The 144,179-nt window shown below is 40.6% G+C and overlaps 5 protein-coding genes across 5 annotated transcripts; 2 read left to right on the top strand and 3 right to left on the bottom strand.

Annotated features, from left to right (window-relative positions):
- Window positions 1–23,781: 23,781 nt before the first annotated feature.
- Window positions 23,782–24,610, bottom strand: LOC103707561 (protein DMP3-like). The gene has a single exon (XM_008792093.3). It carries the CDS (start codon window positions 24,573–24,575, stop codon window positions 23,916–23,918), a length of 660 nt encoding a protein of 219 aa, XP_008790315.2. The 5' UTR covers window positions 24,576–24,610; the 3' UTR covers window positions 23,782–23,915.
- Window positions 24,611–38,315: 13,705 nt separating this feature from the next.
- On the top strand, window positions 38,316–90,288 carry LOC103697947 (nuclear pore complex protein NUP107). The gene is given in 31 exon segments (XM_039125467.1): window positions 38,316–38,625; window positions 40,064–40,428; window positions 43,176–43,245; window positions 46,515–46,630; window positions 47,704–47,735; window positions 47,852–47,932; window positions 47,934–47,980; window positions 50,551–50,711; window positions 54,277–54,312; window positions 54,315–54,350; window positions 54,353–54,366; window positions 54,468–54,519; window positions 54,522–54,551; window positions 54,554–54,633; window positions 60,639–60,737; window positions 68,170–68,402; window positions 68,475–68,532; window positions 71,171–71,259; window positions 71,358–71,489; window positions 77,440–77,562; window positions 80,318–80,416; window positions 80,529–80,720; window positions 80,906–81,080; window positions 81,194–81,350; window positions 81,940–82,142; window positions 85,353–85,494; window positions 85,572–85,732; window positions 85,859–85,975; window positions 86,133–86,233; window positions 88,275–88,381; window positions 89,521–90,288. Coding segments are annotated over 29 exon segments (3,261 nt in total). The 5' UTR covers window positions 38,316–38,542; the 3' UTR covers window positions 86,211–86,233; window positions 88,275–88,381; window positions 89,521–90,288.
- Window positions 90,289–103,644: 13,356 nt separating this feature from the next.
- Window positions 103,645–106,151, top strand: LOC103707540 (probable indole-3-acetic acid-amido synthetase GH3.6). The gene is given in 6 exon segments (XM_008792070.4): window positions 103,645–104,272; window positions 104,377–104,484; window positions 104,570–104,664; window positions 104,667–104,867; window positions 104,870–105,213; window positions 105,215–106,151. Coding segments are annotated over 6 exon segments (1,728 nt in total). The 5' UTR covers window positions 103,645–103,988; the 3' UTR covers window positions 105,911–106,151.
- Window positions 106,152–110,873: 4,722 nt separating this feature from the next.
- On the bottom strand, window positions 110,874–111,955 carry LOC103707539. Its single transcript, XM_008792069.4, has one exon. It carries the CDS (start codon window positions 111,737–111,739, stop codon window positions 111,218–111,220), a length of 522 nt encoding a protein of 173 aa, XP_008790291.2. The 5' UTR covers window positions 111,740–111,955; the 3' UTR covers window positions 110,874–111,217.
- A 23,881-nt stretch (window positions 111,956–135,836) lies between these two features.
- Window positions 135,837–138,559, bottom strand: LOC103707538 (probable LRR receptor-like serine/threonine-protein kinase RKF3). The gene has a single exon (XM_008792068.4). The coding sequence runs from the start codon at window positions 138,189–138,191 to the stop codon at window positions 136,233–136,235; it is 1,959 nt and encodes a 652-aa protein (XP_008790290.1). The 5' UTR covers window positions 138,192–138,559; the 3' UTR covers window positions 135,837–136,232.
- Window positions 138,560–144,179: the final 5,620 nt, after the last annotated feature.

Below are 144,179 nucleotides of genomic sequence, written 5' to 3'. Positions count from 1 at the left end.
GGGCTGCCAGCTGCGTCTGTCTCATGTCGGTGAGTGTTCTTCTGGCCGCTTTCGTCATTTATAGGCTCTATTGATCCCCGCCTAACGCCTTCATTTTTCCTATCTCTTAGCTCGCCCAGTACATGATCCGTCTGGAGGAGAGCCACGAGGAACAGGCGAGGCTTCTGGCGAGGGCCGAGAGCCGACTGAAAGCTGTAGAGGAGGGAGGCCAGGCTGCGGCGGGGAGGACGACCAGGGACCTCGAGACGAGGCTCCAGGTGGCCGAAGAGCGGGTACTCGGCTTCGCCGCCCTCGAGAGGCAACTGTTGGAGACTCAGGAGCAACTCAAGGTTGCCTCGGGTCTCGAAGGCGAGATCAGGAAGGCGGAGGAGCGGGCCGAAGAGCAGTCCCGGAAGGCTGCCGACTTCCGGGAGAGGTGGGAGAAGGCCCAGCAGTCAGCCGACAACGCCCGCAACCGAGCCCGATCTCTTGAAGCCAAGCTGGCCGAATTGGAATCGGCCTTAGAGGAGTCCCGCGCGAGCAACCAGGAGCTTCATTCGTGCCTGGAGGAGGCTGAGGCTGCTCGCGTTGCTGCCGAGGCGAAGCACATGGAGGCTCAGGCCGATCTGCTGAGGGTCTCCTCCGAGGCGGACGACCGGATTGTGGCGAAGGTCATGGAGGCGAAAGCTCAGATTACGGAGCGAGCGGAGGCGGCGCTGGCCGAGAAGAGCGCGGAAATCGGGCGTCAGGCGGTACAGGCCTATCGTCAGTCCGCCGAGTTCATCCGTGACATGTCGGACGCGGGGTCCGACTCTTTTGTCTTAGGCTTCGATGAAGGCCTGGCGAGGGTGTCCGCTAGATACCCCGAAATTGACCTGAGTGGGGTCTCCCTCCTCGACTCCCCTTCGATTCCATTGCCTGCTGATTCTCCAACTGTCTCCCTACCCCTTGCGGGTGTGCTCGCCGTTCCCGACCCAGGGGTTCCTCCAAGCAGACCCTCTGTATTTTTCTTTGTTCTTTTCTTTGTATGTTGGTGTTTTGTCATGTTGTATGGGTCTCGGCCCTGATGCAACGAAAGTTAATGCAAACAAAGTGTTTCCTCATTTCAGTTTCGTCCTTCCTCTTTTTAACTCTTGGTAGCGTCTCGCCGACTCCTGACTCTTGAAGTTCCTCCGGCACTAGGCCAGGCATCCGAGGGTTAGGCCTCAGGAAATCCTTTCGGCGCTAGGCCAGGCATCCGAGGGTTAGGCCTCAGAAAATTCTTCCGGCGCTAGGCCAGGCATCCGACGGTTAGGCCTCAGGAAATTCTTCCGGCGCTAGGCCAGGCATCCGAGGGTTAGGCCTCAGGAAATTCTTCCGGCGCTAGGCCAGGCATCCGAGGGTTAGGCCTCAGGAAATTCTTCCGGCGCTAGGCCAGGCATCCGAGGGTTAGGCCTCAGGAAATTCCGCTCATTGGTCGGCCAAGGCTGGCGCAAGCCGAGGCGACCGGTCGGGGCTTCAGGCTAGTCTGCTCCCGGGATGATCATCGGGTTAGCCTGGCATCCGAGGGCCGAGCCTCGGGGAATTCCGCTCGTTGGTCGGCCAAGGCTGGCGCAAGCCGAGGCGACCGGTCGGGGCTTCAGGCTAGTCTGCTCCCGAGATGATCATCGGGTTAGCCTGGCATCCGACGGCCGAGCCTCGGGGAATTCCGCTCGTTGGTCGGCCAAGGCTGGCGCAAGCCGAGGCGACCGGTCGGGGCTTCAGGCTAGTCTGCTCCCGGGATGATCATCGAGTTAGCCTGGCATCCGAGGACCGAGCCTCGGAGAATTCCGCTCGTTGGTCGGCCAAGGCTGGCGCAAGCCGAGGCGACCGGTCGGGGCTTCAGGCTAGTCTGCTCCCGGGATGATCATCGGGTTAGCCTGGCATCCGAGGACCGAGCCTCGGGGAATTCCGCTCGTTGGTCGGCCAAGGCTGGCGCAAGCCGAGGCGACCGGTCGGGGCTTCAGGCTAGTCTGCTCCCGAGATGATCATCGGGTTAGCCTGACATCCGAGGGCCGAGCCTCGGGGAATTCCGCTCGTTGGTCGGCCAAGGCTGGCGCAAGCCGAGGCGACCGGTCGGGGCTTCAGGCTAGTCTGCTCCCGGGATGATCATCGGGTTAGCCTGGCATCCGAGGGCCGAGCCTCGGGAAATTCCGCTCGTTGGTCGGCCAAGGCTGGCGCAAGCCGAGGCGACCGGTCGGGGCTTCAGGCTAGTCTGCTCCCGGGATGATCATCGGGTTAGCCTGGCATCCGAGGGCCGAGCCTCGGGGAATTCCGCTCGTTGGTCGGCCAAGGCTGGCGCAAGCCGAGGCGACCGGTCGGGGCTTCAAGCTAGTCTGCTCCCGGGATGATCATCGGGTTAGCCTGGCATCCGAGGGCCGAGCCTCGGAAAATTCCGCTCGTTGGCCACGCGCCTGTCGCTTGCCGCTCGACGGGATTTCTCCGTGGCCAGCTACGATCGTGTTTCTCCTATTCTCCAAGCGTCGCCTGGAGAACACCAGAAGGGTATTAAATGCTAATTGAGGCGTTACCTGGGAAATCGGATCGCCAGTTGCTGCTTGCAAGGAGTGTCAGTTAAGCGGCCGCGATACGCGCGCTCTTCGAGGCGGATGCGGCCTGGGCGCGAGCGGAGATACGTGGGCCGTGGGATACACACCGCCCGGAGTGTCCTGCATGAAGAATGCAATTAAGGAGAACGACGCTTAGGAGATCGCGGGAGGATACGCCTCGAGAGCTGGAACGGCTCCGGATTCGGTGCGCCCGCCTTTATTGGAGCCACCCGCATCGGAACGACCGGGGGGCCACAGTTTGGCTATAAATATAAGTGCAGGTGCGGTGGAGCCTCCCAAGCCGGAGCTATTCAGGTTGCCATGGATCGTGGACCTCCTCTCCGGCGTGTGGCTGGGAAACCCCTGCCGGAGGAACGGGAGGCGCGCCCCTCGCGACTTCCGCCAACTAGCCGTTTCATCTGGGATCAACAAGGAGGTTCTCCCCGGCGGAACTCCGCTCTAGGCGTTTCATTCGGGATCACATCCCCCCTCCTTTCAGCCCCGCCTCCCGATTGAGCTCTGCGCCAGACGCTTCATCCGGGATCGCGCCTCCTCGCGCTCTCCTCCCTTGTATTCCTTCCCTCCCCTTCTCTTGGGGAGGGCCGGAATATCCTTTGGAGGTGGCGTTCCTCTAGGAGCAGTGTGAACTCCTCCTTCGTCCACTTCTTCTTCGTCCGCGCCGGCTCTTCGTCCTTTGCGTGAGGCGTCGATGACGCCTCCGGGGAGAAGCACCCACGCCCGGTGGGATTGCAGCTGCTTCGGGTGGAGAGTTCGGGATCCCGGATCTTCAACTCTACGGAGTCTCCACCTCTTCCTTGTTTTCTTTACTCCCCAATTCCTCCTCTGGGAATTCTTTGTAATCACACGAACACACCGTTGTAACCAGGAATTATTGAAATGAAAAGAATTGTACATTTTTCGAACTGTCTTCCTGGCTTTGTCGTTCTACTGGTAATACGCCCGCAGGTTAGCGGAATTCCAGCTCCTCGGAATTTCTCGACCATCTAGGGCCTCCAACTGGTAGGAGCCAGGTCGGTTTACCCAGCGAACCCTATACGGGCCTTCCCAATTTCGCGCCAGCTTCCCACCTTCCGCGGGTTGAGATGCTTTGGCTCGCCTTAGCACCAGATCTCCGATTCTGAAAAGTTTCGGTCGGACCTTGGAGTTATAATATCGGGCCACCCTCCGCTGATACATCGCCATCCGAACCTGCGCCATTTCTCTTGCTTCTTCCAAGAGGTCCAGGTTCCCTCGGAGTTGCTCCGAATTGGCCTCGGGTCGGTGCGCGGCCACCCGGGGCGAGGGGAGTCCGAGCTCCACGGGAACAACCGCTTCCGTGCCATAGATTAGGCTGAAAGGTGTCTCCCCGGTAGGGGTCCGATGCGTGGTCCGATACGCCCAAAGGACATTCTCGAGTTCTTCGACCCAAGCTTGCCCCGTTCGACCGATTCGCGCCTTAATTCCTTGGAGGATTGTCCGATTTGTGACCTCGGCCTCACCGTTGGTTTGGGGATGCGACACAGATGTGAACTGATGCTCGATCCCGAACTCCTCGCAGAAATCACGGAAATGCTTGTTGTCGAACTGTCGACCATTATCCGAGATGAGGACTCGGGGTACCCCAAATCGGACAATGATGTTTTTCTTCACGAACTTCCGGACTTGCGCCTCCGTGATAGTGGCCAGCAGCTCTGCCTCCACCCACTTGGTGAAGTAGTCGATTGCAACGATCAAGAATTTCCGCTGGGCTGAAGCGACGGGGAATGGTCCGAGGATATCCATTCCCCACTGTGCGAAGGGCCAGGGTGCGGTGATTGGTGCTAAGGGGACAGAAGGGACTCTCTGGACGTTGGCGTGGCGCTGGCAGGCGTCGCATTTCCGTACATGATCCTTTGACTCCTCCAACAAGATAGGCCAATAATAGCCTTGCCTCATGATCTTGTGCGCCAAGGACCTAGCCCCCAAGTGCGATCCGCAAACGCCCTCGTGGACTTCGCCGAGGACGTAGGCCGCCTCCGAGGGGGGGAGGCACCTTAAGAGGGGGGCGGTAAACGAGGTCCGATACAGCCTCCCTTCATAGAGTACGTAGTGGGCGGACTTCTTGACAAGTCGCCGAGCTTGATCTTCGTCTTCAGGGAGGATCCCTTCGGCGAGGTAGGCGACGAGCGGGTCCATCCAAGACGGCTCCGGATCAATCGCCATCACCGCTCCAGCCTCGCCGATGCTCGGGGCCTCCAGGGTCTCCAGGTAGATTGCCCTCGACAAGTTGTGCGCCTCTGCGCTCACCAAGCGGGACAACCTGTCGGCCCTAGCATTTTCGCTTCTGGGGACCTGCTGGATGTCGACACTGCCGAGATCGGGAATGAGTGCTTGCACCTTCCGGACGTAGTTCTGCATGGTCGGGCTCCGGGCCTCGATGTAATAACCCCAAATTTTTTTTTTTATATAAAAAGGGATAGAATAGTCCTTTAAAATTGATATAAGGGGTAAAATGGGAAGGAATCAAAAGTTAATGGCATAACTGTAGATCCGTTGAAGTGGCAAGGGCAAAATGGGAATTTTCAGAGTTTGATTTGACTTAAATGGGGGTTGTCTGGCGGTGGGTTGGCTGAGAAGAGGGAATTGAGACAGAGAGGGAGAGGAGGTCTCAGGCGTGGAAACACAGAGAGAGGGAAAAAGAGGAGAAGAAGAAAAAGAAGAAGAAGAAGAAGAAAGAAGGAGGGGATTCGAGGTGCAAGGAAGCTCCGGTTGCGCTGCCAGCTGAAGGAAAAAGTGTAGATCTCCTTCCCCTCTACGCAAGGACCTCGATTTTCCAAAAAGAAAAAGGTAAATATCCATCCCTATCTAGTCTTTTGATGACATTAGGCTATACAAAGGGTGAATATAGTCTAGAGGGGTCGGATAAGGGTTGTAGAGGCGGTTAAAAGAAGAAGAATCGGATTTTGACAAATTTTTCCGGCACTACGGAAAAACTGTGTCGAAGTCCCAACTTCGGCGAATTATTTAGGGGGTCAAACGACCTCCGATAGCAATGCATGTTACCTCTTTAGAATCCGCTATGAGTGTAGAATGTTAGGTAAAAATTTTATCAAATTTGGAGTCCTGAAAGTGGATCAAACCTGGGATGAAGTAACCGGCTGTCGGTCCGGATTACTGTTCATCCGGGTGGAAAATAGGGGATTTCATGCTATAATAGGGTATTAAGCCTAGATCAAGCTAAAAGGGACCTTGTACTCATGCAAGGGAGTCCCTAATACACATAAATGATGAGTTAATTAATAGAAAAAGAAAAAGAGAAAGAAAAAAAAAGATTTAGGGAACGGGGGAGTTGAATCAATTAAAGTTCCCTATATTATAATTGGCACGTAGATTATGACCTTGATACAAGACTAAATGTATGGTAAATGCATGTCACAGTTGGGCAAGAAGCTAGGGAACGAGAGGAAGAAGTTTCCCACTGCCTGCTGTAGAATTCTAGAGGCGTATCGAGGCCGTGCCGGATTGGCAGGTGAGTGGGAGTCATGTACTTTGCACCATGAGCATCCTTAATTCATTTTCATGAATGTCGCCAAGTGTGAATTGATTCCACTTGAGCATATTGATTGATATTGTAGTAGATTCCTCTATAATCTTGATTCTCCATGCTTGATTATTCTGTACATGCATTTGAGGGAACATTGAGAGGAATTACGAGGGGTTGATGAGTAATCAAATTGATTCCGAATTGTGAAATGATTTCTTTTGTAAATTGATTTCATTTCCTCTATTTTAAAGACTTGTGAGTCGTAGCTTGATTATACTCTTTTATGAGTAATTAAATTGGTTCCAAATTGTGAAATAACTTCTTTTGTAAATTGATTTCATTTCCTCCATTTCAAAGATTTGTAGAGCCTTTTTAGTGGTATATTGAGTTGTATTGCACTTCCTTGACCCTCACTCCTAACCCTGATGTTAGTTTATGATTGGGTCATGATCGAGTGAGTGGTAATCTTGATTATACTCCTTTTTAGTAGAGTATTGGGAGGGTGCATTATGGCATTTATGCATGGCTTGGCAGTATCTGCAGGACACCTATAGTCGATGGGGTTGAACATCGGCCTTTGTGCACATAGTAGCCTTCTGGGTGGGCGGAGCCCAGTCCCTTCCTAGGGGGGGACACGGCCCTAGGCGTAGGATCGGCCGGTCCTACGACTTATATTCTGCTTGCCGCCGGGCATAGTAAGACCCCGCGAGGTGCAGTATGGCTTTCCGCGGATGTAGAATTCCCGCGAGGTGCCGTTTAGTATGTAGATGTGAGATGGATTTCTGTTCTGGATACTGGCCAGCATTTACATGATTAGTGTGGTGTCTTATCCTGCATATGCATGTGACAGTAGGGAGTTGTTGCTGGTTCGCCTGGGGCGTAAAACCCACCTCCCGACAGCTGTCTAGCATTTACATTATCGATATGGTGTCTTATCCTGCATATGTATGTGACAGTAGGGAGTTGTTGCTGGTTCGCCTGGGGCGTAAAACCCACCTCCCGATAGCTGTCTAGTGATGATTCCAGCATATTGACACCTGATTTGTATGTTCCAGCATTATGATCTGTTGAGCATATTCATGAGTAGCATATATGTTTACTTGATTATTCCATATATGCTTCAGATGAGTTGATATTGATTGTGGTGATATTGATGATTTACTCCATATTCTTTATGTTGAGTTCATATTCATCTTGTTATTGATCTTGAGATTTTACCTCGAGCCATGATTATATCTTGTCTCATGTGCATAGTACTCTCTACTCCACTCACTGAGTATTTATATACTCACTCCCCAGTTTGGTGTTTTTGATTGCAGGGCAGGTATTGTATAGAGAAGAGCAGGGTTAGAGATTGCCTGCTAGCTGTGCCGCTCCATAGTATAGTATAGTATAATGTAGATAGAGGTTTATACCCTTTTGGTGTATTATAAACCTTCTGTTGTATATAGTATATAGTTACAGTCATAGATCCTGTTGTGGATATGGATTTGACCATGGATGGAATGGGAACCAGATTTTTATACATATGAGTTATATGCCTGAGATAATGTATTGATATATATTGTCCAGGTTCATTATGTGACGGATTATGTGATTGCTGCTCTGACAGGTAGTGTGTTGTATGTATTGAGATAATCCTGACAGGTCACTATAGGAAAAAAGTGATCATTTTGTGCATGCATCATACCAAATTTTTCAAGATTTATTGATGATTGATAGGTAGTAGGGTTCTACGCGGTGGCTGGTGGCCTTATGCCTACCCGCACCCTAGGACCGTCGCGGCGGCCCGCCGGGAACGGGGCGGGGGTCGTGACACTCGAACTCCCCACGGACCTGCCCGACCACCAGCTGGGAGTCGGTGAAGACCTTCAAACGCCGGATGTCGAGCTCCCTGGTGAGTTTGAGTCCCGTGACTAGGGCCTCGTACTCCGCCTCGTTGTTGGTCACTGGAAATCCAAATCTCAAGGCATACTCGGCTATCACTTCATCAGGACTGGTAAGGACCAGCCCGGCTCCTCCACCCTCGAGGTTCGACGACCCATCGATGTGAAGCGTCCAGGTCGGGAGGTCGAGGCTGGGCGTTTCCGGCGGTCTAGGTTCCGCCTCCTGCACCGTGCACTCAGCGAGGAAATCCGCGAGCACCTGGGCCTTGATGGCGGGTCGAGGCTGGTAGCGGATGTCGAACTCACCGAGTTCTATTGCCCACTTCACCAGCCGTCCCGCATTCCCGGGGTTGCTGAGGATCTGTCGTAGTGGTTGATCAGTTAAGAGGGTGACAGAATGGGCCTAGAAATAGGGGCGAAGTCTCCTGGTCGCGGTCAGCAGCGCGAAGGCGATCTTCTCAGCCTTCGTATACCGCGTCTCGGCATCCCGTAGGACCCGGCTGATGTAGTACACGGGCTTCTGGAGCTTTGCCTCTTCCCGAACCAGCACCGCACTGACCGCGGTTGGGGAGACCGCCAGATAGAGGTAGAGCATCTCCCCTTCTTGCGGCTTGGACAGTAGGGGAGGAGACGCCAGGTATTCCTTGAGCTGGTCGAATGCTGCTTGACATTCGGCCGTCCAGAGAAAGTCTTTCGGGCGTTTTAACACCTTGAAGAATGGTTGGCAGCGTTCGGCCGATTTTGCCACAAATCGTCCAAGCGCGGCGACCCTTCCAGCGAGCTCCTGAACCTCCTTTACTTTGGTCGGAGGGGACATACCTTGGATGGCCTTGATTTTGTCCGGGTTGGCTTCGATACCCCGCTGGTTGACAATGAAACCGAGGAACCTCCCGGCCGAAGCGCCGAAGGCGCACTTCGCTGGGTTCAGCTTCATGCGAAACTTCCGCAAGGTGGTGAAAGTCTCCTCCAAATCCGCGATGTGCTGGTCTGCATGGCGGCTCTTCACCAGCATGTCGTCCACGTACACCTCCATGTTCCGGCCGATTTGCTCTTTGAAGATTTTGTTGACGAGGCGCTGGTAAATGGCACCAGCATTCTTCAGACCGAAGGGCATTACCTTGTAGCAGTACAGCCCCCGGTCTGTTATAAAGGCAGTTTTCTCCTCGTCCTGTGGGGCCATCATTATCTGGTTGTAACCGGAGAAGGCGTCCATGAAAGACAGCAGCTGATATCCGGAAGTCGCGTCGACCAGTTGGTCTATTCGCGGAAGCGGAAAGCTATCCTTAGGGCACGCCTTGTTCAGGTCGGTATAGTCGACGCACATCCTCCACTTCCCGCTCGCCTTCCGGACAAGTACAACATTTGCCAGCCACTCGGGGTAGCTTACCTCCCTTATGAATCCTGCCTCCAAGAGCTTGTCTACCTCCTGGTCGACCACCCGGATCCGATCCGGGGCACAGTGTCTCTTCTTCTGCTTTATTGGTCGGTGGGTCGGGTCGACGTTGAGGGCGTGAGAAATGACCTCCGGGTCGATCCCAGGTACATCGGCCGCCGACCAGGCAAATACATCGGTATTGGCTCGGAGGAATTCCATCAACCGGGCCCGAGCTCCCGGATCGAGATTGGCGCCGACCCGGACCGCCCGGTCGGGGCGGCCTTCCTCGAGGGGGACTTCGACCACACCCTCGGCCGGCTCCCCCTGCCGCAAGGCCACCTCGTCTCTGGCATCAAGGGACTCGACGCTTAGGGCTTCCACGGGCTTCTTCCCTTTGAGGGTTGCTAGAAAACATTGCCGTGCGGTCGGTTGGTCACCTCGGACCTCTCCGATCCCGACCGCCGTGGGAAACCGCATGAGCAAGTGGTACGTGGAGACCACCGCGCGAAGGGCGTTCAGCCCGGGTCGCCCGAGGATAGCGTTGTAGGCCGAGGGAACACGGACGACCAAGAACCCGAGTCGCACCGTGGCTTCTGCGGGTGCGACGCCCGCAGTCACAGGCAGCTCAACGACACCTTCCGCCGGGACAGCATCACCGGTGAATCCTACGAGGGGGGTGGACATTTTGTGCAACAACTGTCTGGACAAGCTCATCTTTTGGAAGGCCTCGTAAAACAAAATATCAGCTGAGCTTCCACTATCCACAAGAACACGCCTTACATCATAGTTTGCCATAGTAAGGGAGATCACCATGGCGTCATCGTGGGGAGTCTGAACCCCCTTTACATCCTCATCAGAAAAGGTGATTACATTGCCGACCCTCTGCCTCTTTACGACGGCCGTCTCTGACGCTTCCGTCGAGCCCCCTGCGTTCCTCACGGGCCGAGAGCAGCCCCCAGTGATAGTGTGGATCACGCCCGCAACGGGTCGATTCTGCTCCCGAGGCTCCGGAGGAGCCGGGTCGGCCGGACGCGGGTCTGCGGGGGGGCGTCGGTCGCTCACATATCGACCGAGACGCCCCCGACGGATAAGGGCCTCGATCTCGTCCCGAAGCTGGAAGCAGTCCTCTGTGTCGTGGCCGTGGTCTCGGTGGTACTCACAGTACGCCCGGGAGGGCCTCTTTCCAGGGATCCTTCGTATCTGTCTCGGGGCCGGGAGGTCCTCCCGCCCCTTGATCTCCATAAGGATCTGGGCCCGGGGAGTCAGGAGAGGGGTGTACCGGTTGAAACGTCGGGGCGGAGAACGAGGGCGTGGGGCGCCGTGGTTCTTCGCCGGCGACGGGCTTCTGCGCCGACGCTGGGGCGTCGGGCTCCTCCTCTGGCGTGCCTCTTTCCGCCTTTTCTTTCCAAGCTTTGGAGGGATCTCGGCAGCCTCCTTGCTCCGGTGGGCAGTACTGGTTCGCCCGGGACAACAGCTCTGGGAAGCTCCGTGGCAGGCGTTTGTCCAGGGAGAAGGTGAGCCTGCCCTTCCGGAAGCCACGCTTCAGGGCTGAAAGAGCTACCTCCTGACTCAGGTTCCGGACCTCCAGCGTAGCCCTGTTGAAGCGGGTAAGATAATCCCGCAGGCTTTCTCCCTCGTTTTGCCGGACGTCAAAGAGGGAGTCGGAGACCAGTCGCCGCCGGCTACTGACGGCGAAATGAGTGATGAAGAGGCGAGTGAACTGGTCGAAAGACCGGATTGAGTCAGCCTCCAGCCCGGCGAACCACGCCCTCGCCGGGCCACGGAGGGTTGCCGGGAAGGCCTTGCAGAGAAGGGGATCTGATGCTCCGTGGAGGAGCATAAGGGTCCTGAAACTCTCGACGTGATCCCGCGGGTCTGCCGCCCCGTCATAGGGCTCGATCGCCGGCATTTTGAACCCCGGGGGATTCGGAGTTCGCAGGATCCTCGAGGCAAGTGCCGGCTGGGAGGAGATCTCTAAGTCAGCGAAGGGATCTTTGGAATGGCCCTTCAGGACCTGGAGTTGTCGGTGGAGATCGTCCACCCGCCGGTCCAGGGAGCGCGACCGGTGGGTGGGAGACAAGGAGCGGCGAGTGGGGGACCGACTGGAGCGCGGGTTCCTCGAGGACGGGGGGGTCTGGGAACGCGCCCGGGCCCGCCTCTCGTACCCCGCGCAGCTCCGATGGGAAGGTCCCAGCAGAATAGATCGTGCTCGAGAATCCTCCTCGCGCCGGCGCTCCTCCCCATGGGAGAGGAAGGAGCGCGGGTTGAGGAGGACAGGCGAACGCTCAGGCAGCAGCGGCTCCTGAGCCCGCTGCGGCGCCCGGGACATCGCACCCTGCAGATTCTGCACCGCCTCCGCGAGGGTGCGAACCTGCTGGGTTAGCTGGTCGAATTGGGCGGCTTCGACCATCTGAATGGGCGGTGGGGCGGTGGAGTGTTGCTGAGAGCGTGTTGGAGATGCAGCGGCCTCCCGGCCAGTGGCCCGAGGGCCCCGCGACCGGAAGCATTGGAAGCTCCACGACCACCTCGCCGTGCCATTTCGATCGCTCTGAGATCCGGCCCTCCTTCTAGCGCCAACTGTTGCTGGTGGTCCAAACCGAGAACGATTGGCACAGCGGTGTGAACGGGGTTCCCTTTGAGTTGCTTTGGTTGCGCTCCGCCCTCCGCCGTGAAACCTGCAAGCAAGCCTCGCACCACCACCGGGGTAGTGGGGGCCCTCCGACGATCAAGTTAGAGGAGATTGAAGGAGAAGGAGAAGGAGAAGGTAGCAGGTGAGATGATACTCTGGAAGATATATCTTACCCTCCCCCTTCCCCCCCAGCCTCATATATATCAGGCTGGGGGGTTTTTCCGGGGATTCGTCATCGTGTGGCACGATGGGGCTGCCACTGACATGGCCGTTACAGGGCGTCGTGGGGCAGCGCTGGGTACAGCCATGGCAGGGCATAGTGGAGCTCCGCTTTGTACGGCTGTTACAGGGGATCGTGGGGCAGCGCCGGATACGGCCGTTGCAGGGAGTAGTGGAGCAGGGGGCCGCGGCGTGCCTCAGAGGAACAGTCTGTTGTTGTCGAGAGATTGCCGTAGTCTTCCTGGGCGCGCGTGCCGGTCACGTGGGGCATGGTGGCTAAGTTCCCCCGTAACAGTTTTGTAGAAAAAGAAAATAAGGTATAAATTCGTTGTATCACTCCAAAAAAAGATATATTCTTAGGATATGAGTTAGCAGTATTACATAATATTAAATTCAAGTTGACATCCACATGGTGTGTAAAACATTCTAAGATTTATATCCAATAATCTTCTTTATACACCTTGATGTTTTTCTTTCATATTAGACCCGTTGTCATACCATTGTCCTCTTATATCATTAACCTCAAGTTTATATTTTTCTATTATATTTATAAGTTTTTCTATTTTGTTTTTCTATTAACCTTTCTCGGTAGTATCATCTTCTTCTAAAAATTTTAAAAAATATTCTTCTACTTTTACTGGACTTGTTGAAGTATCTACACATCTTAAAACTAAGATTATTTATTCTTGATGGCTTGCATCAAGAGTGCAATCAAGTATTACAGAGAAGTATTTTACTTTTTTAATATTTTTAATTATTATAGTTTTAATTTCATATGCTAACATTTGAATCAATTCATTTTAAATCTTATGACCTAAATAATGATTGTGAATTTTATAATGTTGAATGCGTGGAACATGTTCTTGCATTATTGGATCAAATTCTGCAATCATTTTAATAAAATTTAGAAAATTTCCATTATAGTTTTGGTAAATCTTTTCATTCTTTTTTCGAAATGCTAAATTATTTTTTGCAAAATTTTTTACGACAGCAATAATTCTCAATAATACTTTTTTCCAATGATCCTTCTCTTGGTTTATTTATTCTTGAAGAATTTTACCAATTGATTTGTTTTTCAACAATCTCACTTCTAAATCAATCCACTTATTAATGCTAATGTTTATTAGTTGTTTCATGACTCTTGAGCTTAATACCTAGATTTTTTCAATTCGTAGTTACTTCATTAACTAAGTGACTCGTGCTAAGCGTTGAATCAAATAATTTACAATAAAAATAATATACCATATCCAAATTCTTCAAATATACTAACCATCTTCTATCATGTTTTCCACTATTAGATAACTTATGAATGTAATGTATCGTAAAAAATGTCTATTATTTTCATCCCTAAAAAAATGAAAATCATAATCTCTAATTGGACCTCTTTCTACTAATAGATCTCTCAACTTTGTATCAATTTTTTTTCTTTGACCATGATTATAAGCTTTAGTTTCACTAAGCTCTACAATATCCTTGTTTTTCCTATCTCTATCTAATTTCTCATTGTGTTCTTCACTAAAGATTATTTCAGTAGATGTTTGAATACTACTATGAATTTGGTTGTCTATCTTGTTGCTGGAAATTGGACCCGGGGGCCGCCGTGAAGCCGGGGAAGGAGGAGCTCCGCTGCTGCAGGGGGCGGACGGCGGTGCGCCGGCTGGCTGCGTCCTCCGCTGCGAGGGGGGTGTGCAAGTCCTGCAAAAAAAACCGGTGGCCGGGCTCCCCGGCGCCGGCCCTCCGATGCCTAAGTCAGAGGGGGCAAGTATGTGGAGAGAGCAGGGGAGAGAGTATGTGGAGAAGACAAAGAGAATCTCGTGTTCAATTGTGTCTGTGCTGTTTTCTTCCTTTTTCCCCCGGTCTAAGAGGGTTCTCTCCAGCTCCGGGTTTTTCCTCTGGTTTTTGGTCCCCCCTCCCTTTTCCCCCCAGGTTTCCTTTTATAGGAGGATTTTTGTCACCTTGAAACAGATCCCCGGGACTGAACCCGCGGGGGAAGCACAGACGCAATTGAGGACATCATCCTCTTCGTCTTCTTTATCTTATCCAAATGTTCTTGCTGTCTTCTCCATATACTCTCTTCCCTGCTCTCTCCACATACTTGCCCCCTCTGACTTAGGCATCGGAGGGCCGGCGCCGGGGAGCCCGGCCACCGATTTTCTTTGCAGGACTTGCACACCCCCCCCGCAGCAGAGGACGCAGCCAGCCGGCGCACCGCCGTCCGCCCCCTGCAGCAGCGGAGCTCCTCCTTCCCCGGCTTCACGGCGGCCCCCGGGTCCAATTTCCAGCAACAGTTGGCGCTAGAGGAAGGGACGCCATTCGACGCCATTCGACGACACTTCGACGACACTTCGACGCCATTCGACGCCATTCGACGACACTTCGACGACACTTCGACGACACTTCGACGCCATTCGACGCCATTCGACGACATTCGACGACACTTCGACGACACTTCGACGCCATTCGACGCCATTCGACGACATTCGACGCCATTCGACGACACTTCGACGACACTTCGACGCCATTCGACGCCATTCGACGACACTTCGACGCCATTCGACGCCTTTCAACGCCATTCGACGCCTCCTACGACAACACGCCCCGATCTGAGTGGGGGCACCCTGCTGAGTCGACCACAACCCAAAGAAGGCCGCTGAGTCGACCTGAAGCACTTTAACTCCAACTGCATGAGAGGTACCCATTTACTTAATGTTTCTGCATTAATGTCTCTACATTGTCTATCCTATTCTTGAATTTCTCTGCCGACGTCCCCAAAGAACGGAGTCCGAGCAGAGAAGCGTCTTCAGTCGCCTCGGCGCCAGGACGCACACGGTACAAGGTACCTATTTATTTAATGTCTTTACATTACCTATTATTGGACTCTTCTCTGCCGACGTCCCCAAAGAACGGACTCCGAGCAGAAAAAGCGTCTTCAGTCGCCTTGGTGTAAGAACGCTCACAGCACCAGGACGATCGATGACTGAACTACTTCCTTCGCCCGAGCCAAAAAGCAGCACGGACTCGGAAGTCGGGGGGTAGTGTTGGTGAAAAAATGGACCACCCCACAAATGTAATTATAGCACCCAAATCCATCAGCAAGCTCGAGCTCATCCTAAGTGATCGGGCTCTTCCGCTCTCGAGCTCATCCTAAGTGATCGAGCTCTTCCGCTCTCGAGCTCATCCTAAGTGATCGGGCTCTTCCGCTCTCGAGCTCATCCAAGTGATCGGGCTCTTCCGCTCTCGAGCTCATCCAAGTGATCGAGCTCTTCCGCTCTCGAGCTCGTCCAAGTGATCGAGCTCATAGGCCGAGCCGAGCACAGCAGGCCGAGCACAGAAGGCCGAGCACAGAGAGCCGAGGCCAGAGAGCCGAGGCCAGAAGGCCGAGACCAGAGAGCCGAGACCAGAAGGCCGAGACCAGAAGGCCGAAACCAGAAGGTCGAGACCTGAGAGCCGAGACCAGAGAGCCGAGACCAGAAGGCCGAGACCAGAAGGCCGAGACCAGAGAGCCGAGACCAGAAGGCCGAGACCAGAAGGCCGAGACCAGAAGGCCGAGCACAGCAGGCCGAGCCCATGCCTTAGCCAAATATCCAATTTCCACCTAACCCTCTAAGGGACCTGACAACTCCACTATAACCTGCCACTATCTCCAAGCCATCAAGGCATAAGATCTTCGCAGGTATTCGGCACGACCTGCCATTAATGCACGAGACTCTCTCAAGTCTCCGATGCACTCAGTCATTTAATGAACACGGCCCAAGACGATCTCCGGATCACTGAACCATCAAAACGTATGGCTCTCCCTGACCGCCGGTTCATTCGGTAATAAATGCACTTACCATCCACGGACCCCAGGCCCACCACAGCCGGCGGTTCAACCACTCCAACAGGTCCGATCGACCGCGACAACTCCCTGATTCCGGTCTGATCCGGTCCCGTTCTCCATTACGCCATTAATGGGCCAAATCATGCCCAATTATTACAAAACAGGACAAACCTCCTGTCACCTTTCAGGTAACAAAAATCCTCCTATAAAAGGAAACCTGGGGGGAAAAGGGAGGGGGGACCAAAAACCAGAGGAAAAACCCGGAGCTGGAGAGAACCCTCCTAGACCGGGGGAAAAAGGAAGAAAACAGCACAGACACAATTGAACACGAGATTCTCTTTGTCTTCTCCACATACTCTCTCCCCTGCTCTCTCCACATACTTGCCCCCTCTGACTTAGGCATCGGAGGGCCGGCGCCGGGGAGCCCGGCCACCGGTTTTCTTTGCAGGACTTGCACACCCCCCCCGCAGCGGAGGACGCAGCCAGCCGGTGCACCGCCGTCCGCCCCCTGCAGCAGCGGAGCTCCTCCTTCCCCGGCTTCACGGCGGCCCCCGGGTCCAATTTCCAGCAACATATCTCATTTTGTTTCGTTCTTTTCATGTCATCTTCTAACCCTATATCGGGTGCTTGTTCTGTTGCTAATTATTGAGTTGAACTTAATGTGGTGTTTTATTTGTTTGTGATAACAAATCTATCTAAAGTTTCTTTTTGAGATTGAATGAGTTTTTCGATTTTCTTTTTCTTTTTAAGTTTTTCATACCTACATTCATATTTTCTATTAGACATTTAAATCTAAAAATAATATTATTAAATAAAGCAATTAAGACAATCGCCACAAACAAATCAAAATATAAAAGAGTTGAAAAGTAATAAAACCTGATCATGTCAAGAAAAATGAATTCAAGTTCCGACAAGTGGTGCTAAACTCGATGACGAGAAGCGGTGCCAGAGACTAACGGATGGAGTTGGAGAAGAGGCCGAAGTCGCAACAGTCGATATTCGAGAATTATAAAATTACTCAAACTATTCCTGAAAATTAAATTAATCAAGAGATAAGCTCACCTCAATCCAGGTTTTGTATAATATTGCTTTATAAAAGAATTCTTATTAAGGATGTCATAACTTAAAATACTTGTTTATTTGACCTATCAGGGCAAGCCTAACACATGATTTCCTAATTCTATGCCAACTCCAAGTAAAGTTAGGACTTTTTGTATCCGATTTTAAACTAAAGAGTCTCAAAGAATCACAAAAAAAAAAATCTTCTACCTTAGCAACTTCATTTAAGACTTTGTGGTACAGTGATAGTGCATGCCTGTATTCAGAGAGAACATGGAAATTGACCTATGGTGCAAACTAATATTTGCAATGCTTTTCCAACTTGCAATGAAATACCGGAAGGCACCTATCTTAGATAATCTAAATCATCCTCCATGAAACAGAACAGAAGCTGGCAGAACTGCATCAACTTATCAGTTCTCTCTTTTATGATAAGTAAAAAATATTTTAACAATATATACAATGGAAAACAAAATAAATGTCACCTGAAAAAAAAAAGAAAGCATTGCATCACAGAGCTGAAAAATATATCAAAACCAACCCATATTTCAATTGAAGAGTGAAGAGAAAGAAATCATATTCTAGATGGATAGAAATTACATCAATAAACACATGCTGTTTTCACAATGATTTTGCAAATCATATATTTTCTGCATAAACGGATACACAATCGCAATCAACAAGTTTAAATCACACGAATGACAGAAAAATTACTTGAATTCTAGAGTTATGCATCAAACAGATTCACAAACAGATACATCGAACTCCACTGTTATGCTTCTCCATACAACATAACTATTAAACAGATTGGCAAATATTAAATATAAACCCTGTTCTTTCCTTTGAAAAAAAGGAACTGATAACCTAAGAAAGAACATGATATACATTTTTAAAGTATGGGATGCCTCTAGTAATGCATATTGAATTTTAGCATCTGGTTCCAACCGAAAGAACTAATGAAAGAACAGGGTTTTCTGCCAACCGAAAGAACTAGCCAAACCCACCTTCAAGAAGATTGAATTTTGATTTTTGGAATAGGGCTTTGCTTCCCAAGAGAGATAACAGCCAGATGATGCAATCAAAGTATCAAACCTCTAGTCTCCAGAATACGCAGAATCACAAAGAAATCAGCTCAAACAACGACAAAAAATCCGAAGGCAGAACGGGGTTACGGGGGGACTCGCCGCCTCGCGCCCTCGCCGAGGAGATTGTCGCCGAGAAGAGAAGCAATGGGGAACAGGGGAAGACGGGGTTTGGGACCGGCTTTGGGAAGTGGGAACGGCTGCGGGCTGCTGCCTGGGAACTCAATGCGAAGGAAGGAAGAAGAAGAAGAACAGGGTGCTGATAAGTTGATGAAGTTAAATTGTGATTGGGGGTGGCAAAATATGACCCGACCCGCTAACCCGACCCGTGTTCGACCCGCCATAAACAGGTTTGGGTTTGGCCTAAACAGGTTCGGGTCGTAAATAGGTCGACCCGTTTAACCTGTTTATTAATTGGGTCGGATACGGATTTTAGATGTCTGACCCGTTTAAACCGTTTAACTGTTGGGCAGGTTAAACAGGTCTAAACAGGTTAAACGGGTTAAACAGGTTAAACAGGTTAAACGGGTTAAACAGGTTAAACAGGTCTAAACAGGTTAAACGGGTCTAAACAGTTCTAAATAGGTCGGGTTGGGCAGGTTAAACAGGTTGGGTTGGACAGATTAAACAGGTCTAAACAGGTTAAACGGGTCAGGTTGGGCAAACAGATTAAACAGGTCGGGTCGGGTTGGGTAAACAGGTTACCTGTTTATTAAACAGGTTAAACGGGTCGGGTCGGGTTACCTGTTTAATAAACAGGTCAGGTTCAGGTTTGCAATTCCTGACCCGTTTAATAAACAAGTCGGGTTCAGATTTATAGTTTTCTGACCCGACCTGTATTTGACCCGACCTGTTTATGCCTAACCCGATCCGATTGCCACCCCTAATTGTGATAAGACAACACTTTATCAGCTAATAGCCATACGTGATAGATTAGGTTATTAGGTTATACCAGGCTTACGGCTTACTAGCTTTACAACGATGGATTTCTTTCCCAATTCCCACGTCTCGTCGTCTTGAAGCCTAAAGGACAAGGAGCTAGCTTTCAACCTTTCACATTTTGTAGGTGTAGTCCTCCTAGCCATGAGAATACATTTTTTCCGTCTCTCTTCTTTGAAAACTCCAACTAAATAAGAGATATCTCATTACTTTTCCATTGATCACACTTTTTTTTCTTCTTTTCCCGCGAACCGAACGAACCCTGAGTTCTTTCCCATTGCAATTTTCCTCCCAAGTCCAGTAGCCCGTAGCGACCGGGGGCCTTCCTTTGGGCTGGAGCCTTTGGTGACCGCCTCAGTTACCTAAGGATTGGGTCGGCCTGCAGGTGAGAATAGGGAATAGAAGCAGGGCATTGGTAAACTTGAAGAAGGTGGAGCGAATATTAAGGCTGATGAAGGAGGACAATGATGCCGACAAAACATGAAGGTGATGGTGATTTTTCATGGATAAATTATTTGCATGATACATGCATGAAAGATATATCATTTACATGATACATATATGCATAGGCTGAAATGTATATATTATAGGAAAAAAAAGACCATTTCCGATGCTTTTTAATGAATATACCGATGCTTATAAGCGTCGGTATTTTTATTGCTGACGCTTTCTAAAGCGTCACAAAAACGTCGAGAATGTTAGAGTGGAAATTTTATTTGCCGATGCTTTTTAGACACTTTGTCTAAAAAGCATCGGCAAAATTAGACACTTTGTCGAAGCTTATTAGCATCGGCCTATCTCGGGCCTTTGCCGACGCTTATAAGCATCGGTCCTTCTCAGGCCTCTGCCGACGCTTAAAAGCGTCGGCCTTTGCCAATCCCTGCCATGCCATGTGTCGTGCTATTTTGGTATTGCCGAGGTGTGTAATGTATAGATTTCTCAACATATATAGAATCAGTAATTGTATGCTCATCATCTATTGCAGCTGCTTCTTATCCTCCACTGAAATCTGTTAAATTTCTAATACTATGTCCAAAAGCATCTCTGAGTAAGCCTGTTATATTATCTTCTTCTACAGAATTTTTTTCGGTGTTACTGGATCCAAAATAAGAGATGTGTTCTATATACGAGGGTTGGTTACATAGAGACGACAATATGGACTCTCCATGAAATACCCATTCAGTATAACCCTTCAGAAAACCATTCTACACCAAATGCTCTTCAATAATTTTTAGAGCGAGAGAAGAATAATTTACACATTTTTGATATGGATATAAAATTTTTCTATTCATATTTGATTTCTTAAAAGCAAATTTAATAAAACCTTGAACTCAATTCAAATATTCTTTGCTGGATCTCGACTTATTGAACCAACTTTTGTCCATTATATTAGAATGATGATTGAATCCAACTTATCTACAAAAAATAAATAAAATTAGATACTAACTGAACAATTGCGTAAAGCAATCTAGCATAATCAACATATAGTTTAGAGCTTTTTATGATCATTTTTTATTTTTTTAAACAGTAGCTAGGCCTTTATTTTGGCACTTCACTTGGAGTGTGTTGATGCATATGTAGGAACAATCATGCTGGAGAACTAAAAGGCCTTAGCTAAGCAATAAATTGAGATCAGTTGAGATCATCAATAAATTGGAAATATGAAAAAAATCACCTGGAGTAGGATTCCATTCCATTTAAATCTAAATCCAGATTTACATTCGAACCAACTCATTTACAAATCGAATTAGGTTGGGTTATATTGACAATTAAATGTTTTAGATACAGTAAGAATGGGTGTGGGGTGGTTTAGGCCCAAATATAATACTAAATTTTCAGATTTGTACCTGCTGATAAATTTTGCAGCAAAATGAGATAAAAATTCAGTGAAGCTTGATCATAGAGAATGGAGTCCGACGACGTCTATAAACATTGTCGGATTTTGGTTTCAGCCAACATTTATAAGCATCGGTAATTAACTATTCCGACGCTTATAAGTATCGGTAATGGGCAGCTTCTAGCGACGCTAAAGTTAGCGTCGGCGGAGCTCATTATTCGCCGATGCTTCTAAAAAGTGTTGGCATGGTTTGTTGCTGGAAAAAAATTGCGGACACTTCCATCGAGCGTCGGCAATACAAAGTCGGAAATAAACTTATATATATATATATATATATATATATATATATATATATATATATATATATATATATATATATATATATATATATATATTTGCAAGTAATACACGCATAACATTGATGCATATCTTTGCAAGCAATACACGCATAACTTTTAGTGATATAAATGTATTTTTTTGGGTTGTACCATTTCGTTTTACCCATCCTCCACCTACCAAAAGACTGATACGAATACCCTTGTTCATGCGCGATGCATGCATCACCAAATTTGATACATTAATAATATTTATTACTAGATATTTTATTTGTCAAGACTAGGTACAATACTTTAATGCACATTTACTCGATATCTGATATACATAATATGCTATTAAGTATTTTTGGGTCACTTTTTCTCTTGGCCTTGATTGCACACTTACTATTGCTTCGTGCATGCATACTGTTTCTTGATATATAATTATATTTGATGTCTAGCCATCTATTGCACGCTTAACCAGTATGGAATACACACACAGTACGTAGATCCACAGCTCCTGTACGTGAATAGTAGTCATTTCCATTGATATTAAGGTGCCATCTTAGATTTGCCAATTGCTACCAGGAAGAAGAGGTCTTCTATACCAAAGTCCACTACTAGTCTCAATGAATCCAAAAAAGCTTCAGTCATGCAGTCCTCCGCATCTTCTTCTTTCCTGACTTCGACTGCAGCCACATGCACCATGCATGTAGACATATATATATAGCCACTCTCTTTGCCAGCCACGACATCCATTCTCCTCCCTGTCCTTGTTCGCTCACATTGTCTTCCTCCTCCTCCTTTCCTCTCCTAGACTGGGAGGCAGACAGGGTGAAGGACAATGTATATCGCCCAAAAATAAGGCCATAGATGCTAGTATCGATCTCTTGATGTGTGTGTGTAACGTTGGTGGGGAAGAGCAGAGCATATATATATATATGTGTGTGTGTGTGTGTGTGTGTAGCTATATATCATGCGTGTAACGTCTATTAAAAGGTATATATAAATACAGATGGTGTATGTATATAAGGTGTACCAATGCAAATTGTATGTCCTCCATCACCACTACCTCCACATCTTCTTCCCCCGCCATCCCATCCACCTCTTCCCTCCACCAAGGTTGGCCATCCACCAAGTTGAAAGAACACCACCTCTCTCTCCCCTACCCTCACTAGCTCCCACCACTTCAGCAACTCATGAATATTGCCACCCTTCTTTGCAACTCCTTTTCTTGGCAGCACTTCATCTTCAATCCATCTTCCTTTTCTCTACCATGATCTATAATGCCATCCTTACCATGAGCTCTGCCTCAACTTCACTGATGATATTGCAGCTCCTTTCCTCAATGGCCTTCATTTCTCCAACAACCTTCCACACCTTATTCAGTTGATCCTAATTTTTGTCTCTCCTATATCTTTTAAGTATTATATAGAGGAAATATATTATTAGATATATGGAATTGGATATTTTGGCCTGAAAAAAAGTTAAATATAAACAAAAGGGCAAAATGAAATAAAGAATATTTTTATTGTAAAATTGATATTTAGGAGATTTTTTTTACATATGACGTTCACTTTCATGAAGAATTCCCCCATCTAAGAGAATCCAAAGTTTTCTCATTCGGTTTTCGCTCCTTCACATGCAATAGCTTATTTAATTGAAAACTTTTGAGGGTTAATTATGTTGCAAAAATGCAATCAAGAAATAATAATGCCATAAACTTTTTTATGTGCAATTAAATGGGATATCAGTCACCAAGTAACAATAAACTATATAATCTACTCAAGCAATTAATAAGCAAAATAATCAAACAATCCACAGACAAGAGGCAATACAATTTTTTTATTGCAAAAAAATCATTCGATGTAAAGAAAAAAACTACAGGACCTAGTCTAGCCAAAAACTTTTACTATTTAGAATAAAAAGATTACAATAGATTCTTTCTATTTCAACTAAAGGCTGCACAAACATCAACAAAATTTAATCTTAGTTTCCACAACAATGACATTCATCGTCAAATTTCAACAATAAAAAGCAAAATAAGGGATAGATTTCTTCGAGTATTGATGCTTGAAATAATCAATACAAAAAGCTTTTTAAAATCTAAACCGTCCAATCTGTAGTCCTCAATGTTGGAAATAACATACTAAAATTTCAGTCAAATATGGATAAAATCAACCATCCGATTATCGATCCGACAAAGCTGCATCTTTTCTTTTTTTTTCTTCTTCTTAATTTTTTTTTTCTCTTTCGTTTCCGTAGAGCCCGTATATCATGGTTCCTTTGCAATTAACTCACGCTAGCCAGCGGTTTTCTTCTTATCCATTTTTTTTAATTTTAAATTTCAAATGAGGTGGTCCCACATGAGGAGAGACCACGAACAAATTGGAAACTTGAGTCCAAAATTTAGGCTCCAAACAAATAGTTGAAATTGCTTGTTTTTGAGTTGACTCGAGATCAAGCCTATCTTTTTCTTTTTCTTTTTTTGTGATGCATGACTGACCAATCTTGCTAAGTAAGAAAAAAAATTCACGTCAAGAAGCTATTGGATATTATACCCATTTAAAGCACATATACTTGTTGATACAGTCCTCCTAGAAGAAATATATAGGATATCTTAATGTTAATCCTTTACATTTCACATCTATTAGAAGAAGAATCCGAACATGATAACCAAAACAGCTTACTCTGAATGAGGCGCCATATCCGAATATCCAATTCCCTTCCGAGGGGTTGGAAAGATCAAAAACACCATGCTCGACAAGAACCCGGCCCCAAGCGGCAAATTCTCGAGGATCTGCTTCGAGTTTGGCCCAGAATCCGGAAAGAAGCAGTTCTGTATATTGGTATTACTAAAGGTTAGAGCCAAGAGCACCAGCACCGAGAAGAAGGTATGGACGTAGTCCAACCACCGTATCCGAAACCTCGACAAGTCCTCCAACACCTTGCTTCGATCCCCATCAGAATGCTCGTAATTGAAAACAATGAAGCTTTTGAACGTGGCCATGCCATAGTACAACTTTCCGTTGGTCCCTTTGAAACTATCGGTGAAGGAGAAGAAGATACAAGAGATGGTGCAAAGGAGAACTAACGACAAGGTGATGCACTTGTTGGAAGTGTAGCAGATGCCATGGTTGGAGAAGGAAGGGGAGAGAGCATGAAAGGCGAAGACGGTGCTGGTCGGCAGGAGCTGCGCGAGGTTCGCCGCAGTCGACAGGGTCTTATCGATCACCAATGGCCTCTGGCTGGGAGTAGTGCCCCTTAATGGGGTCAACCTATCCAATTTTCTCAGTTCTGAATCCTGGCCATTTGCAATTTGGATCACAGATGATGGCTCTGCCATTGAGGATAAGAAGAGAGAGAGAGAGAGAGAGAGGCTGTGGTTTTCTTGAGCTGAAGTATATTATTCAACAGAAGCTTGGCAGTGGCTTTCTTTGGCCTTCTTCACGTGTGTTCAGAAGGCTAGAGACTTCGGTGATTTTATGTGGTGCCTATAGGAGTAGTGGGATATTTATAAACCAAATGTCATCTGACGGAGATATTGCTGACCGTTAAATTATATGGTTGATTAGGATCATATTTGATTGTGCCGAACTTAGTCGGCCTTACCAAATTTCATCTTGATTAATTTATGATTGATTGTGTCAAACTTAATCGGCCTTACTAAATTTCATCTTAATTGATTTATAATTGATTGTGCTAAACTTAGCCGACCTTACTAAATTTCATCTTTATTGATTTATAATTGATTGCGCCAAACTTAGTCAGCCTCCTAGTATATATAAAGGCTGCTCTTGTACATTGCAACGGACAGACGGAAATACAGCTCTCTTCTATCATTCTTCTTTTTGAACATGGTATTAAAGCCACCGATCACATAATCTGCTGCCGTCTTCTCTTCCATTTTTTTTGTGGTCGTTGCTTGTAGATTCTCTGTTTCTTCTGTCTTGTTTGAAAGGTGGCCGGATCTTCAGCCTCGGCACTTTTTTTGTAATCTTTTTTTTAATTATTTGTTAAAAAATAAAAAACAAAAAAAAAAATCCGTGGGAGGTTGTTTGCTTCACGTGGAGGGCTCAGGCTTTTGGGTTGTGTATCCTCTCTTCCAAGGCACTCTTCCCAAGCGGAAAACAAAAGAAGAAAGGCTTCACGTGGGGCTCATGTGGGTGTCTCTCTTCCCAACCGAGAACAAAACTCTCTTTTTCTTCCCGCGGCCCTCCTGTTCCCGTGTGGGTTTTCTCTGTTTCCGGCGGCTCCCGAGACGAAGGAAGGGGAAAGCCCGGTCTCGCGACCCGCTCGGCTCCGCTTGCGTACTCACCGCCGATCGTGCCCCGAGCAAGGAGGAGAGGAGGACGCGCTCGGCTCCCCATTGCCGGCCGCCGCGCCTGCCGGTTACGGAGGAGAAGAATCCTCCTGTCGCGAGCCACCGCTCGGTCCCGAGCGCCCCGTCGCCGCTCCGCCGTCCTGCGCCGCCGCGTGCTCCCACTTCGTCGAGGACGTTGTCTTCTCCTCCGACGGCCGCTCGCCCTCTCCGAATCCTGGGACGGCGAGCTCCACCTCTGGGACCTCTCCACCAGCGCCACCACCCGCCGCTTCTTCGGCCACAGCAAGGACGTCCTCTCGGCCGCTTCCCCCAGGGTTTCCGTCGGCGCCCCTCTCTCCTCGCCCAGTTCCACGGCTCCAACCGGGACAACCACCAGCACCTTCAGCCAGGGGCGGCCCGATGCATTTAGGGCCTAAAGTGAACTCACTAATTAAGGTTTTTTATTAAATAAAAAATAATAATAGAAATAAAATATTTTAAAAACTCATGAGTTGGGCTTTATATGTAGAACATCAGATCTAATATTTGTCTTGACAGCTTTACATCATCAAGCAGAATCTGGAAGATCAAATGTTAGAAGCTAGGCATCTTTCTTTTTTTCTTTTGTTTTTTTTGGTAAAAGCGGCTATTTATTTCGTATAACTCTAATATGAGTACAACCTGTCAGATCACGAAAAAGTAAAAAATACAAAAGAGGAGGAACGTCTGATGCGGACGTCCAAAAAAAATTTTCGGAGTGCCGGACGACAAAGGAGGCAACCCAGTCTACTGCCCTGTTTGCTTCCCTGAATGCGTGTACTGTCTAAAAGTCGTCCATCAACTGAGCCATCCTGCGAGTTTCCGGATAAGGGGATGACCATCACCATACCGATCCGCCCTCTGGATCCAATCGATCACCACAGATGAATTTCCCTTGAGGTACACTCGCTCGGCATCAAGTATTTGCATTGCATAGGATATACCGTCCTGCTGCTATCATCCTACCAAAGTGGACCTCAGGAATACCACTGGGATGATGGCGTTGGAGAGTAGGTAGATAGGAACCGAGGTAAGAACTGATCGAACCAGAGTGATCCTACCCATCATAGAAAGTGTATGTATCTGCCAGCCCTCTAATCTACGCCTGATGCTGAGCTCAAGGGAAGTACAGTCCCTACTCCGTAGCCACCGACCGAAGAGTGGGATCCCCTGATAAGTGCTAAATAATGCATAAAATAACCCCTTTCTCATAGCACTTATCATTATTATTATGCACATATTTCGTAAAGTTAACTATAAAAAAAATATATTTCCCTTCAACATTGCATTCTAACAATTTATCAAAAGTAATTCAGGTTTGTTTAATTTTGGGTCGAATTCAACGTATGCAGGTCGGGTCGAACCCATCATTTATCTGGCTCATAACCATGAAGACTGATCATACTAGAGCACACATGGCAGCTATCCCGAGTGACACATGCCTATATACCAAAGTACATGGGATTTCAAAAGGAGGATCATGAACACTTGGATGGCAGGATTACTTTGCAAATAAATTATCCATCTAATCCTTCCGCGTATTAGAGTTCCCTCAAGTTCCTTTCTCAGGCGGGATAAGACTCTCACACACCCACATCCAAGTTCCAGGCGTCCATTCTCTTCGTCACAGACATAACCCCAACATCCCGACATCTCCCAGCTCAGCTGAGATTTCCAAACATCCATCCGAGATCTCCCCAACTTGCATCTTTATCACCTTTCAGCCGCGAATCGGATCAAGCAGCATCTCCGTGAGCATCCCGAGCTTCACGATGAGTTCCCTTTCTTCTAGATAATCTCCCAGCCATCCAGCAACCGTATGCTCTCTTCCCAGCAAATCTAAGCATCCCAGTTTCATGGCTTTCGATCTTCTTCCCAAACTTCATGGAAACAAAACACAGCAGCTAATGGATTAGAACCTCCCACCTGCGTTCATCTTCCACGTCATCTGCATCATCCGAACCTTCTCTGGATCCCATGTTGTTCTTCACGATTCGACTTCATTCCTTCCAAAGCTTCCACGGATCAACCCCATTCAACTATGTCCGAATATCCCATGAGCATCACATCTTCTCAGATTTTCTCCCATTCGGTACATCCTTATCCCCTGCTTTGGATAAGTCCCAAACTCCCTCCCATTCTTAATTCTCCAGCAAATCCTTGCCATCCGAGCCCCAAGGATCATCATCCAAGCCTTATCCGAATCCTCTGTTCCCTGCTAATTCTAGAACTCATCCTTCTTCTCTCAGATCTCCCACGAACAGAACCAAGCCATTCCGCGATTCAGCCTCATCCTCTTCTCCGAATCACATCCAACATCTTCCCCTGCTTCAGCCGTGGATTAGATTAAGCAGCATTTTCATGTGCATCCCAAGTTTCACGGCATTCCTCCTGTCCGGATAGATTTCATCGCCCATGAAATCCAACCCGTCCCAGCTCCCCTGTTCCGACTTCACCCTTATCCTGTGATCCTCTTCTTTCGACTTCTTCTCAGCTCATGAATCCAGCCTTGATCCTGAAAACACCTCCCAGATCTCCTCTTCCAAATGAAGCCAGCCTCCCACTCGATCGCGTCCAGCTACCCATCCTCCACGTTGAAGAAATCCCAGCTCATCTTCCCAATGGCGGATCAGCTCAATCAACTTTATCCTCCCACCCAGGTGAAGGCTATAAAAGGAGGGGGCTTCACCGGGAGAGATCAAGCTGGGGTTTGGTTCCACGTCTCCTCACAGGCAAGTTCCCACGGGAAGAAGAAGAAATAAGGGCTCGTTTGGTTCGCGGGAAGCATTTTCCTTCCTAGGAATATGATTCCTGGGAAACAAATTCCTAGGAAGAGGATGCCTAGGAAAGTACTTTTAGTTCGTTTGGTTGATCATGGGAAAGTGACAAATTTCCAAGGTGCTTATGTTTGGTTGACCATCCACTTTCCTAGGAAAGTTATATATAATTCCTATTATGCCCTTAATAAAAATTAGGTTTTTAATGCCTCTTTAATGCTTCTTTAATGCTGAAAGGACTTTTTGGGAAAAAGTAAAAATGGAGTGATTCCTGCCTCATGGGAAAGTAACTTTCCCATGTTTCTCATGGGAAAGACTTTCCCATGAAATGTGGGAATCACATTCCCATGGGAATATAACTTTCCCTTCTCTCTCCTTTGAAAACTCCAACCAAACAAGAGGCATCTCATTACTTTTCCGTTGACCACACTTTCCCCCCTTCTTTTCCCGCGAACCAAACGAGCCGTAAAAGGAGGGAGGGAAGTTTGGGTGTTTTGGGAATATTTTCCAAAGGAAGAAATAATGAAGGAAGGAATGGGAGCCCGCTGCTGTGCTGCTGCTGCCGTCCACCATTGTATGGAAAGCTAATTTTCTCTCCAGGGCTGGATGCAGCCCTAGCAAAAGGATAAGGATTTTGTATTTTTTTATTTCTATTCTTGGGGTTGTATGAACTTATTGTTTTTAATGAATATCTTCTTTTATTTCATGTTTAATTTCTGTGATTTTAAATGTGGAGTTTATACAACTGTTCTTCATGATCACTAAGTAATATAAGATAGTCCATGCTTAAGGAAGATACGATGTGCTGCCACCTTAGATTAGGGTAGACATTTCATGCTAACTGAAGATGGATTATTCCCAAATTGCTTTTGTGAAATTTTATTCGAATGCTTATTAGGCTTGTAGCCAATTTGCATGTTAATCCAAGAATAAATTAAAAATACAATTAGTCCTTGTTCTGATGTTAGTGGTGAATTTCTTGCCCTAGGTTCTCCCAACTGATATCATTTTAATTGCATTTCTTTTAAAATTTGTTTGTTTAATTTTCTTCACAAACTCTTCCTTTTAAATATTTTTATTTTTAAGAAAACAACTGTATCCCAATCCATGTGGATCGATAACCGTAATCACTATTCTACCAGATACGTGCTATTGCGTGGTCTTTAAAGTTGACTATCATCCCCAAGTATGTCATCGTACCCTCCTGCTCTCCCACCCCAAAAATCTCCAGTATAAAGTACTTCATCGCCAATCTAATCTTCGGGCTGAAACTAATAGCTGACTTGGTGAAATTGACCCGTTGTCCCGACGTTGCACAATAATTTCGAAGAATCTGACCTATAACCCGAGCCGCCTGTTGCAACGATCTGGCTAGAAGCAAACAATCATCAACGAAAAGCAAGTGAGAGATCGGAGAAGCCCCTGCCACCGGTCTGTAGACCTCCAACTCCTGAGTGGCCACTATCTGTCGTAGGGATCTAGACAGTGCATCTGCACAAATAATGAACAATAGTGGAGAAAGGGGGTATCCCTAGCGCAATCCTCTAACGACACAAAGAACTGGGATGGCGTGCCATTCACCAAAATAGCAAAGAAAGGAGCACGAATGCAGCCTATGACCCATCTGATCCACATCTCATGACAGCCGAACCCCCGCAAAGACTGCTGCAAAAAATCCCATCTCACCCTGTCGTAGGCCCTCTCCATATCATGCTTGATCCTAGGCCTGTTAACGAGCCGAGCCGAGCCCGAGCCTGGGAAGTTCGGGCTCGGCTCGTTGCACAGAATTTTGGGCTCGGGCTTGGGCTTGGGCTCTGTACCGAGCTTTGTATTGGGCTCGAGCTTGGGCTCGCCCGGCAAAACAAAGGCTCGGCCCGGGCTCGTAAAGCTCTTTTTTTTTTTTGCTTAGGTGAAGCTCGTTTCAATCACGAGCTAAAGGAAGAGGGCGACAGCCGGCAAGCATGTTGAAGACGACGTAAACGGAGAGGGCGGCGATGGTGACCCAGCCGAGGATGATGCCGAAGTAGAACTTGCCGGCGAGGAGCGGGAAGAGGCAGAAGGCCATGAGGAAGAGGAAGGGGTCGGAAATGTCGGCATCCTCGTGGAGGTCAGGGTTAACACAGAAGGGGTTGAGGATGGAGGTGGTCATGCGCCAGATCTGGTGGGTGTTGATGTCGAGCTCCTCGAGGAGAGGGGTCTCGTCGTCGAAGGAGACAGCGCCGGCGGAGAGGGGGCCGCCGACAGTAGAGGCGAAGATGGGGGCGGAAAGGGTGAACTGGAGGGGGCGGAGCCGATGTCGAAGGACAAGAAGGGGAGGCTGGGGTTGGAGGGGCTGCCGGTGAAGGAGGCAGCGGTCGGGCAGGAGGGCGGCAAGGGCGGCACTGCCGGGGCTCGGCACTGGCGGGGCTCGGCACTGGTGGGGGACGTTGGGGTCGCCGGCAGAGGAGGGGAAGACCACCGAGTGTTGATACCACTGTACCAGCCGATGAACCTTTTAATTTCTTAAAGCCTAGGCTGGGAACAATGGACCAATGGTTAGGGTTTTGGAGTATGGGTGCGGGTCGCGGGCTGCGGGCTCTGTTAAGTCACGAGCTTATTTGGGCTAGTGAGCTGCTCAGGCTCAGGCTCGGATTTAAACGAGCCTCACTTTAGGCTCGGGCTCGAGCTCATTTGACTAACGAGCCGAGCTCGAGCCGAGCTTTGAGTAGCTCGGCTCGTTAACAGGCCTACTTGATCCCCATCAAGCTTCTCCTCATCGGAGCCCTACCGAGATCAAACATAAACTTCTGGCAATAAGCACATTGTTAGATATACTCCGCCCCTCCAAAAAAGCCCCCTGCGCTGGACTAATAAGCCTAGGAAGAACATCCCTCAACCTGATGGCAAGGATCCTCGTTGTAGCCTTGTACAAAGTCGTACATAGGCTAATCGGACGATAATGACTCAGCTCTGTGGCGTCCTGCCGCTTTGGTATCAAAGTGATGAAAGTCCTCTGCCAATCTGTCGCCATCACTGCCGTACTGAAAAACTAATGTATGGCCACCGTCACATCTCATCCAACTATCATCCAATATCTCTAGAAGAACAAAGGTAGGAAGCCATCCGGCCCTGGAGCCTTGTCCCCCTCTAGGGGCCACACCGCCTCTCTAATCTCTTTCTCCGATACTGGCCTGATCAATGCTGCAGTCTCCTTCTCTAAGACCCAAGCCAAAGGCGATGGTTTATCTGCTAGGCTCCCATCCGTAGTCTGCTCTGTCCACCTGGCCTTGAAGAAACTCTCCATAGTCCTCTGAATCATATCCGGATCCTCTGATAACTGCCCATCCTCACCCCTGATAACTTTGATCCTGTTCTGGTGCCTCCTGATCACTATTGCCTAGTGGAAAAATCTGGTGTTTCTATCCTCCTCCACAATCTACTGTACCCTTGATTTCTATCTCTAGAATCTCTCTTGCTGCCTAAAGAGGCGGTCATGCAGTGCCAATAGTGATCTAAGCTCCCCCACCTCCTCATCCCCTAGATCTCCCCTCTGAGCCTCTGGAACCTGTAACCTGGCAATAGCCTCCTCTGACTCCTCAATCCTCCTGAAAATGTCCTCACCTTCTCACGATTCCACTTTCTCAGCCGTCTCCTCATCAACTCCAATCTGCGGGATACCCGGTACATAGCATCTCCCCTGACTGGTGCACTCCATGCCTCCCTCACCATCTCCCATAATCGTGGATAATACGGCCACACCTTCTCAAATCCAAAGGGGGGGCGAACTGGGATATATGCATCTGTACTCACCAATAAAGGGCTGTGATCGGATGCAATCATGGGCAGGTGTCTCACACGATGATTCGAAAAACACTGGACCCACCCAGCAGTCACACAAACTCGGTCAAGTCTCTCCCAAACTCTAGCCCAACCCTGTTGATTGTTGCACCATATAAACCTAGGGCCCGAGAACCCCAGGTCTATCAGTCCATTCGATATCAAAAAGTCCTAAAACTTTTTAATCTTTCTCTCATAAGAGAAGAGCCTCCCCCCATCTTCTCTTGAGGATCAACAATGCAATTAAGATCACCAGCCAGCATCATAGGATAGCCCTGACTAATCAACTGAGAAGCCTCCTCCCACAATATCCGTCTCTCTCTGAAGTCAATACTAGCATACACCGCAGCAAGGACCCAAGAATCTCTACTGCCCTCTGAGATCACTATAATCACCTCTTGGTTACAAACATGGAAGATGTCTAGTCTACATGATCCCTGCACCCAAGTAACAATAATGCCTTCAGACAGCCCTTGAGACTCCACTGCATAGAATCCCCACGACCTAGGTACCACTCTCCTAGCCTTCTGTTGGCTCCTCCTCAATAACTGGGTCTCAAACAGCACACAAATATCCGGATTGTGCTATTGCACAATTCTACGAAAAGCCGGGGCAAAAGAGGACTTCCCCGTGCCATGGCAGTTCCATAAAAGAACCTTCATTGATCACCCATGGAAGCGTCACAACCCACTACCCAGGGTTGCAATCATGAAACACCGCCTCTTTCAAAGCCCCTCTGCTCGCCAAGTCTGCTGGATTTGAAGGGAATTCGAGCATCGTATGCGCCGAGGATTCACCGATTAAGGTGAAAGTATGCAATTTGAAAACAATTTTCAGCGGAATAAAACAGGGCTGTTCAAAACAGCCCATTGCAAGCTTTAGATCTGATCCAATCCTACTAAATTCCCAGATGAATCCGCAGGATATGTGATAGAAATATTCATGCATGGATCACATCATATGTGATCTTGAATTGAGATCAAATCTCAACTCCAAAAACTGAAAACAGAACACTAACCTTTCAGCAGGTTGGTTCTAGCTTGCTGCTCCACAACCGCACAAGCGTCCGGCCTCTACAAGTAATCCACGCGAGGCCTTTGGATCAACCGGCGTTCCGGAGAGTGCTAGCTCGCAGGGATGTAGCATGTGGCCGAGAGAGAGGGAGAGAACTAGGAGGAAGAGGACTAGCTACCCTTTCCTTCAATCTTTTCTTTTCTCTTTCTTTTTCTTACAACATGAACTCTCAAAGCTCACTTCACTCTTTCCCAACTGGTGTCAAAACACCAAATACTCTAAGCCAGATCTTTTTTTTTCTCTACAAAGATGGCAGCCATCTGCCCTATTTATAGAGGAAGAGGAAGTCCAACAAAGAAGCTCACTTGCCACATGTCAAACATGCATGATGCCACGTGTCCTGGTGCTCATGATGGCCTATAAAGCTCTCATGAAGTGTGATTGGATGGCTATGAGAAAGAATTTCAGTCTAGGGAGTGAGGTGCCCTGGAGGGTGGAGGTGGCACACATGCATTATGCCACATGTCCAGGACGCAGGCCCCGCAAGCTGGTGGATAAGCCAATCCAAGGTGTGAGGTGTCCTGTATGGTGGAGGTGGCACACATGCACTGTGCCACAAGTCCAGGACGCGGGCCCTGCAGGCTGGATGGATAAGCTCAAAGCCAATCCAAGGTGTGAGGTGTCCTGTAGGGTGGAGGTGGCACACATGCACTGTGCCACATGTCCAGGATGCGGGCCTCGCAGGCTGGATGGATAAGCTCAAAACCAATCCAAAGTGTGAGGTGTCCTGTAAAGAGTATAAATCTAATTTGAACTCTACCACAGGGCTAGGATGCATCCAGTATGCAGTCCTCACACGAATCACGAGGTGTGGGTCCCACTCAAGCAAGATGTGGGGCCCACAAGGACATAAGGTGGGTCCTACGCAAAGGGCAAAAAGGAAAAAGAAGATGGTCCCAACCCTATATAAAGGAAAAGGGTTCTAATCAACCTTTTAGCTAGTCAAATCTGATTTGACTCGAACCCAAGAAAATTGAACACCGAATCACATTCAATGTCAATTGTGGTTTGACCTAACTTCCTCCACTCAATCTAATTGAGTCTAATTGGTGATCCAATCACCAATTGGTCTCTCCAATATGAGCAACAATTTGCCCAGGGTATAACGGTTAATCACATTGATCATTTTACCTTTTCATGATTCTTAGCCAGAAATAATCGATCCAGAAAAAGCCTCAAAGTCTGTGACCTCACACGTTCGAACTTAAGCTGGTAGCATAGGAATACTTTCTGTACCAATCGATGTAAGCATCTAGCAATAGGATCCGACGTCCAGATAAGCCAAAATAGATGCAGAGCAACATTCTAGAATCTATGGACTATGGTTAGCGCATAATTCATCATTTTGACCAGAAAATGCCCAGGATGGGTTCAAAGTCTGTCTACCCTGAAACAATCAATCCAAAAATATATTTCAATTCAATAAGTCAAGTGATAGAGATTTGACTTTTTCTGGCCAGGGTACTACTTAATTGAAAACCCAAGGCATTCATCCTTATTTCTAAGGGAGGTCAATCCCATCTTGATCTCCAACTGACTATCACAAGTACTTGACTGGATCCAGAAACCTTCCGTCGCTGGATTAGAAATTCAGGTAGTCCGGCACCAAAGTACAGTGAGTTGCTTGCAAGCCACCGGTTGCAATCTCAGGTCTAAAGGATACATATATCCATATCCACTCGGAACAACTCTTAACAAGAGAGAGTCCGTCAATTGGTCACGTTCAGTGAACGTACACTACCATTCACCTGTATAGCATACTAATATCTCTATACTCTTTGGTTTGGAAGACAACCAACAAATATGATACACAATGACCTACACCCGATAATACTATCGTCCTATTAATAGTATATCATACGGTCATGAACATTTAAGGACCTGTGTGACAAAATCATATTTCATTACACAAAGCAGTCCTAAGGACTTCATCACATCGGAGTTTGTGAAGATGTTCTGGTGATGAATAAATACCATATTATTTATAATTGATTCAAATACATTTACAATCAACAATTGATTGGATTTAGGACACAATTCCCAACAGGATTCACCCCCTTCGCTGCTGCCATCATTTGAACCAGGATACGGTGATGATCCCCTCCACAATCAGTCTGTGCCATATGGCATGTAGAATCCTCTAGATCTTCAGCTGCTGCCACAGGACCCCCCATCCCACCATTTGGCTCCATCTTGATGCCACCAGCTCTTCCACAGTTGCTTGATTCCCCAACGAAATGGTTCTCCGAACCCAGCTCTATCACAAGGCCGGTGCCACTATTCTCCTGTGCCATATGGCACGGTAATTCCTATGAAGAAGTCTTCAGTGTGCCAGACGGAACAACCTGCACGTTTCTGGTACCGGATGGAGCCACCCCAGACCCGTCGAGCCGTTCCATCCTCCCCTCCATGCCGGACACCCTGACCGGAGCCGCCACCCCCAATTTCGAGAGGTTCGCCACCGCTGAGATGGCCCTTGTCAGCTTCCTCCCTGGAGCCTCCGCCGCTCCACACCGTGAGGTATCGCCAGCGCCCCTAATCTCTCACGCTGCTCGAGGAGGTCGATTGCGCATTGCCGTGAGGGGGAGGGGAACTCCTGCTCCTCTGATGGGCGCCTACCTCCGACCGCCCCTTCACCACTGGCTGAGGAAGTGTCACCCTAGGAAGAGGAGTCGGACCCTTCTCAGCCCAGCCCCTGGTCCAAAATGCCCTCCAAGGGCTTCTGGATCGCTTCCTCGGGCTCGGGCCCAATCCACCAGGGAGCTGCACTTCTATGGGCTCGGGCCTATCACCAGCCCAACCCGGTCCACCGTCTGGCCCACGCTCACCCAGGCCCGCATCCTGGCCCAAAACCAGGTTGAGCCACCCTGAGCCCGGCCCGTGGCTTGACTCAGCTTCTGCTCCGGCTCCCTGGATGGGTTGACTCTGTCCAGCCTTGTCCATGCCCACATCGGCTTCTGAGACATCTTTCTCCAGACTCTTACACTGGCCAACCTTGGAAGGCTTCTGCCACACTTCAAGGTCGATCGGAGAGGCATCAGTTCCCGACCTATCCCTAGTTGAGTCCTTGCCAGACCGAGGAGGTGTGGGCACCGAGTTCGACCTTGTCCCGGACTCGATCGTCTCCTTCCTCTATGTCGTCTTTTTGGCCGCCCGTTGATGCCAAATATGGCTCGTAACCATCCACGGACCAAACGCCGACAGCTCCTCCAATGCAACGCCTTCCCCATTCATTTGCACCCCATCCTCCAAGAGATCCATCCCTGTCGTTGCCTTCCCTTTCCCCCAGGTCTTTGCCGTCTCCGCTACACCAGTCATCGAAGAGGAGCAGACACATTCCGACGCCGAGTGCCCTATCTGACCACACTTGGAGCATGGAGCAGGCAGGTTTTCGTAGATGAAACCCTGCCAGAAAGTCTCCTCGACACCCCCCGATCTCCCCCTCACAAGAGTACCCGGCTTGAGAGGGCCTGAGCAATCCAACTCTATCTTCACCCTGGAGAAGCCATACCGCCGCCCTTGCTTCGTAAATCCATCCAAGGCCAAGGGATTATCAGCTCTTGCAGCTATTTTGAGAATGGTCTCCTTCTTCCAGTAGTCCAAGGGCAACTGTGGCAAGCGAAGCCAAACAACCACCCTGCCAAAACCCCCTACACCAGGAACAAAATTAGGCCATCACTGATCTATTGCAAGAAGCTGTCCGGCCACCATCCATGCGCCGTTCATCAGTACGGCCTCGCGATCTTCCTCCTTGGCAAACCGGACAGCAATGAAGCCATCCATCAACAAGAAACACTCCACATTATAATCCAAACGTCCCACCCACTTGATTTTCTTTGCCACCCAGTCTATCGGAACAATCCTCCCCAAGCTCCTCACGATGACCGTGGTGCTCCGCCATTCCGCTCGAGTCTCCTCCAACTCTTTCTCTGGGACGTCCACCACCTCGGAGAACCTACTCTGCAGCATCTTCAGCTCCCGAGGGGACATCCGATGGCACGTCCAAGCCAGCTGCCGAGTTACTCCCTTCGCTACCTCCGCCTAAGAGCGGCCCTTCGCTGCACCTCTAGGATCAGGGGCAGCAGGTCCATCAGCCTTCCCCACCTCCGGCAGTGTTGGACCCCCTTCACGGACGGCCATGTATCACACCACTCTACTTTTCGACGAAACTCCCCAGTGACTCCCCAGGGTGCACGAAATTTGATGCACCCCCTCACCCGCTCAACCGCTCATTTTCCGCATCATTTTTTTTCAAAAAATTTTATTCAAGCATATCAAAATAAATTAAAGGAAATTAACACAATAACACCTACACAAGTTGATTGCAAAGCATTTAGTAGCCACACTCACCAGGTGCAGGAACCCACTAGATTGCTGTAGAATATCCTAATATTGTTAAAGTAAAAAAAAAAAGCTTCTAATCTTGACCCGTATTTACTGATAAACATGGAGGTTATGCAGCAGCTATAAAAACTTAAGTTCTAGTGAGATATCTCAGTCAAATAATTAATGGGCACTACTATGGCCCACCACTTGCAGAATCAAACGAAAATGCCTGAGAGCTGACGAGACCTTCTATTCAACTAATATTAATGGAAAGCATTTTAGAAGTGGGGAGGTGGTCGAAGGGGAAGACCTGAAGAGGGGGGTCGTAGAGGACGGTGAGGGTGGCGGGGCCTTCGCCGTCCTCGCGGCGGGGCATGTGGTGCCAGGCATGGTCGATGATGGAGACGACGAAGGTGTCGGAGGAGTAGAAGATGAGGTGGGGGACTGCGAGGTCGGCGGCGAGGCGCACTACCAGAAAACACGCGTATAGTGACGGAGATTTCCATCGCTATACCGCGTTTCCGGTTACTAATATGAGATTTGGGACCAGAGCTTCCATCACTGAATTGGTTACAAAAACACGCGTCACTACTGAACATGCTCCGATAACTCTCCACCCCCTCGGGTGGGCTCAAAGATGTTGGTTGTGCGTTCGGGCCATGTTTGGGCCAGGCCTGGAATCTTCGTAATAAATTTGAGCCGGGCAAAAACTGGCCCAAAATATTACCATCGCTCACGCGTTTCTTATTCGTTTCCGAGCTCCCTCCAGCCACAAAACCCCTCGGAGGAGCTTCTTGAAACTCCCGTCGGTCCCGCCCGTGCTTCGATCTGTCCGTTGGCGCTCCGATTTCGAACCCGGTCGGTGCGAAACCGCGATTTTTAGGGTTTAAGCCTCGTCGTCGCGCTGTGTTCCCAATGCTCCTCCCAAGATTTCAAATCTTTTTGTTTCCATCGGAATTTTAGGGTTTAAGGATCGAGATGGAAGCGGATGAGATGGATGATTCGCCGAGCTACTTCAATCCGGAAGATCTCAGCAGCAGGGAGCAATTTCGCCGCTATAGGTAGTCCCTTCCCTTCTCTTTTTTCCTCATTAGTTGGGTTTCAGATCGGACTCTTCGCTTGGATTTCACTTGGATCTTTAGGGTTTCAGGAATCACTTCTTGGCCGGGAGAACCCTCTCTCACCGAATCGCTTAACTTATAGAACGATAGATGACCGTATCTTTTGCCTTTAGGGTTTTAGGAAGCACTTCTAGACATGGAGAATCCTCTCTCAACGAATCGCTTGGCTTATAAAACGATAGATGACCGTGTCATTTGCCTTTAGGGTTTTAGGAATCACTTCTTGACAGGGAGAACCTTCTCCCAACGAATCGCTTAACTTATAGAACGATAGATGACCATGTCTTTTGCCTTTAGGGTTTTAGGAACCACTTCTTGTCAGGGAGAACCCTCTCTCAACGAATCGCTTAACTTATAGAACGATAGATGGCCATATCTTTTGCTTTTGGCAGATGAAATTTTTCCCTTTTGTGGTCAAAACCCAGCCAATGGTAGCATTGCTAGGCCATTAACAACTACTTCCTGGAGTGAAAATCCCGAGTATCGCCAATTATACATAGAAATCACAGTTTTTCTCGTCTTTTCCATGTTATTCTTTCCTTTTATATTTTTTCTTGACCATGTAGTTTCTCTTCATCTGTTTCTAACTTCAGCATTTCTAGATTATTGATTTTCCAATGCCAAAAAAATTATTTTCTTTTTCGTTTGCATTCCCTTCTAGAAATTCCAATTAAATACGATTATATGCAGACAACGTGTTTTTTCCGTATTCTTGGCATTATATCAATTTACTTAATCTATTTTCATCTTTATGAGATCTGGCAGGATGATCATCCTTTTTTTTTTTTGTTTTTTTTTTGATACACTTGTGAATAACACACATGAATAATTGATTAGACTTGGAAATCTGATGCATAAGTTAAATAAGTTTCTATCATAGACTAGGTATGCTACTTTGGTCCAAATATATGGGCTGCATTTTTAGGAATAATCAACTTGAAGAAGAGGAGAGAATTTAAAGGAAAACTAAGGAATTGGAAGACCACATGATAGAAGAAGAGGAAGACATTACATCCAATGGCGAGGATCCCCAAGTTATATGATTTTTTGATAGTTTAGAGATGTAGGCCACATCCAACGACTCAAATTATCGGTGTTGCCCCGCGCCCTGTTCATCTGGTAAGAGTCGACCTTATTTGGGCTGTTGCATGGGCACCCACATTATTAGCTCTACTCATATAGATATTTGATCAACGTTGTATATATATCCACTGACATAATTCACTTGGTTATTTATTCCATTTTAGTTCCACTTTTATATAATTCATCTAGTTCTTTATACCATCTGAGTTCTTTGAAAGTTCTATTCAGCTATTTATCTTAGTGAGACAACTTTCCTTCTGCGATGTCCACTTATTTCTTATGTTCCACCATACAGGAAGAGGCAGTCGACCTCAAATATTTCACCACTCCTAGGAAATTCGGTGTCGAAATTTTCTGATGCAAGACTCTTGTTAGATGGTAATAACATTCAAAGGCGACCCAATACTGCACTCTTGCTTGAAGAAATTAAACGGGAAGCGGATAGTATTGACACTGATGGCTTGGATAAAGTATTAAATTCATCGAAAAGACGGGCATCCATTGATAGTCATGCAGTCTCTGAGCTGAATGCTGGTTTCGATTCAATTCGACAAGTGGCAAGCCAATCACTAAAATCTTGCAAGAATGAAGATGAGGTCTTGGCAGATGGAGAGACGACTTTTACATTATTTGCTTCTCTTCTTGATTCTGCACTTCAAGGTTATTAGCATGATATATCACAATTTTTAGTCTCATAATTACAATGATATGCATGCTACACTCTGCAAGGATAAAGCAACAATATTGCTTTTTGTAATGTATTAGCATTCAGACAGAGGTAGCTCCTTGTTCTAGAGAAAGTTGACAACAGCAATGTTTAATCGACATGAGTGTTCAAACTTGATGAGAACCAAATCTTGAACTCTTAGCTTGTAATATACCATATTCTAAAAATTTGTTGCATCACTGATAATTTGGCTTGGCCATCACTTTCACCTACAAAACACTTGCTTCATAATATTTTTGTCTTCTCTTACATGCACCTGCTTCAAAGTGCTTCCTTACCTTGATAATTTTATCTCTCCCGTCTTGCTCTTGCAACCTAAGTTGCTTAGATACCCACCCTGAATCTAGTTTGCTAAGGGCTCAGTGCAAGAGAGTGCTGTTGGTATTTATTATTTCTCAGTGTGGCTAACTAAGGGCTCAGTGCAAGGGAGTGCTGTTGGTACTTATTGTTTCTCAGAGTGTAGCATATTCTGCTGCAATACAGAATGGCACAAACAGATATTTTGTTGCTTAGGCTGTCTTCATATAAAACATAGGTTGTTCTTGACAATGTCATTTTTAGTTTGCTATGGGTTGTGATAGCATTTTTATGATTTATAATAACTTTGGTTTTCTTGTTTTTGAAGGTCTGGTTTACTTTTGCAGGTGATAATGGTTTGAATTTGACAACTTGTTTTGGAAAATAAATTTGAGCAGATCCAATAGTGACAAAGTTCTTATTCTCTTTATTTTAAAAATTAAAATAATTTTCTTGAGCCTCATGCATATATTTTTGTAGTAGATCACATATTTCTACGAAAGTTCGAAGTGTTTTTGCATTGATTGCTCCAATTTTAGAAGAACTTGAAACTAATGCAATGATATTTCATTCTTTTTTTTTTCCTTTTAAATGCTTGCAGTTGGGCTGATGTATACTCCATTTTTCACTCGTGTCTTCATCCAATTTGTGTTGGTTATTATTATGTGTATGATATACCTTGTGTATGTGCTCGATACCTCTAATATGTATCTCATTGCTTGAAAGTCTAAAAGGCCTAGATACTTATATAATATGTTGATACTTTCTGGATGCTCTTGAGATAGGTGTTTATTTTCTTCCTCAATGAATTTTAATCATAGAATTTATGATTTGAATGTCATTATATGAAGCATAGACTATATTGTGATAATTAGTTATGCTTTTTGGATGTTTTTTACATGTATGTTACGAAAACATACGTATGCATGTCGTGTCCTTGCCTTATCATATCACCTTTTTTATTAATATTTGCTGTGTCAACTTTTCGTATCGTGTCATATCCATATCCGATATGGTTGTATCCCTATCTGTGTTTCATATCTATTTGCCTGTCCCTCAAAAAAAAAAAAAAAACCTTGGCTTTACATTAATCCTAGCATTGTTGTGAATAGAAAAAAAAGAAAAAAAAGTTTTGTAAAATGATTTCTTGCACTAGTTATAATTTTCATTATTAGGCAAATTAAAGATTTTATTGATATTTTTTTACATTTATATTTTCAAATTCCATTATTTGGTGTGTAATTGTTGAGTAAGAAACATTTAGGTCCATTTGGCTTGCAACACACGTTAGACAATTAATGTTCTCTTTGCTCGTATATGACATTATTTATACCCATATGATAGTTATGCTAACCATTAATGTACTCTTCAGCAACCTGGTTCAAGACCAGTATGCCAGGTTGGGGTTAATAATTGGACTTATCTTGAAAACTTGGTTGGGTCTAGGTTTTGTAATTTGGGACATGACCTAACTCAGGCCATAATTTATTTGGATCTAATTGAGTTAATATAAAGTATACCTGACTTGACTTGAACGAGATGTCACCTAATTCGAAAACCTAAATCATGTAAAACAAGCCTCAACCTAGACCCAAATATTTTGGGTTGGGTTCGGATTATGCTTGGGCTCGACTCAATCCGGATGGCCCATTGGTCTATTTTTTTTCATGAATTCGATCTAATATGTCCTGATTAGCGAATGGATTGGGTTTGAGTCCAAAATCAACACCTGAAATGTAGCCCAGGTCAGGTGAAACATGCCCTGGTTTGATCCTACTTGTTTGCAGCCCTGAAGATCTCCACCAATTTGCTATTTGAAAACATTCCCCTCGCCAACCCACCTGCTCACTTACCAACCCACATACACACATACAGAGAGGGAGAGATTTATGGTTTTAATTATAATATGAAGAATTTTGCTTGATGAGAACTTTAGCTTTATCCATTGCTGAAGGTGCTGCCAAAAATTCCTCATAGTAAATGGGAATACTATGAATTAAAAAGAACAGACATCTACAAAACCGTGAGGAAGTGTCTTTTGATGCTAAAGTCAATCTAAATGGTAGGAGCTTCAAACATTCTAGTGTCCCTAAAACTTATAGTTGTATCCCATCTCAGAAAATAGTTCATGTTATTTTGTCTATACTTGGCATGATCCACAACTCTTATACCATGTTTGCTAAAACTGCCCTTAGCCAAATAAAGAGAAAGAAAGCACCTATTTAAGCTCGATGCTGAGATGGGGTATAAGCTACATTACTAACCCTTCTACAAATTGTGGTAGTGGCTACGAATCATTCATATTTTTTATTATGTCATTTATGTTTGCCTTTATTAATGTGAGAAATCAAATTTAAAAATGCTTGGTTTTTACATATTGCAGGGTTGATGCCTTTCTCTGATCTTATTTTGCGGTTTGAAAAGTCATGCCGGAATGTCTCCGAGGCAATAAGGTTTGCTTTCTATAGGAGCTTGTACTTTAGAGTTTTGCACCACTTGTATGATCCCTCATTGGAGGATGTAAATAGAAAATACTGCAAAATGTTCGGTGAGATGATTTCGTTGTCCCTGAAATATAATGAAAAGAGAGCAGATAAAAATAGCAATTTCTCCTTTCCACGACTTGGGGCAATAATGAAGGTGATATTATTAGAGAAGTAGAATTCCAATACAGGAAAAAAAGCAATTTCTTGTTTGATTTGGGCCAATAATGAAGGTGATATTATTAGAGAAGTAGAATTCTTTGATGGCAAACTCCACCTTTTTTTGTGACATTTTTTTAAATAGTCTTGTATGCTCAGATTCTGAACTCATGTTTGATAGGAACAGCCTTGATAAGGTAATGAAAACTTGCTAAGAAGTAGTAACAGAAATACAGTTTTGGGCTGCATGAAGAAATAGTCAATCTGCAAGCTATCTGTTGGAGATTCCCAAACCTTCAATTAGGTACTGGAAGGAAAATATTCTGACTGTTCAAATTACTTAAATCATTTGAATCATTTTATAGAGAAATATAACTACTTTTGACATATGATGGGAAATGTCGATTTGGGTACTCCTTCAAGTGGCATGAAATGAACATAAAAACCTGATCTTTGAAACTTCTCAATTACTGGTTTTCAGGCTTAAATTTACTTGGCGAAACTAAAGATCTGGGATGTAATTTGAGTCAAGTTAAATCGTAGACTTTTCTCCCCTCATGGATTTTCTACTTTTTCAATGCCCTAATTTACGTCTATCAGATTTTAACTAAAGTCAAAGCATATAACTTAAGTGGTGTGGATGGGTTAAGCAATATACACAATTGAAAATAGAAAGGTAAGGTGTTTACTTGGCATCACCTTTATTTTTCTATGTTTAAAAACAGAAAAATAGATCTTTTTTTTTAAAATTTTTAAAAAATATAAACATGTTTGGCACAATCAATTATATTTAAAAATATGAACCTGGCGATGGTGGTGGAGATGGTAGTGGCGACATAGGTAATAGAGGTGTCGATGGTGTTGGTGGTTGGGGTGGCGAAAGTGGTAAGGAGTGTGGTGGTTGGTTGGGGGGGGGCATTAGCGATTTTGCAAAGGTTACCATGATGTTGATGGCAGTGAGATGGAGGCGGTGGTGCGCGATTGCAGTAGTGAGGGTGTTAGTTATATGATGAATGCAGCAATGATGTTGGCGGTGGTGTGGTGACTGCTGCAATGATGATGGTGTGGGTGCTAATGATATGGTGGAAGTGATGATGATGGTGGCCGTGGTGTGGTGAAGGCCGTGATAGTGGTGGCGGCGGCAATTGCAGCAGCGGAGGCGACGACTGTAGTGGTGGAGACAATGGTAGCGTAGAAGTGGTGTTGGTGGTAGTGTTAAAAACATGTGTTTCTTGTTTTTGAAAATATTGAAGTTAAGAATATTTTACTTTTATTTTTTAAGAAATAATGAAAGTGACTTTTGAAAAATATAAAAAAAAACAATAACACTAAATATGCCTTTTTTTTGATTTTTGTGATTTTATTTTAAAAATAAAAAATTATAAATTAAAGTAATGTCAAATAGGCCCTTTGTTAACATGCAGGGTAACTTACAAATTCATCACAACCAAAGGAATGCTCCAAGAGATGGGAGAATCTGTGGTAGCTGATTATACTTCATTACCGTGTAATGGTATTTCAAATAGGCTGCCAATAATGTAATATGTTCAGAGGACAGAAATGTCACGCAACCAGAAATGTCCTTAGGTATAGTGCTGCCATAAATTAACCAGCTAACGCTCTTTTAGTAAGTTTCAACTACTTACATGTGGATGGATATATGCAGATAGTTTATGTCCATAGTCATCATTAGCAAAACATGACCAGTTATTTGATCAGACAATCTTTGCTGGGAAATGATAAAGTGGATACAACATAGAAGATTATTTTTGCATTCACAGTGCTAGCTGTTGCGGAAGCAGAGGATGCAGAACGTGAAGTTAATATGGCATGTGTATTGGACTACTGCCCAGAGTACCCATACAAATAATTTATAAGTTGCTTAAATCTCGGTATTGAGGCTTGTCCTGGTATCAGGCTGGTTAGATACAGTATTGAGATGGACCATAACAACCATAATCAGAAGAGTGAAGAAAAATAATAAATATAAAAAATTAAAAAGTTGGTGTCCTTTATTGCTGGTTCATCCCAATCCATCCCAAGTGTTGAGATGTGCAACTGTCCCATTTTATCCTGGTTGAGACGGACTGGGATGAACTTGCTTGGAGAGACCTGGGTCCCTGGATTCATCCAGGACCCAATCTCTCTGTGGTCTGGTATGTTACTGCCAGGATGGACTGGGTCTTTAAACTTTTGTTGTAAGGGAGGGATTTGGATCTGATAGAAAGCCATCATTAGGCATCCTTCCGTTGGGCTACTGCTCCGTATGAAATATGATTGTTTTAACTAAGAGATTTGGCATGCCTAGTATTAGTTGCATTGTAAGTGATTTTCAAGGGAATCTAGCGCTAACCAGATGAAAATCACCGAGGCAAGTCCTGTTCGAAGCTGAAGCTAGAAGTCCTCTGGGGAATCAATTTCTGGATGAGATAGGAATCAAGAGAATAAGAATCGAGATGAACCTGTATATAGTTTTGGAGGAAACAAGGTGACCCTGTAGCGCCAATTGAAGCATCATTTTGAAACTAGGATCTATATGACTGTTCCTGAAGGATGGTTGCATACACATTGCAAGAAAACCAATTAACTATTTTGTTAGCAAAGCAAACAGATAGGAGTAATAGATAGCTTAGAGACGTCTATTGGAGCTTGTTAGTCTGGATGTATTCTGTGAGGTTCTAAAATCTAAATAAATTCCTAATGGAAGTTGTAAACCTGGAACCCAAGAAATGGATTATCCTTTATCCAATTTGCCAAAAAAACTTATTTAATGATGACTGTGTTGGCCTTGATGCCTTATTTGAATTAAATATTGAGCTGATCGGTTTTAAGCATTTAACTTTTAACATGATGATGATTATTTAGTAAATAGAATTGTATGCATTTTTGCTTAAGAAGAGTGAAACTTTTTCTGTAATGTAAGATGTTTGGCATGAGTAAATCTTGTGTTCTGGTGATTTGAGATGGTTTCTTTTTCTTGAATTTTGAAGTTCTTGCTATTATGCATAACTTTTGGGCTACTAGTACAAGGTTAGTAAGTTTTGTAACAGTTCAACATGATCTCATGTTTCGTTTGTCAGGTATGGTAGTACAGGGAGGCACCGGGTGGTGGAGGACAAATTCATACAGCAAAAAGCTCGACTCTTGCTTGAGGAGGCAGCTTCTTGGTCACTTCTTTGGTTTCTCTTTGGCAAAGGTAATCGCTCTGCAACTATTTAGGCAATCTACTTTTGAGCTTTTAACTGTATAAGCAATCTTATTTTTAATCTCCTCATCCTACTCCTTCTCAATTTATTTGTCATGTCTTAAAGTTATTTTGTTGGAACTGATGGTGGATTTGGACGGTGGCTTTCAGTCTCTTTTTCTTTTTTTACTGTTGCTTGAGGTGACAGTTGTAAGTAATAAAATTATATGATGAATTCTTCTTTTTTGATAAAGAAAAAAAAGTCATGATATATTTTTATATCATCATCCTTCCAAAGATAACGCACCAAGATTATGGAGGTATATATAGATGGTGTATTTGCTCTATGGTTACTGAATTAAACTTAAGGCTTTCCTCGAAAGTCTAGCTTGTTCTTTAGTTTGCATGAGAAAATATTTCCCTCTGGTACAGTGATATAACATAAGAAACCCGTAGTAAGTGCTGACACTTGTAAATGCATTACTATTTCTTATTTCTTAATGCATTTTTGTTTTAGTATAGTTTCTGCTGTCACCTCAGGTTTTTTATATGGAATTTTGAACACCTGTTTTGTCCTAATTATATTTTCATTACTCAGAAATACATTTTGGATGGCCAAAAAATGCAAAATTTTAGACAGCGACCAGGTTTGGTTATGAAAACATGTCCTATTAACACCTCTGTTCTGATCAAGAGTAAAAATGTATGCAACGACATCCTTCAAATTGCTTCATTACAACTAGTTTTTGACATAATCACTGTATATGTGTATTTAGATGTCATCTTATCTTGTACCGTACTCATAAGCTAACATTACTGATGCTTGTCCCAAGTCTGGTCGGAAAGGCTACCCCAAATAGATAGGACAGCACTACTGACTATGTTACTGCTATATGCTTTACGTGATGTTCATAGCATTCTAGTTGTAAGCTTTGTCATGTTGCGTACCATGTTTCTATAATTCTCAGTTAGATAAAGAACTTGTTGGATTTCTTTTTTCTAAATCAATATTACAGCCTTCTTGGTTTGATTTTCTTTTTCTTTTTAAAATACAAGGTTTGAATTCTTTTTTCATCATATTGCAGGAAATGAAGAACTTCCTGAAGACCTATTTGTGGTATTGCCTGATGAAGTCTTCATCTTCCTTATAACTTTCCATGAAATGTTTGCACTTTTACTCTCCTTTAGATGTATAAAGATCTGCTCTCAATTCCATTAATTATTACTATACAGTTGCCAACAACATCACATCAGGAGGCGTGCCAGTTTGTTATGACGGATCATACTGCACAATTATGTCTTCGGATAATCCTTTTGGCTAGAAGGGCTAGCTTCAGAAGCCCTTGATTTGGAGAAAAAGGTGTTGAGCTTTTCCTTCGATTTACATAGCTTGCTTTTATGAAGTGCTGAGAATTCTTATTTATTTGACTAGATGCCTGATGATTGATACATATATACTTCTTTTATGATGCCTTTTTTTTCACCTGAAATAGGCAATCACTAGATGAAACTTGGAATTATACACCTTAAAATGTTTAGATTTTTTTTTTGCCATTATCACAATGCATTCTGGGGATCACACTAGGGAATATGTGTATATAAGTGTGTATGTATGTACATGGGTGGAAATATTGCTAGAGGTGTTTTCGTTGTTTGCAGAGCAATAAATTCTAAATTACAGATTATTCTGCTCTTCAGAAATGTATAGCATTCGAAAAATGTAGTAGAGAGCATAATAGTCAATCAGTAATTTATTGCTCTGCAAGCAAGAAAATCCGCTTGTGAATATCAGCAATATTATATTTTGTCATATTTGTATTTTTCGTATAAAGTTTTTCAAAGAGTGAAAACATCTAAGATTACAGATAAACAAGCCAGTTCAGAAGATGTTTAAAATAAAAAATATTCGACGGAAAAGTAAGCTCGATCATTAAAACAAAGAGTTCAGCTTCTTGAGTTACATGGAGTTGAACAACGTAAAACAATAGAAGGCAATGGTGCGAAAGGGTTTAATATTCATAAGATAAAGGAATAGGAACACAATAGAGGAAGAAGATCAATCCATTATTAGCGCTATCGTATCTACTGATGCAGCCTCTTAGGGCTAAGTGCTACAAATAATATAGATATGGGCAGAAACAAATTTTAATATACTCAACCTACTCTTTAAGACTCAATAAAACTAGTAAATTAACTAAATGTAATTTAGACCTAGTGTACATCATTCGATATCATATCTAGTACTGTTGCCAGTAAGAAAAATCTAGTCAGTCTAGCTATATTGAGTGTGTATCTTCATATATTTGCTTGGAGGGGTTTCTCCTTCATCTGTGAACATCTGCTATTATAACCTCTGTATTTGCTCTATATTGATCTGTGTACGCATATCTATGCACGAACCTACTTATATAATATACATATATATATATATATATATATATATATATATATATATGTATATACATATATATAATATATGTATATATGTATATATGTATATGTGTATATATGTATATATCTATGTGTATATATGTAATATATATATGTACTATTTTAAATTGTGATGCCTACATACATATACAGTAGTGTATTACTTTTGTTATCTTTCTATACCATGATAGAGGAGATTGATTGTTTCACTAATTCTGATTGGGTAAAAATGGTTAGAAGATATATATGAGGATATATATTTAATGGAATTACAACAGTGTCGAAAAAATTGGATAGTGTTTTGAATTGTGTAAACACTGTGTTACTCCAATGTGGAAATTTATGAACAAGCAGGGTGGACCCACCCATAAGGAGGTTTTTTTGACCATTTCCATAATGGAGGTAATTGAGATCTTATGGTCACATACAAGGAATATGCTAGGATCACATGAGATAGTCTGAGGCTGTGTAAAAGTGTCCAAATGAGCAAGGGAAACCTTCATATAACTTGTATTTATGTTTAGAAAGGATTTAAACAAGCTGATGTTTTACAGAGGACATGACCATTTCTAAGGGTTTGACAAAAGCAACAACTTTTGTTAATAGGGTTTTTGGGATGGCTAGGTCATGATTCCCCCATACTGTAATTTTGTTTGGTTATGATGGAGGAATTCTGAGGTTTATGATATGGTGGATGAGGAATAGGATAGTATCTTGGGGTTTTGGCCACAGTTTTGAGGTCCTGTTTACACTTACAGATCATGCTGTATTGCTTTGTGTTTTCCTGTATTGGAAAACCTCCATGGTATAGATGGAACCTGTTTTTGGTGAATCGATTTTGGAATCTGTAATCTCTCTATTGACACATTGGATTACATATGGCAAAGCATGAAATGGGGGAAATGTATTTTGGTCAACTTCACGTTTATGAAGTATACAGAAAATATATAATTGTAGTTTTGAATAGTCAACTCCAAAATTAGTGAATTAGTTAAATACATTTTAAGTTTCAAGTACAAGAATCCGTTACTTTCTCATACATTGTCTTCATAATCATAATATCTTAATTGATATACACACACTTTGTATGTAAGCATGTATATGTTTGTACCAAGGATTTGTAAATCCGGGTACGGACCTATTGCTAGTCCCTGCTAATATTGTGTGCCTCAATGTAGAAATGGTATGGGAATTAGCTACCAAGATTTGCTCACTGTGCTAGTCAGGGCCTGTTTGGTATCACAGAGGGTTGGGTAGGGGTCCCAGAAGGTGAGGCATCTGCACCCTTGAATTATTGTAAAGTTAGAGGAATTAGTGTGATAGGCTTAACTTTTTTTTTTTTTGGATTTTATTTGCATGCTCTGAAGCATCTGTTTTGATAGGCAAACTTTTTCTTTATCAAGTATAACTTGCAGAACCTTGTCATGAAGCACTGTAACAAGCAGCTATAAACCTGTTTTGCTGTTAACCATTAGTAAGTGGAATAGTAATTGTTTTTGTAGGTGAGAGGGTCTCCATGTTGGTTCCTATCTTCCAAGCTCTGGAGTTTGGCATCATACACAGAGGTTCTTAAAGAAGAAGAATGATGATCCAGCTATAATCCAGCACATGGATTTTGATGCTCCAACACGTGAAGTAGCACGACCACTTTCTTGATGACAAAGTATGTGTATCTATTTATTGCATTTTCTTTATACTGATTCTGTATGTTTATCAGTAAGATTTAATTGCTCCGAAGCATCTAGAACTTCAAAAGTTGTCCAATCAAATTCCCTAGATTATAAGTTCTAATTGATGAATGCAAATTGTGGCACCATTTGGTGAATGCACCAAACATGCTGGGTTTCCCTTGGTTTATTAGTAACTAGCACTTGGCACATGTGATGCATGTATGGTTTTAAGAGCAAGGAATATTTGTCGGATCATTATGGGATTTATTCATGAGTTGATCTATAAAGCCAGAATAAAATGTGTGTTTTTCTTGGTTTTCTTTGTAAAGTAATATGCAAGTCATAAATGGGTGAGTTTACTAAACAAGGCTGTATGTTCAAGGAATGGGTGGGCATCCTAATGTCTTATGCAAAAAATAAGTGTTGCATCCTAGAACCCAGCTCTACTAAGTATTGAGTGTGATTACAATGACGGCCAATCAATGGCCTGAATTCAGTCCAATTAATTGTTGCGGAAGCATATCATTCTAAATTTAAACTTCAATTCATGGAATCACAGTATAAGGGGCCATTAATCTTTAGTGAAATTAAACTTTTACAACTCATGGCCTTTTGAATTAAACAAGGCTCGCTTCTTTTGCTTAAAAGAAGCAAACTATCTCACAAGAATGCACTTATATTTTTCAACATGAATACATTCCAATATTCCTTCAACACCCAGTACATATCTATAAAGACAACCTACCTTGTGATACACCTAAATAGCATGAAGTTTCTTTCTAATGTAGACTCTCACTTTGATATGCACAACAAAAATACTTCAAACCTTCTACTAGACTAATCCAACAAGTTTTTCGCTTTGAAATATAATACATTGGGTGAGTGAGGTACATATAATTTTGTTCGTGTTCACCCTATTGTTACCTTATTGTCATGTTTTGCATTCTTGAGTGCTGATAGATGGGACTGAGAAGGTAACACAACATTCAACTAAGAAGAATTTGTAACATAGAACTTATCGTGATAACAATCGGTTATAAACTTAAACCATGTGTGCTTGCTAGCCAATCCGTGCCGCCCAAATTTGGGTGGTACCATGGCCTTGCATGAGAAAAGGGCCTCTCAATTATGTATCGGTGCTAGGGTTGTATCATATTGTACTGGACGTACCCTACTGTATCTGTAAGGCACCAGTATGATACTCGATACTGGTTTGCAAACCTTGATTGTGATTGATTCTAATTTGTGTCCTTAACTTTTTCTGTAAGTATATTGACCTATGACAATGGAATGTCTTATTGTTTGAGGTAATAGAGTCATAGTAGCTGAATATCAATCTTCATCAATGGTTGTGATTGTATATTAAGGAGCAAGGAAGATAGAGATACCTTGAGACAGAAGAACAAGTTGAGCTAGCCACTATATGCAAGATGTCTCTAATAAGGGATTCTATTAATTGTGGAAGATGATGCGTGTACACAATTAAGGATTCTAACAATATGGATGATAAGTGTGAACTCCAGTGAAACATGCTACCTTGCACAAATATGAAATATTCAGAGAATCGTGCCCCTCTAGATTCTGCACAGACTATACCTTCGTTTCTCTTTTTTTCTTTATTTAGTTTTCTGTTTTACTTGTATGTTTCCCTTTTAGATGGGATGCACATGTTAAAAATCAAAAGATGCGTGGAAGTTCAGATCATTGACTGATGAATGAATAAAAGCATTCTTGCTGCATCAGTTTCTTGGTGGTATAAGGCTGTTGAGTTCCTCTGGAGCAGGTCTGGAGGACTTGAATGAGGTCAACTCTTACCTCTTATTTCCAGCTTCTCCTGTCAACCCCATACTATCCTGTCATTTTTTTTTTCATTCCATTTGGAATCTGAAATCCATCACAAAATCGAATTACATCCCCCTATATATCATCTGACTTTGAATCATCATTTCTGATCATGTGCTGATCTTCTGTACTGTTCATCGTTAGATCTCCACTGTACGCACCACATTAGCCACCAACAACTGTTTCTCAGTTCCTAAATGCGAGAAACTGTTGACATGGGAACAAGGATGGTTGCTACCTGAACTAAGATCAAGCCTAGATTGACATCAACATGCAATTGGCGGTGCAATGCAGCAGACATTTGCAGTCACGATCTTTCCTCGATTCCTTTCAACTCTGGAATTCCATAAGAAAAAGGACAAAATTTAACTTTTCTATTAAAAAAATGCAGTGATTTTCTTTGGAGAAATTTAGATTAATAGATGTGTCTGAGTCATGCATTCGTAGCATGATATAATCAAGATTTTGAACAATAAGTCTTAATAAGAATGCATTCCATAAAGCTAGGTATGCCCAGGGAGTACTCTTACAAACCTGAGCTCCAGTTTGTAAAATGCAACCATTCGTTCCCTTTTAAAATGATGTATTGCCTGTCTCTGTCTTTCCTTCTTGCCACTAAAAAAAATTTGATGTCAAGCATTTTTTTTTTTAAAGGCTTTTGGGGTTTCATTTTGTTTTTTGTTTTTAAAGAATAGAGACTTCTCACCAATTTTAATCAATGATTTTACCTGTAAACCACACTGGATATAATATTGTCATATATTTCATTTCATTTTCTTCTTGTTACTTAAAAAACGCTTCTACTAGCTGCTATCTTTTGTCAGCAAATGTACATAGTGCAGTTGGAACACCACATAAAGTTTTGTGGGACTTTGTTTTGTTATGTTTCCTTATAATTTAGTTTTCTGTTTATTTATAGTACTATTAGTCATGGTTTTTAAGAACTGCTGAAATGTGACGATATGACCTGTACCGTAACGTTTCAATGTGAAAACTGGCATGCCGAACGGCTATACTGGCACCATACTGGCTGTACTAGTCCCTTATCATTGTGTACGAGCGGCACCATATCAGCCATACCATCGATATCGATGGTTTTCGATTGTTTAGAATAGTTACTTATTGTATGTACTGCCATACTGGTACTGTACCGATACCAACTGTTCAGATGGATAAAAAGTAGGTGGTTTGGTATCAGTATTTAAAACCTTGATATTAGTGGTTATTCTGCAAATCCTTGAAGCTGTCTATTGTCTTTATCGAAATTGACTCACAATCATTTGTCAGTGTTAGCATTTTTCAGTTTTGCATTCCATACGTGATGATTCAGAAATCTACTTTAGCTTGCTTGAACAGGATGATTTGCATCAGATGGAACAATTAAAAACTCATAGGAATTCTTCTCTATTTTGAAATTGTTAGGAGGTTGGAATTAAACCTCAAAGTCAATACATCTTCTCATGATGCCTAGGAGTCTTTAGTATTCCAAGTAATGTTAACTGCCATGTACCTACGCAGGCTCTTGAAATGAACAATGGCTCTAGTGATTTCTATCAGCAAATGCCGAAAAACTAGAAAAATGAAGCTGTGGGCATGTGAAAATTGTCTGTTTTTGAATGCATACCTAGACTTGATTTCAATTTCTTTACTTTTTCTGGCATGTGTGCTATATTAACTATATATAATTACATGAGTGGCTTATAAATGCTAACACAGAAGCAGATGAGTTACTTCTTGAAGATATTTTGGACCTACTAGGGCTGGAAGACTAGAAGAGGCATGTGAGCTATGCGTTCTGCTGGGCAGGTGTGCAACGACATTTCACAACTTTGGTCCTTTTTTTAGCCAATTGTTTCTTTGCAAAATCTATTAATTTTACTAATTTATATCTGCAACTATAATGTTAGCCATGGAGGGCTGCAAGTCTGTGCCCTTTTGGAGGGTTAGATCAGTTTCCTTCTCTGAAGCTTTAATCAAGAACGGAAAGACAAGAAATTGCAAGCCATTGAATTGGAGAGTGGGATTGCACACCAATGGCGTCTTTGGAGATGGGCCTCATATTGTGCATCAGAGGTGAAATATGACTGTATTTTCAGCCGTTCTAATCTGCAATTGCTGTTCATTTTTTTCTTTGTTTACCTATTTTAAAGCTAATGTCATTGTCTGCATTCGTTGATACGACCTCATGCTGCTCTTGTCCTTTATCTTTGTGTCATCGAAGCAAGAAGATCTTGATCCAAGTGCTTGTTTGTCATGGGGGACTGAAGGGAGTTGTTTTTGATTTAAACACTGTGGGTTTTGGGCTGGAATTTTGAAAAACGCAAAAATCTACAATAAATTAGAAATATACAAAACTTCCATGTTGTCAAAATATGCAAAATTTTGTGGGGTTAGCGTATAAAATTAGTACAATTTTCACAATGTTTCTCCAGGTTTGTTGTAAACTTGTAGCATAAAAATTGATAAATTTTTTTGCTTAAGTCGGTATATGAAAACAATCACAAAGAAAGCACATGGTCTAGGCTGAGATTTAGTTGTTGTAATGTACCACTTGTGGATATACATATGTATGCACATTGTGCGCATGCATTTGTGTTTCAGGCCAGAAACCTTTTTTGTATTAAAACCATGTCTATTACTAATCATGATATCTTAACAAAAGTTAAGCATTTGGCTTACTATTTCCATTGGCAATTCTTTGCGAAGTGTGATGGAGTGCATTTTTGAGGCATATGAGGCTAGAAGAGGGCTACTCATGATGCTGGTCAAAAACTAAACATTCAAGCTGGCAAACTTTGTACAGTTGCTTTAGGCAAGGTTGGAGTTTCGTTTTTACCCTGCATCGTGCTTACCTGCATCTGAATACTTTCGATAGATTTTTTTTTTAATAAAGTGGATCTAGTTTGTAAGAGATGTTAAGGTAGTGGTCCGGTTGTTTGTCTTGATGTAATATTAACTATTCTATAGTCCCTTTCAGTAACTAGTTTTAGTATTGTATGATATTGTGGAAGTACCTGGATACAGGCTGTCATTAACTTGGAAGTACTTTGTGAGCTTGGTTTCTGTTATCAGATTCAAGACAATGGGTGTTCTGTGGTTTAGATATTGGGGGAGGAGATTGGCAATATCATGGGTCTAAAAATTTTGGAAGTATTAAAATTTAAATGCTAAAAATCAAGGATTCAAATTGAGGTACAGTGGGTGGTAAGTTGGTATGAATGAGCCAAAAAAAATTGAAAAAGGTGGCAAGCAAAATTTGAAAAAAAATTGATATACATTTGGTACACCTCAATATAGGTTGACATGCCTCAGGCATGATAAGAGGTGGTTCGGTGTTGTTTTGCCAAAATTGGATCATTTTGACTTTTGAGCCTGTCTGAATTGGTCCTTGACTGGTAAGAGCCAGTACACATCTTTTCAATTCTTGGTTAATATGATAAGATATTTAACTTGGTTTTAAAGGGATGACGTCTTTGGTGTTTATTAGTACAATCTGTATTTTGTTCTGGATCCACTAATATACATAAATATAATGGCAACTCCAACATATTTATAAGTTTTGGAGAGTGGAAGTTGGGTATACCTATAACTGTAATATTTGGGCTTCTCTTTAGGGGAAAAATTTTATTTTGATGATGTGTTTTTTAAATTGGTCCTCAAGATACTAGACGCCTAATTAGTAGTCTTCTGGTGTGCATCAATCCATTTAAAAATTGCCTTTGAAGAACATGTTTTGTGCCCTTTATGATTAATTGAAAGTTTTTACAAGTCATTTTGTGCATGTTTTCCAGTTTATTATATATATTATTTGAGGGCAGAAGGGCAGTAGTTTAGCCAACAACCTCAAAGCATGTAAGAAATTTTCTTGTGGTACAAGCAGTATGTACAAGCAGTACTCCATTAGTCTGTCCGTGAATGACATGCCAGACTCACTAGTTCAGTCTCTAAGAGTTGTTTCAATCCTATAAGTTGAGCTAGGTCATAAGCTAGTGATGATCATACTGTCCCAAGCACGAAGTTGGTAAATCTGTATGTTAACAACTTTGGACAGCACATGAACTAATTATAGCCATATTTTCCAAATCCAAGCTGCATCCCTATCAATATACAGGGTGAAATTTTTCTCTTGCACTGGGAGAGACATCAACTTCCTCTTCATGATGATATTTTATGATGGTCGACGATCTTTTCCTAAAATGTCTGGTCTGGGTGCTCCATTTCCCTGGTAGCATAATTAGTAAGTGCTTCATGGGTAGGGTTTATAATATACTTAACAAGGATAATTCCAAATACTGCGAATAACTTACCAACACATTTTCAAGGGACACGAACTCTACCGGAAGACTTCTTATCATTTGGCTAATAGGTTGCAAGCTATAAATTAGATTTAGTCGGCACCAAGGTTAAGGTGCACTGACTGATTTTCATCTAATAGTAAAGAGATCAGTTGAAGAGCTTCACGTATTGATCTTTAAGCTGATTCTCATTTAAGCCATTGAATGGATCAGACTCTTACTGGATTATGGTTGACTTTAGTGTGATCTGCAAACTAAAACTGCTGATTCAGTCTATATGATCATTTCTGATAACTGAAATAAAGCAAAATCTGGACCTACTTATAGTTGGATTTCTGATTATCTGATCTATTCTAGTTGTCAGGTTAGGTTAATGCCAAGCGATGGAGGTGGCAGCCAAAAGGTGCTTGACAGCATAGGGGTATGCGTATGTTGGTGCATGAGGGGGGGGGGATTGTCGAGGGTGGAGGTAGTGGACTGGAGGAAGGCCAAGGAAGCTTAGTGGTAGTCCAGGAAGATGGGCATGGGCATGAGAGGAGGGGGAGGGGGGTGTTGAGCAGAATAGTGCTATTAAGTAATATTGCAACTGTTTAAGCATTGTTCTAGATAGTTGGATTGGTTCAGGTTAAGTCTAGGTTCGGATGTGCCTTGTGAATCATCTTATATCTATTGTTCATTTTTTGCTACAAATGTCACATGGTTGTTTAGATCATGTTATTTTTCTCTAAAGTAAATATAGGTTTAGTTGCTACGCACGATTGGACATTGATTTAGGTAATAATTGTGAACTTGGACAAGATATGGGAATCCAAATGTGATTTGCACATTGTAGCTTTTCCATGAGTAACACAGTGAATCTTCAATCTCTCTTCTAGGTGGTTTTCAACTCTTTTGGGTGCTTGCTTTCTTAAGGTGGAATCCAGACTTTTCTCCAAATTTGGCAAGTATTTCTGTTGCAAAGATTTAAATCTTTTATATCAGTACCGAATTGATTGACAACCGATGTGGTTTGTGCCATACTGCACTAGGATATAAGCAAATATGCTTTGTTATGGTCGTTAAACCATTGGTATGATTTATTTTGGCCTCCAATTTGTTTTGCATTTTTCTATGTTTTATTGTTTTAGTACTTTTTTTGGAAAAAAAGATAGCAAGGGTATTGATTTAGGTGTCCTAGTCATCCTATTTGATGTGTGCTGTATTTTTATATTTGCTAGTACATTACATGTAATAGCATGATTTGCAAATTCAAACCCATTGAAAACATTTGTGCGCATTGACAACTGAAATTCAATTAGGTTATTGGAATGATTGAATTAATTAATGATATCGAGGATTATCATGATTCAACATAAAATAGTCTAATACTAGCATGATTTGACAAGCAGAAAAAAGAAATAACACATTTTAATATTCTTGAAAAGCATTGGTCATGTTTTGTCATAGATATGAAGTCCTTTGCCTCAATGACAGGGTGAGATGTGCATTATTAATTGATTATAATAATCTCTCATATACATAGAGAAATAGATGTCTTTGTTTAATATTATTAGCATGAGTATTTCTATTGAAGCATTAGGTGCTATTTAGGTGAATGCTTTGGAGCAAGGTCTCTTGGATTGGTACTAGGGCTTGTATTTACCGATGCCCGTTTGGTACGTACTGAAACTGGTAGAGGGCGTCACAGAGGGAGGAGAGGGCGGGGGAAGAGAGAGAGGGGGGGGGGGGGGAGAAAGGGAGAGAAACCCCTAACCCTAACCCTAGAAGAATTGAGGGTAGGGAGAGAAGGAAGAAAAAGGGATGGAGAGAGGGGTAGAGGGAGGAAGAAAGAGAGAGAGAGAGGCGTTTCTGGAATTTCAAAGCTCTGACATGACACAACTGAGGGTGTAGAGGATATCATGGAGAGAAGGATGCATCACCGATGGAGCCCTCATCGTGTAATGTGGAGTTGGTTGAACATGGCGGAACCCAGGGGAGGGGGGCATGTGGAGAGAGAGAGGGAGGGAGCATAGTCAAAAACCTCAAAGCCTTCGAAGGGTTGCCGCGCGCGCGCGGGGGGGGGGGGGGGGGGGGGGCGATGAAGAGAGGGCATCAGGATTTATTTAAAGCACTAATTTGTCCTGCTTCTTGACTGGTTCGGTTCATACGACCCGAATTGCCTAGTTCAAGGTGGTTTGGCTAACCTTGATTTGAAGACTAAGATGCAAGACTTTTTTTCTTACCCGCTCTTTTTGGTTTTAGCAATTTTTTCATAAAATAAAAGTTTATGGGTCATTAATATTTGAGACATACTAGAGGCATTTAAAAGTTGGCATTTTTTGAGCCAACCCTAAAAATTTGGAATTTGATTTAGTACTTTTGTTTTAGAGGAACTTGGTTTTTGGGACTGTTGAAGTCAGATAGTTTTTCTTTTTTAATTTTTTTTACTTGCAATATCTCAAGTAAATTTTACTTAACTATTTTTTTTATAAATAAGTGTAATAGTTTATCTGTTTGTTAGAAGTCCACTCTCACTGGTTGTTCCCAGCTTAAATGGTGGAGAACCAAAAGAAATTTAAGGCCATCTAGAGCGGCATCGGGTGGTGGTATTGCTCATTCTGTGTGAGTTGGGGCTTGTTCAGCCTTGATCAGCCTCAATACTGCCTGATTCAGCCATTTGCCATGGCATTCCGGTTGCTATTCTACCAGCTCTTGGCCAATATGGGGCTGGTAGGCTTGAGATTTAATTCCTTGATCTCTTGTATTTAACATTTTTTCCTTTTGTTGATTAACACAGGATCATTTGTGTATAACTTTTGGTACCGGTACTGATATCCAACTAGTACAATGTTGGTGTGGTCCGATTTTGGTACCAGCACTTCCTATGGGGGGCATACTGACTATTGATTTGTTATTCTTATGAATCGCTACTCTGAGTATGGACCATTCAGTCCGGTACTGCAAATCATGCTTCCAATCAACTACTGTGTTTGCACTTATATGACTTGCTATCCAAGCTTCTGTTAGCTGTTTTGAATATTTGGAGATCTAGTTAAAACGATATATAATTTTTTAATGTCAGCCATTCTGGCAACCTCGAAGAGAAATGAATGTGAGGAACACATGTTAAAACTGGTTTACTATATATTCTAAACCTACTGGTTAAGAAACTTATCTGGGCCGTCTTTCTTTATTTCTTGAGGTAAAGCTCTTAAAAAAGGCTCGGCACATGGTTGAGCCTTTATAAGACAAGGTGTATTTTTTATGTAAACTTCTTGTTATGTGCACACCTTGTGCCTTACAGTTTTTATGCGCAGGCATGTACCATGAGTTGGTATTTCTGTGACTTTTGGGATGTTTTTGCTTTTCTTTTTGCTTTTTGTTTGAAGATAGTGTTGTTGCATTTGAGTTTAAATGCCAGACCAAAATATTCTGAACTAAAATGCCGAACCAAAATATGGTTTGAAGTTTACACTATCATTATCATTTCTGTACATATGATGTACGATGTGTGTGATCCTGAATCCCTGATGGATGAGGAAGCTTGCGGCTTACCTCATTGAGTGTTTAAGTGCTTAAACATCTGGCTCTGCCTTCTATGCAGTGCCTCGTATTGTGATTTTCTTCACTTCTAAAGTTTGAATTTGCATTTAACCTTGAAAAGGTTTTCTTAGTGGCACAAAGAATTGCTAATATCATGATACACACTGACACTCTCTTGTGTGTTTTTATCACTAATTTGTTGCACATGGATGCCTTAACTTCTGAGACCTAACTGCTCCTTTGATTAATCTTTATGTGAAGAAAATTGCAGAGCAAGATGGTGGGAAATATGAGATGGCTGTGTATGCTGCACAGTGCAGTAACTTGAAACGCCTGTTGCCTGTCTGTACTGACTGGGAGGTAGTTTCTAATCCTTGACCAATTTCTGTGTTTTAACAACAATCTTATAATATATACTCTTCTATTAAATGTTTATGTTTTAGAACCTTCTCATCTATAATTCTAGTTTTACCTCATTATTTAACCCTTTCCTTGTGATAACTGCTTATATATGCTAATATATTTTTTCATGTTTTATATATGTTGCAATGTGTAGTAACTTGAAATGCTCGTTACCTGTCTGTCCTGACTTATATGTAGTTTTTAATCCTAGACCAATTTCTGTATTTTAACAAACGTTGTACTAGATATATATTAAATGTTAAAATTTTAGAACCTTATCATTTACAATATTCTTCTGGAGTTCAAATCAGCACTCTATTCTGGTTTATTTCATTATGTAACTCTGTGTCTTGCAATAACTATTTATATAAGTTTGCATTAAGTCTTTTCATGTTGTTGACAAGTTATCTTTCTTCCTGTCTTCTTTTCAGGCCATGTGTAAGTTCTACTTTCTGGTCCACCAAAATAAATTACTTCCAGCCTAGTTTTAAGAGTTTTGTCATTTCATCTAATGTATTTCCCATCAGCCTCTCCCATAACTTGATATGGCCTACGCAGGGCTCTTAAGTTTAAACATGAGATGACAGTATGGTGTATCCCTTTGTTTTGAAAAGGCTTACCATTTACTTATCATCCGAAATATTTGGTCTCTTTGTAATGCTTAAGATCTTTTTTGGTTAGTGGCTAAAATTGTCCCTACTTTTAATCTCGACAAACTTTCTTCAGATTTTAATGGCTTCACCTTTTTGCATTGTTTTCGAATTTTCCTTGATTTAATTTTCAGAATTAAATGGTGAGACACAAGCATCTTCTTGGTTGTGTTTCCCTTACAGTCTACTTCTTAAGTATGTGCGCATTGGATACATTTTGGATATGATCATTCCATATAGTATAACCATCTTTTGCAGATCTCTATTGGTGTATTTAATCAACCTGTAGCTTTACTCTTCCTAGGCTAATATTTGGATTTTTTTTCTCTTTCTTGCAAGCCCAACTAGATGAATAGATCATTATAGATTGTATATTTTTTTCTTAACTCCATCTTTTGGTATCTTGTGAACTGATTTAGGTCATATTTTATTTCTTTGTCATTACTGGAACTAGGGATTTCCTAGATCAACATTTGCCTCTCAACATTTCGTCGAGTTTCTTTATATGAATTTTGGATGATATATTCTCAAATGACTACTATACACGTCCTTGCTTTATTCTCATATTTCTTCATGTTTGCTACGGCTTGAAGTTCCAGCATACCTCTTTCAATAATTTACCTTGACATGAAGTTACACCTTCTCCTTTTGATTTCTTCCCCTTTGTTCATGGGCCTTCTATAGTTCGATCTGTTGACTCTTTGCTTATGATGTTAACATGTGAAAATTCCCCATGTAAAATTTGAATATCAGTTTTACTTTTCTTGATAGAGAAACAACCAATTCATGACACATATAGTCTGCTCTCTAGGGCCCAATTTGCATACAACCATCATGATGCGGGATACGCCCAATTTGCATAAAATCAGCATGATGCAGGATACTATCCCCCCCCCCCCCCCCCCCTAGCTATTCTTGAAATGTAATATAGCAAAGTGACAAATTATAATAAATATAAGGCTTCAATGGCCAAATTTTTGTTGCATATTAAGCAATAAACTTAATGGATGACCGAGTAGAAATTCCTGTCATTAATACCAGCATCATTAATATCGGTGTCCATATAGTGAACGGAGAACTTTGCACAAGTCGAGTCTCTGTGAAGAAACTCTCCTCATTAATACTGATCTTGCACAATTTGCTGGTATGATTTTTTCTCCTTTTTCCAACTATTCTCGAAATGCAATATAACAATGTAAAAAAGCTATAGTAAATAGAAGGCTTCAATGGCCAAATTTTTGTTGCATATTAAGCAATGAACTTTAATAATTGCCGAGGAGGAAACCCCATCATTAATCTCGACACAATAACATTGGCTCCACACGATGTGTGGGGTATGGTTTTTTTTCTCCTTTTTCCATCTATTCTTGAAATGCAATATAAGAATGTAAGAAATTATAATAAATAGCGGGCTTCAATAGCCAAATTTCTACTAGCCGAGCACATCAAGATCATGCCATTAATATATGTTGCATGTTAAGCAATGAATTTTAATAATGCCAGGCACATTAAATATCAGCATCATTTATACGAGCGTCCACATGGCGAATGGATAACTCTGCTCAAGCTAAGCCTCCATTTTTGATATATAGAATGGATGTTGTTGAAGGTTCAATGCGTGCTACAACACCCAAAGTCTCTTGGAGAGTGCAACGTGCAAAGCGAGGCATATGCCTTAGTGAAGTAAGGTGTATGCCTGGATATAATGCACATATGTTGCATTCATGTTTTTGCATGTGTTTGTGCACACACATGTATGCATATATGAATTTGCATGCAAATATACTCACACATATGTACGTACATACGTGCATATTTGTATGTATGTATATAATGATCATTATGCTAGATATATTTGACAAGAACCTCACCAGTTCCAGCCGCGCCTACAAATATACATGTGTGCATATTTCAGCACACGCACAAAAAACTAAGAAACACAAACAATTGCCATACACAACACCCAACTAATACATTTGCAATCAACCATGGTAACATACCCATGCATATTACATAAACAGGCGCACGTAAAGCACACTTTTTGATGGACAAGGTACTAACTACTAAGGTTCTTTATAGCAGTTTCTTGTGCCTTAGGTGCACCTTTAACAACACTGCTGGAGCCCATTTATGCTTCCACTGTGTCCTAATTCTGTATCTCCCATTTTGCACTCTCTTATGCCTTATGTGACTTTTCCCTACTTGATTAATATAAATATAATCCTTTTATCCAAAATTCCATGTAGAAGTCCATCCATTCTCTTGAATCATGATTCATCTAGTAGTTTGGGACTCATGATTGTAATTGGATATTAACCACATATGACATTGAACCATCTTCATTTGTTCTTTGGGCTTGAAACAGTTGTTTGTGTGTAACTTCGATTGACCATTAGTTTCTTATTTATAGGGAGCAATATATCTATTACTGAAATTAAACACCTGGTGGACAGCTTGTTAGTATGACAACTTTGTGGGTTAAAATGTGATCAAATTATCCTTGCTTTAATATGGTATTTACATAGTTGTTTCCCACTAAGTTCTAAAATGGTGGTCTTAAGAAATTTGTGGCATCGTTAACAAATTAATGAATCTTGATTCTCCACTCTTTCCTATCTAGAACACTCTTCACTGTAACAGACAGGATTGAGTCCCATGTCACATTGATGCTGCTCTAATCTTCATTTTTCTCTTTTTTAATAATCCCTTGCAGAGAAACTTGTTTGCTTTTATTGTTTGGATCTGCCTTTTCTTGCTTAGTCACTTTATTTTTTGTTGGTTGCATTCATAAGCTCTTACTATTGCACCTTTCAACTATTATAACCTTTGAAATTAAGAACTTAAAACATCACCAAACATTTTGATCCTTACAAGTCTAATTGCATTGGGATATTTTTTCACATGTTACTTCCTAAGCGCATTGCAGTTATTACAACTCTGTGTCTGCTAAAACATCCTTGATTTTCCCAACTTTTTGTGTATTAGAGCCTAAATATCAATACTAAGGTTGAATTATCGAGGATTGAAACCATTTCGACCAAAGGTGGGTTCGATATGCACCGAACTAGGATGTATCAATAAAAGGTATCAATATGTACCACTGATGCACCCCAAATACTTTAGGTATAGTGTTTTTTGTGGTCCCCAAAGTTTGGTTTTGGGTTTCTTATCATGTTTTTTATCTAAATACTATGTTTTGCAAGGAAGGTACGAGTAACAAGTTAGCTACCATATTTATGATTTTTTATGCATTGAGAAATCAAAAACTATTGAGAAATTAAAAAAAAAACCAGTTTGTTGTTTGCTATACTTACCGAATGTATCTCCTAACACATTTTTGTGTCTTTTCTCGAGTCTGTGATATTAAGACAAGTACTATAATCTCTGGGACATTGCTCCATGACAGCATTTTTCATGTTTGGATGATCTAATGCAGACAAACCATATGTGGAATCTTCCCGGTCCCCTTCCTTTAGGGTGTTGGGTGGGATGCTCAGCACTTACCACCTCCTGTGTCCTCTCCCTGAATAACCGACCACGACAATCCTCCACGTTCATCCCCTTCACAGTAGAAGCAAATCTGGAAGTCTCCCACTTATTAAAAATGAACATGCATATCAGCCCATTCTTTCTGTCAAGCAGGTTCTTCAGGGTTGTGTAATTGGTAGCATAGTGAATCACCAATGGCCTTAGTATCTCCCTACCACAATACCTCCTCGTAAGTGATAGGATGCATTTACGGTTGTAGATGAACTTCAAGATGGTCTGACCCTTCTCCACCACTGCCTTTACATGCCCGAGGTCCTTGATGCTCTTGAATATCAGATCTAGGTAGTGTGCTGCACATGGAGTCCAATACAAATGTGGCTCCTGTCTAGCCAATTCCTCTCCTACCTTTTTGTAGGCTGACCTATTATATGTTTCAACTTGCACAAGAAATTTCTCGTCCACATCAGTTACCACCTTCTCCATAAACTCCAAGATGTACTAGTGGTCCAGGTTATGCTGAGAAGCATCCACTAACTTGTGGAAGAAGACCCTGCCATTACATTAAGGAAGTTGATCAGGTTCATCCTCGTTGGACTAGTCTATCCATCATATGTTATTGTGACCCATGTCTTCCAGAAGTACTTAAATGATTCGACCCAATTGTTTATATCCTTCACACTTCCTTTGCAATGCTTGTAGCAGATGTTCTAGGGTCCAGGAGGTGGCACGCTAGACTCTTTTGAATCGTGCTGACTCTGGTCGGGCAATAAATATCCTTCCTACAAACAGGGGATGTGGCTGAAATAAGACCACCTGGATTTGGCATGTTAGCAACATTCAGTTGCTTCGCTAGCCATTCTAGGTAAGCATGTGGATTCATATCTGCAATCATTGACAGGCTACTAGTGTTTCATCCCCTTTCCTTTCCCTTATTGAAGGAAGCATATATATATATTTGATCGCATTGCAACTCTTGTTGACTGACTCTTGGACAAGCTTCCCACACTTGTGCCGAAGTCCCTGGCTATCCAGGATTTGGAGCCACCCTCATGCTCAACTGACCAAACTGAGCCTTAGGCCTCTGCATCTACTCATGCTCCCACTGTGCTGTACTGGATAATTCTCTAGCTTTTCTTGTCTCAATCACCTTCATATTATCAAGATCAGTCTCCTCATCATCGTAACTACATGTCTTACATTGCTGCTCATAAAACTGTTGGCACTTCTGCTCCTTATACTGTTCTTGCCGATATGTGCCCATCGAGTACTGGGTTTCCACCTAGCCACGTCTGACTTCATGTGCTTCATCTTCTTACTCTCTTGCACACTGTGTGCAATAGACGATTTTTATTCCAACCTCCTTCAATACCTTGTTACATTTTGTTACTTCTGAGTTCCTCCTGCAAGGTGCTTCTTCAACCTATCGTCCCCACCGCCATCACATGTTATATCTGCATTGCCACATGCGCCACTGGCCAAACATCTGCCCATGCAGCCACCCAATATTTATTTGTCTGTGGCTGACTACCCTTGATGGCCATTACAAATCTTAAAATGTACATCATTCAAATGATAAACAAACGAGGCTATGGTGAAGTGCGGGTAATAACTTATAATATCTGTCCATTTTTCAAAATATTGGAGATACTTTGCAGATGGTGTGGAAGTGTGAGTTCACTGCATGCACTTTGACTGTGCACCCACATTATGTGCACAGATGCATCAATTCCCCTTCCCGTTTTTGGATATTTAATTCTTAATAATTCATATGCATATGTTATTAACTAAATATAGAAAGTAATAAAACAATAGGTTTATTTCAAAAAGGCACCACCTGTCTCAAAAATTGACATATTATTATCTAACACTTCATGTATATATATTTTAAAATTTACAAAATTTTAACATATTTATGCATAATTAATTCAAAATTTGCTATTAAAAATTCAAAAAATAACAGAAAAAATTATTAGAAACAAAATATACTATCTAACTTAGAAAACATGTGGCTTGCTAGCTCATCATATATAATTTTTTAAAAAAATATAACATTTCTAACATTTTATATATAATTATTTCAGTAGTTAATTTTTAAAATTTAATAATCATGAAATACTTTTAATTGATGGCTTTTATGGATCTGCCCTGTACATATGTCATACAAAGAATGAACCTGAACAGAAGTATTTTAGCTGGGTCAATTATTAATTTATTTAATTTCTATGTCTAGGTTTTGGTGGAAACCAAGGACACCTAAATTGACCCTATTATTTGTGAAAATTTGGTAGCATGTGCAATCATAAGCGCAAATATGTTATCATTTTTTCCTAATTTTACATATTAATCGTTTTTAAAATTATTTTTAGTTACATTAACATTTTGAAATAAATAAAAGAAGAAGAAATAATTTGGCATGCTTGTAGAATTACCTATTGCCTACATCATAGCCAAAAATTAAGTTGAACAAACCCCATTTGATTGGATTAATTTCGGATTCAATGGATTTTTGGGTGTAGCTTTCGGTTAGCATTTTTTTGGTATTTTGGCCTTGTTTTCTGAAAATATGAAGGAAAAGGGACGGAAGAACTTATATACCTTGAATGTCTCGATTTGGTGAGGCCAAAATCTGTGGTTTATAGTGAAAAGTAGCTAGTCCCAAGCCTCTTGTGTTGCTCTCTGATCATTGCTTCTGTAGAAACCCAAAGAAGAGGAGAACGAAGGAGAAGGGGGGCTTAGATGGGGTCCCGAGTGGTACTGCATGGTCCTGCCTTTGAGCTGGCAGGTTCTGGCACAAACCAAGGCTTGTGCATCTGAATGACTCGATCTTGGAGCGGTTTGGTTAGTTTGGGGTGCAGTTCGCTCAGTTTGCCCCTGACCAAGTCTTAGCAAACTGGGTAGCCCTTGGTTCAATATGGGCCAAGCGGTTCATCAGAACTGTGTGGTGCTTGAAGTGCTGATCAATATATACCATGTCAAGCATCACACTTTTTGACCCATTTGGACCGTACTCTCATTTCTGTTCATATGTATACTTCTTTGTTTTTTGTATTTATTGATGCTACTTACATATTATGAGGATTTCAAGATGTTTATAGGCATCTTATCATGGCTGTAAACTTAGTATTTGATGCGAAGTCACGTTAGTTGATTTACTCTGTTTAAAAAACATTTAGATCTGTATGGTTATGAACTTATGCCCGGACTTAGTTTTCATATGCATCTCATTTGTATGATTATTTTTTTTGTTTCAGTCAGCATGTTGGGCTATGGCAAAGTCCTGGCTTGATGTTCAAGTGGACTTAGAATTATCTCACTTTCAACAAGGTAGACTGGAAGAAAAACAATATGGAGATGACATTAGTGGTTCTTCAATTCAAGGAAGCCAGTCATTATTACCTTCAGTTGGTCCAGAAGGTTGGCCATGTCATGTTCTTGATCAACAAGCACGGGATCTTCCTTCCCTTCTTCAGAAACTTCATTCAAGGTATAAAATACTGCAGTATGTGTTGTTGCCCCCACATTTTGTCCACTTACATAAATTTTCTTTCTGGTTCAGTGAAATTGTACATGTAGCAGTCTCACGAGCTTGCAAAGAGCAGCATCGACAAATTGAGGTAAGGGATATAGGTGATTATGTAATTAAATATCTTTTGATATATCAATGTCAATTTGATTGTCTAGCTATACCAACTTAAGCATAAATATCTTTTGCAAATTGCTTGAAATATGTGGACCTTGCGCCGTATCCTCCGAGTTTAAGAATATGACGTGGAAACACAATTATAACCAATTCTCCCCCTTAGAAATGCTTGATGCTAGACAGCATGTCTCCACAATAGAGTATATACGCAGTTGGAAGCAATTTTCTATATTACTTTTACAATAAAGTACGAGTTGCCATATAGCATCCAGATAATCACCTCAACATGATCTGTAAGTTAGCCTAAAGGTCCTCTGATCTCATTCTGAAGCACGCATCACATATGTGTTCATTAAGAAGTGCTGAGCAGTCTGGTTATCATGGAGAAGTCTACATGTAGCTTGGTGTAGAGGCAAGGCAGTGAGAACACTGAAGGTGTAATTTTGACAATTCTAGAGGGTATGTGTGACAATGTGCCCATTCAGTTGTTTTAGAAAAAAACTGATAAAGTAATGAGGAACAGATTAAGTTGATAGCGAATAGCAGTCTGTTGGGTAATATTGTGGCTTTGATTAATAGGTGATTTTGAATACCTTATTTTGTACATTAGTATGATATCATGGACGAGCATGGATTATTTTTCTTTGGTGTGCAATGAAGGTAAATGATGCACAGGATAGCTGGTAAAGACGGCACTAGGTGCAAATCAGCACGTATTGTAATAGATGGCACCCGATATTGGCAATAATTTGGTATCTGCTTGTCCTTCTGATAATTGGCTACAAGTCAGATGTCTAATGTACTGCCTGCGGGACATTATATCCAAATCTAATTGGCTGAACAACCAGAAAAAAAGCACATGTAGTTTAGCAGAGGTAATTTGAAGACTTCTTTTTATTTATTTTCTAAAAGTTGGATCCACAAAGCCTTCCTAACAAAGGAGGCGAGGCTTGTTATATTTTTTTGCTAGCATTTAGCAGATTTAGTTCATGTGCTAAGAAGCATGGATGGCTGTGATTTGATTCTCCTCTTTTTTTTTTTTAATTACGTAACTAAATAAATATGCATCCTCTTTTGGCATGTGCACTTCTATCTTCTTAAAAGGGGATCTGACAACTGTTCTTTTGTGAAACAGAAGAGTATGTAGAGAAGTCAGTGGATATGGGATTTTCTAAAACAAGAGTTAGACATAGAGAATTGGTGTCTGCAAGGGTTTTCTCCATGATTTTTTTTTTCTCGTTTTTCTGATGAACTGAGTGAAGATGGGATACATAAAGGGTGGACACAGTCCTGGTAAGTTAAAGTCAGGCCATTTCAAAGTTTTGGAAAGGGAAAAGCCCAGGTTTTGCTTCTGGAAGTGGTGAAAGAGAAATTAGAGATGCTTTCGTAGAAACATGAGTTGGATGGAAAGAAATTGCAAGTGAAATATTTAAGGTTAATTATGTAGGGAGGAGATAAGCCTGTTGGCTTTTGTGGCGTCACAACTTCTGCTCCTGGCTATTAGTGCTATATATGTCTATGCAGTTATTGACCTTGCAGTTTTGAACGAACAATAACAAACTGAGGAACAAAAAAATGGTTGTATTGTCGTAATGCAGAATAAACTGAAGCATGTTATGTCACAAGCAGGACCCAAACTTGTGTCTAGAAATTGACCATCATAGCGAATTAGAATTACTAATAATTTATATCCATTCTTGATAGAAAACATATGATCGAACACAGCATAGCAAAAGAAGTACTTAGCCTACTTGTTCTTAAATATGCATTCTCTTTTGGCTTCTATCTTCTTAAAAGGGGATTTGACAACTGTTCTTTTGTGAAAGACGAGCATGTAGAGAAGTTGGTGGATATGGGATATCTAAAACAAGAGGTAGACAGAGCGAATTAGTGTCTGCATGGGTTTTCACCATGATTTTTTTCTCGTTTTTCGGATGAACAGAGTGGAGATGGGATGCATAAAGGATGGACATTCCATCATAAAAGCTAAAGTTGCTTTGTTATAAAAGCTAGACATAATCCTGGTGAGGTAAAGTCGGGCCATTTGAAAGTTTTAAAAAGGGAAAAGCCCAGGTTTTGCTTCTGGAAGTGGTGTAAGAAATTAGAGATGCTTTCTTAGAAACATGAGTTGGAAGGAAATAAATTGCAAGTGAAATATTTAAGATTAATCATATATGGAGGATATAAGCCTGTTGGTTTTTGCGGAGTCACAACTTCTGATCTTGGCTATTAGTGCTATGTATGTCTATGCAGTTATAGACCTTGCAGTTTTGACAAACAGTAACAAACTATGGAACGAAAAATTGGTCGTATTATCGTAATGCAGAATAAACTGAAGCATGTTATGTCACAAGCAAGACCCAAACTTGTGTCTAGAAGTTGACCATCATAGCCAATTAGAAGTGCCAATAATTTTTATCCATCCGTCAAAGAAAACATATGATCGAACATAGCATAACAAAAGAAGTACTTAGCCTACTTGTTCTAACCTTTAGTTTTCTAGATGGAACTATGTGTAATACTTTTATTATTTTATATATTTTATTCATTGTATTTTTTTTTTTACTTTTTGTATGTTTTGCCTGGTCATTCTTACATCAATTTGGTGGCAGATGAACCTCATGGTAGGAGACATAGCACATCTCCTGGACCTATTATGGTCATGGATTTCACCTTCAGAAGATGATCAGAATATTTTGAGGTATCATTGTATGCTTATTTTCACCTAATATAACTATTATTATCATAAACATTTTTCTCTGTTAAAATTCTACTCTTTATTCAATATTGCGCATTCAGGCCTCATGGTGATCCTCAGATGATCCGCTTTGGAGCACATGTAGTTCTTATTCTTAGATATTTACTTGAAGATGAAGTAAAGGATGCTTTTAAGGAGAAGCTTATGACTATTGGTGATCTCATTCTTCACATGTGAGTGGTCTATATTAGTTTATTATTCTAATGCATATGATTATTTTCATGAAAGTGATCCAGAAGAAAATAAGTTTTCCATGATGAAAAAGAACACCTATCGGGGAATCCTTAATTCATTAGAAATTTCTTTTTGATAGAGTTGTTTATTTCTTCTCTTATTTTGTATATGCGGACATGACTTTGCTTATGACATCTTAACTGTATGTACCCTTAAGATGGCATCACCCTTGCCAATCGAACAAAGGGTGGGGGTTCGATTCCAGTTGGGGTGCCTCGCCCCCTATAGGATGGGAAAGGTATAGGGTAGAAAAATGTGGAGTAGCCCAAGGTCCGTCGAACCAGTGCCAAGACCCATACTCATCGGCAATCGCTTCGATACGGTACTGTACCGATGCACAGTACGGGTGGCGTGTCGATTTCGAAATGGCACACCATTTTTTCAATATTTTTTTAAATTTGAATTAATGGTAATCCATTTTTTTATTTTGTTAAATAATTTTAAGTATAATTTATGATGTTTTTGATGTTTCTATCATTCCAATACATCCTAAATGATGTCTCTTGATTTTTTTTTAAGCTATGCAAAACATAAAATGATTTTAAGTGTAATTTTTGTTTTTAGAATGCTTTGCATGCTAGAAGAAGCAACATGAAATATGATAAAATCAATTAGTGAGATACAAAACATAAAATAGTACAATCAATTATATATATTTGAAGTACAACTTATATGCCGAAATCTAGAATCTTGTAAATATCCGGATCATTAGCTTAATCAGAAGGTACATCAGTCCACCTCTTTAACTAGCGGCGTCAGCCTACCTCTTTAACTAAGCAGCATTGTAGTCTTGTATGTTCTTTCCATAAGGAACGCACTCCGGGCTATAACCGGCCTTATATTTCTCATTGAAGTTCTGGCTTTGAGAGGTGTTCTCTAGCTGATAATACAGCCGTGGAGGAACTTATCAGAATGTGCTGACAACAAAATTCGATCCGTAAGATGCTCCGGGCTGCATAGGGAGTAGCCACCAGAAGATGATGCCTCAGACGCACCATATCCATATTTGTATCTGTATAGGTCGTATGATGCATATAGCTATGGATCATAGGACTTGGACCTTGATATATTTATGGATCCTACTCTACGTGCGAGGTTATCTGTAACTGCATTGTATCCTGATCGTCTTTGAGGAGCCTGCCTCCTATAAGCAATCGTTTTCTTGTGAGCTTTAGCAGCTCGTGCATCATGGTCCTTATCCTTGTAGCATGCGTAAACTGGGACTTATCGATGAATCAAAGACCAACCTGCGATTGTTTCATAAATAGTGGTCTCATGTACTCCAATCTTTCCTAAGCATCATATCCATGATCACTAGAACTATTATTGCTGCTCTTTCTGATCTCTGAATCTGAGAGAACTGACTTCACACTATCCATCGGAGCTGCAATGCCTTTTTTTTTGCTGCGCTGAGCAACTGCTTGATTTTTCTTCGTGCCTCTCTTTGTCTGGTGATGCTGGAAGGATGGATCTCGCCCTTCTCACTGAGTCGACTGGATAGTATGGTGGCCTTGTCTAAGCATCTCTCGATCATATCTTTAGAAGGATGTTTGGGACAAGGAGTCATGTGATGATCGACTCTCCAGTGACTCTTATGGTTGTGGCTGATCAGCTGGAAGGATGCGTGGAATGTTGTGATCTGCCCATTGTCCTACATCCACACTAGTCTCGCTAGCTACAAAACTGGCCCGTCGTGGAATCATCCGATCATAGGATCATCCTCATTGTCAACAAAGGCATTGTGGATCGAATCCGTGTACTGCTCCACTTCCTCCAGATTGCACTTCGGCCCCAACCTCAGAATGTAGTGAATATGTAGAAGGTGGTTGAGGTGTTTCCATGTCAGCCAATTTCTTTACTTGTTGTGGATGAGGACGAAGGTGAAGTAGTTGTGCTCACAATCACTCAAGGAGATTGCATGGAAGAGAATCTGGATATAGCTAGCTGCTTAAGACTTTTCGCCGACAAACCAAAATCAATTCATCATTTAGCTGCAAAAATATTGAAAAAAATACATACAATATAGTATCAGAGCTGACTTGCAGTGTGAGGGCCTAATCAAGCTCTATGCTTGGCCACCTCATCCTGCTGCCACTAATTATCCAGGTTCGTCTGAATGGTAGCCTAGATCTGTACCTCGTCATCTGGAGCGGATGCTGTTTCTGACTCTGAAGTGATAAGGTGGCTTTGTTGCTTGACAGTCTGCCTCCGCCTTCTTAGCAATTTTCTTCTTCGCTGCTCTGAAATCAGCAAAGTGCTTTTTCATCAGTTGTCGGATTTTCTGTAGATATTTCAAGCGTAGATACATTGGATAATCACCAGCAAGGATCTTCTCTCTTAAACTCTGTGTTGCATTAGTTGCACCTCTAGTGGTGCTGATCCGAGAGCATTTGTTCATGATTTCAATCAATGTCATGCTTTGGTTTTTTTTTCTTGATGGTTCTATTCCTGCAGTTTATCAGGCATGCCAGTTTATTAATTATTTAAAAATAGTAAAATCTTGTTATGATGAAAAAATGTTTTCTACTTCAAAAAATACTTCTGACTTGTCTAATACATAGTACTAATTTTTTTTCATATTTTTTAAGTTGTTTATATATATTTTTAATATTTTAAAATTTAAAAATATATTTAAATATCATAAATTCAAAAAAATATGTTTTCTACTTCAGAAAATACTTCTGAATTATGTAATATGTAGTACTACTTTTTCATAGTTTTTTATTAATTATTTATTTTTAATTAATTTTAAATTTAAAAATAATTTCTAAATACAAATATTTTATTAAATTAACTTAAGCTCAGATTCATGTAGAATCCTACCATGGGTGCTACATATATTTTTCTAAGCTCGTGGGCATGCATCAAAGGCTATTTATTTTTTAATTTTTTAAATTTTGGTGTACACCACCATGCATATGATTGCGTCACAACTTGAATAAATGGACACCAAATTTAGGTCGGAAATAGCTTGCATGCCCCTAAATAAGCTTCTAATTTTTTGTATTTTATTTATTTTTTTAGTTTTTAATCCAAAATATATTTTTTATTTTAAAAATTATATATTTAATAGAAATTAAAGATTTTAGTGGAATTGTTTAGATTATCCATAGTGTAGAACATATCATGAAATCATGCCAAAATCAAAAATTTTGGTATGACCTCTTATTTTGAAATTTTTTCGGCATTTTTTGGCGTTGGAAAAAAAGGAGGAAATGAGATAGGGGAGAGCAATCATACTTTGTTTTGGGTTGAATCCTCCTTGAATTGTTGATATTGGCATGTTTTTGGCAAATTAGGGAGGATTTGAGGAAAATGTGAAGGCTTGTAATGGCTCGGAAAGCCTTCTCATGGCCTTCCCATCACTTAAAAAAAGGAGGGGGGGAGGGAGGGAGGAACTGGTTCGACCCGTACGAATTGTCCATTTTGCACCGGTTTTATTCCGAACCGAAACGGCTCCGAACTGCCCGGTTCAGAGCGGTTTAGGGGTGGGTCCCATTTTTACAGTAAAACATACCCGGTTTCGCGCTGTTCTGCTCGATATGGCCTGAACAGGGCAGTTTGGGCCGGTTCAGTAGACCTTGGAGTAGCCTCTCCTAATATCAAAAAAGAAATATCATAACTGTAATGTACTTTGAAGACTTGGTTCCCTATAATCCTTGATTATACCTCCTATGCAAGACCTAGCCTCCAAATGAATCTCAGGTCTGTTGATCTAAATATTTTGCTAAGTTTTCAGCACAGATGCTGAAACTATTGCAGGACTTGTAGAAGAGCAGCGACTCTTCCTTACACTTTGGTAACATAAAGAGCAGCCACAAAAAAGCTTTCCTATTATGGTAAAACTGACCCACAAAAATGGTCATCAAAGTATAATTCCAATCTTAATGATTTAAAACTTTTCTAAATCAACCTGGACCTAAAATAAAACCTTTAGATGTTGTTCCTACTTAAAGTAAGACTCAAAGACTCACCACAAGAAATAACCCTGAAATTAAGTACGAAATTTCCTAGAAATTGAATGTAAAACCTTCTCCCAATGGATTTAAACAAAAGACCCTATTAACTGAAAATGAAGGGTCAATATAAAACTTCCCTTAGGCCCGAAGTCCCAATTCTGCTCCATAAAGCACCAATCTTCAATTTTGGTTTTATCAAAACGTGAATTACATTCCACTAATCTAATGACTCTAAATAAACAAAAGGTTATTTTCAGAGAACTGTCACATAGTTTATTTTGTCAAGCAGACAGAATATGCTTTTTTAACTGTTTGAAATTGAATATGGCTGGTATATATGCTTTTTGCTGGGGTTGCCTCTCATTTAGTGTTGGTTATAGATGATAATATTAATGTTGATCCCAAGTATAAATACCTTAGTCATTTAAAACCAACAGATTTTACCTTTAGAGATGTTGTATATTAATCTAACATGGCAAACATTTTATTTCATTCTGGATTATATTACTTGATTGTATAATAATTGATCTGCTACTTGATTATATAATTTTCAATCTACCACTTGATTATATTATTTTCAATCTAACTTGGCATTTAAAATTTTTATCATATATGCGCAAGATTTAAAGATCTGATCTGGTGCTGGTATTTGATGGGGTCTGAGTAGTATGATGCCAGGATACCATCATACTGATGCACTGTATACTGTGGCATGGTAGTACCATCCCAGGGTCCTTTTTTTCTTTTTAGTTTCCCCCCATGTTTTAAGGTTGTCTAGGGTTGCTAATTCTTGTTTAGGTCCCATATTAGGGTTTGGTGAGATTTTAGGGTCCATAATTTGGTTGATAATGCCAATATCAGTACGGCTGCAGTTTTGTTGTCATTTTTCAATTTCTATTAGATGTTCTTGTTTAATGGTTCTTCAATTTCAACTATGCTACTCTACGAGAGCAAATTCTTAATTTGTATGGGATAATAAATGTGCAAAACTATACAACTAAGTAGGATGACAAGGTAACATGGCAAACATGTGCTAAATGTTAAAGCTACACTGATAGGTTTGGCGAGTTTTTGGGTGCTTTTTTTAGGCACTCAAAAAAGATGCCATTTCACAATAATACGATACCATGTGCATTCTATAGTGCAAGATGCTATCATATTTTGCAACATTAGTATCTTTTTGAATTTAAAAATTCTTTTATCCCAAAGTTAACATAATTGCATAAAATTACAATAGTTGAGAAAACATGGTATCGTTGGCTAATTTTCGACCTACAGAATATCAAATTTTCATGCCAAATGGAGAAATGGCATGATTTTCCCTTCTGAATTTTGGCCATTTTTGGTGGCAAGAAAAGGTGGGAGAGCATACTAGCTTGATTTGGGAAGGACTTGAACCTGAGGGAGGCTGGGTCTGAGGTCTCTTGGCTAAATCTGAGCCCTACTCTTCTCTCTCTTTCTCCCTTCCTCTTTCCTTGCCCTATTTGAGGAACAACAGCATTAAAGGAGAAACTTGTGTCTTTTTGATCATGTCCTGGTTGGTACCGGGCAGTCCAGCTGGTGCTGATCATTTCCTACTAGGTACCCATCCGGTACAGCCCCCCTTCTAAGCGGATTGTGTCCCAGGTATGTCTCAGGACAGTTGGTGTGGGCTTGATAAGTGGGATCCTCAATCCATGTATGTTTATCTGCATGGATGTCGATATTGTACATATGTTTCAAGGTGCTCCGGAAAATTTGCATTTTTCAGTTGGGCGCTCCTTGCTCCAACTCTTGCATTTGCACCCACTTGGTGCAACCTATGAAAAATCCTACTATTCCTAAAAACCATTTATTTAGATAATCACTCTCAATTAACTTGGAATATATGGCTTATAATCAATATATTTATATCTGAAATATTGGCTTCTGTTGATTAATGTAATTTCAGGTATGCAATGTTTTTATTTTCAAAGCAGCACGAGGAGTTGGTTGGTATTTATGCCTCTCAGCTTGCACGTCACCTTTGCATTGATCTCTTCGTTCATATGATGGAACTAAGATTAAATAGCAGGTAAGGTTGACATTTTAGTAACCATTAATTATCCAATGTTTCTGATTACTGTGATTGCCATCATTGGAGTGCAAATCTTTCTCGATCAATTGCTCTTTAGGCTTTTAATGAATTTTGTATTCCTAAGTATAGTCAAATATAAAATGATTCCATGGATGCTCTGCAGTCTAATATGCTGTTAAATTGTCGTGATTCTTTATGGAGATACCTTTTTGTCAGTTATTTAGCTATAGTAATTACATAGCTAATGTAGCGCTATCAGTTGAGTATTGGTTTAGTTCATAGAAATTTGATCATGATGATCTGGGGTGGTCTTGAAGATGATGACAACCATCATGATTAGGGGTGCAAATGGGTCGGGTCGGGTCGGCTCAGGTCATGAGTGACCCCGACCCAATTTGGTTTCTTGTTCGGGTCTTAATTTTGGACCTAGACTTGACCTGATAGAAGATCGGGTCGGGCCAGGTCGGGCCACCGCTATAATTTTTCGGGTCCGGTTCGGGTCCAGGTCGGGTCCGATTCCGGCCAACTCATACATGGCTTCAGAACTTGTGTTTGTACCCTCGTGGGCTGCAGCGCGCGGGCCCAAATAATGTTATAAGTTTGGGTCGGGTCGGGTCGTAGGATTGAAAATCTAAAATTACCCAAAATTCAAATGGGTCGGGTCGGGTCGGGTCTGAATTCAGTAAACCCAGACCCGATCTGAAAAACGGAACGGTCCAATTTAAGGACCCGACCCGGCCCCATGGGTCCTCCAAAACGGGTCGAGTCGGGTCAGATCATGGGTCAACCCAACCCATTTGCAGCATTAATCACAACATGGAAGATCATGTCATTGTGCATTCAGAGGCTGCAACTTAGAGTTTCCTTTTTATATCGATGATTTTTTAGCTGTTAATTTGTTGTTTTTTCCTTCTATTTCTCTTTTTTCCGTTTTAGTTGGTTAGGTTCGAATCAAGGGCGGAGATTTAAAGTCCTTCGATTTTTTTTTGACAGCTTTATGGGCCTGATTAGTAATGATTAGTGTTCACAGCATTATTCTTGCGACAGTAACTATGAACAGTAACACTGTGTTAGGAGGGGTATTTAGAGAGTCCAAAAACCTTGCTAGTGTTTTCTTTCTCTGTGGGAATTGACTTACCTAATTCGCTTGGAATGCAAAATCATTGAATGGAAATTCAGAGTTTTCTTTCTCTTAATGTGTGATGCCATAGAACAAGCATAAGGCTTGCAGCACTAGGTGTGATTCCTAGGGCTTGCAGCACTAGGTGTACTTCCTAGGTTTCTGCAGTGAGTATGGTTCTATCCTTTCTTTTCCTTTGAGTTTTTCCCGTGCCTTTTTGTGTTTTCTTCTTATTGTTATTTATTTTTCTACATAAGATTCATCTTCTTTTGCTGTACTTCCCATTTGCAGCCAATAGCACCCGACCAAAACTGATAAGAACCAATCAGGCTCGCGTAAACCTTTTTTTCCCACAATTCCTGTCTGCTGCAGGCTTTATGCCACATATTGTTGTTATAGTTCCAATCAAAAATTTCAATAAAATTTCTGTATAGCCTACCTGTGAACATCTAAGCATATTAATTAAGTTTTATCTGTTGGAATAACATTATATTTACAATATTTGAAACATATCAGTTATTTTTGTGATCTTGAAGTTCATCCTTTGGCTTTCTAAAGCACCCGTCCTCATTCCTTATCAATATAAGTCCATATTTGTCTTCCATCTACCTTCCAGAACCCTAGTTTGTTCATTTACATAGCCTATCCTACATCAATATACGTATTATGCTATAGGAAGGGAGTTTGCAATTGAGGATATCCCCTTTTGCTTCTGTCTGTTATTTTTCTCCTCAAAATGTCATCCATCTAACTCTCCCAAGATATTTACCATGCTGCCCTTCCTTTTATGGGAACACATCAATAAATTAGTTTTAGTAAGATGATGTCGAGAAATTTGCTTTCTATGCATTAAAGGATCGACATCTATAACTCTTCTTTTCTTCTCTTGTCAAATTAAAATTGAATATTTAGAATCTTAATTGAAAGTGTGATTGCAAAAATGCAAATTTATTTAGGATTTTCGGAGATATCTTCCATGTTTATCAAATATTTTGTCTAGCAACAGTCAATCTAAAATAAAGTTGAATATTTATTACCTTGCAACTTTTGATTTAAAACTTTCAGGAGAAGATTTTTTCTTGCTAAGTTAGTTTTTTCTTATTTTCTTTTTTATTTTTATTTTCTGTCATCTATTTTTCCACTGTGACTGAACATTCAAGTTTGCTAGTAATCTTTATCCAGTGGTTCTAGGTAAAACTTAAGTTATACTGTTTCAAATGTATTTGATGTGTACAATGCTCTTAATTCCAAAGTCAGCACATCATGTTGGTTTCAAATCACAAACAAGCATGGGGAGGATAATGCCTTATTCTTATATCTACCTCATAAGTACGCGTATTCGCATCTATGCACTAATATGTCTCCTGTATCTCTGTATTTTCAATTTTAGAAATTTGGCATCAATCATACATATTTATCTCTCCATGTGCCAGATTGATCAAACATTGACCATTTTTATACATCTAACATATTATATTTCAGACAAATGCATATCAAATTTGTCATGAATGACTTCATGATAAGATTTTCCATTATTTTCACCACCAAATTTTCTTTTTCTGTGCTTGACTCTTGTTTCTATAAATATGCCTCTTTGACAGTTCTTATCTTTTTTCTTTGTCTGGATAATAGCATGCATGTTAAATACAAGCTCTTCCTTTCGGCTATGGAGTACTTGCCTTTCTCTTCCGGAGATGACACTAAAGCAAGTTTCGAAGATATTATGGAAAGGTTTGTTCATATGCAAGATGGATTATGAACATAGAAAATTGTTGAATTATTTCTGTGGGTTTGACAGTGAGCTTTGCTGCAAGTCATTTACATGTCAAAATTACTTAAACAGGGTACTCTCAAGGTCTAGAGAAACCAAAATCAGCAAATATGATGGGAAATTATCTGATGTTGCAGAGCAGCATCGATTGCAATCTCTTCAAAAGGCTATGGTTATCCAGTGGCTTTGTTTCACACCACCTTCTACTATAAATGATTTTGAGATTATCAGTGCTAAGCTTCTCATGAGGGCATTGGTTCATAGGTAATCAACTTTCTGTTTCATTCTTTGGTAATTTGTAGCAGTCTTGACTGATCTCTTTTACATTATGTTGTATAGTATTAAGTGTTTGAAAATGTCTTCAGTGGCGGCTGTTTGCCAAGTAATGGAGTTGATTTGTACTCACCATACTCCCCTAACTTCTTTTCATCATTTTTATAATGGTACAGCAACACACTCTTCAGGGAGTTTGCTTTAATATCTATGTGGAGAGTTCCTAAAATGCCAATAGGAGCACACATGTTACTCAGTTTCCTTGCAGAACATTTAAAACAGCCTAAGGACACTCTTCTTTCTTTTGAGGACCTTGATGTTTCTGAGAATCTACATGAGTTTGAAGACTGGGTATGCTTCTCTTGTTGCTATCTTCTTCTTTTGGCTGTTAGGATTGGGTACTTTTAGATATTTGCTACTATGCAAGTGTATTCTGGTTCATTTTGTTGTTTCGTATCGTACAGCAAGAATATTACTCGTGCGATGCGACGTATCGAAACTGGCTTAAAATTGAGCTGGAGAATGCGGCTGTTCCTCCTGCTGAGCTTTCTTCAGAGGAAAAAGAGAGAGCTATTGCTGCGGCAAGAGAAACCTTGAAGTCTTCATTGTTACTACTACTGAGTAAGTTCACTTCTTAGCATGCATGCAACTGGGTTGTGGGCTGCATGGTGTACTTAATCTCTCTGTTTCACAGACGGATAGGAATCTCACCTCTCTATCACTAAGTAAGATCCTCGCATGTATTCTACACTATCACATTGTTGTGTATTCATATAAGAATCCGATGATGTATGAACTATGTATTTTACACCATCAGCTCGTGACCTGACCCGTTTAACCCATTGGACATGTTTAGCTATTTTGAAACTTACTTAACCTGTTTCAAACCTGTTTAACCCATAATCCTATTTAACCCATAAAAAATTCAACTAACCTGTTTAACCTGTTTAACCTAATTTGACTCATTTAATAAACATGTTATGCAGGACAGGTTGGGTTGGGCTACCTGTTCGATAAAAAGGTCGGGTTTGGATTTAGATTTTTGACCTATTTAATCAATAGGTTGGGTTTGAGTTGACAATTTTTGATTCGATCCATACCCGACCCGACCTGACCCGACCCAATTGCCATCCCTAGTTTAAAATCGAATCTTGATGCGTGAAGAATGTGCCATTGTACTTTAAGGTTTAACAATCATATCTTTTCTTAGGAGAAGGAAGTCCATGGCTGGATTCAGTTCAAAGTAGTCTATATGACTCGACAGAGCATATGTATCTTGAATTGCATGCCACTGCAATGCTCTGTCTACCTTCTGGTGAATGCATGTGCCCAGATGCAACCTCATGTACTACTTTGACAAGTGCACTCTACTCCTCAGTCAGTGAAGAAGATGTGTTAAAACGCCAGTTGATGGTAAGTTCCTTTTTACTTGCCTTTATATACCTTTCTGCTATTGTATCATCAGAAGCTTGCATATTTTGAACTGCAAGTGCAGCCGATTACTCTTGATTAGGTAACAGCATTTACAATCCCATGTTGCTTAGAATATTCAATGCAAACTTTCAGAAGAATTTGTGTTAAGCCAAATCATAATGGTGTTAAACATGTCTATAGTTTGCGCTGGTATATAAATTTTTCATTTTCATGTTTTGCAATATCAAAGTTCACCAGGTACCATATTCTTGTGATTTTTGATTTGTGAGGCTGGTAAACATCTGGTAAAGACTTCCAAATATTCCATATGAATGTGCAGCAGGTTATCTATTAATTAGTCAGACATCATAGCATTAGCAAGTTTTTTTGCGTCCTTCGATCATCAGTGAAATTTGAGTGTTGTTCTAATTTTATAAATCATGCCGGACTGTTTTAAGTACTTTACCTGCAAATTGTAGGTCTATTATATAATTTTAACAATGTCACTCTGAGGTTTAATTGACTCATCTGCAAAAAAGAAAAGGGAAATTCATATTTCAAACTCAATGCTAAACATCTGGCAACCTTCCATCACCATGATACTTGCATCATTAGAATCCTTAAGTTTCTAACCTCACAACTGACATAATGCATTTTTTTATTTTAGTTTCTCAAATTTCATTAGCTTGGCATTGGGAACAATTTTTCTTAGTAATAGGTGAGACGTGAGAGTATAATTTCTTTTTTTGGACAATTATATCATTGAATATGTATATAGTGCCATGTCAAATCGAAAATAAATATCCGATAGCAAGTTGATCAGTTAATTCAATAAGAAAAAAATGGGAGTTAGTACTCGATTTAGTTGGTACCACCCAACCTCATACCTCCTTCCTTCCCATATTTGTAAACTGGTACCTCAGAGAATCTTGGGTCAATTCTCAAGTCGTACCCCCATCACCGTCTATCGAGCAATTGAAAATGAAATTACTCGGTGCCAGAGCCAGAGATAGTGATTTTCTTGGGCTGGAGGCCCAGACACCATAGATCCGTCAGTGGGTATTGCATCCATGCCTAAAATCATCCCAAGCGCTGCTAATGTGGCTACTAAGGATCATTTTTATAAAATGGGTGGAGAAAAATGAGCAACTACCATTTGCATAGACCAATCCTTGACCTCGATCGAATCCCCCAAGCTCACTCGAAATAGTGGGATGTAGGCTTCAGTTGTTTTGGTACTTTTCACGTCTTATTATTTATTTAGTTACCGGCTGTTCACCGGCAGGTCAGTAGGCCTTTTAGAAGGCAACTAGCACTTTTGCCGGAAATCTTCTCTTCTCCATTGGATGACGACCCTTTGACCTCAACCTGACAAAAACTCCTTTCCCCGTTATCCCAACTCATGTCGACAAAAAAGGAAAAAAGAGCAAGAAGGTGGGGACCCTCAAGTCTTCTCCATCTTTCTATGACAACCTAGCTTCCGGACTTCGGAGATCAAGGCAGTCAAGTAGTAAGATCTAGACCTTCGTTCAGAGATTGATGACTCCCTACCTATCACCATCTAGTGCCGTGTTCAGTCAGGAGTCATCTTCTTATCAGAGCGTAGACTAGCTATGGAGCTAGTAAAAAAAAAAGGGATCAGAGTCAATTGCGGTCGCCCTCAGTCAAGATCATGTCGAGGTCTGGTTAGGAAAGAACAAAGGTTGACGCCGAAAAACAAGGGGAAGCTCTTCTCCTCTACGGAAAGAGAGATCGGAGGGTTGAATCGGATCGGGGAAGGAAAAGAGGAAGAACTCCAGGGGCTTCAGGCGCACTCATTACCATTAGCTGGATCAAAAGCAAGAGAGGGGGCAGTTGGTCGCATATGTCGAATGAAATCTACTCTAAGTCAAGCAGAAGGAAAGTTCGGCTGATCAAAAAGGGGGATTCAGTGGCAATGAAAGGTTGTTTTGCTTTGGCTTTATGAGAGCCAAGTGCAGATTCAATTCCTGCTCCAGCGTGCCATGATGAGGTCCCCTCTCTTCTTCTTATTCCTCTCCTCAAACTTTCCCTTCTTCACAATTCTTCTTGGAGGAAGGTTGGTTTGCCCAGCTGCTGCTGAGCTCGTAGAGATTGGAGCCAAGCCTGGCAGGGCGCACCAAGGAACTTAGACTGAGGAGGTATACTGGCAGAGCAGGAAGATAGGCAAAGGGGGAAGTGGCTAGAACTTCTCCAACGTAGCTAGTAAGGCAGATTGGTATCTTTCCCGGGATAACTAAAGCCACCTCCATCTATTAACGACCACTTTGGAATCGCTAGTTCGCATATGCTGGTTCGCTCGTACGCCCTACTCGAAAGTCGTCTTTCGTATCTCGAAATGACATAGATAGAGACGGAATGGAATCTCCATAGTAGCAGCTGCCCTTTTGAAAGCAACGGTGATTGATTCTGGTCGAACGACTCTGAAGAACGAAACTATCTTTCCTTTTCAAATTGAAATTGTGTCAATTCAAAAGAAATATCTAGTTACCGTCGCATCAACAGTCAAGGAAGAAGGGAAGGTAATAGAGTTCCGAAAGACACTAATTACTGGTTGAGCTGATACGGGGCGGTAAGTAGAAACAAAACCTGGCCTGGCCCCTACCAACCCCCAACCGTAGATGCTAGAGTAGAAGAAAACGGGCGGAACGTATCTCCCTTCCTTCTACTAGACTGAATATGTTGATCAAATTCAGACTCTTGGTTTGGGCTTGGGAGCTCCTTAGCTTAGCTTTGATAGTAGTTTCCATCCCCTTCAACAAAAGTTATTGTAGTTCGCTTTAGGAGTGAAAAGCTTTCTAAGATGACTTGTCTCTCCGGGGCCTTACAATAGATTGCGGCTACCTTTAGTCTGTTGCAGCAGCCCCGGTCAATCACCTTGCCAAAAGCCAAAAACAGAAACGGCCCCAAAGCTTAAAATGCGATATAAGGAGCTGTTTGACACATCAATCCATAGATCGTCTGATTCTGCACAGATTATTAGAATGAAAAAATCAGTTTTTATATTTCAAGTACTTTTTCCTTTATTTTTTTATGTATTGCTTGCATCTATGAGCCTTCACAGCCTCTTGCTTTTAGATTACTGGAGATTGCGCTTTCTGAGTGTTTTAATTCATCTGACCTTTTATTGTCAGTTACCAGGAAATTGAATTTCTCTTTTCTTGTGAACTATCATGACTTATAAATGAGCAGGTCAATGTCTCCATTTCTTCAAGAGATAACTACTGTATTGAAGTGGCACTTCGCTGCTTAGCAGTGAATGGAGATGGGTTAGGACTTCATGAAGCGAATGATGGAGGTCTTCTTGCTACTGTTGTCGCAGCTGGCTTTAAAGGTATTATCACGAACTGCCAGCTTAAGCTCGGTTTATTCTTTTCTTTGCATAGGATTGGTATTGAACCTTTGAAGCAGGGGAGCTTAATCGGTTTCAAGCTGGAGTCACAATGGAAATATCCAGGCTAGATGCTTGGTATTCAGATGTGGATGGTACACTGAGAGGTCCTGCAAATTATGTTGTCAGAGGTCTCTGCCGTAGGTGCTGCCTGCCAGAAATCGTTCTTCGATGCATGCAGGCGAGCTTAATGATGAAGCAAATTTGTCAATTTGGCTGAGAGTTTTGCTCTTAGTTTTATGCTGTAAAAATAAAATATTCTGCATGTGGCTGGCTTTTCTTGAAATTGTTTTTGGTATGTTGGTAGGTATCTGTTTCTCTTGCTGAATCAGGCGATTCGCAAGGCTATCGCAATGAGCTAATTGAATTAGTTGCATCTTCGCAATCAGGAATGTTGAATTTGTTTAGTCAGCACCAATTACAGGTATGCAGTTCATAAATACAAGTTTTGTGGACATATGCTTACTCATTCTTTTGCACATCGTCAATACCAGTTTCTCACATTGGTGTGCTTGATGTGCCTTTTTCATCATTTTGTTTTTACTCAAAAAAATAACTGGATGAAAATGCTTTTCCTTCAGGAATTTTTATTGTTTGAGAGGGAATGTTCATTGTATAAAATGGAGTTCGAGGAAGAACTCTCCATTGTTGATTCCTGACTAGTACCACCAGGGTTCGTTAGGTAACATACATGGGTTTCCTAACTGCATTTTATTTTCTTTATTCAAACTATTATATAGATTTCAGTTGATTTTAATGGCTCACTTGTTTGATGTTTGCTTTTGTGGAGGTTTATATTTTTGTAATTCCTTGGTTTATATTTTTGCAGTTCCTTTATTTGTATTCCTCCTTGCATATATTAGGTGTTTCCCATTTTTATGTAATATAAAGTGCATGGTTCGTTGCACCAAATTTGGGTTATGTTGTTTCATTTTTCTAGGCCTTTTCCCTTCAAGTAAATGATAATTTGGCATGTCCACCATGCACTAGCAGTTGGAGTCTTGCTAGAAACTTTTCAATGGAGGGACCAGATGCCCCTAATTCCGATAAAAGATTGCCAAAGTGTTTTATGTAGGTTTCAGTTGCAGGACTAAATTGAAACATTTTAAGTGTTGACAATGAATAAAAAATGATTGCCGAGTATATTCTAGCTGAGCTTATCCTGAATACTTAAATTGGCTTTTCTTCTGCAGATATGAGCAATATTAAAACATGCATCCACATTGCTATGATCAACATTGATGAAACATAGAAATTAGTACTATCCATGTTCATTTTTAAGCATATATAAATAAAAATCAGAAAAGAGTAACATCCATAATTGCTTTAAGGTATGTAGATAGGAATCATATGAAATATCCTTTTAGTTTTTTTCAAAAAATATGGATCAGTGGGTGCAGTTTAAATAATTTCGAACAAATACATAAATAAGTAACATGCAAAAAAATAGAAAGGGATAAATTGTAAAATAGAGTTATGTCCAAATAGTTAGCCTTTAGAATAAATTATATAAAAGTATTACAAAACTACAACATGGCCATCAGTTCTTGTCCAACAATATATTTCGCAGTGCTCAATTGATTCTCATTTTCCAATAATTCCTATTGTCTAGTGAAATTGTAAAAAAATAAATCTAGAATTTATGTGATAGTTTGACATGCTTTTCACAACTAGATGTCCACCTGACATCTACCCCTACCCATTTCACCTGGGCCCTGTATTGATATTGGCTGTGTCAAATAAATCCCCATGCATCAGTAAGTGTAGAAAAGTACTACAATTAGAATAGACATATATTTGTCTGTATTTGAATTTGTGTATATGATATCAGGAACAATTGTATCCAGATAACATATTAATATCTTTTATTGTCAAACTATAGGAATTAATATTGCGATTAATATGTGCATCCCCATGTTTGTGTCTGAGATCTATATACCTATACACATTGATGCTCATTTCTGGATATTATGGAAACAGATGAGGTCAGGTTTTTGTACGTATTCCATTAGGTTTAAATAAACAATACCTTTTAATTATGCTTATAGAGAGCTGAATGCCTATAGATGGTAGGTCAAGAACCAAATTATTAACGTTATATCTTTCCAAATCTCTCCTTATCCTTGTAGATATTTTTTCTTCTTCGTGCTTGTTCTTGATGATTGCGAGATAATCAAGACATATTGCTATATATCATATAGAATATCTTACCATCCAGTGGTGTATATGTATATGTTTTTGTTCTTACCAACAAAATAGTTTGTAAATCAATTATCTATGCTTTAAAGTTACTCATTGTCTTGGATCTTATGCATGTATATTATTGGAATTTGATTACTTGTCCTCTATGAATCACAAGGCTTCAAGTTGGGTCAGGTTTGATCATGGCACATGCCTAATTCATTCCACATTAGAATCGGGTTTTAAAAAAATTGAATATACGCCTAATCAAATCGATGTAGCAAAAAAGAAATAGGATCAGGACAAACAAGGGGAGAGAATATAATCATTCAATGCTTTAAATTATGTTTATTATCCAAGTCATAGATGGAAGCAATGATTATGTTTAGAGATTTTAATAAGAACGGGACATGCTAGAAATCCCTAGACCTTTTACCCTACAGGAGAACATGTAGATAACTGTATATGGGAGTGTGTTTTCGTTCTTCTATTAAAAGCATCATTTCTATCATCAAACTTTATGCTAGGCATCTTGAATTCAGGGCGAAAGAGGGGAAAGCCATGATTATCGTAAAAGTACTTGTTGCAGATGGTTAAAAGTTTGCCAACAAATTTTCACTGAAGCTTGCAAATAACTATCGCGATTCAGGTAATCTTTCAGTTCCTGGATCCCTCCATTTCACAAGTTGAAAGTTGCTGAAAAATACTTTGTTCATTATCTGACTGTTTTCTGCTGCAAGAAAATATGGTTTTTTAACTTGCTATTACAGAAGTGATTGGACCAAGTGGTCTTTCCATTGCCTGACTTTGGTTATTAGCTCTTCATGTTAATGCTGGATAAAACCATTGACACATGTCAATTGGGGCTATCAGAAAATATTCATTTTGGTATGAGGGTTTGGGAGCACCATAAAGCACTTTTGCTTTTTGCCTGCTTTTGCTTTCCTCTTATCAATATACTTTTTATGCCCCAAACTATTTGATTTGGTCATGCTTAATTAAAATAAAGCAATATGCATCAGGTTTCAGATTCATCTTTTTTTTTTCTACTAGGAACTGATGCCCACATCTAACAATTCTCAGACTCCTGCAGTAGGATTCATTAATTTGTATACTTCAAGATGATTGATTCCTGCATGTGGTTTTTTAAAATTATGATCAGAATTAATTGAGTTATTGATAGTTCTATCAGACTATAATAAGGAGATTAATAGCATCAAAATGCATGAAACATGTATTGCATTTGTGCCCAAAAAATGAAATGGAAATGAAAATGAACTGATACAAGAAGCAATACTGATAACCATGCATTTAGCCCATATAGATCTATATCTTGTTAAGTACTTGAATCAACCAGCAAAGAAACTCCATGAAGTTTCAACGCTTCCAATGTTTCTTTTGACATTCTTATTGTTTCTAAATGCAACTCATGTTTCGTAAAGTAATTTTTATAATCTAGTAGGTCTAAGGTAGCAAAAGAATATATGACAGCAGACTCTTCAGGCTCAGGTTGGTCTAATTTTAGGCTCTTTCCATAAATACATAAGGTGATAATATTGGGCAACTAATACCTGTTGAAAAAGTGATCCACTAGTGACGACTCATGTTTATAGTCAACCTGAGTTTGCAATGGTTTGAACTGGCATTTTTTTGGATTATTTTCTTCTTTGGGCGTGTATTTTTTAAACAGCATTGCTAGTCAAATATCATTAATTGGGAAAGAGTTTATTTTGGGATCATGTTCAGATAATGTCTGAGTAATCTGATTCTCATTCACTGTTAACCTAGAATGTGCTGCTGTTCTTGCAAGCCAATCTTCTGCAGCTTTAGCTGGGTTGCCTGGCATGGCTCACTGGCAGTCAGTTTGCAGCATTACAGAGGGTTACCTTCATGTTTTTAGGAAGCATTTTGCTGTCCTATTTGTCAGCAGAAATTTCTCTTAAAGGTCATAGATCCTTGCAAAAGACACTTGCATTGGAAAATGTATAAATTGCCAGTGCTTCTATTTCTTTATGTCACAATATAAAGAGGGTATCTCTTGTTTACTGACCGACAAAATCTTGGTTTGGTTACGGGCTTGATAACATGTTTTATTGACATATACTTGGTAGACAATTTCATATTGATTTCAACTTCATTAGGAGGTACAAAGTGTATGTTTTCACATTTCTGAACTGTCAATTTATATTTTCAGGAGATGCCTTATATCAAATTTTAAATGGTGTTTTATGTTCTGTAAACAAGCTGGTGATAGTTAACTGCTATGGTAATTGATGAGAGCACCAACATTATGTTAGCAATTGGGATTTGCTACTAACGGATTTAAGGTCCTGTACATCTTTCTACAAATCATGCTTCAAGTAGTCTTTATCTCCAATTATTGTTACCTTTCATGTAACAGTTATATTGTGTGGTCCTGAGGACAATGATTATTAAGTCTTCTTGTTTTACGTGTACCTCCAATGATCCTCAGGTATTTCCTTTAGCCATTTGCAGCTGTGTGAACTAGATGCAGGAAAGTGACCTTCAAATAAGATCTTAGACATTACATTATAACCTCTAGTAACTAATTTCCTACTTACTAGTACTTTTCGACGTCTGCTTTTTTTGAGGTTCCAAGGCCTACTGTTAGTGACAAATCTCATATACCAACTAATTATTTATTTGTGTGCATGTCTTAGCAAGATTGGCAATTACTATGTATAATTTTGTGTCGCTTTGGATGTACAATTTTATTTATGTAATGTTATGTGACCTGTCATGAGCTTCAGATCAAGCATAGGGCCCTATGCCCCGACCATTTAAATTATTTTGGGGATTCATAAAAGTGTTGTCGATTGTTTTGTGATGCTCCAGACCAATTATTACTAAAACATTATTTTGGACCATCAAAGCAGTGTAATATCAAAAACAGGTAAATTATAAAATTTCTTTTTTTTTTCGGGGGGGAAGAGAGAGATGAAACATATTGATTAAGTAGCTTGGCAAACTAAGAAGATTACAAGTATTGCAGTGCTGAGCTTTAAAGATTAAATTTTATGTTTTAAACTCATTGTTATATTAAGCCATTGGCTTCGAAGTTACTCCTGAATGTGCTTCAAATCTGAATGAAGTTGCGGAGGAACATACAAGGTCAGCCAACTGTGCCTAAGTTGGAGGTTGGGTTGGCTCTTTGGAACGAAATTCTATCTGACACGATCACTGCTAAATGTTTGAATCAGCTTCTGCATTATTGATTTCTTTTATGTTCGAAGACTAAATGAGAAACTTGTGGAAGATCTTAAAAATATGCGCGTATATATATATATATATATAATATTAAATGTAATATGATTGTTTAAATGATCGGAAATAAATTGATTGAAAATAAACTGATCTAGGGATCCTGTTGATTACCGGGCTTTCCGACAAACACCTTGAGGCTTTGTGCTTTACGATGAGGGGTGATAAGAAAGGCTTCTGTGATGGGCGTTTGTGCCTCGCAACTAATCTGTTGATTAGTGTGGTTTTAATTAGTGAAGTACCTGATAGAAAGCAAGAGACGAATTACTTTTCTACAATTTGGAAGCAAGAGACGGATTGCTTTTTTTTTTTTTTCTCTTTAAGATTGTGACTGAAGCTTTTTATTATTATTATTTTTGTGTACTTGAGACGGGGTGGGTTTCTTTTAGATACAAGACGTTACACCATCAAGTTGTAGGGCCTATTATTACGAGATTGGAAGCTTTGGACTGGCAATGTTTCTAGATCAATCTTGGTGAGAACAAAGGCATCTCAGTGGCAAAAGAACTATATGAGCAAAAGAACTATATGAGTATGATTTGAAAAAGCTTGAGCGAACAATGGGCTTATCCGATGTAGCTTGGAGCCGTTGAGTGGGGGACCAAATCAAAGCATGAAACGAGCTCAGTCTAGAATGGATCAAATTCAGATGCTCTTAGTTAAGCCTTTAGATTGATTTCGGTGGCCGATAGAGTCAAAGTCTGCTTGGAATGAAGTCAATTTCAAGACAAAAGGCTGAAAACAAGGACAGCTCATTTACCTTCAATTCAAGGATTCGCAAGCTTAGGATCAAGAAACAAGCCACCACTTACCGGTGGCTTAATTCCTTCGCCAGTTCTAATTGGTGGTTCTTAGAAGCATGAAATGATGCTGTGCTGACGATCAAACCTCCTGCTCAGGTTATTAGGTGATGCGAGAAGACAAATGAAGGAGTTCTTTGTGAAATTTGATGATGATGAATTGCCTTGAATTCCAAACAGACTCCACCCTGACTTCCTAATGGCTAATGAATAGAAATTCGGTCTAACTTCCATATTTATTTATATTTGTTACTTCCATCTTTATCTTCATTTTTGTATTCATATTCATATTCTTATGTATATTTATTCATTTATGTTTATATTTTTCAAACTTTTGGTGCTTGCTTCATAACCCTCGTCCAACGATGCCTGAATGGATAACTGAGAAAACATCCCCACAACCTCATTTTTCCACCAATTAAACTCGATCCATTCCCACGCCCTATTCGTGTTTTCTGCGTTTTCACAGGACTCGCAAATTCAAGCTTCTAATAGGTCGCGTGTAATGCACCTTTTACTCATGAATCCCGAAGCAAGGTAGCGACATTTTTTGTTTCCTTTTTTTTATCTTCCTGTGAGTTAAGATTGAGCCATTCCATTGTGTAGCCCAGAGAAGAGTATCCTTAAGCTCATCAGGACATCGGTGGCCAGAGAGAACCGGGTGTGCATGGTCAGCCACAACATTTTTCTACCTAGCCTGCTGGTAGACGTGAGTAGCTTGTGAAAGGAACGTGAGGCTCTGCGCCATCAGAAGGATATCAATGCAGTGGATGTGAGTCAGAAATCGCTCTGGCGTGCCCAAATCCCTCCCTAGCTGCTCCGTCGTGAATGACAAAACCGGACCACCCAAACATTCCTCGTACGTGTGATCACACATGACAAAAGCTGATCCACATACATGGCTACTAGGGCTCTTTACTGAGCTATCAAATGAAACCTTGAATTACCATTATAAAACCCAGCAAACTTGGCCGTTGGTGACATAGAGAGTCCCAACCCTTTTGCCACTAGCCACCGTCAACGAGCCTCTCGAGATCTTCCACTGGTCATCTGCAAAAGTTGTTCTGTACCCATCGCTCGCTAACTGTCCAACAGAAATCAAATTTTTGTAGCCGAGGTACGTGCCTCACGTCCTTCAACTTTAGTGAAGTACCACCATTGATCTTCACTTCTGTGCAATCCTTTCCTTCTATATTGCAAGGCTCTCCATTCCTTATGTAGATTGTGCTGAAGTCACTAATCTGATATCCTCTAAAAAATTTTCTTTGGGATGTGGCATGAAAAGACGCGTCCGAGTCTATCACCCAAGACTCATCATCGGTAAACAAAGATAGAACTAAGGTATCAGAATCACTGCCTTCAGTGAGATTGGTCGAATCTTCGCTGATTTCTTCAGTGTGGTCACCTTGCTTTCCTTTAAGAGCTTTGCAATTCCTCTTGAAGTACTCTTTCTTATCGTAGTTCCAGCACACTGCCTCCTTATTCTGAGGTGGTCTAGATCTGCCTCTTCTCGACTTCGAGCCACTTCGATGTTGACCGTCCTTCTTTTGTGATCTACCGTGCTCATATGTGTTCAATGCGCTCCCTGAAGATTCTGCAGCACATGTAGACTTTCTTCTAGCTTCTTCACTCAAAAGCACTCCGATTACGTCATCAAACTGCAGCTTACCCGTCGGCGATGAGTTGCTCACTGCCATCACCAGGCCTTTCCAACTATCTGGTAATCTAGACAGAATCAGCAACGCCCGAATCTCATTATCAAAACTGATCTCTACTGATTCCAACTGAGCCGTGAGTGCGTTGAAGTCGTTGAGGTACTCCGCCATACTGCCGCCATTCTTCATGCGCAGATTAAACAGCCTCTTCATGAGAAAGACCTTATTTGATGCCGATGGTTTCTCGTACATCTTTGACAATGTTGCCATCAAATCTATCGCCGATTTTTTGATCTTTATGTTGAACGCAACCTGCGGAGAGAGAGTTAACCTGATTGTGCCGAGTGCCTTCCGATCTTGAACTTCCCAATCCGTGTCGGATATGTTTTTTGATTTCTGTGCTTTCCCACCGAGAGATAAATAGAGGTCCTTCTGGTAAAGGTAATCCTCTATTTGCATCTTCCAGAATCCGAAGTTCGCACCATTGAACTTCTCAATCTGCATCTTGCCTTTGCTCGCCATGTGTAACGAATCTTGCACTCTGATACTAATTGTTGGGAGAAGAGAATCTAGGAGAGCTCTGAACCGCAGGATTTTACACCGATGTACGAGTCGAAAACAATACAAAGCAAATAACTATGGAAGACAATTAACAAGACACACCAGAATTTATCGAGGTTCGGCAAATGTTTGCCTACATCCTCACAAAACCATCCGAATCTATTGTAGTAGAACAATTACAACAGAGAATATAATCCCGAGTCAATCACAAACCGATTGCTCAAATAAAGGAGAAACAACCTTCTTCCTTTTACAAGAGAACACTCTTCCTCTCTATCTCTCATGTCTTTTTGTCTTTCTCTCTCTATTTTTCTTAAAGCCCAGAGTCCTTGGCTATGAATTTATAGCCTTGAGATCCCAAAATAGAGTCCTATTGGAACACCATCACCTTTGCATGTCATCGACTTAATCTAGCACTCCTTTTGCATGTCAAACTGGGAAGACTTCCTTTAGAATGTCTTGAACTTATCCTCTAGCTTGGAGATGTCCCAATCAAAGACAAACTTTGACTTTTCCTTCCATTTCAACAAGTTTTCGAACTTCCTGTTCGAACTGGAGTCGACTCAAGCACTACAAGAGTCGACACATCACCCAAGACTCATTGCAAGGCTCAAGCACTACAAGAGTCGACTCCCCGATATTGAGTCGACTTCATTGCAGCGGGAATCGGCTCTCTTAGACGAAAACAAAAATATCTGAAATTTGGGCAGATCTCGAGTCGACTCCAGCATAGCACGAGTCGACTCTGGCACAGCGCGAGTCGACTCCATTGTTGAAAGAGTCGGCTCTCTCAGATGTCACAGAAATATCAGAAATCTGGACAAAGCTCGAGTCGACTCTGGCACAGTGCGAGTCGACTCCGGCACAGTGCGAGTCAACTTCTGAACTGCTGGAGTCGACTCCACTGCTGCTGAAACCTGTAGAAGCTTTCTTCCATGCAAAATTTCGATTTGGAATGCATCAACGTGCAATCTAAAATACCTTGGGTCTCCACACACTCCAACACTTTGTCGCCACTCTGTGGTAAACCTTCCCATCGCTCCCGACGTACCTGTCGGTGAAGGAAGCAAAGCAGCAAAAGAAGCCGCATATGCTCAGGAGGGCACCAGTGATTTACAGTGTGGCAGCTACCTTTGTTGGTGAGAAGAGAATCGAGAAATTGGAAGAGGAAGACAGTTCCACTAGGGAGGACCTTGATAAGGTTACCAATCCCTTGGAAAATCTTGTCTCCAATGGTTTTCTTTCTTGTGGTTTTGGAAGAACTGGTTAGGGGCTGGTTCTCTCCTGCCATGTTGTTGCAGTTTATTCTTGCTGAATCAGAAGTTGTAGAAAGTTATACTGGTGTCCCTATTTATAAGGAGGCTAAGCAAAGTAGTGGGTCATGGGAGAGGGTATCGTTCTTTCCGAGCTTGATTGGCTTGCATTCATTCTTGGATAAGTGTTCTCCATTTGGCTAAGGGTCAATGGTGGCTTCTTGTTCATCCTTCAAAGTAATGTGTGCTGAATTTTGGTTGCTGATAAGCTTGAATGTTAGTTATGTATCATATTCTGTCTGTTTATTGTTGGAAAAATTTAAATGTGCACGCGGCCTGAGATTCGACCGCGTGCGCATTTGAGTTTCGTGAAATGCATTCGCGAAATAACCGTGGGCGCATCCGCGGAAGGCACAGACACATCCGCAAAAAGACTAGAAAGCTCCTCTAAACACCCCTATAAATATCCCTTGATTTCATCTCTTTCGGGACACGAAAAAATTAGAAAAAAATATCAAAAAAATTCTGAAGAAAAGTTCTTCCTCTTAGCCACTTCTAATTTTTATTTTTGCAACTATATTCAGTTTATTTTATTCTTTTTATTTCGTTCTTCGCTGGATCTGCAAATCCGATCGGGTTCGATTTGGCTTCTTCTGAGACGTACCGAAGAAGAAGTTTAGGATCATTGTACCTCTGAGGAGAATTGCCGGAAGACTCGTACGTGGGGGCAAATACTTTTTTGGGGCAGCGTCTACGCGCTTCGACCTGCCTTCAATCAGGCTATTTTTACTAACTTTTATTTTTAATTTAATATTAGTAGATCGGTAGGATTTGCAATTTTGTGATTTAAATTTATTAAATAAATAGATTTATTTTGTGCTAGAATAGATTTTTTTGTACTATAATAGATTTATTTTGATGCCAAATAATATACATAAATATATTATTCCTTTTAAGAATTTCTATTAATTGCAATTATTAGATTTATTTGCTTATTTAGGTGATATATTGTTAACAATCCAAAGAAGTGTGTCTTTCTCTTTTTTTGTTAATAATATATAATTCAGTAAATCGTTCTAAAAAGATAATAATTTGTTTAACCTCCAAGAAGTTTATCATACCTCCATTTGGACTCCTCAAGGAGTACTTTCCAAATCCAATTCAAATGAAAAATTCGAAATTGGTTAATCCATAATAACTAATTCATTGAATTGAAAAATCAGATCTCAATTACAATAATTGTTTTGCTAGCATAAAATTAGCAATCAAGTATTCTAATAAGATAATAAATTTTTATAATTTCTTGAATTGATAATTTAGATCTCAATTAAAATAATTGATTTGCTAGCACAAAATTAGTAATCAGTTATTCTAATAAGGTAATAAATTATATAATTTATTGAATTGATATTTTAGATCTCAATTATAATAATTAATTTTCTAGCATAAAATTAGTAATCAATTATTCAAATAAGGTAATAAATTATATAATTCATTGAATTGATATTTTAGATCTTAATTATAATAATTAATTTGCTAGCACAAAATTAGTAATCAAGTATTCTAATAAGGTAATAAATTATATAATTCATTGAATTGACAGTTTAGATCTCAATTACAATAATTGATTTGCTAGCACAAAATTAATAATCATATTTTCTAATAAGGTAATAAATTATATAATTCATTGAATTGACATTTTAGATCTCAATTACAATAATCGATTTGCTAGCAATAAATTAGTAATCAATTATTACTAATTCGAAAAATTCAAACTAAAAATTTGAAAATTGATTGATACATAATAACCAATTTAAATTTGCACTTGGACTTTTCTAAAAGTTGAATTTGTGTAATCTCTAATGATTATATCAACTAACTAATAGTGTCAAAGAAAAGCTTGTCAAAAAAGCATACGTGCGGCGTGCCTAAGAAAGGATGGTACTTAAGTGAGCCAAATGTTCCACCACCGATTTGGAGCTGATCTGACTATTATTTTTTAGATATATTAACTAGACATCTAAAGTTCCATATAAATATTAGTACAATCTTTTGACATAAATTTTTTGCCTTCGTTCAGATTTCTATCTCTTTTCCAAACCTTGAACCTATGGCCTCTAACACTAGTGATCACTTTAGTGCCAAACCTGAAAAATTTGATGACCATAACTTTAGGAGGTGGCAGAACCAAATACGATTCTGGCTTACCACATTAGGGTCGATCTCAGCCATAGGTAAGAGCACTACTGAAGTTGATAACGGGTCCAACCTAACTACTTCACGACCTGCTACTCGCCAAAACACAAACCCAAACCGGAGTTCATCCTCCTCCCACATTGAACCTCCTTCCATTTGGCATGGTAGATTAAGTCATGTAAAGTATAATACAATTAAGCAACTTATGAACCTAAATTTAATACCAAAAAGTGATCTTAAGAACCATGAAAAATGTGAAACTTGTACAGAAGCCAAACTCCCTAGGAAGCCTTTTAAATCAGTTAATAGGGATTTGGATCTATTAAAGTTGATCCATAGTGATGTTTGTGCCTCTGGTAGAACCTCTAGGAGAGGTAACAGATACTTTGTAACCTTCATAGATGATCTATCCAAGTTCTGTTACATCTACCTAATGAAAATCAAGAATGAGGTGCTCAACAAATTTAAGTTTTTTAAGATCGAAGCTGAGAAGCAACAGGAAAAGAAAATTAAAATTTTTAGATCAGATCGCAGAGGTGAAAATACATCTAATGATATAACTCAATTTTGTGAAGATCATGGAATCATTCATGAAATGACTGCTCCCTATTCTCCTCAATCAAATGGAGTAGCAGAAAGAAAGAATAGGACTTTAATGGATATGGTTAACTCCATTCTTATAAGCTCAGGAGTACTAGAGAATTTATAGGGGGAAGCTCTAGTTTCAGCCTATTATATTCTCAATAGGATTTTCTCTAAAAATAATAATCTAACCCTATATGAAGTTTGGAAACATAGAAAACCTAATCTTAGCTATTTGAAAGTGTGGGGATGCTTGGCAAAAGTGAAAAAACCTAATTTTAAGAGAGAATAAATAGGGCATAAAGCAGTGGATGCCATATTCATAGGATATGCAACCAATAATAATGCCAATAGATTTTTGGTGATTAATTCAGAAGAAAGTGATATTAGTAACAATACTATCATAGAAGCCAGAGAAATATTGAGATGACTTTTATACTTTTTTTATAGAGGACTCTCTAACTACTTTTGAGGATGCAATAAAATCCTTGGGCTCACCCTTTTTGAGAGAAGCTATGAAAAATGAGATGCAGTCAATTATCCAAAATCATACTTGGGAACTGACTGATCTTCCTTCTGGTTGTAAAACTATAGGGTGTAAATAGATCTTTAAGAAGAAACTTAGGCCTAATGGGTCTGTAGATAAATTTAAAGCTAGATTAGTTGCCAAGAGTTTTACGCAGAGACCTGGAATACATTTTTTTGATGTTTATGCACTTATAGCTAGGATTACTACTATTAGGATCCTGATAGCATTAGCCTTCATCCGTAGATTAATGATTCATTAGATGGATGTAAAAACAGTTTTTTCTAAATGGAGACTTAAATGAAAAAATTTATATGGATCAACTAGAGGGATTTATAATACCAGGCCAATAAAAGAAAGTTTGTAGATTAATCAGATCTCTCTATGGTCTTAAACAAGCACCCAAGCAATGATACTTGAAATTTAATGAAACCATACTAACATTTGGATTTGAAATCAATAGTACAAACGAATGTGTATACCATAAGAGAGTTGGAAATAAATTTGTGATCTTATACCTCTATGTAGATGACATACTGCTCTTTGGGACAGATCTTCAGATAGTTGATGAAGTAAAGCGATTCTTAAGTCATAAGTTTGATATGAAAGACTTGGGACAAGCTGACTTAATTTTAAATACCAAAATAATTAGAAGTGCAAATAGTATTAAGTTATCCCAAAGTCATTACGTTGACAAGATTCTTAATAAATTTAATTATACCGATTGTCAGCCTGTCTCTACTTCTTTTAATGCCTCTACACACCTTAAGAAGAATTTAGGAACTCCTATCATTCAAGGCCTATATGCTCAAATTATAGGCTTAATAGGATTTCTAGCAAACTACACTAGGCTAGACATAGCATATGCTGTGAATAGACTTAACAGATATACTATTAATCCAAATAGAGATTATTGGACAGCATTAGAGAGAATTCTTAGGTATTTTAAGGGTACCAAATCCTATAGTTTGCACTTTAGTAAGTTTCCTGTTGTTCTAGAAGGCTATAATAATGCCAACTGGATCAACGATACTTTAGATGTTAAATCCACCCTAGGATATGTCTTTCTCCTACGAGGTGTTGCTGTGTCTAGGAAATCTACCAAACAAAATCTTGATATCTAGGAGTACCATGGAGTCTAAACTGATAGCTTTAGACACCACTAGCACTGAGGTTGAGTAGCTCAGAGATCTACTTGTAGACCTTCCTGTAGATGAGTCATCTTTACCACCTGTTTCTTTACATTGTGACTATAAATCTGCAATAGATAAGTACAACTAAGAAAATGCCAATGTAAAAATGAACAGGCACTTAAAAGTGCGTCATAAATCATTAAAATATAAATTAAAAAATAACGTTATCGCTTTGAATTTTATAAATTAGAAACTAATTTGGCTGATCAGCTTACAAAAGGTTTGTCTAGAACAGTGGCTCTAGAGTCGTCGAGGGAGATGGGGCTTAGCCCATAAAGATAAATCACCACGGTGGGAACCCAACCTTAAAAGGTTCAATGGGTAGAAACAAACCGGAGTGCGACTAAAAGGAGCACTGTTTTATGTTTTCCTCATCCCTATAGTGCTAGGGCTTATAAAAGTAAGCGGTAGGATGAGTTTGTTTGTATAACTCTTAATGAGTCCGAAACCTAAAAGGTAGGAGCTTTTTTACTAGTTTTCTTATTAGGACTCACCTATATGTGCAGTCGTGAGGCCCGCGATTATGAAAAATGGACGATTTTCTAAAAAGCATATGAAAGATACCTGCGCATGACCATATTAGCGCAACAGCTTAGAACCCAGATCGGGCTATATTATGCGTGCTGTTGATTTAATCTAAGCCATGGACCGAGGTTCAAGGTTAAGACTACCTTGGCTCCATAGATGTAATCAATTGTCACTAAGTGAAGGTTCAAACCTAAAGGTACCTACACGTATTACATAATATAAGATATCCAGCATTTTATTTTAATTTTAAAATTATTTAATTTTTTGTGGAGGATTGTTAGAAAAATTTAAATGCGCACACGGCCCGAGATTCAGCCTCATGCGCATTTGAATTTCGCGAAACGCGTTCGCGAAATCACTGCGGGCGGCGTCCGCAAAAAGACCAAAAAGCCCCTCTAAATACCCCTTGATTTTATCTCTTTCGGGACACGAAAAAATTAGAAAAAATATCAAAAAATATCTGAAGAAAATTTCTTCCTCTTAGCCACTTCTGATTTTTATTTTTGCAACTATATTCATTTTATTTTATTCTTTTTATTTCGTTCTTCACTGGATCTGCAAGTCCGATCTGGTTTGATTTGGCTTCTTCCGAGATGTACCGAAGAAGAAGTTTAGGATCATCGTATCTCTGATAAAGATTGCTGGGATATCCATATGTTAAGGCAAACACTTCTTTAGGATAGCGTCTACGCACTTCGACCAGCCTTCAATTATGCTATTTCCTCTAACTTTTATTTATAATTTAATATTAGTAGATCTATAGGATTTGCAATTTTGTGATTTAAATTTATTAAATGAATAGATTTATTTTGTGCTAGAATAGATTTCTTTTGTACTATAATAGATTTATTTTGATGCCGAATAATATACATAAATATATTATTCCTTTTAAGATTTTTATTAATTGCAATTATTAGATTTATTTGCTTATTTAAGTGATATATTGCTAACAATTATTATATCAATGGTCTAGGACAATCAAACCTACTACTATCGTTTAGTTTCTGAAAACATCAAAGTACCTTGTAGGAGAATCAGATATTGAAGCTTTTTACTGATCCAAAAGGATCATCGGACTCGATATGGACCAATTTGGCCACTACAAGTATTTAAAAGGATTACTAAACTCAATGTAGAATACTTTGGCCATTGCGAGTATTTAGGAGGATCATTAGACACGATGTAAAATACTTTGGCCACTACGAGTATCCAGGAGGATCATCAGAATCAATATCGAACACTTTGACTACTGCGAAAAGGACTGAACAGGGTTAAAAAGCGAGATCCGCAGCATCAGAAAGTCAAGTCGCAAGCCAAACTTTCGGAGACCATAACTTGATCGCACGATGTCTGATTGAAATCTTTTTTTTTAAAAAAAATGGATATCTTTTCGAGATTACAACTTTGGGCCGATTTTGAATCAGGCCGAAATTCCATCATTTAGGCCTCGAAACAGACTAGTCAAACCAAAAGTTTTATTTTCAGGTAAGAATTTGACCAGACGTAACTCTCTATCTGAAAAGAATCAGGTGGAATGACAGGAGGCAGAGTTGATGTAAAAGTCGAGATTTTTCTTCTCAAAAATTTTAATTTTTTCTAGAATATTTTTATTAATCATATGTATTTTAGGATATATAGTCTTATTCAAACCAGGAGAGGAATCCAACCCAAATTGTGAAAAGAAAAATCTCACTAGTATTATAAATAGGGTCTATCTACCTCAGTTTAAGAGGTGTGTGAATCAATAATGAAAGAAAAGGACACTAAAGTTCTACTTTCGAGATTCATCATCTTCTTCTAATTTTCTTTTGAGAGATTCGAGTAGAGCGGATTGAAGAAAATCTTCCTTCTCGCCAATCGGATTATCTACAACAGCCATATTCCTTTCTCCAACTAGCATAGGAACCTTAGATCACCTACATGCCCAAGACCAAACACTATCAAGAGAGCATGCTCACAACAAAAAATCAAACAAAGCCATAATAACAACAAGAAACGTAGAGCCCAACAAGAGTTTCATGCACTATTAATCACCACTAACCAATACAGGCTTGAAAGAAACGATTGCAAAAGGAAAGCTTACATGAGAAGAAGAAAGCCAAGCTACTAACTTTCCCCACTAAAAAAATTATAAGAGACCTTCTATGATGGCACCTTCTTTTTGTCCTCTCTTCTCTCCTCACATGAATGGACTCTCTCATGCGACTTCCATGGCTTCAGATAAGTATTTACAGTAAGGTAGACTCCTAGCACAACATAACTAGTTAGTGCCTATCAACAAGACAAAAATTACTTGCTATTTCCTAATGCCCCCATGAGTCTAGAACCTCAAGTATATCCTTGTAGCTACACACCCATTGCATATGTAAAATAGCATATCCGAAGAAAGCAAGGATAGCACTAATTTTTCATACTCTCCCTTGCTGCAAAGTCGTGATCCACCAAACAGAGCTTTGCTTGAAGACCTTGGAGCCATGTTTTTGGAAGAGCCTTATTGAAGATATCCACCAAGTTGTCATGAGACTGCACCTCCACGAGCTTGATTTCATCCCCAAGAATCTTGTCACGAATAAGTGATTCTCCACCTCAATATGCTTTGTTTAGCATGAAAAATAGGATTTAAAGCTAACTTGGTTGTGCTTTGGCCGTCGCAACCAATGTCCACTTGGTAGTCAATTTCTTGAAGAAGATCACCAACCAATCTTCGCAACCAAGAACACCTTGACCCGCCAAAGTTGCTGCCTTACACTCCACCTCTAGAAAGTGCAATGATATCTTGTTTCTTGCTATAACCATGAAGCATAAGTAAAACCCAAGGCCAAAAATTTAGCCCCAAGTAGACTTCATCTCATCTAAAATCATCTAACCAATCAATATTCATGGATCCAAGAAGTTCCAATCTCGAACTTTCTCATAAAAAGAACCAAAATCAAGAAAGGAATTTGACATATTTGAGAATCCTTTTCGCCGCATCCAAATAATACTTTCTTGGCACTTGCATATGCCGGCTCGCTACTTCCAACCACAAGAGCAATGTTCGTTGATAAGGTACCAAAAACTTCCAATAAAATTGAAAAGTTTTACAATCACCTTTCTTATTTTGAAATTTGAATCCATTGGAGTAAAACAAGCCTTCTTGATTCTAAATATTGGTATCTTTATTTCATCGAACTTGACTCTGACCTAACCTGGTCCATTGTCCTTTAGCTGGACATAAACAACATTCGTTGATGCATGCCCTAAGATCCACCTACACATCCAAAAAAAATTATATCCTATACTAGGTGCACCATATGATCATACACGCTATCAATTACATCCACTTATTTTTATAGACTCTATTTATAAAGTGCTCACCTTGATGCACCGCTATATGACCAATAGCATGCAATTGGTGCATATCAATGTAAGGTATAATTTCTCACACAACCATCTCAACCAAGTATGAGCGCATAAGCTTCCCTGCTGTATGGGACCGGAGAGCTAATCTCTTAACCAGAATCCAGAAACCAGAATCCAAAAAGAAACCATCTAACGGAAATGACGATAACACCACAATACAACCCAAGAATCACAAAAAATCGAATGCGTCCTGCCAAATCAATATAAGGGCATTCTCGTACATCTAATGTCACAATCTTAGCTTCGGACACGCGAGCCGAACCTCTGCGACGACCGCGATGGCGGAGAGCGAAATCCTTCGACAGCTGGACGAGTCCACCGGCGACGCCCGGCGTCTCCAGCTCGAGACCCTCCGGTCGATCCTCGAGGCCAACACCGGCACCTCCTATCTGCGCCGCCACCTCGCCGGCTACGTCCCGGACGCCCTCGACGCCGCCACCTTCCGCCGCCTCGTCCCCCTCTCCTCCTACGACGACTACGCCGACCTCATCGCCCGCATCGCGGAGGGCGTCGAGCCCCCCACCGCCCTCTCCCTCGATCCCCTCCTCTGCTTCTTCAACAGGTTCTCTTCAATTCCCTCTCGGACAAAAGCCATCTTTTCCTCCTGATTTGCTGATTTCTACCTTTTTTTTATTGACTTGTTTCTGAAATTTTTGCGGTCTCCAGTTCGGGAACCAGCAATTTGAGGCCAAAGCTGATACCTTTCTTCGATTCCAGCCACGCCAAATCCGCCTCCAATATAGCCCACCAAGCCAGCTCCGCCTTTCTTCGGAGGTGATCTGCTTTTATTACCAAATTTCATCTCATGTAAAGCTTCTAATTTTCTTCATTTAATTGATGTTCTTCTCCATGAATTAAGATTATTTCCCCCAAGACAATCAGTAAATAAGATTCTATGGTTCTTGTACGCCGGAAATGTCACCGAGACCAAAGGTGGATTCAAGGTAATGGCGGCCTCGGGCTTACCCCTTTCACCGCAAGGGCCCGAACCCCGCTGCTGTCGATGCTCGTCAGCCCGCCAGAAGTCCTTCTCGGGTCCGACAATCATCAGCAAACGTACTGCCACCTTCTCAGCGGCCTCCGGAAGTCGGCATCCATAGACTGCATTCGAGCACCATATGCGGCAGGTCTGGCTCGAGCAGTTCGTCTCTTGGAGTCCAATGGAAGCAGCTCTGCGATGACATAGAATCTGGATCGGTTAACCCGGAGATCACGGACGCCGCGATGCGAGACGCGGTGCAGGAGTTGCTCGGTGGGCCGCAGCCGGAGATGGCGAGGAGGCTTCGAGAAGTTTGTGGGAAGCTGAATTGGGGTGGAATCCTTGGCGAGTTGTGGCCGGAAGTACGGTACGTTGCTTGTGTTACTACCGGCAGCATGGAGCAATACTATCCGATGCTCAAGTACTATGCCGGCGAGAATGTGCCATTGCTGTGTGGAGACTACTTCGCTTCTGAGTGTCCTGTAGGTATGAACATGGACAGGATGCGGCCGCCGGAGGAGACGAAGCTTTGTGATTCTCCCGAACGCGGCTTACTTCGAGTTCCTTCCTTTCGACATGGGAGCTTCCTCCGAGGCGAAGGAGACCGTGGATATCAGTGGGGTGGAGGTTGGGAAGATGTATGAGGTGGTGGCGACTACTTACAGGGGGTTGTACCGGTACCGTTTGGGCGATGTTGTTAAGGTGGTAGGATTTTATAATTCATCTCCTCAAGTTCAGTTCATTACAAGAGCCCCAAAGGAGGCTTCAGAAATCTTTACTGAGAGAGAATTGATATGTGGAATGGAAAACTTTCAGCGGATGCTTAGAGATGGGCACAAAGGGGAGGTTGTAGAGTTTGCTGGATTTTTGGATTCCGGTTCAGGCCTGAAACATGTCATCATTTTTGTGGAAGCGAGCAAAGATTGCATGTTTCTGCAGAGGGAGAATTTGGAGGAGTCCATTGCTTATCTCAGAAGGTGCTGCTCATCCATTGAAGGTTGTTTGGGGAGTGTTTATAGGGAGAAGAGAGCTGATGGAGATCTTGGTCCTCTGCAGATATCTATAGTAGAGCCTGGTAGTTTTGATGGTCTAGCAAAATTGGCCATGGAGAGTGGAGCACCAGCCAACCAATATAAGCCTCCAAAGGTCATCCGGAACCGTGGCCTTGTTGATCTGTTGAAAGCATCTATTGTGGTAACAGCAAGCCTGGAAGCTAATTGAACGTAAAATTCCCATATACCACTGAAAATAAGAAGGAATTCTTGTACATCTTTTGGTTGAGGGAGAAACCTCACCCCTGTGGGCTGTCTTCTTCTCCTCGAAATGCACCATAACTTATAATATTTCTTGTTTTTGTTGATTATGTGATAATAATAGCTTCCAGGGGCACTAAATGGGAATTCTCTATGCTGCCCATCACTTTAGAGAAATTCTCTAGACTCAATAGACTGATATTCCTTCACTGTTGATTTGTCTTCTTTCTCTTAATTCTGCTGGCTGTGCTCACGTGAGATTAGTGTGAGTAATCAATGTACAAAAAAAAAAAAAAAAAATCTAGTGCATAGAGACTTTTCTATTGTGAGTATCAGTCTGTTGAATTATGCACAGATGAATACTAATCACCTTCATTATTAAATATAATCTTCATGGATAAAATAGTGGAAGCATGACAACGCTTTTTCCATGTCCGGTTGTCCGCAATTTGTGGCCCTAGGAATTCAAATGGAGTCCATCCCATTTAAATATATAATGGCAGTTTGTGAAAAATTATGGAATAGTTTTCTTATGTATCTGTTCTTAACTATGCTCTCTAGCCTGTCTGATCATAACTTATTATATGTGATTGAGTTTTTTGGTTAAATAGAAGATCAGAACTCATGAACTTGTTTCTATCTAAAATATATAACCTAGCTCACGCTGGCTTTTATGCTATTTCTATTGAGTTCACCAATCATAAACATGTGGAAAATTGTTTTGCAATTCAAAATTGCTTTTATTTCACATATGATATGGAAGAAAGTAGAACTGAGATAAGTAAACATATTAGGTCTAAAGTTTTTTTTTTTTTTTATTAAGTACAATGGCTTCTCACACGGCTTTAGTGTGAGTAAAGCCAGAAGAGTTTAGAGAGAGAATGTTGAGCAATGATAGAGGGGCAATAATATAATGTCCATAGGACCTCTACCGAGTGTTGAGCAGCAAAGAAGGCGATTCAGTTAGCCCTGTTCGCCTTTCTGAATACATGCACGGCCGGTATTTTTGAGACAAATATGGAAATAAAAAGCTATCCAATAATGTTAGGGATATATTCTCATATATGTTAGTCTGGATGCAGGGCCGGCCCGAGCCCTAGGCGACTGAGGCGGTCGCCTAAGGCCCCGGGCCAAGGGAAGGCCTCCGGGAGCAGAAGCTGGCTACGAGTCTTCCCCCTTGATGGAAGGGAGGTGGAGGGTTTCCTGGCCTGCAGAGGGCAATCGGGGAAGTTGGGGACAGTAGTTTTGTTTTGGGTGGAGAGAGAGAGAGAGAGAGAGAGAGAGAGAGAGAGAGAGAGGAGGGATTTGGTTGGCTTCATACACACCTGAAGCCACTCTTATCTTTCATCCCTTCTCTTTTTTGGTTTTGGTCTTGGTTTTCCTTCCCTCACATTACTCCTGATCCAGCTGGGCCATCAGGAAGGAAGATAGGGGGATTGGAGATGGACTTCTTGGAGGTGGAGATTCTTTTAATTTTCTCCTCTCGGTTTCTTCTCCCCTCTTGGGTGGTAGAGAGAGAAAAGGAGGGAGGGGGTTGAATGGCTGCTGTGCCGTGATGTTGCAGTTGCAGCTTCGGTGCTCACTTGAAGGGGGAGATGGTCTTTAGCAAAAGAAAAGGAGGGTAGAGAAAGAGAAGGAGGGAGGGGGGGGTTGAATGGCTGCTGTTCCGTGATGTTGCAGGGGCTGCTTGGGTACTCACTTGAAGGGAAGATGGTGGGATGGGACTTTTATTAATTAGATGGAGTGAATTTTCCATAATGACCCTACTTTCTCTTGGATAAATTTTTTGACCGTGAAGCGCCATGGGATGGCCTTTTTCCTATTCTGCTCTCGCTTCACATGGTAAACAGTATTGCCAAGAACAGTTCCATGGCCTTTTTTTTTTTTTTAAGTATTTTTTTTTAATATTTTCATTCAAGAATTATATTAAACTGAAGAGGCTTTTTGTCGACCTTTATTAGATCCATGCATTTTTGTTGAAATAGTGTACTTGACAGCAATCTATTTCCATAACATTTTTTTAAGTATTTTATATTTATTAAAAAAATTATTATTTAAAAAAAGAGGCCCCATTTACTGAATTCGTCTTGGGCCCCCAGATGTATTGGGCCGCCCCTGTCTGGATGTTACCTAGGAATCATTATCCCAGGGCAACATTCACTTAACAGTATATTAGCTTCACAAGATCCAAGAAACTCAAATATAGCTGGAAATATGGACAAAGTCTTCACCAAATGTTAAATTAGAACATTTCAAAACTAAAATATCCAACAACTATGTACCTCTTAGGTATAAGTGGTTATTTTATTACTTATCATATTAGTATGGGTTTATACCAATCCAACAATGGGCAAGAATAGAGTTTTCCATATTCTTGGTTACAAAAAAAAACATAGTGATTTTTTCTCCAATTTTCATTTTACTATATATCATATCACTTTAAATCCATCCATGTGGTAAAAGAAGTTTAGAAGTCTCATCTCAATTTTCAACAATTTTATCTCCATACCTATACCATAAGCTACAAACTATCAACTTGTATAGTTGAGTCATGACCTCCACCATTTTGAAAGAATCCGTGACATTATATTAAATACTCTAGAAAAAAAAAATAAAAGGAGTTAAAAGCATTGGAAAAAAATATTATTTAGGCTAGAATAAAGATATAATTCACAAACCTTCATTCAAAATATTCCCATATCCCAAAAATATAAGAATATAAATATAAAAAGTTACCTCAAAATAAATAAAATTGTTTATGTTAAATGGCCCAACTAGTCATTCAACACTTACGTGTACCAACAAGTCATGCAAATGCTAGATTGAGACCTTATATTTCCTCTATTTTCCTTATTAATGGACATGGATGTAAATCGCCGTGCTCCTTTCCTTTTGATCTTGTTGTTGTTAAATATAATTGTGATTTTTATTATTCTATTTCCGATCAATTTTGTTGTTGTTAAGTATAATTGTGATTTTTATGATTCTGTTTCCAATCAGTTATAAGCTGATTAAAGATAAGCTCAAGCATGCCACCTCCAATAAAATCATGTGGCTAGTGTTGACACGGTAGATGATTGCCAAAAAATCTGGCGACCAAACTCCAATTGAAGTTAACTTCTTGGTGGAGGAGAGGAGGGACTTTCCAATGGGGAAGGACCGAGAAGAGCTTACATAGAATCTCCAGAGTCCAAAAAAGACGAGCTCTACCCTAGTTCTGATTTCAACGGACTTTCAAACTGCATTTGGATGCTGAGCCAAACCAACAGGCCGGCCAATAAAACTAGAGGCTCGTTTAGTTCGAAGAGAAGGAAGGAGAAAAAATATGGTCAATGAGAAAGTAATGAGATACCGCTTATTTGATTTAAGTTTTCAAAGAATAGAGATGAAAAAATTATATTCCCATAAAGTATTTTCTATGTGAAACATGAAAAAAGTTACTTTCTCGTGAGCCGAAAATCACTCTATTTTTATTTTTTTCCCCAAAAAACTTTTCAGCATTAAAAATTACACATAACTTTTTCAAAAAAATGGATGGTCAACCAAACATAAATACTCTGAAAATCTGTTACTTTTTCATTATCAAACATAAAACTTTTTGAGGCATGTTCTTTCCAGAAATCTGCTTTTCAAAAATCATATTCTCAAAAAAAAAAAAGCTTCCCAGCCCCAAGTCTCACATCATTCCCTCTTATAAAAATTGTGTCCTCAATTATGTTTTTTTTTTCCCAAAGAGGAGGCAAAAGAAAGAAAAATACAGTCTGGACCCATAAGCTTTTTTCTTTTTTTCTTTTTTTTTTTGGTGTGTGTGTGTTCCAAAGGCAGCTCACCCATCAGCTTCTTCATATGGACAGAGTCGGCCCGAGCTTAGGCGATCGAGGCGGCCGCCTAAGGCCTCGGGCTAATGAAAAGTCTCTGGGAGGCGAAGGGAGCAAAGAGATTGAGAAAAAGAGAGGAAAGTTTCTTGCGTCGTGACTAAAAGGAAGCAAAGGCCCCATATAAAACGGGAACAGGAGCTGGCTACGAGTCTTCCTCCTTGGAAGGGAGGTGGAGAGTTTTCTGGCCTGCAGAGGGACAATTTGGGAAGTTGGGGACAGTAGTTTTGTTTTGGGGAGAGAGAGAGAGAGAGAGAGAGATGAGGAATTTGGTTGGCTTGATACACGCCTGAAGCGACTCTTATCTTTATCCCTTCTCTTTTTTGGTTTTGGTCTTGGTTTTCCTTCCCTCACATTACTCCTGACCCAGCTGGGCCATCAAGAAGAAAGGGGGATTGGAAATGGACTTCTTGGAGGGTGGAGATTCTTTTAATTTTCTCCTATCAGTTTCTTCTCCCCTATTGGGTGGTACAGAGAGAAAAGGAGGGAGGGGGTTCAATGGCTGCTGTGTGATGCTGCAGTTGCTGCTTGAGTACTCACTTGATGGGGAGATGGTGGGATGGAACTTTTATTAATTAGATGGAGTGAATTTTCCATAATGCCCCTATTTTTTTCTATAGGGAGGCTCCTTCACAAATTCTTTTCTTATCTTAGCCATGAAGTGCCATGGGATGATGGGATGACCTTTTCTTATTCTGCTCTTGCTTGACGGGATAAACAGTATTGTCAAGCATTATCTTAATTATTTAATCAGTTTCATTTTAATTATTTAATCAGTTTCATAACCCTTTTTTTAGGGTAATTACTTTTGTATGCTCCCATTCAAAAATTATATAAAATTAAAAAAATTTCTTATCTATTTTTATTAGATTCGTGTATCTTTATTAAAATAATATACTTAATAGCTATCCATTTTTATATCATTTTTTAAATATTTTATATTTATTAAAAAAATTATTATTAAAAAAAATCCCATTTATTGGTTCGCCTTAGGCATCCAGATGTGTTGGGCCGCCCCTGCATATGGAATACCAAACAAAGTTGAAGCACCTTGTATTTTCGCATCCACCGGGGTGGAGAGGGCAGTTAACGTCATAAATATATATATATATATTAATAATACATTATTGCTGATTCCGCTCCATCTTCGATCATACCTTTAACCCATCCTCCTCCTTTTTCCTCCTACCTTCCACAAGAACAGATACAAATATACAGAAGAAAAAAAAAAATTACACCCTGATTATTCGTATATAACACCCCATCGCACCTCTCATTCCATCCCCAAATCCCGTTTGTCCTAAAACGCAAACGGAGAGAGTCAAGAAGAACGAAAAGCCGAAGAGCATGCCGAAAAGAAAAAAAAAGAAACATTTTCTATTTTCTAATTTATTTGATCTCTACTCCAGCCGGAGCAAACGCCTGAGATCCTTACTTGCACAGTCCACGATCGCCGACACATCCTTCTTCAAGGAGAAACTCGGCAGCGGCAGCGAGCTCGGCGACGGCGAGACCGCGAACGCCGAGCCCGCGTACATATCCGCCGTCGCCGCCGCGGCCACGGCAGCGGTCTTCGGATCCCCAAACCTGATCTGCTTCGGGACCATCTCCGGGTCCGGCCCCAGCCTCCCCGTTCCGAACACCGCCGCCATCTCCGGCTTTTTAAACGCGTCGGGCGACTCGCCCCGCTTCAGGATCTTCACCTGCCCCGCCACCAGGCGGCTTCCTCCAGCCTCGGCGGCGGCTCCGCCGGACTTTGCCGGCTTGGGGGAGCCCTCCCGCCTCTTTCTGGCCTCCGGCCGGGGCGAGGGCGTCTTCCTCGACGGCTTGGGGTTAGGTTTCCGGCGGGGGAGGAAGGCCGGTAGGGGCCGCATCCGCTGGGCCATGAGGACGTCGTGCGGCCGCAAGACTTCCGTTGCCATGGCGAAGAAGAAGAAAGAAGAGAGAAGAAATGATTCAAGTCAACAAATTTCGATGGCTTCTGGATCGAAGAGCGAGGGTTTATAAAGAAAAGAAGAGATTTCGGCGTGGGTTCTTCGATCTCTAAATCTAACGGGCTTCCTTCTTTTTTTTCTTTCTTTTTTCCACTCCTCATAAGAGAGATGGCGAGGGCGGTGTGAGGGTTTCGCGGTTGCTTCCAGCTTTAATTTATGGAGAGAAAGGCGTAGTAGGTTGGCGAGGATAAGGCCTGGAAGCCCCGGTGGATGGTTGACGCGTGTACATCTTGAACCGGTCTTCGCCGGCCGGGTCGGTCAGAGATTCTTGTAACGGAAAAGAAAACGTTTCTTGACGTCGTTTTGTCCTGGTCGTCCCCACTCTTCCTTCTCTCTTTCCCTAAAAGTGGGACCCACCGAAACGATGTCTGCCACTACTGGGTCATCGACGCGTAAAAAGAGAACAACGATTTTTTTAAAAAAAAAATAAAAAAAAAAGCCTTTGGACCATGAGCATCGCATCTTGCAGCGTTCGTGTACTGGTATGTGGGCCCTACTTGTGGAAAGAAGTGCGTCCAATTATTGTCATAGAATATTAGTAATTTTTGTGTTAATAGATGTATAATAATTCAGGGAATATCTTATACAGCGCCAGCATCCAACATTACGATCAACCACCCGTGCTACGAGCCAATTGTTTCTAAAAATGATAATTTAATAGTAGTAGCGTTGCGGTATTCTCTACAAAATATTGGGAGTTGTTGGATGTAAGCTTGGGTCTATGGCAATTAAGAGTGTGGTGCGATGAACGTGACTCACCTAAAAGAGACCCCCATTGTGCTGTGATATCCGAGGGATGTTGGAATGCTGTACCAAAAGACCAAGAGAGCCACCGGTTGCATTGCCACTTATGCCGCTCAATATTTTGGAGAGATTCTCTTGCCATATTTGGATCACCCCTTCAATGCTTTGTTATTTTCTTTTTTTTGATTTTGCTAGTTGCACACTCATCACAGTAATATGAGCAACTATTGTACCAAAAAAAAAAAGGAGCAGAAATTAGAGGAAGGGTTGTTGCCATTGATTCATGAGATTTATGATTGAGATTTTACTCGGATGGAAATTTTTTTTATTACGTAACACTTTTTGAGGGTTTGCTGTTGCTTGGCACATATTATGTAAAAAGGCAAGATTTTTGGATTTCCATCAATCAGTGGTTGAGGGCGAGATGAACCGAGATAGCAGTTTATCTTAGCAAAAATTTAAATATAACTGGTATTTTTCGAGATCTTTATCTATATTTTGATAGAAATATTGAAATTTTGACTAATATTAAAAATTATATCTGGGTATTGATTTGGAATTTATTAATTAAAATTTTGATTTAAAAGCAGAAAAGTGATTTGAAGATATTGATCAGCATGAATATGTCGTCTTAACCCATTTCTCATATTTTTATTAATTTATATTGGCCGATATATATGATATCAACACAAACTAACATCTCGATATAAAAGACTAGGTTCAAATGCATGTATCATATATGAGAAAATGTATGGGGAGATATAATCAAGTGATGGCCGCTCTGGTCTAGTAATTTACCCCTTCTCTATATGAGAGGGGGTTATGGATTAGAATCTCGTCGGTGTTGAACTTCAATTATTTGATCTAAGTAATTGTAATGGATAATGTTCGCACCATTAAGTTAAAAAAATGATAGCATAATTACATTTTTTTATTACCTAATTAGACCAATACTCTCTTTTTTAGTTGGTTTTTCTCCTCTAGAGAGATGGAGTTGAACCAATGGGTGGATATCTATTTCTACAATATAATGGTTAGTGGAGATCTTTAGTTAATCATCTAGGCCAAATAAGTTGCCGTTGACAATCGATATGATTGAGGCACTAAGCTAATAAAGTTACCAAAGGGCTCGATGATCGACTGCTCTAGCTGTAAAGATCAACAAAAAGTTAAAGCATACTTGAGATAGTGGTAGGAAGCAAAGATTGTAATCGGATCCTTGCTTCAATATTAGGCTTGACCTAAAATAGCAAAAACGAAGAAATTCTTTTGCCAGAAAGTGTCCGATAAGAGATCCTTCAATGTGTAAGTTATAAAAACTCTTAGGGAACGGTAAAGGTTATAAGAGTGGCAGAACAATAACATAAAGACGTGTGAGAGCTCAAAAGCACTTACCTGAAGGATCTCTTGGAATTAGATTATATAGGTAAGGGCCAGTACCTATCACTAAGGGATTCAGGCATGCAGATTGGCCGTCTTTGGCAAGCCCCCTCATGTTCTGAGGATTACTTATAGTTGTTTCATGCGTGCATTATGTCTCGCGCATCATGCCCTACGTATCTCGCAGGCGTGATTTAGAGAAACTATTTGCAATCATGAGCGAGGTATTGCTGCTACTTGGGGGGATATTTTGAAATTTGAAGGACTCCCCATGCACTTCTGGACTGGCTATGTAGCAGACTTCCATTGATAGAATGGAGGCTTTGTGAGAGGGTCTAATTGACGGATATTTCATATCGACAGTAGTCAGTTCCAAAGGGTATCAATTATAGTAGATGCAATGTAAGCGTATCAATTATGGTAGACGCAATGTATATGCAGAGATGAGGCCAGAAAATTATATACACTTTCAATCATGGAAGTGTGTTCACCATTTTTATGAAACAAAAGAAATGAAAAGATTATGAAAGGTATTACAGATTAAGAAAAATACAGCTGAATGAGTGCAGTTGTTTATGGCAAAAGCAAAAGTTAAAGAGCAGTCAAAGTAAATTTCAGCACCATTTAAAGAGCCAAAATGCTGCATCACAATAATTTAGAGGACTTGTTTCTCTTCAATTTCTAGGAGAGGGAACAACCAAACCCCTCCCCCCACCCCCACTGCTTCCTCTCTCATATTTAAATCCATAAGCCATGCTAGGTGGTTATGTACTGTCAATATCTATCATGATGGAATTCAGCTAAATTAAATTCTCTATCTTGTACATGAAATGGAGGATTCAGTTCAATCATCTATCCATCAATTAATGGCAAGTAATTGTGCAAGAAATGCACAAATGTTTATAACAAAATAAAAAAGGTTCATATATATTCATCCTGTTCCATTGTTCATATTTAGCTGAGGAAAGATGTATGGTTAAACTGGGAGCCACTGGTCACATGAAGGATCTAAGGCAGCCAATGGTCCCCCAACAACAAGCAAATTGGGCCTCTCATTTATAAGCTCCATTAAAATCACCATTTATTCTAAAAATTTAAGCTAATAGGATAAGATAGATTTATTTATATATTTTATATTTTTTCACACTCTCCTTCATATGTAGGCCGGATTTTTTTTAATGGATGAGCCTAACATATGAAATTTTTTAATAATGAGATTAAATAGTATGAAGATAAGGTTCGAACTCAAAACTTCTACTCTGATATCATGTTGAAATCATCATTTATCTTAAAAACTTAAGTTGATAAAATAAAATAAATTTATTTATATATTTTATATTTTTTTACAAGCTCATTGGGCTATGACATGAAACACCCTCAAACAGCTGTTATTTGGACTCTTTTGTCATGACAAAAGAAATTATATTGTTTAACCCTTCTCATGATAAGATGCAATGGATGTTATGTAAAAGACCAAAGCGGTTGTCGAGATCACACCGTGGACCAAAAGAAAGTGAGGGTAAGGGTGAAGAAAAAAAAAAAAAAAAAGCTCCCATCCTTGCTACGGGAAAAAGAAATGAATAAAGATAAAAGATAAGCTCTCAAAAAGCGTGTTTATTCCCATCGAGAAAGCAAAAGGGGAGACCAAGTCTCAAAAAGAGGCCATTCCAAGGTGCGGTTCGTCGGTCAATGCCGCGAAAGCAATGGTGTACAGCTGTATTTATTCATTTCTGTGTGGACCGGACTGGAAGTATAAGTGCTCGACGATTTTCTTTTATATACAAAAGATTCTCTTGTGCTCAGCTAGAATTACTTTTTAGCACAATTTTAAACATAGCATAATAATTTATATTAATTTATATTATTTTTTATTAGTATAATTTTATATTATTAGTATTATTTTTTTATTAACATAATTCTATACTAGCCGGTATTATTTTTCTTTGTTAGAATGATTTTATGAATCACATAACAACCTCCATCAGAAAAAATTATTTTTTTTTATTAGCATAAATGTATATCAGCTTATATTATTTTTTATGTATAGAATTTGTATACAAGTTAATATAACTCCTAAGATGTATCGAATATAATAAAATAGAAAAATAAAATTATATTTTTCTCTCGTTCATTATTATTTTTCTCTTCTTCTGCAAATATTTTAACATTACCAAACTCTTTTTTATTAATAAGTAGATCTTTTTATCTCTCTATAGTTATGTGCAAGAATTATGCAGAATCTATTTAGTCCCATATTAACTATACATCTTGGTAAGTATAAAGTATTAAAAAATTTAAATACCACTTTTTGCTATTTTTTCGAGTAATGTTTTGAATTATTATAAATGACATAGATCTGAATTGATTCGATCTATGATCTATATAGATTTGGAGGAGCATACGAGGCTCGAAGAGTATGGGAGGAGGACTATGAAGGCTTTTTTTTTTTTTTCTTTTTTTAGGAGGAGTTATGGATGTTACAGTATGTAGATTAGGGGTGGGTCTTTCAAATTGTGGATTGGCTTCTTATGACCCTCTGTCGTTTAATATATGTAACAGTCTTAGATGGCAACTTTATGACAGACTAAGGTTTTCCTTTTTTTTTCCCCTTGCCAAACCATGGGCGCCCATCGGTTTTAGGGTACACCAACTCTTGGTGGGTCTTCTGTTGCATCAGTAGATGTCATATCAGCTTATGTGATGTTCTCACTATAATTTTTATGATAACATATTCATAAAATCCACTATAACAGTCTGATATCTCCCTGGTAATAGACTGGAGACTAATTTTTTTTGACCACTCTGGAAGAAATGAGCAGCCTTTGGCTTCAGATATCAAATGTTATTTGATCTTTTCACCATAAGTTTTATGATAAATGTTACGGAGGTATCGATCTGAGAATATATTATTATAATTTGTGAACAATGAGACTATCCAATAATGTTGTTTTTTGTTGTTGTCGTTTGCTATACTGGCTTATTATATATAAGAATACTTTCTTCTCAGGAAAAGTCCAATTGAAGGATGGATTGGAAACTAATGTTACTTATTTCCATCGCAATATTAATAGAAGCAAGAGGCTTTGTGTTATATAAATGCAAAAAATCACCCCGGCCTCCAACGTACGCAAGTTTCTTCTCTCATTTCACTCTCTAAAGCAGAAGTTTCCTTGCAGGAACATCAAACCTCACAATAATCTTTCGGAAATACTGTCACAAAATCACAGTAATCACCATCGATGATTGCTTGATTGAGATGTCATTTGACATAGATCGATTATTTAGAGAAATTGGTTTCAAAGATTGCCCTAAAGCTTGCTGAATTGCTTACGACAACAAATTGGTTGTCCCTAAAAATGTTCATCTGTAGGAATTCATGGATGCTTGAAACTCTTCCAAGGTCCTACCTTTAGTTTCTGGTACTACTTTTGCAACAAACAGAATAGATGCCACACAAATTGCAGAAAAGCTAAGAAAAAGTTACCTGAAAGCAAAATAACGTATCATGCAAATGAAATTTGAGTAATTTTTAGATAAAGTTCTAAAATAACTTGTAATGTCTTATCCCTTGGTTAGTTTGGATCAGAGAAATCATTGATTGCTAGATTTTCTAAACTGTTAACAAAAGTGACTGATTATCTACTTTTTTCTTTGGAAGAAAAGAGCAGTTTCCTTAAGTTAATAGGATTAAACAATGGCGAAATTAGTTCTGAAATTTTCGCACTCCCCTCTCTTTTTTTTGTTTGGAAAGATTTGAACTTTCAAATTCGATATCAAAAAAATATAATTTTTGATGGAGATTGAGAACATTTATCAGGAATGCAGACATGACCTAATCTTCCAAACATTCATACTGAAATGCTGATGAAGTTTTTGAGGGAAAAATTGCATATATGGTGACCCATAGAAAACTACATGAAGCAAGCCTGCATAGGAATTAGCATTGGATGCTAGTTTCTTGCTTTGGATGGTTATTGCCTCAAAATCTGCTGTGCCAATGGTATGCATCAAAGCAAAGATCGGATGCAACGTATGAATCATTAGAGGCCAATGTTGAATCTAATATCATGTGGTTCTTACTTCTTAGTATCAACCATTTAGTACATTCCTGACAAGCAATGAACAAAGTTAATATGAAACTTAACTATTTCCCTTGAAAATTACTGCTAAATCTTGAATGGAAAACTGAGCAATACTGGTCGCGGAACATAATTTTGTTCTGTTTAGAAATACTCAGTGGAAAATTTTGGATCTTTTAGCATCTTACCTGAAGAACTCCAGGCCATGAGAAAATTGAAAGAATATGAAACAGCTCACAAACTAAATCAGTTCAGGGGGGAGTCACTAAGCTTCCAGTTAGTCCTTTTATGTTGAATGGGAATATCTGCAACCAATCCAATTTCAATGCAGCATCCTACAGCCTGCCTTCCAGGATCTTAAAAGTAATAGAGAAATTGAGTCGCCAAATAGGAAAATAGGCATCAATATTCTTTCTTCGCTAAACAAAAAGAAAAAAGAAAAGAAAATATAAAACCGTCATTCTCTTAATTACCTCATGCGCGCATTATAACCCAAGGAATGGCTTCCATTCCTATTGAATTAGTCCCCAAAATGCCCTGTTTGATGATGCAAAAAGGAAAATGGACATAAAATGATAGTTAACTCTTTGAACAACCAACCTAGGACCTAGTGTGAGGACCCGTGCGGACGTGTTTTTGTCCTATATCGGTTATTCGCTAGATAGATCTTGGGTACTTACATAAGACCAAAGAACCTAAGAGAATGGCATTGATGCCATAGAAGAAGCTCCTGGTGGTTCAGTCAGGTAATCAGTAACCGTTGCTACCCTTGCTCCAGTTTGGATGGTTTTGTGCTTATTACCAGTTCTTCCTCCCGAGTTGAGACCAATCATTCAGACAGATGGGGATAATAATACCTTCTAGTTTACCATTTTGAATGAGATTATGAGTTATGACAAATGGTATCATAGCGAATCCGACCCATAACCTATATGGACTAGAAGACACTGCAACGTAGATCTATTGGGGCTAACCACGGGCCAATTGTGGTGCTTGTGATTAGATTTGAATCTTTAGCCCGACAAGGATGTCAAGACTTAAACGGGGAGAGTATGTGAGGATTCGTGCGGGCATGTGTTTAGTACTATAATTGATGGTGTGCGTGCAGAGGGCTAAGCATGAATTTCAGAAATTTTTTATGCGAAAAGAACGGGTTAAACATTTTAACCCAAAACATGCTTGATATTTTAAATATTTTGACTCTGGTACCAGTCGAAGATAGTCTTCAACTGCACATCACATGTGGCGCGGGCTCAGTCCCAATACATAGGGTGACACCCGCGCGTGCCTATCAAAGCACTCATCATATGAGCCCCCGGGTGGAGAGCCACGCTTCCTCACACGATCACGCGTGAGAGTTCTCGAAAATCGGATAGTCTCCACTAATCCTTTGCTTTGACACCAAATATCACAAAGCTCTCAGATTCCGAGGATTGTGTGATTCAAATAAATATGCATAAATGACAACTTCTTGTGATTTGAAGATTGAGATCATATCTCAATCGTAAAAGAGATCAGATCTTTTACCTTTAGAAGGAGGTTCCTTCAAGGATGTTTCGCAGCCGCACAAGCGTCCGGCCTCGATGACTCGTCCACGCAAAGCTCCGAAATGATCAGCTTTCCGGGGAGTGCTAGCTCGCAGGGAGGCAGAAGGTTGGCTGAAAGGGAGAAGAAGGAAGAAGATGGACCTTCACAGCTCAAGAACTCCTTCTTGGGTTTTACTCTCTTTCTCTGGTGCTCTTGATGTGTTAAGAAGAAGGAAGAGGGGTGGCCTATTTATAAGCCAAGAAGAGGGTGAGGTGTCCCTATGAGGTGTCCTGCCAGGACACATGTCACACATGCGAGGAAAAGAGGTGTCCTACTCCGCCACGTGTCACGCATGCAAAGGGGTGAGGTGGCCTGGAGGGCGATGTCATGGATGACCTCATGAGGCAGATGAGGTCATGGATGACATCAGGAGGAGTGTGAGGTGTCCAGGCCCGCCACGTGTCACGTATGCAAGCAAAAGAGGTGTCCTGCTCCGCCACGTGTCACGCATGCAAGCAAAAGAGGTGTCCTGCTCCGCCACGTGTCACGCATGCAAAGGGGTGAGGTGGCTAGGATGTGGGTCCCACATACAGTATGTGGATCTCATAAATGCAGGACGTGGGTCCCACATACAGTATGTGGGTCCCACCTAGGCAGGACCTGGGTCCCACATATAGTGTGTGGGTCCCACATAGGAAAGGAAGTCATACTAGGATCATAATTGATTTTGATCCAATTTGACTCAAGCCAAATCTGATTTAGTTGGGGGCAAATTAGACATTTTTACCAAACCAATTTTGGTGTCAATTACGGTTTTACCAATTTCAAATCATATTTGAATTTGGTCAAGCCCAATCTCTATTACTCAATCAAATTGAGTCTAATCAGTGATCCAATCACCAATTAACTTCTCCAAGCAACAATTGCTTAGGGCAATCAGTCAATCACATTGACTATTTTACCTCTAGACGATTCTCAATCGTTAATCAGCCATTTGATCAATCCAGAAACTTCTAAGCGTGTGACCTCACAGGTTCGAACCTAAACCGGTAGTACAAGAACACTTCCTGCACTAATCGAAGTAACCATCTAGCAATGGGACCCGACGACCGGATAGGCCGAATAGATGCAAAGTAACATTCTAGAACCTATGGACTATGATTACCGCATAATTCATCCTCTTGACCAAAAAATGCCCAAGGTGGGTTCAGAGTCTGTCTACCCTGAAACGATCCATCCGAAAATATGTTTCAATTCAATAAGTCAAGTGATAGTGATTTGACTTTTTCTGGCCAGGGTACTACTTAATTGAAAACACAAGGCATTCACCCTTATTTCTAAGGGAGGTCAATCCCATCTTGATCTGCAACTGACTACCACAAGTGCTTGACGGGACCCAGAAACCTTCCGTCGCTGGAATAGAAATCCAGGTAATCCGGCACCAAAGTACAGTGAGTTGCTTGCAAGCCACCGGTTGCAATCTCAGGTCTAAAGAATACATATACCCATATCCACTCGGAACAACTCTTGACAAGAGAGAGTCCGTCAATTGGTCACGTTCAGTGAACGTACACTACCATTCACCTGTATACCATACTAGTATCTCTATACTCTTTGGTTTGGAAGACAACCAACAAATATGATACACAATGACCTACGCCTGATAATACTATCGTCCTATTAATAGTATATCATACGGTCATGAACATTTAAGGATCTGTGTGACAAAATCATATTTCATTACATAAAGCAGTCCTAAGGACTTCATCACATCAGAGTTTGTGAAGATGTTCTGGCGATGAATAAATACCATGTAATTTATAATTGATTCAAATACATTTACAATCAACAATTGATTGGATTTAGGATACAATTTCCAACAACTCCCACTTGACCTAAAGCCAATCAGCACAGTATCGTATACCCATCTTCAAGTAATGATGGTCAAACTCCTTTACACTGAGGGCCTTAGTAAAGGGGTCGGCTAAGTTATCCTTTCCGTCAATCTTTTGAAGATCAACGTCACCTCGTTCTACTATCTCACGAACAAGGTGATACCGGCGCAGAATGTGCTTGGTGCGCTGGTGTGCCTTTGGTTCCTTAGCTTGAGCGATGGCCCCAGTGCTATCACAGTATAGTAGGACTGGTCCATCAGCGGAGGGTGCAACTCCAAGCTCAGCAATGAACTTCCGCAGCCACACAGCTTCCTTCGCCGCATCCGATGCCGCAATGTACTCCGCCTCGCACACAGAGTCCGCTATAGTAGTCTACTTGGAACTCTTCCAACAGACAGCCCCACCATACAGGGTAAAAACATAACCAGACACAGACTTGCTATCATCATGGTCTGATTGAAAACTTGAATTGGTATAACCGATAAGTCTCAACTCAGTATCTCCATAAAAAAGCCATTTATCCTTAGTATTTCTCAAATACTTGAGGATAGTCTTTACAACTTTCCAGTGGCTTTCTTCTGGGTCAGACTGGTACCTACTCACTACTCCTAGCGAGTGTGCCACATCTGGTCTAGTACATATCATTGCATACATAATAGATCCCACAGCAGAGGCATATGGAATTCTAGTCATACACTCTCTTTCTTGGGAAGTTGTCGGGCAATCTCCTTTAGAAAGAGTGATTCCATGACCTATCGGAAGATAGCTTTTCTTGGAATTCGTCATGCTGAACCTTTTCAGCACGGTTTCAATGTACATGGATTGGGACAGACCGAGCAACCTCCTAGATCTATCTCTATAGATCTTCATCCCAAGGATGTAGGATGCTTCTCCCAAATCCTTCATGGAGAATTGTGATGAAAGCCATATTTTTACTCCCTGTAGTGCAGCGATGTCATTCCCTATTAGGAGAATATCATCCACATACAGTACAAGAAATAAAACTACCGTACCATTAGCCCATTTGTATATGCAAGGTTCCTCTTCGTTCTTAATGAAGCCATAAGTTTTGATAACCCTGTCAAAACGAATATTCCAACTCCGAGATGCCTGCTTTAGTCCATATATGAACTTTTGCAGCCTACACACCTTAGACTCATCTGCAGAAATAAAATCTTCAGGCTGTATCATATACACCTATTCCTCTAAATCTCCATTTAGAAAAGCGGTTTCAACATCCATCTGCCAGATCTTAAAGTCCAGATGGGCCGCAATCGCAAGCATGATCCGAATGGATTTCAGCATTGCCACAAGCGAAAACATTTCGTCATAGTCGATACCATAACGCTGACGAAATCTCTAGGCAACCAGACGGGCTTTATAGGTTTCCACCTTTCCGTCTGCGCCTCTTTTCCGTTTGAAAATTCACTTACACCCTATGGATTTAAATCCTTCGGGTGGGTCAACCAATATCCATACATCATTGACCTTCATGGACTCCATTTTAGATTCCATGGCTCCAAGCCATTTATCAGAGTCAGACCTTTGCATAGCATCCATATAGGTGACGGGATCCTCATCGTTCTCATTGAGACCAATGGGATCATCGTCCCGGACAAGAAAACCATAGTATCTATCCGGTTGATGCGGTACTCTACCGGATCGCCTAACAGGTGCAACCTTAATGGGTTCTGAGTTTGATCCAATCAAATCAGAATCTAACGGTTCAGTTCTAGTTGTCTGATCCTCTACCTGTTGAACTTCATCAAGCTCAACCTTAGAGCTGTTCGTTCTTTCACCAAGAAATTTCTTCTCCAAGAAGACAGCTCTATTGTTGACGAACAACCTTTGTTCATTAGCCTGGTAGAAATAATACCCTTTGGTTTCTTTCGGGTAGCCGACAAAAAAACATTCTTCCGACCTAGCTTCCAGTTTGTCTGCTTTCAAACGACGGACGTAGGCTGGAGACCCCCAAACTTTAAGGTGAGAGAGTACAGGCTTTTGACCGGTCCATATCTCATATGGAGTTTTAGTCACAGATTTACTGGGAACTCTATTAAGAATATAACAAGCGGTCTCAAGTGCATAACCCCAAAATGATAAGGGCAAAACTGTAAACCCCATTATGGATCAGACCATGTCCAACAGAGTCCGATTCCTCTTTTCAGACACACCATTATGCTGCGGTGTTCCGGAAGGGATCCACTGAGAGAGAATCCCATTCTCCTCCAGATATGTCAAGAAATCACTAGAGAGGTATTCACCATCTCGATCAGATCGAAGTATCTTAATACACTGTCCAGTTTGTTTCTCTACTTCATTACGGTATAATTTGAACATTTCAAATAATTCATACTTGTGTTTCATAAGAAACACATACCCATACCAAGATAGGTCGTCGGTAAATGTAATGAAATAGCTGTATCCACCTCTTGCACTAGTGCTCATAGGTCCACATACATCCGAATGTACAAGACCTAATACAGCACCGGCTCGTATACCTTTTCCAGTAAAAGACGACTTGGTCATCTTTCCAAGAAGACAAGACTCACAGGTAGGTAATGATTCACAATCATTAATATTTAAAATATCCAGTGAGGCCAACCTGTTGATCCTGTTCTTGTTAATATGACCTAGCCTACAATGCCAAAGGTAGATATCCGAGACATCATCAGATCTAGGGCGTTTACTTGTAGTGTACATTACACTAACAGATTGTGGCAATACATAAATGCCATTGTTTAATCGTCCATTGATTACTGTAACACCATTCATAATGATATCACAATAATCCTTCTTTATACAAATTTCATAACCATCTAAGGCCAAATGACCAACGGAAATGACATTCATTAAGAAACTAGGACAATAGTGACATTCACCAAGGGCAATTATGTGAAAATTTGAAACAATTTGAGTATTACCTAATGCTAGAACTGGAACAGTTCTTCCATCTCCAACATTTAGGAATTTCTCATTGTTACCGAAATTCTCAATGACTTGCAGTCCTTTCAACGTATTACAGATATTAAAAGGACTTTCGGTATCCAATACCCAAGTCATAATATCACATACAGAGAAATTATAAGGTGTTATCATATAACCACCTTGACCAGCGACTCTTTGCTGATTTCTCTCATTAGCACTCGAGTTAGCCTGATTCTTAATCAAAGGTCTAGTCGGCTCATCACTATCCAATAGTGATAGGGGGAACTTATAAGAGGACATTTCTGCATAAAGGACAAAACCATGGCCTTATTAGTAAATGAATCAATTAATCTAAAGATATGGATTTTAGTCTAAAGATCCTCCCACTATTTTATACGAATCAAGAGCCTCTACCTCTAATCCGAAGAATTACTTTTAATTCTTTAGTGGGCACTAGAATCCAATAGGCTACACCTGAGCCCGGCTTTGGTCGGTATCAACCCAAATACACCTAAAGGTAGGTTCATAACAAATTGTTTCAACTAAACAACTTCTAGTGATCATTTTGCCCCAGGAAGCACTTCAGCAGGCGTATATCGGCATTACTGAAAGTCCCGGTTAGGTCCAACCATTAACATGTAGCAATCAATGCAAACTATCTAATAGATGGTCAAGCCCGACTTTGGCCGGTATCCAACCGGACCATCCATTCCAATAGTTGCAACTGACTCATCATTATTGTATGACAATTCCAATGGCCGATACGCACCAGTGCGCGCACACGCCTCCAATGTATATAGACGCATTGGACTCATTATCACACAACTAATAGGAGGCTATGACGTGGTCATCTCCATTAACCATATCATTTTATGGACCTAATAATTTAGAGGATTTTTATAATAAAAAGCTGACTCAATCCAAATGCTCCCACTAACTTCATAAGTCAGGTATCGTAGGAAATAGATTCAAGTCAGTGCACCTAAATCAGTCCAACTGATTTTCTTACAGGCATGGGTTAAATAGAGTCAATCAGAGATCTGATCAAAAGAGATTCACCAAGATGGCCAGGTAAGTGAGATCAGCGGAAGGGTATGCCATTAACTTGACTGGACCGAAACCCAGCAAGTAGCTCCCAATTAAAAACCCACTGATTACAGTTGTCTTTGACACCAACTGGTTTATCAATTTCAATTCGATCAATATCATAACTCAAGCTCAACCACGAAGCCTAAATCAACATCCATTTGGTCTAATCAAAGACATGGACTTGATCAACTACAACTATTGCAAAGATCAAGAGTAATCTTGACCCAATCTAAGAAACAACTTTAATTAGATTAGATCAACTACTCTACCAAGTTTGATTTCAACCATTGAGTCCAACTCAGTTGGATTCTTTCGGTTATGTGATGTGCGAAATCGGCTTACTTTGTTTTAGCTAACCCATTACCCCATGAATTATGCAATGTCTTAGACGTTCAAATCACATTTAAAGTCTAGGATCTATATCATTACTTAATTCATAATTAAGTATATTGCATTATTCATGTCTTATCTTTGTTTTGCATGCTCCATAACTTTAAATTCTTAAAACACTTTTAAGATTCAAGTTAATCATGCAAACAAACATGTTCATTCATCATAAGAATAACATAATGAAATAATATAATCAGTTTACATCATATGTAAAAGATCACATCTTGCATAGATATTTGATATCACAAAGAACCTGGACGGGCTCTGATACCACTGATGGTGTGCGTGTAGAGGGCTAAGCATGAATTTCAAAAAAAATTTATGCAGAAAGAACGGGTTAAACATTTTAACCCAAAACATGCTTGATATTTTAAATATTTTGACTCTGGTACCAGTCGAAGACAGTCTTCAACTGCACATCACATGTGGCGCGGGCTCAGTCCCAATACATAGGGTGACACCCGCACGTGCCTATCAAAGCACTCATCATATAAGCCCCCGGGTGGAGAGCCACGCTTCGTCACACGATCACACGTGAGAGTTTCCGAAAATCGGATAGTCTCCACTAATCCTTTGCTTTGACACCAAATATCACAAAGCCCTCAGATCCCGAGAATTGTGTGATTCAAATAAATATGCATAAATCACAACTTCTTTTGATTTGAAAATTGAGATCATATCTCAACCGTAAAAGAGATCAGATCTTTTACCTTTAGAAGGAGGTTCTTTCAAGGATGTTTCGCAGCCGCACAAGCGTCCGGCCTCGATGACTCATCCACGCAAAGCTCCGGAATGATCAGCTTTCCGGGGAGTGCTAGCTCGCAGGGAGGCAGAAGGTTGGCTGAAAGGGAGAAGAAGGAAGAAGATGGACCTTCACAGCTCAAGAACTCCTTCTTGGGTTTTCACCTTCAGAACTACTCTCTCCTCTCACTCTCTTTCTCTGGTGCTCTTGATGTGTTAAGAAGAAGGAAGAGGGGTGGCCTATTTATAGGCCAAGAAGAGGGTGAGGTGTCCCTATGAGGTGTCCGATGAGGTGTCCTGCCAGGACATATGTCACACATGCAAGCAAAAGAGGTGTCCTGCTCCGCCACGTGTCACGCATGCAAAGGGGTGAGGTGGCCTGGAGGGCGATATCATGGATGACCTCATGAGGCAGATGAGGTCATGGATGACATCAAGAGGAGTGTGAGGTATCCAGGCCCGCCACGTGTCACGCATGCAAGTAAAAGAGGTGTCCTGCTCCGCCACGTGTCACGCATGCAAGCAAAAGAGGTGTCCTGCTCCGCCACATATCACGTATGCAAAGGGGTGAGGTGGCTGGGATGTGGGTCCCACATACAGTATGTGGGTCTCATAAATGCAGGACGTGGGTCCCACATACAGTATGTGGGTCCCACCTAGGCAGGACGTGGGTCCCACATACAGTGTGTGGGTCCCACATAGGAAAGGAAGTCATAGTCATACTTGGATCATAATTGATTTTGATCCAATTTGACTCAAGCCAAATCTGATTTGGTTGGGGGCAAATTAGACATTTTCACCAAACCAATTTTGGTGTCAATTACGGTTTTACCAATTTCAAATCATATTTGAATTTGGTCAAGCCCAATCTCTATTACTCAATCAAATTGAGTCTAATCAGTGATCCAATCACCAATTAACTTCTCCAAGCAATAATTGCTTAGGACAATCAGTCAATCACATTGACTATTTTACCTCTAGACAATTCTCAATCGTCAATCGACCATTTGATCAATCCAGAAACTTCTAAGCGTGTGACCTCACAGGTTCGAACCTAAATCGGTAGTACAAGAACACTTCTTGCACTAATCGAAGTAACCATCTAGCAATGGGATCCGACGATCGGATAGGCCGAATAGATGCAAAGCAACATTCTAGAACCTATGGACTATGGTTACCGCATAATTTATCCTTTTGACAAAAAAATGCCCAGGGTGGGTTCAGAGTCTGTCTACCCTGAAACGATCCATCCGGAAATATGTTTTAATTCAATAAGTCAAGTAATAGTGATTTGACTTTTCCTGGCCAGGGTCTACTTAATTGAAAACACAAGGCATTCACCCTTATTTCTAAGGGAGGTCAATCCCATCTTGATCTGCAACTGACTACCACAAGTACTTGACTGGACCCAGAAATCTTCCGTCGCTGGATTAGAAATTCAGGTAGTCCGGCACCAAAGTACAGTGAGTTACTTGCAAGCCACCGGTTGCAATCTCAGGTCTAAAGGATACATATACCCATATCCACTCGGAACAACTCTTGACAAGAAAGAGTCCGTCAATTGGTCACGTTCAGTGAACGTACACTACCATTCACCTGTATACCATACTAGTATCTCTATACTCTTTGGTTTGGAAAACAACCAACAAATATGATACACAATGACCTACGCCTGATAATACTATCGTCCTATTAATAGTATATCATACGGTCATGAATATTTAAGGATCTGTATGACAAAATCATATTTCATTACACAAAGCAGTCCTAAGGACTTCATCACATCGGAGTTTGTGAAGATGTTCTGGTGATGAATAAATACCATGTTATTTATAATTGATTCAAATATATTTACAATCAACAATTGATTGGATTTAGGATACAATTCCCAACAACAATGATTATTCGCTAGATAGATCTTAGATATTTATATATGATCAAGGAACCTAAATAATATCTTTCGGCTAGCTATTTTGGGTGAAATCTTGGGCTGTGACACTTATTATGATAGCCTCATCAACAATAGGATTCAATTTCATAGCCTCCTCGCTAATGATAGGAATTTATTTCTAATTGTGCACTAAATTATGCAATGTTGATCGTGTACATACCGACTTTTGTTAACAAAGTTAAATGAAATAAAAAGAAAATATTACTAATTGGATTTTAAATGTTTAGATTTTTAAAATTAGCTTTTCTGTTGAGTCGGCATTTAGTGTGGGGCTTAGCCGACTAGCCTTTCTAGTCTAAATTCATCCCAAAATTGGTCCACGATTATTAGGTCTAGCTGCAATTTCCTATAACCTTTGTCCTAAATTTGTTCTTCGAGTGTCCATGTCAAGGCCCAACATTTAGAGCTATTAGTGGCTTTGAGTTTGATCCTCTAGCCGATATCTCCAACTTGACCCATTGACGCCCTTTAGTTTGGCATACATGATGAGTAAAGCGTTAACTAAAACATGGTTCTTAAAATATTTCTTTTAATACAAAAATCTATCTTTTAATATATTCCTTGAAATAAGATTTAGTCAGTACGTTTTATGACGTACTACTAGCATGGTGAAGCTTTCTCCTGTTACCTTCTTCATTCTTTCTTTTGTTTTTTTAGGTTCATGTTAAAACGAGGGGTTTCTTTTTTTTTTTTTTTGTCCATCTCTTTTCCACATCAGACTGTAGAAGATGCAATTCTTGTGAAATTTTTATAAAGAATTAAACTGAAACATAGAAAGAGGAACAGAAGAGAAATAGGGGAGGGTTTTCTTCTGAGGTTTATCATCTTCCAACAACAACATCATCCCAAGGTAACCTATCTTGACAATGCCATTGTCCTCTCAGAAAATCATAAACAGTTAGTTCTAAGCAATTTGTTTGTGTTTCTGCTTGATGTTTCTGGTTACCATGTCCTCGATGTTTCTGCTTCCAAAGATTACATTCTTGAATCTGATACACAGGAAGAAATATTTTCTTCCATTAAGAAGAGAAGATTGAGAAGGGGACATAATATTGCTTAGATTGAGAAGTGGGCATAATCTGATTCCATTATTTTCTTCCATCCTGTAAATGCCATACTTAAATTCACTTTCATTCTGGAAATGCCACAGTGAAACTGTAGGAAAACTATAATTCGAAAGAGAGGTTAGTGTTTCATGAGAAACCTAGAGAAGCAACGCGAATGGCAACAAGAATATCAGAGGCTCAGGCACTAGTAGAACCGATCTGCAAGCTGGTTAGGAGCCATAAGTCGCATTGCGAGGAGGTCGAATTGGTTAAAGCTTATTGACACTCTTAAGGGATTGGTCGATGGTAGTAGGAGAACATTGATGTGTGAGGTGTGAAGCAATGAAGAGATGAATATGAAATCAGTGCCAAGGATTTGTAAACAGGCAATGACCATAGAGTTGAAATGCCATGAAATGGTTAAAACCTCAGTAAAAGAACCTTGAGAAGCACAGGTTGGTCTTTGAGAATGCAAGGATTTCGAAGCAGCCTAGAAATAAGATTGCTGCTTACTGGCATCCCAGGTCAAATAGCTGGTGCATGGATGATTAGGAAATAAATTAGCATGTTCAGATTAAGAAGCAACAAGTCATCAAGTTTGAAAAGCAAAGAGAATAATGAGGGACTGATGAAGAAGTAAAATGTGTTAAAACTTTCAGATGTGTCAATCACTTGTCTAGCAAAACAATCCAATAAATATTAGAGGATGACCAACTTTCCCAATAAATATTAGAGAACGACCAACCTTAATAATGGGAGGCAGAAAGCCACAATAATACAAGATTGGAAGATGGACTATTAACTTCCATTAAGTTGAGGAACAATTGACCAGTGTTAGAACTAGGAAGGTAACATTAAAAAGAAGTTGAGGGAGCCTTAAATAGAAGAAATGGGTCAATATGGGAAATTTGAAATACATGGGTGTGTAGGATGTCACCAATATGATAAGCAATAAGAACAATTTAGTGAAGTTAGTGCATTAACCATAAATGACAATGGGCAGGGAAACCAAAAAACCAGAATATCAAGGAAGGACCTCAAGCATACAAGAATGATGAACCATGAAACAAAATGTGGATATATAAGAATATAATGGATAAATATCAAAGGCATAAAAATACATCAAAAAATGGGGTGAATTCAACTCAGAATAACTTCTGCTTGAACTGAAGAACTTCGAGAACAAACAAATTGGGTAAATGGTCATTTTCATGAAATGATCTTTCAAACTGAATGGACGATAAACCCTAAGAAGGTGAACTATCAAAGATGTGGTTCGGCAAAAACAGAGGATTAGCTTTAACTTCCTGGGAGGGCCAAAAGGAGCATACTTGAGGTCAATTCTGATATGTATGCCAATCAAATGAACTCATTTGAATTGAAAAACAATAGGAAGAATAATAGGAACAGTTAAAACCACAAAGAAAGCATAATTGAAAAAGGAAAGGACAGCCAAAATGTTATAGAGATCCTAAGAGAAGAAACACCAAAAGAAGTCTTAACTGAAGCTAAAAATCCTAAAAGAGGATCTAAGAAACATTTTGTTAAAAAATGGAAGCAAATATAGATTTATCATTAATCAAATGAACTTCAGTGGAACTCAAAACCAAAACTAGCCTCTCAGATAACAGCACACCAGACCTTGTGCTGATGATGTAAGCTAGCTAGTGAAGAAGTGGATGGCTGTAGAAAGTATCTAAGTACCAAGCCCATTGCAAATAAAGAGGAAGTTCTTAAATGATTCAAATGGGCAGTTCACAAGAAAAAATAAACATAAATTGGATATGAGCATAGTTTGAAATCCTAGATTTAAGAATCATTCAACTTAATTATGAAAATTTCAAAAGGATCTATATTCTTTTTAACAGAAATAGTCCACTTCAGACCTTGCAAGACTTTTATGCCCCAACTATCAGATAAATGCACAAATTTATCCTAGTTGACAGATGCACATATGATAGAAGCCAATGCATACTTCTAAATGGTCAAACAAGTTGTTGCAGTAGCAGAAGCATAATGGTCCAATAAAATTCAAAATGGATTGTCATAACTAAAAATATGGTCCCTTTCTGCAAATTCTATAATTAAGATATTCTTTATGAGATATCCCTTTATCAATGCCGAATAATATCCTTCTATTAGCTAGAATTAGATGAGAGCAAGACTACAAGGGAAAATTTAAGGCCCTTCAAGTTGGTCCGGAATTCTAAGTTTGGTCCCCTGATGGCATAATTTCTAACCACTGAGCAACAATCACTCACCAATTTTCTGAGGTACCTATAGGTGTAGCACAAAGAATTGCAAGTTGTGCTTGTGCCTGTCAAGGGTTGGCATGGTAAGACACCATGCCACATTTTGTCACAACTTGTCATGCAAAAGAACAAAATGGTATATAAGTTTGAAAAGAAAATTCTTAATTGTCACACCAATATATGCTGCTTTATTTATCCTTTCTAAAATTAATCCAGTTTTAGTTGTTCAATATTAGTGTATATCTTAAACAAATGAATGTAGATTTCAATATCTTGTTAAAAGTCTATGATTGTAAAGCATCATAGAGTTTTATACATGTATATCACATGGTTTCAGAGTAATTTGTTACAAGCTAAAGTTACACACACACACACACTGACAACACAAATTATCTCGAAATTCATGATAGAGACCAATATTTTGTAGGAGTTTTTAGACATCTTGAAACATATGATTGCCTTCTAGGGGTTGATAGGATCTGTCTTGAAGGGGACTCAGCTACGGTGATCGAGAAAAATATAAGACGAGGACCAATGGGAGCATGGACACCCGCTATTCAATGACATTTGCAGGCTGGTGAGAGATTGCGGCTCCTTTCAAGCCGTTCATGTATACCGAAAGGTAAACAGGGCAGCAGACTGGGTCGTCTCATTTGTTGCTCAGCATTCAGAAAATGTTCTTTGGACATATATGCAGTTGCCCCTCCACCTTTACGCCATCTTCTTTCTCTTGACTTTGTTGGTTGTACTCACGCAAGAGCTGTATGCACAGCCGTTGTACTCAAAGAAAAAAAAAACATATGATTGCTTTCAAGCTCTCTATATACATGGCATGATTATTACAATATAGACAATTAGAAAAATAGTAAAAAGAAAAGATTCAAAAATTTCAAGCCATTGTGACAGATATATCCAAAAGATGTTGTATATAACTAATAAAAGAATCAACTACCTAAATCCTTTTGAAACTTAGATATTCAGCTCATACACTTTGGATTCCAATAGTAGGATGAATACTAATGATTGAAATAAAAAACCCTGTAATTCAGTACAAAGATGCTATGATTTATTTGACATGTCCACCCTGCTATGCAGAAGTCATATTGTATGCTTTTTTTAATAATGATAAGACCATCACACTGAAAAAAAAAACATGCACCAGGAATACAGTCATCAACAAATCTAAAAGAATAATTGGATGGCAAAATATCCTTATAAATAACCTCGATAAAATTTGAACAGCTGAAAGGATGAAATCACAAGTCCTGATAAAACAGGATAAGATGTATAATCTTGCTAAAAAGATGAAAGACTTAAAACATAAAACTTGTGCCAGTAAAACTGCAGTTGAACGAGAGAATGCCAGGGAGCACACATAAATAGCAGCGAGGAATTAAAATCCGAACACAGAACCCAGTGGACGTAGATTATGCCAGGTAATATTGTGTTCCATAAAAAAGAAAATCAGTAAACATTATTCCTGATATTCAGATCTTAAGACAATTATCAACAAAAGGAAGAAAATCATGAGAACTGGAAAATGATGACTAGAAGAAGACTAATCTATTCCCAAACTAGCAATGGCAATAGGAGCTCATGACAAAAGATAGTTATTAGGCTAGTCTTGTGAATGAGTCTAACATTTTCCTATCGATGAGAAAGTTTCTAGCAACAAGTGAACAACATTTAACGTGACCATAAAGTAATCGAAGATGAAGGCGTAGAGAGAGTACTGAAGGAATATTATTATGCAGATTCCAGAAGGAGAGAGTAGAAGAGAAGCACAGTTATGTCATGAATACAATGAAAAATCTGAAAACCTGACATTCTCAAGTATATTATGTCAAAAAGCACCATAGTTGAGAAGAAATCTCCATAGCATCCAGGAAATGATCACCGTGCTCCCTTCAGCTGACCGAGAAGATGTGAAATCAGCTAGATTTCTCAAATAAAAGTGAAGGAACAGCAACCAGTTCCTGTATTATATTTGCCAATAAACTATAACCAAATAAAACTCATACATCAAGTTTTACTTTCACCGTGAACTTTCTATGCATTATGTATCCTAAGAAGACAGAATCGGTGAAAAGAATTTGTGATTGTCATACCATCTACAAGATTAAGGCAGAGGGAACACTTAACTGCAATCTGTCCATGACTGCTGCAACTATCTTTCCTGGCACCACATGAATTAGTTCTCATTTTTAGAAGTGAATTGACTGAAACGATACTCTCTTTCCACCTCACTAATAAGATTTTTTAAAAAAAATCATGTCATATGATCTCTAACGTAGAGCTGGTCATTTAGGCTCCATGAATATATATATATATATATATATATAGGATAACTTTCTTATTGCATGCATGATGGATCTAGTAACCAAAGGTAATGATAATTAATGATCAAAATACAAGTTTGGGCCACAGAATATTTTGCATTAAGGATCTCGATGCCGTGAAGCATTTCTGTACAATTGAAATTACAGGCTTCAATTAAGAACTACATCGCGTATACCCAAAATAAAATAAATTAAGAACTACATCTATGTTTAAGTGCATGATGAGCCAACATTGAAATGGATTTACTAAGATTTGACGTTTCATACAAATCCTAGAGCAATGTTAGGACCAATATGAGCTTCAATAGTATAAAGAGAGAGATCATTTCTGGTTGGCAAAGTGATATGAATATTACATTAACCATTAGTGATGTTAACCAATTGACGATATTACAAAACAACTGATCTAGATGCAATGATGCATATTCTTCAATGATTGAAAGGAGCACCAAGTTAGTGCGTACCATATAAACAATTTATCTGCAAACTGAAGCATCATCAAGTTTAGATGGGTCAAAATTCCTAGTGGACAGAAAACAAACTAATAAGGTAACTCAGATGGGTGATATCTTGTAACAAACTAATAAGTGAGAAATGAAGTATTTTGGTAATGTCCAATGTAGAGACTAGGCATTATGTGGCATATAAATATGTGGGATTTTGAGATTGAAGTTTCTTCAAAATGAGAGAGCTCATTGCTAAGGTTGCATTGAAACCATGCAGTGACAAACACTCTGTAGATCATACAACAAAAAATCCTACATATTATGGATAACCAAAATATAGTGAGGTTGCCATTCATTTCATCCAGAAGAAGGTGACTGCAAAGAGGCTGTTCATTCTGACATCGAATCTGAAAACCTTTCCATATAACATATTTAAAGGAGACCTGAACTAAAAATAATAAGCTAAGTGCTCGTCCAAACTTGAATGCCATAATCCAAACCAACATGCTCGCAGTTGCAAGAGATTATGGAGTTTGATCTATGAAATGTAAATAAAAGCAAAGTAATATTACATTGTTAGCATTCTATTATAATGGCTCACTCCAAATACAATTGAAGGTAACATGAGTAACTCCAAATACAGTTGAAGGTAACATGAGTAACTAGCACTGGCTAATGTTTAATTTTGTCAGTTGGACACTTCAGGAGGATAGGTAGCATTTCGTTAAAAAAAGAAAGGCGCACAGCTAGATCATTTCTATCAACTTTTCCCCTTCAATCATTTCTATCATTTCTCTCGTTCTTCCTCCTTTGTCCGCTCTCTTCTTTCTACCTATTCTTCACAGCCTTAAGGCTAAAATGGGAGTCGAGAGATCAAGATCGGAACATTAGGGGAACTTTACATCAGAGGAAAATTTTCAGAGTCGAACCTACAAGGTTTCTTGTAAATAAGATATGTGCATATCCAAGATGATTGAGGACTGAGATTCGAGAAACCATAGTAAAAAATATAGTCCTATTGTACAAAGCCATTTTATACCATTCCACTTCCTATTTCAATAGAACACTTCATATGTTGTTTTGTAAGGAAAAGAGTACTCTTTAGACTGCAATGATAATAATCAGCCAATAGATAATTAAGCAAAACAGAGCACCGTAAACACAAGATCCTTCTGGATTCAACACAAGTTTTTGTAATTTGAGCAAACAGCAATTGCATTAAATCAAACTCCGAGCTGCAAACGGAAGAATGTAAACAAAATGAGAAACTGGTCTACAGCGAGACAAATTCCCTCAAAAATTACACTGGTGGTTTAATGCTTTAAAGTGTTACATTTAGTCATGTATATGGAATGCGGAAAAAAAGAAAGGCAATTCTCGTCAGAAGCAAATAAAAAAAATATGGTACACTAAACTCTCTCTCAAATGTTGGGGGACTAAAGATTCAGATTGCCATCCTATTTACAACAGAAAGCCACAACCTGAAATCAGAAACCGAAAAATTCATATCCAGAGGCAATGCAGGGCATGCATACCGGGAAGCCCCTTCGGCGAGCAGAAATGGCCTCCTTTCATCAAGCTCGCAGCATCCTCCTCTATCAATGCGAGCAGCGATCACACCACCTCTGAACCATCAGAATTTGCATCATCATTCGCGGAGTTAAACGTCTGGTAGCCAGCAAAAGTTGATAGCTGACCCGAGCCGCTGCTGCTCGCCGATTTCTCAATGTCCTCCCTGCTTGCCATAATGGAAATCGGGCGGTCCGGTATCGAAGGAACATCCAGATCAGTTTCCAAGATCTTGACAATCTGATCCATTGTAGGCCTCGCATGCAACTGAGGATGGGTAGAGAGGACAGCAACAAGGACATACTTCTCCAACACCTCCTTGGAGCTCAATTCCTCCATGCCTTCCTCGATGACATCCAAGGTCCTCCCTTTCCGCACCAGGGACCAAGCCCAGTCGGTGACAAGAAAAGCCTGCCCCTCGCCCAATGAAACGAACGCCTTCTTCCCACTCAACAGCTCGAGCAGCACAACTCCAAAGCTGAAAACATCACTCTTCTCGGTCAATTGGCCATACAGAGCATACTCGGGAGCCACATAACCGAGAGTCCCGGCGACCATGGTGCTCACATGCGACATCCCCTCCGGCGCAAACCTCGCCAGGCCAAAGTCGGCGACCATCGGCTCGAAGCTGTCGTCCAGCAGAATGTTGCTCGCCTTGATGTCCCTGTGAATTATCGCCGGCTGAGCTCCGTAATGGAGATATGCCAATCCCCGCGCCGTCCCTACAGCAATCCTCTGCCTCGCGGGCCAGCTCAGCCGAGCAACGCCCGAGCCGAAGAGATGGTCATGGAGGCTCCCGTTCCGCATCAAATCGCAGACAATGATCCTCTGGTGGCCCTCCAAGGGGGTGGTCGCCGTGCAGTAGCCCCTCAACGCGACCAGGTTCACATGTCGAACACTTGCAATCACCTCGACCTCATGGGCGAAGCTGGCGTCCCCGGCAGCCGAGCAGTTCTTGAACCGCTTCAGCGCGACCTCGGACCCGTCCGGCAGCGTCCCCTTGTAGACATTCCCGTACCCACCCCGCCCGATTATGCTGTCCCGCGAGAAGTTCTTGGTCGCCTCCTTGATCTCGTCGAAGGTGAACTTGATCAGCGTCGTGCTCGCACCGATCGACTCCATCGCCTTCGACGGCCCGCTCTCCGGCCTCATCGATTTCCTCCTCCGCCTGCGCAGCCGCTCCCGGCGCCGTCTTCGAAGCCACCAAGCGGCCAGCACGGCTAGCAGCACGACGACGAGGCAGCCGGCGGCGACGCCGAAGATCCAGGCGTTCGAACTGCCGCCGGAGGAGGATGACTGAGAGTTCAGGAGGAAGATGCAGTAGGCGGTGTCGTTATCGGTGGGGCCGAAGCGGTTGACGACGCCGGCGGCGTAGATGAAGGTGTAGGCGGTGCAGTCGGTGACGTTGCCGTAGTCGGGGCCGGGGAGGTAGGCGGCCTTGACGCGATTGAGGCTGGTGGTGCAGGCGGTGCAGGAGGGGACGGCGTGGAGGGACTGGTTGCAGTTCTGGTCCATGTCGCGGAGGCCGGAGGCCGGCACGACGGCCTCGAATTCGGCGCGGGAGGTAAGGTTCATGCAGCCCTCGGAGATCCAGGAGGGCTGGAAGCCGCAGGAGGAGGGGAGGGAGAAGGAGGAGGGTACGAGGGGGCGGAGGATAGAGTTCAAGGAGGACCAGCAGGCGTCGGCGGAGGCGGCGGGCGGGACGAAGAGGCCGGCGGTGCGGAGGTACTCGGCCTGGACCAGATGGAAGGCCACGACGGCGAAGGTGCACCGGGAGCTGGTGTCCGAGCCGGCATCCGCGTTGGTGATGAACTTCTGGAGGATCGAGAAGTCTAGAGGGCATGAAGAGTTCTGAGAGCGGACCAAGCCAAGGAGGAGACACCAAGAGAGGAAGAAGACGGAGATAGGAAGAGACGTCATTGATGAAGGAGAAATGAATGAGTACTCTTTCCTGCTTCTCTCTGTTACTATGGGTGCTGGAGAAGTTCTTCTTTTTCTCCCCATTATTGATGGATGGAGCCTGCGAGATGCTGAGTTTTTAGTTGTTTAGGTGGTGACGAGGGGTTGAGGGCATTCTATTTTATTATAATTTGTCTTGCTGCAAGTCATAGAGGCGGCGGATGGGGAGAGGTTTGCAGGAGCTGGAAGAAAACGAAGAGAGAGAGCAGGAGAGTTCGAGGAAGGAGGGGTAGAGAGAAAAGAGAGGAGAGAGAGTGGAATTATCTTGTTTGGCGGCGGGCTTGGCGCGAGGGGAGGGGAATTGTGCGACCGGCGAACGCTGCCCGCAGCCACAGGGCGAGAAGTCAGGCTGCCGTGGCGATCTCTGTCGGATTATGACGTCAAAGACTTATAATCCGGAGCTAGTGAAGTTTTGAATGTGTGGACCGGAGTTGGGAAACTTGTTTGGTAGATGTTGGCCTTATTAGTCAATATATATGGAAAGAGAACTAGAATGGAAAACTCCATCTACTAGCTAAAGTTTTTGTTAGAATAATAGAATTGGTGCTTGGAAAATGTTATGGGTCTCCTAATATGTGCAACCAAATGTTCCTTGAGCAGCTAATACAAATATTTCCCATTAATTCCAGTGATTTATACCACCAAAAATAGGAGAAAAAAAGATTTAATGATAATTTTATTCTTCGTCGGCATAATTACAAATTTCTTGATATTTGAAATAATATGATATGTATAAAATATGGAGTCTCTAGTATTTACAAGGATACATGAAAGTTTATATAATAACCGATACTCTTGGATCACCTGGCAAGCATTTCATGTTTTCATGTTTGACAAACAAAATATACCTATTTGGTTAATTTGAATATGCGGAGAGAAATTAAGACGGTCTTGAATAACTTTTTTTAAAAAAGAAATAAATCTTTCTGAGCATAGATATAGCGTCCAATATGAGCCAAATTATAATTATAATTGTAATGAATGGCGGATTTTCTCTACCTTCCTCCCTCAATTATTACAATTAATTAGAATTTGTCATTCCTTACCACAAGACATATTCTTAAAGGTCGTATGCTCATGATTCTAAACTGTTGAAGGATTTGATCTCTACAACCAATTTTTCAGAGGAACCCTTCAAGATCTCACTTATATAATGTGAAAAGGGTGCCAAAGTGAGAATATAGAGGCATCGATGATCTCATATGTGTTCTGAAAACTTGAAACAAGTAGGATGTTAGTGTAAAAGAGATAGTAAGCAAACCAGAATGCTTCTGCTAATGGCCAGCCAGAGATTAGTCAGTTTCTTGAATGATTACTATGTATTTTATTATATTGTTGTCATTATAATTAAAAGAGTTGGCAGTGAGTTGACAAGATCATAATTTGAATTGGGATATGTTAGCACCGCAATGTATGAGCTTTAACCATTCCTAATTCGACCTAGTATTTGGTCAAAAGCCTCGAACCCATACTTGATCCATTTAAAGCTCGAGAAAAATTTACCCATATCCAAATGGATGAACCCTAAATACTTGCCCATACAAGATCAAGTCTATTTTTCAGGCAAGGTCAATTTTGACACCCCAAGTTAAATATACTATTATTTGTATTCATATAGAGTTACTTTGTTTTATTAGTGAAGATTTTCAAAGGGTTGCTATCATCATCATTATCATCTAAGCCTTTTCTTATCATTATAAAGGATTGGCTATGGAGCATAACTCTTATGCATCACTTGGTTAGGAATAAAGCAAATATAAGGCATGTAGTTAACCTCATGCCTTCCAGGCAACTTTGAAAAAATACACATGACCACAAGATGGTTATGTTGGTCAAATTTGCTTATTTCAAAAGGAACTATTCCAAGAAAAATATCCTAAGCTACTCTACATCTTTTATTCTTGCATAAAAATACCTATTCTAGAAATTATAGCCAAACAAAGCTTAGGAATCACCAGTGGCATTACTATTTGGTAGATATAACTAGCCCTAATTCTTTTTTTCTTATTTTCGAATAAAATGAGACCTCAGTTGAGAAGGCAACATGGAAAGATTTGCTAAATTTTATAATTATCAACTTGGCATGAAAACTCTAAAAAAATGTGCCTGAATTTTTATCTAAAGTAAATTTGCACATGAAAACTATGTGATCCAATACAACTAGGGTGATCAAATCCTTCTTTATAGCAATTTAAGATCATGCAACCAAAAAGTAATTCTTAAATGTTTACAAAAACCTGCTAAGAGACTAAACAGAGATGCGAGATAAAAATTTTTTGATATAAGGAATTGTGCTCATCACAAAGGCACGAGTAAGCCAAAGAGCTAAATGAAACACAGTCCTATGCATACATGTAAAGATAAGAAATAAGAATCATTGCTCGAAATTAGGCACCTGTAGGGTTCTGTAATCTTCAAGTTCAAAACAAAGGTTATATATAACACTCTTAGGATATGTTCTATACCATCCAAACCTAACATAAGGATCATCCAAGTTACTCACCTCTCCATGTTATGAGTGCTTCAAATCTATAGCCAATCACTGATGGAGGACATCACTAACATGGTATATCTCAAACATTAGGCAGGATGGTATAGCACGTATCCTAAGAAATGCTAAGAGCAAAGCTTGATATCATAGTGACCTAGTTTGGATTTTCATCCTCTGGTTACTGCAAGGAACCTTTCAAGACCATTCTTTTATAAGCACTTCTAATGCCTATAGAGGATTCTAGATAGATGCATATCTGTCAAGCATATTTTTTAAGATACAATTGGTAAAATGATTATGTGCTGCAAAGTAAAGTTCTAGATATGCTTGGTTGTCTCCATTAATGCATAATTAAATCAGTATCATGAACTTCAAAGGTTCATATTTTTCATGATGCGTATACGTTACTTATAGTTTCAAACAACAAAACTATGAAATTCGTCAAAATACAAATTATAAGCTGAATTGACCCAAATCTTGCATGATAAAGTTGACTTGATTTCAAATATTTTGGACCATATGGAGATGATTACTCATTCCAGGCTAAAAGATTACCATAACATGACTTATTTATTGATCTCCCTTTGTCCTATGATAGGAAAGATAATCTTTCGATTGAGACATCATAGAAGATGATATGGAGATGATTAATACTCATTTCAGGCTAAAAAAAAAAACCATAACATGACTTATTTAAATTTGATCTCCCTTTCTCCTATGATAGAAAAGATAATCTTTCGATCGAGACATCATAGAAGATGAAATAAAAAAGAAAAACTTTCTAACTCACTATAGAGAGTGCACCATGAGTCCATGAGCTAGGTCCATGCAAGCTTGCTTCTACCATAACAATATTAGGAGATAATGTATGAGGAATTGTATAAGGAGATGTCCAATGAACGTATGTGCCAAGGCATCATAAGCTTATTGTTTGTCACCTTGGTAAACATAGTCTCTGTAAAGTATGAAATTGTTACTGAATAAATGGCATATCACACAACTTTGTTTGATAAGTCAACACATTTAAAGCAAGTGGAATGTACTCTTAGAATACAGATATCTGATAAAACCCAATATACTTTTGAAAATGTTATTTGAAAGAAAAACCTAGACTCATGATTATAACTCCAGCACGTAAAATGCTTACGATAAGATCCATGTATTAAGGATTATGTAGATTATAGAGATCCTGGGTCCCCAATTTAAGGCCAAGGGTCCACCCTCAGGTAACCACGCTTTGGAGTCCTCCCATTTGTCCACTTGGTGGTCAATTATAGTGCTCCATTACATGATTGGTCAGGTGTTGTCTCCTAGATGGATCTTTCAAAGATGGCACACTCAAAGTGAACTTTCTGATGCCCTCTACCTTTCTTTGGAGCTAGAACTAGGTATGGCCCAAGCAAAATAGTACAATAACTTACATTTCTAAACCATCCCCTACTCTAGCTCTCTTCTATTTTAGGACTTATTTGTTTCACGGAAGAAGGAGACAGAATTTCAAATTTACTTGAAGTTTTTAAAATAGAGGCATGAGAAGAAGAGCTCAGAAGAATAAGATTTTTATATTTTATAGAGAAAAACTCATATAGAACTGAAAATTGGGATTTTTTTATTTCCAAAAGTATCCTTAAATTTTTAGATAAAATATAGTAAGATTTTTTTTATTAAAGATATAACAAGTATTTTACACAAATTTTTCAAAAAATAAATATTTAACTAAATAAAAATTATTCTAATATAAACTAAATATATAAAAATTATATTTTTCAAATATTAATTTTTAAAAAATATATATTTTAATAAAAAAATTGTTGGCAAACCAAATGGATCCTTGATATTATCCACCATGAGATGGAGGTTTCATGGTACAGTGCACAACCATCCCGCTTGTCAAAAAATAAGATCAAACCAAACTTCTTTATAAAAATCTATATGTAGATGCCTTTTTTTTTTTTTTTGGTCAAAATAGATGGCTTTGTCGAGGAACATTTAAATGACACCGCGTGCCAACCGGACACGAGAGACGAGACTAACAAATTATGTCATAATGTATACCACAATATATATATATATATATATATATATATATATATATATATATATATATATTAAAAAATATTCCACCTCGCAAGTCTTAAGCGGGTAGTCTCCACCAACTGCGCTAAGCCTCGTTTAAGTGTACGGATTCTCTCTTCTCACATGGCCATGGCCAAGTTGTACGTTGGACTCCGTAACATTTCTTTCATTAAATATATATATTGTCAATATCATCTACGGAGAATATATACATCGCCAGGACCCATCAAACTTATCTTTCTAACAACAGATTGATGTTGATATTTTTGAAAAATAAGGACCTACTCATTTGTGAGATCCGTAGACTGAATTTAGAAAGTGAACAGATACGGAAACGACCACTCACTGATTTGTAAGATCTATAGACTGATCTAAAAATTTACCTTTTTTCAAACAGCACATGTTTTGGAAGATGAACAGAGCAGCGGACTGAGTCGCCTCATTTGTAGCCCGGCACTCCAAGAAGTTTATCTGGATGACATTGACAGTTTAGCCCATTTTTTGTATTTTTTATTTTGTTTTAACTTGGCAGGATGTACTTATGTTGGAGCTATATAAAATATCGTTTTTATCAAAATAAATAAATAAATAAATAAGAATAAAAAAGAAAAAAATATTTATTTATTTATTTATTTATTTATTTATTTTTTATGGGAGGGGGAGCACATGATCATCATGGCAATTGTTTCCGATAATTTTGCAAGTAGCCTTTGGCCGGCCCGGGGGGTTGGCGTTTCCTGGCAACTTCCAAGCAACGAATAAAAAAATGGTTGCAAACTGAGCTTAAAGTATCTCAAGTTGGTCGGCTGTTGTGCCCCTCCTACGATGGTCATAGGCGACACACCTCTTGTTGTTGATGTGGTAGTTGTATTATGATGATGAGGACACTATTTAAAAATATCTTCCTTATGCTGATTCGTCTTAGGGGATGCCTTCTTTTATATTTTTTTTAATTAAAAAAAGGAGATTCATCGTAGCCGTTCGTTATTGGTGATTGTATTGGGAAAATTATCTTAACCAGCCAGCCTAATTCAAACTTGCACTACTTGATTCATAACCTCTAAGGATTCAGGCTAGAGGGGGATGTTTAGTTGATTCAAAATGGAATTGAACTGAGTTCTTGCATAGTCCAATTTAAGAGAGAAAAATAGAAGGCCCCAAGGAGGAGCTGAAACCAATTAGGGTGAGGACTTTCCTGCAGTTCTAGCTCAATACGTTATAGCAGATGCAAGGGGCATTCCCTTCATTCGGGTGTAAAGATTTCCTCTCCCTAGTACCAGGGACTTTAGTAAATTGGCTCCTGCTCGGCCCACTTACGCAAATCCAAACAGGCCATTAGCTGGGTTGAAGCAGGTCATTTTGGGTTGGATTGAGCGAGATTACGGTGGGTTGGATTGAGTTGGGCAATGTTGTGTTGTTTAGGGTGAGGATTGATTTAAGTTGGAGAAAATACATATCAATTTAGA

Source organism: Phoenix dactylifera, chromosome 1 (assembly GCF_009389715.1).
Source record: "Phoenix dactylifera cultivar Barhee BC4 chromosome 1, palm_55x_up_171113_PBpolish2nd_filt_p, whole genome shotgun sequence".
In the NCBI taxonomy this organism is placed as follows: domain Eukaryota; kingdom Viridiplantae; phylum Streptophyta; class Magnoliopsida; order Arecales; family Arecaceae; genus Phoenix; species Phoenix dactylifera.
This window is presented reverse-complemented; position numbering and strand designations above follow the sequence as displayed.

Excerpts from the sequence above, each read along its gene's own strand:
- LOC103707561 (XM_008792093.3), bottom strand. The coding sequence starts at position 24,575 with ATGGCAGAGCCATCATCTGTGATCCAAATTGCAAATGGCCAGGATTCA.
- LOC103707539 (XM_008792069.4), bottom strand. The coding sequence starts at position 111,739 with ATGGCAACGGAAGTCTTGCGGCCGCACGACGTCCTCATGGCCCAGCGG.
- LOC103707538 (XM_008792068.4), bottom strand. The coding sequence starts at position 138,191 with ATGGGGAGAAAAAGAAGAACTTCTCCAGCACCCATAGTAACAGAGAGA.